Raw genomic sequence first — 119498 nt, forward strand, 5'->3', positions numbered from 1 at the left:
TCATGTGCCATGAGGGAAATGCAAATTGAAATAATGAGATAGCACTACACATTTGTTAGAATGCACAAAAAGCAGAATAGTGACAAATACTAAATGCTGGCTAGTTGTGGAACAAGAACTCTCATTTATTGCTAATGAGAATACAAAATGGTACAGACACTTTGGAAGGCATATTGATGGTTTCTAAAAACTAAGCATACTCTTACCATACTATCATAGTCCTTGGTCTTTACCCAAATGAGCTGAAAACTTATGTCGACACAAAAATGAGCCCACGGATATTTAGAGCAGCTTTATTCATGTTTGCCCAAACTTGGAAGCAACCAAGATGTCTGTTGGGAGGTGAATGGACAAACTGGTAGATCTAGACAATGAAACATTATTCAGTGCTAAAAATAAATGAGCTCTCACACCATAAAAAGACTTTGAGAAACCTTAAATGCATATTACTAAGGGAAAGAATGCCATCTGAAAAGGCTACAGACTGTATAAATCCAACTGTATGACATTGTGAAAAAGGGAAAACTGTGAAGACAACAAAATAGCAGCGTTTTCCAGGAGTACGGAGGGAAGAGAGATGAATGGGCAAAACAGAGAGGACTTCTAGGGCAGTGAAAATACTCTGTATGATACCAGAACGATGCCTAGATATCATGCTACATTTGTCCGAACTCACAGAATTTAACTATAATGTTAACTATAATGTAAACTATGGACTTCAGATGATATAATGTGCCAATATAAGTTCATTAATTCTAACAAACGTACCACTATGTTTGGGGATTTTAATAATGGAGAGTCTATGCATGTGTGAAGGCAAGGGTATATGAAAAATCTCACCTTTCCCTCAATTTTACTGTGATCATAAAACTGCTCTGAAAAAGTAAAGTGTTAATTTTTTAACAGTGACCCATAACTTATACATGTTAGTTTCCTCACATGTCTTCAAAAAGAATCTAATAACCTTAGCCTTGAAGAGTTTCTCTAGATACCAACCTAGCTAACACGACTTTCCTCTGAGAGACTGGTAACTGTCCTCCACTGAAATGCCCTCCTATCTATCTTGCCTACTGTAAGGCATTTTGCTATCAATGCAGGCTAACTCTAAGAGCTCTTTGAAATTAAGTCACCTCGGTAGACTCATCATGTAGGTTTATAACAATATACTAAAACATTAACAGTATTTACATGGTAACTCAAATTTAATAGTTCATTTATATAATTCTCCACAGTGTTCGTAATATGGTTTGTGTGAATTATATAATTACAGGAAAAGGATTGGTGGTAAATTTTAATTCTGTATTTTTGATTTATAATTCCCAATATAACATTTAAAATGTCTTATGAAATTATTTGCCAACATTTGCATACTTTTGTTCAATTCTATTTTCTTTACTTTTCATTGACTTCGTATTTGTAACTACATCACTGCTTCAAATATAGAATTTTAGTAAATTCTGTAAGTTAGGTATTTCTCGAAATGTGTTCTATGAGCTATACACTATAATTTCACCTAAGGAGTTGGAATCAAGACAGGACATGACACGCATGGAACAAGACCTCTAAAGTACATAAATATTTGACATGGAAGCTGTGAAGTGGTGTTTTTATCCAATCTCTGGCAATTTCAAGGTGAGCATCCTTGAGAAATTCTTCTTCATTATCAGATTAAGGCGTTTGACTATACAACCTCAAACGTAAATTCAAACACTACAAAGCAATGACTCTAAAAAGAGGCTGTTGAGTCTGTGTTGTATATGACCACCAATTTTTATTGTAATCGCTAAGAAAGGAGAATTCTCATATGAGCTTTTATTTATTTACATGCAAAACATGTTTTCTTTTTTTTTAAATAATATGTTTTGTTATATTAGTCACCATACAGTACATCCCCAGTTCTTGATGCAATGTTCCATGTTTTCTGTGTCTAACTATGTTTGACTTGGTCACTTGCAAATACTCATTCTTCCCCTCTACAAATCTTCCAAAATTAATACTTAGACTCTTCCTTTCAAAAAAACATCATTTAAAGGTAACACTAAAATAACTGTGATATTAGTGGTATGTACATGTATATTCCACACTGCAAAGGGGGTTGTATTGGGTATGAATCATTCAGGGCATCTCAATTAAGAAACTAGTGGCAAATCAATTGTGGTGGAAAGTGATGGGATTTGATTCAGAAAGATAAAGTAAATAAATGCTGGTGAGATTCCTTAACATTATGAGTGAACCGGAGACTGTAACAAGCTGGAAGGTAGACATACATTCCTAATTAGAAGTTAGAAAACCATTGAGAAGGAATTTGGTGTTGATACAATGGGGCTAATCTATCATCTGCCATTTAATTGGAGAGAAACAATGAGTACTAAATTCATCAGTAAATGGAGTTGTGGCAACAATTTTTATTAAAAATTTTTTTTGTGAAACTACAGTTACAAATTACTTTCTCTACCCAAATATCTTCTCATCCTCCCTCTTTCTCACCTCTCATCTTTCTCTTTCTTACTTCCATTTTCTTCCCTCCCTCCCTCTCTCTCTCCCTCCTTGGCCTCTATTCTTCCCTCTCTCTCTTCTTTCCTTCCTCCCTTCCTCCCTCTCTCCTTTCTTCCTTCCTAATCTGTCTCTTTCCCTCCTTATCATTTTAATTTCCCCTTCCTTTTAACATCTAGATGTGATAAAGAATCTAGGAGACATAGATTTATTTTTTCCTTAATAGCTTGTTGGTAAATTAGTGTAAATTGTATCCCAACAAACATATATACTAATAAGCTTCACACAACTTTTTTCATTTTCTCCAGGAAGACCCACTACATTGTGTGAGATTATGGGAAAAGCAGAAATTTGGCTAATCCGGACGTATTGGGATTTTGAATTTCCTCGTCCATACTTACCTAATTTTGAGTTTGTAGGAGGCTTGCATTGTAAACCTGCCAAACCATTACCTAAGGTAGGTCTATTACAGTGGAGGGTTTCTTTTGTACCTTATGATACAATGCTGATTTTTCTTTACAGTGTACTGCCTCAATAAAAAAGATATGTTGTTTGCTACTCCAAATCTATTTTACAAATCATAGGGGTCTCTTATGACTGATATTACCTTTTCTGGACTTCACTGTGATATTTTGGCTAAGGAAAGAAGTGATTCAAATGGCATGTTAAAATATCAGTGTGTCTACAGTTTGGGTACTGATTGAAGCCACAGGAAGCTAGGGCCTAGGAAATTACTCAGGAGATTACTATAGTCTTCCTAACAAACCTGGTGGAGCTATGAATTGGGACAGTTACTATGATTGCTTGAGTGATAAAGATGCTTTCATGAGAACTCTCAGCTAGATTCCAGAGTTTTGTCAGTAAGAAGAAGTAGGTGTTGACAGAAGACATGGAATCAGGTAGCACTTCTTGGAAAATAGTGATCTTTACTGAGAAAAAAAATAATTCATGGAAGAACTTTTTTGAGATGACAATGATGAATTCAGTTTTGGACCTATTCACTTTAAGGAGCCAAAGAAATTTTCAGGTGAATGTTTCTAGTAATCCTATGGGTAATACAAGGTCTAGGTTTTAACAAAGAGCATTAGAAACAGATTAGGAGTCATCAAAATAAATAAGTCATAGAACTAAGAGACCCAAACCCTGAATTCTTTCTTTAAGATCATAGTGTCTGGGTTTTCTAAAATTTCTGAAAAGGATACCACATTCCAAAGTCACCAACAAATAAATGTGGACAGCCAAAAATGTTGAAAGAAGACAACATTGAGAAATAAAAGAGAATAATAGATAAAAAGGATAAAAAAATATTGTATTTAACCTTCTTTATCAATAACTACCATTATCAAGGGATTGAGGAGACACACACCCATTGCTTGGGTTGAGGTAAGTGAGCATAATCTCCGTAGAAGATTGCAGGTTAAATAGTGTTCTCAGGAGAGTTCTTGATTTCTATTTAGGGTAAGATACACATTTAAGTTTCAATTTTATTTTAGGATTCTGAATATGCTTTTCTTACCAGTCAAGTTATAACTACAGGTAAGCTCTATTGAGTGTTATTATAGCAAATAATGAACCAATCTCTAAACGAAGGTACAGAAAGAGACAGGACATATTCCTTGGCTCAGTAGATAATACCGTGTGCCACACTATTATATTCATCCTCCCGTCCTCCCTTTTCACATACACAATTTCGCAAAACAACTCGGACTTTTTTACAAGAGGGGGGAAATTATTCCATTCCAAACCCAATTATTAATACACACATTTGGGCCATATGAACACCTATCACAGCTTATATCTCTGATGAAAAAATGATGCCAGTCACTGTATACACAGAAAAAAAGCAATGAAAGACAGCCAAATCAAGAATCCAAATCCAACTGCTAGATCAGTAAGTGTTCATATACGTGTGTGTGTTTGTGTGTGTGTGTGTGTGTGTTTATTCCATCACTGTCTCTAGGGAGATGAATCAAAATGGCAAAATACCAATTTCTGGGACTTCAGAGATATTCTCTTAACATTATCTTAGCCAGAAGAGTAGTCCACTTCATCTACGGCATGATCATTTCCCTAGTAATTTTCCTAGCCTGAAATTGAGAAATATATTGATAAATAAATAAATAAATAAATACAATTGAGAAATGTAATAAATACAGTGAGAGATATTGCAGGGAAGCCACAAATAATTGCACAGGGAATGTATGACACATCTCTAGAAGCTGACATTCACATAGATTAGAATGCAAAAGACCCCAGTCCCAGACTTAGCAGTGCCCGACTTGCACAACTGTAAGTGGTGACCCACAGCATTTTATTCGTAGAGAAGTTTATATTTATCACTGTCCTAAGGTTCAAATCAAGGCATGCCAGCTACTTGTGGGAAGGTAGGGAAGCAATGTCTCATAAATGTTATTGTGATTAAAAAAAATAGCAGTAGTTTAGTTTTAAAATGTATTACTATAGATCTCAATTCTAAAAAGAAATTCATTTTTAGCCCCATTAATCAGGAAAAGTATTAACATGAGAAAAATATCCTGAATGCCTAACAGAGAGTTAGACTGCTTTATTAATAATTAATTGGATGAAAACTGACATGTTTTGGGCTTCCTTACAAGGAATATTTTTGAGTTTGCAAACATCTCTGTTGGTTCATAAAATGAAGCCTTGAGGGTAAGTGTTCCATGAACCATGGGAAGAGCTGTCTCTGGTTGCCTATTCACTTTCTATAATGGTCTGGCTCTATGCCTTTATTTGTAATCACTCATTATATATTTGAGCCATAGTTTTCAGGAACATATTTCCTCTTAAAGAACTAGATGGTTCTCTGTGGCAGAAGATAGAACCAGTCTAACGTCTCTGACACTTCTCCTGACGCGGCCTATTTAGAAGAACAGGTAAACTTTTTACCCCCTGCTATCCCGCGTGTTTGTAATAGAATTTTATTGCTGTAGGAAATGGAAGAATTTGTCCAAAGTTCAGGTGAAGATGGTGTTGTGGTGTTTTCTCTGGGATCAATGGTCAAAAACCTCACAGATGAAAAAGCCAATCTCATTGCCTCAGCCCTAGCCCAGATTCCACAGAAGGTCAGTACAACCTTGCGTCCTGGTGAATAGCTACTTGGTCAATTGGAGAGAAAGTGTGACTAACAGCACTTTTCCCAGATCAAAGCCAAAACACTGAGCGTAATTAGTACCACCTTCAAGTAAAAACTTCTTAAAACATTAAAATGCTATATTGAGGCACATTTAATCATTTGCTTAGTAAGCCTTTGCATTATTATGGAAGTACATCTTTTTATACAATCATTTATCTTCAGTGAAATAGAGATGGAAATGTTAAGATCCCAATACCTTTTTACTCTTTGAAATCTTATGACCTGCATTGACTACTCCCCAAATTCTCAAGTGTGTTAGCTCCAAGGTCCAGGAAAAGAGAGATGCTATACTAGAGTAGATAGGAATTATGTTCAGGGATATACTTTATATTTCTAGGTCTTACTGACACTGTATCAAGATCTAGTTGGTTTAGAAGTAGAAGCCTATCTTTCTATACTGAAATTTCTTCAGTAAAAAGAGTTAAAAATCCTATTATTATCAAACAATATATATTTTCTGATTTATGATATTCAGTTAACTTAAATTTTGTTGTCATTATAGTTCTAGATTTCTAGTCTTTCTATAGTCCTATTTATGAAATACCCTAGAACTCTTCATATTGGCATATTAGTTAAAAATATACAACTCCATAAAGGTGAGCATACTTATTAGGCCTGTCAAATCTCTGAATTTTTATTTCTAAACTTTTTTGTTAAAAAGCTTGCCACCCGAGGATGTGGAGAAAAGGGAACTCTCTTGCACTGTTGGGAACCCAAACTCATGCAGCCACTGTGGAAAACAGTATAGAGGTTCCTCAAAAAGTTAAAAATAGAACTTCCCTATGATCCAGTAATCATACTACTGGGTATTTACCCAAGAATGCAAAACCACTAATGCAAAGGGATACATGCACCCTGATGTTTATAGCAGCTTTACAATAGCCAAAGTATGGAAGCAACTCAAGTGTCCATGGACAGATGAATGGATAAAGAAGATAAGGTATTATGTAAGTGATGAATCACTAAATTCTACCCTGAAACCAATGTTGCACTATATGCTAATTAACTAAAATGTAAATAAAAATTTGAAAAAAAAAAGATGTGGTATACATACACAATAGAATATTTTTTCAGCCATAAAAAAGAATGTAATCTAGCCATTTGGAAAGACATGAGTGGAGCTAGAGAGTATAATGCTAAGCAAAATAAGTCAAAGAAACACAAATATCGTATAATTTCATTCATATGTGGAATTTAAGAAACAAAACAAATGAATATGGGGAAAAAGAGAGAGAGAGAGAAACCAAGAAATAGACTCGTAATTATAGAGAACAAACTGTTGGTTATCAGAGGGGAGGTGGGTGGAGGCATGGGTTAAACAGGTGATGGGGATTAAGGAGTGCACTTGTCATGATGATCAGTGGGTGAGATATGGAATTGTTGAATAAATAAACACTTTAAAAAATAAGGTTGCCACCTACTAATATTTAATCTGAACTTACAGAGCTCCTCCCACCTGCATAAAGTATGTAACAAAAGGTTAGCATCCAAACAAGATACTTCATTAAAAAATGAAGTAAAGCAGACCTCCAGCTCTTCCTCCCTCAAAAACTACAGAAAAAGAGAGAAAGAAAGAAGAAAGAAAGAAAGAAAGCAGAGGAAGGAAGGAAGGAAGGAAGGAAGGAAGGAAGGGAGGGAGGAAGGAAGGGAGAAAAGAGAGAGGGGTGGAGGGAAGGAGAGAGGGAGGAAGGAAAGACAATCATTCAACAACCAGACAACAAAAATTTAAACCTAGTTATATTTTTGGAAAAATTGCATTTGAAACATGAGAGTTAGGATGGCCTTAAGACAGTAAATTTACACAGTATTTGTGTTTATTTTAATGCTTTTTAAACCCACATGCTCTGGTTGCTTCAACTAGTCTTTTATATATATCTTTACTTATAATCTCATACCTCAAAACTTTTAAGTGATAAATATAAACACGATAAAACTATATTGAATAGACTATTAGTTCAAGCCCTTTTTGACAGTGTTGATGTAAACAGTCTTACTATATCTCCGTGTTTGCAAACTACCCCTTATGTCTACTTCTCTCACTATCACATAAAGTAGTGGTGGGCCACATGATTTATAAGTAATTCCACAGCATTAAGATGCCTTCACTGTGTGTTTTTACTTGCAAAATTAAAGCACTGTCTTCGACAGGTTTTATGGAGATACAAAGGAAAGAAACCAGCTACATTAGGAGCCAATACTCAGCTCTATGATTGGATACCCCAGAATGATCTTCTTGGTAAGACTGAGGGAAAGAAAAACTGTACAGCTGAATAATGGACAAGTAAAGTAACTGTTTAGCAGTAAATAATTCAATAAATATGTAATAGTTAAAAATGTCACATTTTAGGCTAAAATCAAAAACACAAAAACCAACAAATGTTGGAGAGGACGTGGAGAAAAAGGAACTCTCTTGCATTGTTGGTAGGAGTGAAAACTGGTGCAGCCACTCTGAAAACAGTATGGAGGTTCCTCAAAAAGTAAAAACTAAAACTACCCCACAATCCAGTAATCACACCACTGGGTATTTACCCAAAGAATACAAAAACACTAATTCAAAGGTATCCATGCACCCCTATACTTATAGCAGTATTATTTATAATAGCCAAGATATGGAAGCAGCTCAAGTGTCCATTGATTGATGAATGGATAAAGAAGAAGTGGTATATATAAAAAGTGGAATATTATTCAACCATCAAAGGGATTAAAATCATGCCATATGCAAGAACATGAAAAGAGCTGGAAAGTATAATACTAAGAGAAAAAATCAGAGAAAGAAAAATACCCTATGTTTCAGTAATATGAGGAATTTACAGAACAACAACAAAAGAAGAAAAGAGCCAAGGAAAAATAAAAGAGAGAGGGAGACAAATTAAGAAACAGACTCTTAACTGATGGTCACCAGAGGGGAGATGCATGGGGGGATGGATAAAATAGGCAATGGGGATTAGGGAGTGCCCTTGTGAGGAGCACTAGGTGATGTCTGGAAGTGCTGAATCACTGTAGTGCACACCTGAAACTAATATAACACCGTATGGTAACTATACTGGAATTTAAAATAAAATTTAAAAAATAAAGCAAAAAAAACCCTCACATTTTACTTGCAGTTTTAAGCAGAAATAGAGTATTTGTAGTTAATTTTATAAAGTCAATGCTTTCTTTGATTCACAAAAGAGCATTTAATCACTCTTTAAGTTTCAGTCTCAGTTCTGGTCTTTCCTTCTCAGTAAAGTCCTTCCAGACGATGCAGAGGGATTGCATTCCTCCTCCTTTCCTGGGATCATAGTTTTCTGAGATAGCAATAGCCCATGTGCTCTCAGCTTTTGTACAAAATGCTTTCTTCATTGAGTTACTCTGTAATTTTTTCCCTCTCTCTCTCTAAAATTCTGTTACCTTATTATAATGAAATCCTCACCCAATTCCCAAACTAGGTCATCCCAAAACAAAAGCTTTTATCACTCATGGTGGAACCAATGGAATCTATGAAGCTATTTATCATGGGGTTCCTATGGTGGGAGTTCCTATGTTTGCTGACCAACCTGATAACATCGCTCACATGAAGGCCAAAGGGGCGGCTGTGGAGGTGAACATAAACACAATGACCAGTGAAGATCTGCTCACTGCCTTGAGAACAGTCATTAATGAACCTTCGTAAGTACTACTGTTTTTAAAGGTTTACGGTTGATTATGTTACCCAGCATACTTGGAAATGTTCAATGTCTCATGACTTTGTTAACGGATTGGTTTTCAAATAACAACTATAACGACCAATAGGAAAACCACTTTATTATTTCATTTCCCAGTCATTGAACTCATTTGCTGAAATGGGGAAATAAATACTATTACTTCAAATATTTTATCAATCCTTTTTTTCAAAATCAATCATTTTAACGATTGCATAAGTTCTCAGACATTTTTTGAACAATCTGCTTGTTCGTATAGACCCACTTATATATGCCTATTTAAATATTATAGCCATTCAGTAAGTACAAAATTGGAAGTAATAATTCACTGCATCATTCAAAAATAGCCATCATTAACACAGACTATATACCACAGTATATGCATATACACAGAGAGGAGAGATACTCAGGAGGTACTAATTTTATAAATACTGGCTATTACTATGTGTGAATTTTTAAACAAAATTTTGAATTTCATCTGACTTAGCTAAAGATTAATTGCAACGAATCTATAGACTATATTTAACTTTAGGTATATATCATTATATCTTTCTTTTTCTCTGAAAAATCTCATCAAGTTTAAGAATTAATATATGGATACAGCTTTAAGCGTCCATTTTTATGTATTTTTGATTTTAGCAACAGCTGAACTCTCAAAAAAATAGAAATAATCTCCTCTCTAATAGGCATTACTTAAGATTTTAATTTGTCAATAGTTATGCCTCTTATTTTCCTCAAATTAAGCCTTTTCCTGTATCTTAAACCAATCCATATTTGCCATTAATTCTGAGAGTCTTTATTCCAAAAGATTTTAGATTCATTCTTACCAGAATATATTAGGTGAAATTTTCTTTCAATAAGACTCATGGATATTAAATTCCTGAGATCATGTTTAGCAATATTTGCTGATTGCCTTGATAGAAGAATGATATCTCACCTCTCTGAATATAAGCTTTTTAGCTCTCTCTTTTCTTCAGAATTGTGGAAATATGACTCATGGTCTTCTGGCTTTAAATCCTTCTACAAGAATTTGAGGCCTGTCTGATCATTTTTGTTTGCTTCTTTTTCAGTCTGGAAAAAATCATTTAAAAAAAAATTCAGAAACCTAATTATCTTGATAAATTATTTTCTACATTTTCCCCTGGGCTATAGTATGTCCTTTCAATACTGTTAATCTAGAATAAAATTTGTTTTGCTTCTCAGAAATTATTTTTTTGTTATTTATTACAATGTTTGTTAGTTCCTTTTTTATCTCTATTTCAGGGACATCAAATTTCAGCATTCTCTATGTTAAAATATTTTGGTTTTCCTTCTCTACCATTTTCTTAATGTCTTAATCATTTTCTACTTTTCTTAATTCGCTGGGATTTCCTCAATCCATAAATTAGTAAATTTACTTATTTGTCTTTAGAAAATTACAGTTTCTAATTTCATTATTAATCCTTTAAGAGGTATTTTGTTGCCAATTTATTTCAACAGATTTCCTACATACCCTTTATCACCACTTTTTGTTTGATAACCTATTTTTTATCTTTTATTCATAACCCTTGCATTCTTATTTTACTTCAACTCTCCTCTTTTTTGAACTATGTATTATGCCCAATTACATTCCAAGTCCATCATTTTTATGGTTCCCCCTCTATATTGTAAAAGTTGGTATCAAGGCATAGTTTTCATCTAGCTTTCTCAGTATTTACTCTGAATTTGTATACGTGTCTTATATTTAAATTTGCTTTCCGGTTATCTCAGACTCAATAATTTTGATTCAGAGGCAAAACTCAAAGGATAGCTAAAACATTCCTTTTGTATTACTGAAATCTGAAATTCAGGAGGTAGGTGAGAAGGTGAACTCAAAGGCAATTTTGTGCAGTTTTTTTTTGGTGGAACTAGTCTATATAAAACCATCTATTCTAAGCCTTAGTTGCAGGGTTTTTTAGACAAAGGGGGTCAATGTATTGCTCTCCAAAAGGGAATGTTTGCCTTGAATTGAACCTAAGAAGTCAGTGCTACTGGTCCATTTCCCCCCTCACACACATTCCAATCAAATGACTATTATTAAGATGCATGTTTATGTCATAATTTTCAAAATATTATAGATATCATCAATTCAGGAGCTGGAGCTGGTGTTAAGAGCTTCAGCTAGGCTGACGATGATCTTCTGTTTCTCATAAATGATGATCTTGATGTCTGATGCATCGGACTATTACTGGGCTGTTACTGCTGATGATTTGGTTCATTTTCCTAAGCAAGAGTAAATTCCGTAATTTTTTAGAACTCTACCTTATTTCATGGAATGCCATTAAATTTTACTGTTGATTTGAAAACTATTGATGCAAAGGACAGAAACATAAGTACTCAGGAATTTCCAAGAAAATACCTAAAATTATTTATTTTAAAATATCTTAACATTAACTGTAAACTTAATTCTAACTCAGAAATCATCTGGGAACAATAGAGTTTACTATAGAGTGTATATATAGATATATTTCTGTGCCATTTATTACTTCTTAAGGGAATTAAGGAACACAAAAGATTACACTTAAATACATAAACCATAGTAATTTTAATTACTTATAATATTTTAAGAGAACACTCATATAACATTAGACTACAATAAAATGTTAAATAATCATTTTAAATATGAGCATAGGGCTTTCTTGTCTCAGTTATAGGAAAACATACTTTATTTTTATTTGGATTCACTACTACATGATTATCTGTCCAGTATATATGTATTTCAGATTTTAAATCTCTATCTATGAATGGAGAAAATGTTGAACAAAAATATGATTTGGAAAGACAGGCTTTTATTGCCCCTACAGTTTACCTGAAATGTTTTAGGAGGAACCACGTGAAATTACTGCTTTAACCCTACCTATTTGTCAATCCTATTGAAAGAGTACGACTATGCTTTCTCACTGCACACAAGAAAGAACACAAGTAAATTATCCCGTCCTACAGGAGCTAGCATACCATGTTCACTGGTGAATGATGATCACGTTGCTTCTTCTCCAATTCCAGCAATGTCTAACTCACACCAGGAAATCTCTTCACAAATCACTTACCTTCCAGCATCTTCATGTCTCCAAGTTGGAACTCATTTATAACACAAAACCAAAAGGAAATATCCTAATTCTGGCTCCTCTACTAAGAAATGTCAACTGAAGATAAAACCTGCCTTTCAAATACATACCTATACCCATTACTGTCTGAGAGATTAGAGTTAACTCCATATATGCCTCGTGGATTGGGGGCTCTAATTCTAGCAAGATATTTCTATTTATCTTAAAAATGCAAACTCCATATCCTTGCCATTTCCAAAATTACCCTAGTGTCTTTGCCAATCTTGATATTGCCAATATAGGCACTGTCCTTTGCATCACAAAGACACAGTGTGTGCAACGGAGGAATTATCACAGTGCCAAGATCTTAGACACTGCAGAAATGGTTTACTAATGTCAATTATCAGCTTCTTGTCTGTGAGCATAAAGTAGCCGGAGATTAAAGACCATGCTTATGGACCTTCTTATGAATATTTCTGCATAATATTAGGTTATTCACAGTCTTGATTTTGGAACAATCCTGGAAACTATGCACGATATCAAAATTCCTCCTTGTTAAAATGAGACCATAGAGTTGCAGCAAACTTATTCCATTTTTTATGTCTGCATTTCACCACATTCTATTAAGAATATATTTCTTCTACATCCTCCCTTCACAATTCTTAAGATGCTGTGCAACCAGCAAAGTTCATGTCTCAGCAAGAATGAACTTTTTCTCAATGTATCTATAGCCTTTGGCTTACATAACATATAACATGTATCACATATTACCTGTAACGAAAACAAAAACTCTCTAATTTCTCTATTTTTGTCTACCAGTTATAAAGAGAATGCTACAAGGTTATCGAGGATTCACCATGACCAGCCTGTAAAGCCCCTGGATCGGGCAGTCTTCTGGATTGAGTTTGTCATGCGCCACAAAGGAGCCAAGCATCTGCGGCCAGCTGCTCACAACCTCACCTGGTTCCAGTACCACTCTCTGGATGTGATTGGGTTCCTGCTGGCCTGTGTGGCAACTGCTATATTCTTGGTCACAAAATGTTGTTTGTTTTCTTGTCGAAAATTTGGTAAAACAGGAAAGAAGAAAAAGAGGGAATAGATCTTTCCAAGTTTGGCAAAGGCCTTAATGGGCAATCCTGTTCATTCTAGCCCCGGTGACCTTAATGAAAACAGATTATCGCCATCCTGTTTTCAAAATTCCCATTCCTCTACCTTAGCCTAGAGATAAAGCCTAGTATTGAATATGATCATTTACTAGTGAACATGTCCCAGTCTTCTTTTGTGTTTTCCCAGGTGCCTTTACCCTCTTCTTCTCATTTTCCTGACACAGGGACACTAATAATTTCATGTATCTTCTATTCAAAATATCATTATTTTTCATTATGCTTAACCTTAAGAATATGCTGACTAACAACATGCTGAATCCTGAGGAGCACACAAAATGTGAGTTGAATGTGATGGATGTAGGGAATATAGAAGAATAAAATTCACAAGTTCCCCTAGAATATACAAATCAAGGAACCACCATAAATTAGTATGCTGTAAGAAGAGTAATGATTTCTTTTTTCATAAAACATAAGCCCTTCTGCTTGTTCAAAGTCACTGGGGTCAGAGCCTAAATTGATAATAGCTATTACAGTGCACCCTACTAGGAAGGTCTACAAATTCCCATTCAATACGTAGATAAGTATAGTTTGTGTTCCTGTCTGCAAACAACTAGCACTCTTGTGTGCGTTTTAATGCAAGGGTCTGGGGACTGCACTCAAACAAAAGAAATTGAGTTGTTTTTTCTTTTTTTTCTCAAGGACAGATAATGTCAGCAGTATGTCAAAGGTGACCAGATCATTTATAGATGAAATAATTAAGAAAATATAAAAATTTTATGAAATTTTTAATTAACAGTACATTGACAACATTAAAGTTGAATGTCATGATATTGAAAAATCACTAATGCCTATAATCTATAGTGAGAGTTTATAATGAAAGGTGTAGTTTTTTAGCAAAAACAAATATTTACTTGGAATGTAACATCATTCCATTATTTTTCAGTCTGTATCTTTTACGAATTTAAACTTATCAGTTAAGTATTATGCCAAGGATTTAAGATTTTAGCAGATCTGCTTGACTAAGGGTAAGTTTTAGTAAATATTTATCATGGAAAGCACCAATTAAAATTCATATTAGAGTCAGCTCTGCATTAATTTAACAAAGACTGCATTTTCTTTACCCCAATAAACTTAATAATATATTTTAATTCAAGTTTTAATTTCAGTATTTCATGGATAATTAAGATTATAAATGACATGTTGGCTTACTGAAAATTTTGAAATCCATATTCATTTTAACGTGGCGTATTGAAAATTATTTCCAATTTAGAAATAACTGCATGATATATGATATGGGAATATGTATTTCTTTTTGAATATGTACCTTACCAAAAATGCAAATAAATTCTTAAATATTTTGTGAAGACTAAAAATGTAAATGTTAGCATTTTTAAAAGGTGATTCATGTTGATGTGTTTTGACTATTACAATTTGTTTATGTCCTGAGAAGAGCTGTTTGTGTTTGCTCCATGCCTCGTTTATTTTCTGCTATTGGAATACAGCAAATGGCTTAAGATCCAGTGAGAGGGGGGCTAGGCATTCATGGTGCTGAGCACCACCCAAGCTCAGGCACCCATTTGGTTTCTGAGACTGGCTACCCACAACACAGAGATTTGTTTCTGCACAGAGATAGTCCCTGCTCACCTCCTTTTCTCCCCTCCTGCTGATTATCTGCAGGTTTCTTCCTTTGCCTGAATAACACCAGAAGGCAGCTGGCAAAAATTCCTGGGTGATGCCAACTGCATTAGTCACTCTAACTGCAGCATATATTTGGATAATAAACAAACAAATAATAAACAAATAAAAATAATACACACATACATATATACACAGTGAGAATGGACTTTCCTTAGGAGTCATTTGCAAAACGGCTCAGATGAAGAAACCCTCATCCTTAATACGCTGACCAAGTCCCATGAGCCAGAGCACTGTTACAGAGCCCCTATCTCCTCAGACCTAGGAGCTATTCCGGAGGCTGCACTTAATACTTTTACTGATTTTGTTCATAAACGTTTCATGTTCACCTTATCTTCTGGCAGCATCTCCTCTGGTTAGGATTATTTACCTGATAGAAAGATCTAAAACTTCATGCACTCCAAATAAATGTCAGCAGCCCAATTTATCTTTGGTGTCTGAACCCATGACCACAGCTGAGAGAGTAATACCTTCTCTGACTGAATTCTGAAGCAGAGGAGCTCATAATTATCAAGCTTAAAATAATTCAGTTACTCTCTAAGTAAGGCATGGCTATATCCCTGGGTGGAATCATTCCTCCCCTGAGAAACTCAACCTCCAAACCACATGACTCCAAGCTGTAATAATGAAAAACAAACTTGTCTAAGGGAAATAGTAGGCATGCTTGTTCGGGGACTCATTCCCACTTTCAACCCCTTGAGATCTGAACCCAAGGATTCAAACTAAAATACAAAAGGCATATACATGAGGTTATGGTCTGAAGCATACACTGCATCCTTTAAGACAGCACCTAAAATAGATAGGTTATTGTCTCCCAGCTAAAACCCTGAAAAGCTCTCATTAGCTAAGGGAGAATTTGCTAAAAATCAGCAAATTCCATCAATATTAGACTGTTGCATTTCCTTCATTGTAAATATGTTTCCTTGTCTTGCACAATCTTGATATCAACACCAACATTTTTACTAAGCTTGCATGTGCACAGTTTGTGATCTGGCAGAAATACTACAGAGAAGGTGAGGGGAAAATCTGTTATTAGGAAATTATAAGTACTTCTATGAAGAAAAAATGGTACATCCTCTAGGATGGAAGGTGACCAATGCAATTTTTCTACTTTTTGGCTAGCTAGAACCCTTGGGAGTTCCCCATATTGGGAAGAGGAGGGGGGGAGATCCCTGCTAGTAACAAATTGAGAATGCAACAGCGCAGTAGCCAAATGAGCCTTGGTGACGTGAAGTCCATGCTCTGCTGCGGGGAATGGCCAGCGCTCCCTGTACCGATGCATGAAAGATGACTCCAAGCTTTGCTGTGAAAGACAGGAGAAAGCAAGGGGGTCAACGCTCAGAGACAAAGATCCTTTGCTCTTCTTTGCTCCCGCTTTTATTGGTCCTTCAGGATAATCACAAATCCTTATTACTCTTTCTCAAGCTCATGATGTGTGACGAGAGGTCTTCCTAAAACTAGGAGGACCTGTTTACAGGAAAGATACGATATGCTAATCTGCATGTTCTAGGAGCTCTGTTAAACATAGTCTCGGGGAAAATGCAGACATCTCTTAGATCACAGGGCAGCTGCTTGGGCTAAGAAAGCTTCAGGGAAGGCAACTCTGGGAGGCATTCCAATGGCAGAGAGGTCACGCAGGCCTCCGCATTCTCCAAAACCTTCCATTGCCCCCAGCAGCCTCCGTGTTACATGCTAGCAAGCCAGGTATTATGGCTGATTTCATGCTCTACATTAACCCCAACTCTGTGCATTGATATATAGTTTCCACCCCAGTCTCCCCTGCTCCTTTGTGCATGAGCTTTAAGATCCAGTTCTGGAGGGTATGGAAAAAGACACCAACCTTCACAGGACTGCTCAATCAAACCACCTTATTATCTTTTTTAAAGACTGTATTTATTTTTTGGAGAGAGAGAGCACATGCACAAGCAGTGGGAGCAATAGAGGGAGAGGGAGAAGCAGACTCTCCGCTGAGCAGGGAGCCCGACACGCGGCTCCATCCCAGGACCCCGACACCATGACCTGAGCCTAAAGCAGATGCCTAACTGACTGAGCCACCCAAGCTCCCCCAAACCACCTTATCATTGAGACGGTTGTCAGTAGCACATGGATTCCGGAGGGAATTTCCACAGAATATGAGCAGCTTCACCCTCCATGCAAGCTCCAAGAGCTTTATTCACATACTTCTACCTCAACCCTTCTTACCTTTAAACGCCCCTCTAACTGTTCCCAAATCTTTAACAAACCAGTCAATCCATTAGTCTTTGCCTGTGAATCTATAGACCCGTAAAGCAGACCACTTCTTTTCTTCATAAAAACAGAGTCACCTAGATGTATTGCTTGGTATTTTACCCATTGAAGGATTTTGCTCCACCACTACCATTCAGACACACCCTTGAGTGGAGCTGTAACAATGGCTACTTCCTGCTGCTGTGAGAATATCATGTGTACTCATACATAAATTGGGATGTATGAGAATGTTTTCCCTCTTTCCATTTGGAAATCCCCTTTGAGTCTGAAGGTGGGGATTTATTTAAAAACATTGGTAGGTTCCATGGGAGTCTAAACCACCTGCAGAGAGAATTTATCTGTATTTCTGCAATTGCTCTGATCTGTTCTCACATACACTATATCCATTTAATTGCAGAATGTTGCTGCTAATGTTCTGTCATGTTTTTGTTGTTACCACAGCATAGACCCCCACAAGTATCATAGTCACTTGGTGCCTATCATTAAGTATTCAGTCTCAGCCAGAGCTCAGTAATGGAGGAGAGATACCAAGAAACTAGGTCATCCTTTGGCTTCAAAATCCTAGGATTCTCTTTTTGGAATTTGTCAAAAGTTTAGCTACCATTGCTATCTGCTACAGGCATGGCAAATACCCTTCGATTTTCTTTTCTTTTTTGGGGCCGGAGGAGGTAAACAAAAATAACACATGAGATCTACCCTCTTAACAAAATTTTAAGTACACAGTACAGTGTTATTAACTACAAGCCCAGTATTGTACAACAGATCTCTTCAACTTGTTCATCTTGCATAACTGAAATGTTATACTTCTTGAAAAGCAACTCCCACTGACCTATCCCTCCAGCCTCTGGCATCCACCACTCTGCCTTCTACTTCAATGAGTTTGATTCCTTTAGACATCTCATTATATGTGGAATCATGCAGTATTTTCCCTTCTATGTCTGACTTATTTCACTTAGCATTGTGTCCTTAAGTTTCTTCCATGTTGTAGCATATGACAGGCTTTCTGTCTTTTTTAATGCTGAATAATATTCCACTTTCTGCATTTATGACATTTCTTTATCCATCCATCTGTGGATAGACATTTAAGGTGCTTCCACATCTGGGCTATTGTGAATAATCCTACAATGAACATGGGAATACAGATATCTCTTTGAGAGAGTGATTTCAATTCTTTTGGATAAACATCCAGAAAAGGAATCGCTGTATTATATTAAAAATCAATCTTTAATTTTTTGAGGAATCTCCATACTATTTTCAATAGTATCCTTTTCCTTTTCCTATGTATTACATTACTTACATTTATATTACAACAGTGCGCGAGGATTCCAATGTCTCCACTAAGTCGCCAATTCTGCTGCTGCTGCTTCTTGTTCTTCTTGTTCTTCTTTTATAGTGGCCACTCTAACAAGTGTGAGGTAACGTCTCACTGTGGTTTTGATTTGCATTTCCCTGATGATTAGTTATGCTGAGAATCTCTTCATATACATGTTGGCCATCTGTATGGCTTCTTTGGAGAAATGCTTATTCAGATCTTCTGCCCATTTTTTAATCAGATTCAATCACTCCTTTTCCATACAGATAACAAAAGTCACCTAAGGTGTTTCAAACACCTTAATTTTTTTTTACTTTTTAAATTTAAATATAATTAATTAACATACAATGCATTACTTGTTTCAGGGGTACGTATCTGTGATTCATCAGTCTTATGTAATACCCAGTGCTCATTACAACACATACCTTCCCCAATGTCCATCATCTAGTTACCCCATCCCTCTACCCCTCACCCCTCGCAACCCTCAGTTTGTTTCCTATGATAGACTCTCTTATGGTTTGTCTCCCACTCTGACTTCATTTATTTCATTTTTTCCTCTCTTCCTCTATGATCCTCTGCCTTGTTTCTTAAACTCCACATATCAGTGAGATCATATGATAATTGTCTTTCTCTGATTGACTTATTTTGCTTAGCATAATACCCTCTAGTTCCATCCACATCAGTGTAAATGGCAAGATTTCATTTTTGATGGCTGCATAACATTCCATTACATATATCTTTTTTATCCATTCATCTGTCAATGGACATCTGGGTTCTTTTTTTTTTTTTTTAAAGATTTTATTTATTTATTTGACAGAGAGAGACAGCCAGCGAGAGAGGGAACACAAGCAGGGGGAGGGGGAGAGGAAGAAGCAGGCTCCCAGCGGAAGAGCCTGACATGGGGCTCGATCCCAGAACGCCGGGATCACGCCCTGAGCCGAAGGCAGACGCTTAACGCCTGTGCCACCCAGGTGCCCCGACATCTGGGTTCTTTCCATAGTTTGGCTATTGTACAGATAGCTGCTATAAACATTGGGGCACAGGAGCCCCTTCAGATCAGTACATTTGTATCTTTGGGGTAAATACCTAGTATAAAATTGCTAGGTCATAGGGTACCTCTGTTTTCAACTTTCTGAGGAACCTTCATACTGTTTTCCAGAGTGGTGCACCAGATTGCTTTCTCACCAACAGTATAGGAGGGTTCCCCTTTCTCCACATCCTCACCAACATCTGTTGTTTCCTGATTTCTTAATTTCAGCCGTTCTGACTGGTGTGAGGTGGTATCTCATTGCAAACAAGGACATTTTAATGAAAAGAATACTTAGCAAATATCTGAAAGGCATGAAGGGAACTGAAAGGAATGGTGAAAGCCCGATAATAACAACAGTATAGGCCATTACGAACCCATTAGGCTAAGATATAAAGGAAAGCGTAATGTTCTCAGAGGCTGGGGAAAACAGGAACTGTGGAGGAAGAAACCAATGGCAAGAGATGTAGTAACGGAAGGACAGAACAGTTACCTAAGACAAGGTCCCAAGCCAGGAAGGGAAATGCAAGAAAATATAATTGCTCTCTTCCACCACCAACTGAATCCAACCAGAAGCCACATGACAGAGGAATTCACAGGATATAATTCACAGAGCTGAGTCTCCTGAGACCCAAAACTAGGAACCTTCTTGTGAATCTCTTGATCATTTTTATGTATTCTTTGGAAAAATATCTCTTTGGGTCCTCTTCCCATTTTTAATTGGATTTTTTTGGGTCTTCTGTTGGGAGTCTCTTACATATTTTGATTATTACCCCTTTATCAGATATGTGGTTTGCAAATGTTTTCTCTCAATCTGTAGGATTACTTTTCACTTTGTTTCTTTTGCTGTGCAGAAGCTTTTGTGTTTGATGTGGTACCATGTTTATTTTTGCCCTTGTGTTTTGTGGTTGGGGTGTCATAGCCATAAAATCATTGCCAAGACCAATATCAAGCTGCTTTGATCTTTGTTTTCTTCTAGGAGTTTTATGGTTTCAGGTCTTATATTTGTCTTTACCATTTTGAGTTCATTTTTGTGAGTGGAGTAGGATAGGGATCCAATTTCATTCTTTGGCATAAGAATATCCAGTTTTCCTAGTTCATTTATTGAAGAGTCTATCTTTTCTCTATTGAGTATTCTTGGTTTCCTGGCAAATGTTAGTACACCATATATGCATAAGTTTATTTCTGAGCTCTCAATTCTGATCTATTGATCTACCTGTCTGTTTTTATGTCAGTATCATATTATTTTAATTACTGTACCTTGTAAAGACTGTTTAAAATCAGAAAGTGTGAGGCCTCCAGCTTTGATCTTTTTTCTTGGGCTTGCTTTGGCTATTTATGAGCTTTTGTGGTTCCCTACAAATTTTAGGATCGTTTTTTCTATTTCTGTAAAAAATGCCATTGGAATCTTAATAGGGATTACACTGAATCTATAGATTGCTTTGGGTAGTGTGGATATTTTAACAATATTAATTTGCATGATCCCGAACACAAGATCTCTTTCCCTTTATTTGTGTCTACTTCAATTCCGTTCATCAATGTTTTAAAGTTTTCCATGTATGATTGAAGGTCCAAATGTGAGACCTGAAACCATAAAAATCCTACAGGAGAGCACAGGTAGTAATTTCTCTGACATTAGTAATAGCAACATTTTTCTATATATGTTTCCTAAGGCAAGGGAAACAAAAGCAAAAATAAACTATTGGGACAACATCAAAATAAAAAGCTTCTGCACAGCGAAGGAAGCAATTAACAAAACTAAAGACAACCTACTCAATGAGAGAAGGTATTTGCAAAAGATATATCCAATAAAGGGTTAGTATCCAAATATCCGTCCATATATATAGATATCCAGTACGCACATATATGGAAATATATCCATATATCCAATCCATAGGATAAATATATATAGTAGTTACATATCCAAAATATAGGAAGAACTTATAAAACTAAACACTCCAAAAACAAATAATTCAATTGAAAAATGGGCAGAAGGCATGAATAGACATTTCTCCACAGAAGACATACAGATGGTCAACAGACATCTGAAAAGATGCTCAACATCATTCATCATCAAAGAAATGAAAATCGAAACCAGGTGAGGTGAGGTATGCTTTCACACCTGTCAGAATGGCCAAAATCAAAACCACAAGGAAAAAGTGTTGACAGGGATGTGGACAAAAAGGAACTCTCACGCACTCTTAATGATAATGCAAACTGGCATAACCACTGTGGAAAACAGTATGGAAGTCTCTCAAAAAATTAAAAGTAGAATTACCATATGATCCTGTAGTTCCACTACTGGGTATTTACTCAAAGAATGTGAAAACACTAATTCAAAAAAATATATGCACCCGTATGTTTATTGAAGCATTACGTACAATAGCAAATGATGGAAGAAACCCAAGCGTCCATTAATAAATGAATGGATAAAGAAGATGTGGTATATATATGCACACACACACACACACACACACACACACACATATATATATATATATATGGTATATATACACATACAATGGCATGCTATGCAGCCATGAAAAAGAATGAAATCTTGCCATTTGCAACACTCTGGATGGATCTAGAAGGTGTTATGCTAAGTGAAATAAGTTAGTCAGAGGACAAATACCATATGATTTCACTTACATGTAGAATTGAAAAAACAAAACAATGAAAGGAAGAAAAAAGTGACAAAAGAAAAAAGAGAATTTTAACTATAGAGAGCTAACTGGTGGTTACTGGAGGGGAGGTGCTGGGGGGAGGGGGATGCATGTAACAAGTAAAGGGAATTAAAAGTACACTTAACATCCTGAGCACTGAGTAAGGTATAGAATTGTTCAATCACTATATTGTACACCTGAAACTCATATAACACTATATGTTAACTATACAGGAAGAAAAATTAAAAAATAATAAAGTTTTCCATGTACAGATCTTTCACTTTAATGCTTAAATTTATTCCTAAGTATTTTATTATTTTTGGTGCAGTTTGTAAATAGGATAAAAATAATTTTTAAATTAATATTACCACTATAAAGACAACTCATTTCTGCATGTTGATTTTGTATCCTGCATCTTTACTAAATTCATTTTTTGGTTCTAACAGATTTTTGGTGGAGGCTTTAAAATTTTCTACATATAAAATGATGTCATCTTCAAGCAGAGAAAATTTTACTACTTCTTCTCTAATTCAGATGTCTTTTATTTCCTTTTCCTGACTGCTTTTACTAAGACTTGCAATACTATATTGAATAGGAATGCTGAGAGCGTTGGCATCCTTGTGGTTTCTGATCTTAGAGTAAAAGCTTTCAATGTTTAACCATTATGGATGATGTTAGCTATGGGCTTGTTATAATTTTCTGTAAAATATCTTGAGCTGGGGAATTTATGACAGGAGAGTGTTTGGCAATATATATACTTCCTGAAATTTAGAAGCTCCCTTTTTTGACTTCTGTCAATTTTGGTTAATGTTACATAGATGATAGATGATAGATAGATAGATAGATAGATAGATAGATAGATAGATAGATATAGATAGATAGATGATAGATAGATGATAGACGATAGATAGATAGATAGATAGATAGATATAGATAGATAGATAGATAGATGATAGATAGATAGAGATAGATAGATAGATAGATAGATGATAGATAGATGATAGATAGATAGATGATAGATAGATGATAGATATAGATAGATGATAGATAGATGATAGATGATAGATAGATAGATAGATAGATATAGATAGATGATAGATAGATGATAGATAATAGATAGATAGATGATAGATAGATAGATAGATAGATAATATAACTTTATCCATCTTTAAGTTGTCAAAGGTATTTTCTTAGAGTTCTAGTAACTTGCTTTTAAGTGCCTTTTTTTTTAATTTATTTATTCGAGAGAGATAGAGAGAGACCACCTGTGAGCCGGGGAGGGGCAGAAGGAGAGGAGGCGGGAGAGGGAAAGAATCTCAAGTAGGCTCCCTCCTTGAGACCTATGCAGGGCTCCATTTCAAGACCCTGAGACCATGCGCTGAGCTGAAAACAGGAGTCGGTTGCTCAACTGGCTGAGCCACCTAGGTGCCCCTTAAGTGTCTTCTTTATATCTACTCTCTTTACATTTTTAAAGTTCCTTTTTATTATGATTTTTCTTCTTTCCCTGTAATGCATTCCCATATGTCGTCATCTCTCATGCTGACTCTGGTCTTGGCTATTTACCTTGATTTGGTCAATGTGACATTAGTGAATGTCATTCGAGTGGCCTTGTGCAAGCAGCTTACTCTCACTAATCTGTGACACTTAAATATATATATGTGTATATATATATATGTATATGGAAATATTCACTTAGATTAAAAAACCTTTACAAAATATTGATTTTGTAAAACCTGACAAATACCATAAGCATCAAAAAATCCAGAAAAATCACATTTTTAAATTTACTTCCTGGCATTTCTTTATAACCTTTATTCATAACTTCTTTGGCTGAATATTCTTTGATTTCCTGATTCACATGACATTTTATGATTCTATTTTCTATAGAGAATAAGGATAATTCAAACTTCTCTCTAGCATGGTTGATCAAAATTTATTTTTTACTGTTGATAATTAAAGAAAAAAAAATTTCTGCTTCACAGCTTGCTTTTGGGTCATAGCAGGTAAACTTTCAGGATTATTGCCAAATTTGAGAAAACCTCTGAAAAGTCTCCTTTAAAAGAGTTTTAAGGTTTGAAAGAACATTCCATAGACCAAATTCTGGCTCTGTATAATTTTTTAAATTTTTAAAAATGTTTATGTTTATTTGTTTATTTGAGGTATAATTAACATAGAACATTTTGTTAGTTTCAGGTGTACAACATAATGATTTAATATTTGTATATATTGCAAACTCATTACTGCAATAAGTCTACTCAACATCTATCACAATACATAGTTACAGAATGTTTTTGTGTGATGAAAACTTTTAAAATTTACTTTCCTAGCAAGTTTCAAATACGCAATACAGTATTATTAACTACAGTCACCGTGCTGTACATTAGGGCATGCATGGGGCATACAGCCCCTTGACTAATTAGAACCGGAAGTTTGCAGCTTTTGACTCCCTTTACCCATTTCACCCACCCCATGCCTCCAGCAACCAGCAGTTGTTCTCTGTATCCATAAGCTTGCCTTTTTCTTTGTTGTTGTTATTAGATACTACATATAGGTGAGGTCATATGGTATTTGTCCTTCTCTAACATGTTCACTGAGCATGATGTCCTCAAGGTCCATGCATGCTGCTGTGAACTTTTTCTTTTGTGATTTAACCTTCCAGCATGCTGAATGGCAAGGGACACACAACTCAGGATATTTACCCACAAAGATATGAGCCAAACAACTGCGAAACATCCATGTGACGACCTCTAGGGTCAGCTAGCCCTTGATGACTCAGATTCACATGAGCATAAAAAAGGTCAGCCCAGAATAGCTCTGCTTACACTAGATCAGAATTGTGAGCACAGTCAGAGGTAAATAGCAAGTTGTTGTTTTAAGACTATAAGGCTTTGGATAGTTTGTCATTCGATAATAGAAAACTAACAAAAAGACTTCCAGTTTTGAGGCACTCCATTTGTTAAATCCGGGACCTCTACTTTGCTTCTACCTTACATATGTACTCTCTTTTATGCACCTCGGTTTCCAGGAGGTGCTATAAATGTTTAACAATTGGCTTTCTGTGGTGTGAAAAGAAAAAAAGAAACCCTTTTGTACAGCATTTATTAATATCTGTGGTGTAACTCCTCCCACCTTGACTAATTTCAAGCTACTGGTGATAAAACAACCAGCTTGGAAAACACATACAAATTAACAATTAACTTTCATGAGCCTCTAATAGTTGGGTCCAGATAACCTCGGGCAGATCCCTTTTGACACCAGCGTTGATTCATTAATATGCCCAAAGTTCATGGACACAACTTCCATAATGCTGAAAAACATTTTTCTCCAACGTTGTATTCTCCAATACGTGTGGCAGACTAGTATCTGGGCCTATAAATATTATACCCAGATACAAATATAAGTATATACAAATTCTATGATTAAAACCACAGAAGCTTCTCTCTCTTGGGGAAATCTATTCCTCAAGAGAAATCTTGGGCAACAAATAAATGCCCTCCTCTGTAGTTCATTTCAGTAGCTACAACACTTCCATCTCCACTTATGTATATTATCCATATATGCATTTCCAACATACATCATTTTTTACTCTTCAGGAAAGTTGTTACTTTTTAAATATTTCTGAAAAGTCAAATGGATAGAATAGTTCTCCTTTCCTAACATCTTCCAAGATACTACAAAAAAGTTTACCTTCTAGAAAAGATTATTTTCTAGGAAAATAATATGCCATCTAACAATCTTAAACACTGCAACAGGATGCTTGAAATTTCAATAAAATGTCTCCTATGCACTGGATACCTATCTAAAAGAGAAGGAAAAAAAATAAAATGAGAAGTATCAATTGAGTATCTCATATAGTATTCATAAGTTTCTTTTATATAAAAATTAGAAATTGCTTTTAGAATTTAGTATTTTTAGATCATGGCCAACTGTTCTGCATGTCTCAGGCCTTTTACTGCTTCTATATTTCATTGATAATGCAAATGTGCACTAATTCTGAAATTTCAGACCATTTGGACACTATTAAAAATGGAAAACACAAAGGCCATCATTACTTTGTTTTTGTTTTTTTTAAGGGAGAGAGAGTGGGGGAGAGGTAGAGGGAGAGGGACAAAATCTTTCATTTTTTCAATTTTTTATTATGTTATGTTAGTCACCATACAGTACATCATTAGTTTTTAGTGTAGTGTTCCATGATTCATTGTGTATAACACCCAATGCAACAGGCAATACGTGCCCTCCTTAATACCCATATCACCGGCCTATCCCAATCCCCCACGCCCGTCCCTTCTGAAACCCTCTGTTTGTTTCTGAGAGTCCATAGTCTCTCGTGGTTCATTTCCCCTTCTGTTTACCACCCCCCCTTCATGCTTCCCTTCCTTCTCCTACCAATCTCCCTGCTATTCCTTATGTTCCACAAATGAGTGAAACCATATGATAATTGTCTTTCTCTGCTTGACTTATTTCACTTAGCATAATCTCCTCCAGTCCCGTCCATGTTGCTGCAAATGATGGGTAATCATTCTTTCTGATGGCTGAGTAATATTCCATTGTACATATGGACCACATCTTCTTTATCCAGTCATCTGTTGAAGGGCATCTTGGCTCCTTCCACAATTTAGCTATTGTGGACAAGGCTGCTATGAACATTGGGGTGCATATGGCCCTTCTCTTCACTACATCTGTATCTTTGGGGTAAATACCCAGTAGTGCAATTGCTGGGTCATAGGGTAGCTCTATTTTTAACTTTTTGAGGGACTTCCACACTGTTTTCCAAGGTGGCTGTACCAACTTGCATTCCCATCAACAGTGTAAGAGGGTTGAGAGGGAGAGAATCTTAAGCAGGCTGTATGCCTAGCACAGAGCCCAATCTCACAACCCTGAGATCATGATCTAAACTGAAAAGAGTCAGATGCTTAACCTACTGAGCCACCCAGGTGCCTTTTCAGCATGCTTTTTATTGACTTTTGATAATGGGTCATCAAAGGAAATTCTGGATGCCTGATGTTCTATCCCAATCCCCCACGCCCGTCCCCTCTGAAACCCTCTGTTTGTTTCTGAGAGTCCATAGTCTCTAGTGGTTCATTTCCCCTTCTGTTTACCCCCCCTTCATTCTTCCCTTCCTTCTCCTACCAATCTCTCTGCTTATGTTCCACAATGAGTGAAACCATATGATAATTGTCTGAAATAGAAATAGAAAACACAGTTTTCTGGCCCTTAGTAAAGATAATAGAAATTAGATACCTGAGTATGCTGTATATTTCATGAAGGTAATATTTCAAACAGAAATTTGAAAAAAAATATTTTGATCCACAGGTCAATTTAATGGTTCAATATTAGAATGATGCTACTTATAGATTAGGAAGGAATTCCCTCTAGTTGGGGAAAAGAAAAAATCATAGCACTTTAAATACAGGTGTCTCATTAACCTGAGGAACTTAGTTCTTTTTAATAATTTTTTTTAAATTTAAAAATTTAATAATTTTTAAACTGGACTTCACTAAAATTAAAAACTTCTGCTCTGTGAAAGACAATGTCAAGAGAATAAGAAAACAATCTGTAGACTGGGAGAAAATATTTGCAAAGGACATGTTTGATAAAGAAATGTTACAAGTGTAAAAAGAACTCTTAAAACTCCACAGTAAGAAAACATATAACCAAATTAAAATATGTGTCAAAGACATTAACAGACACCTTACCAAAGAGGATAGACAGATGTCAAATAAGCATATAAAATAATGCTCCATATCATTTGTCATTAGAAAACTGTAAAGTAAAACAATAATGATATACCACTACACACTTATGAGAATGGCCAAATCTGGAACACTGACTCCAGCAAATGCTGGTGAGAATGTGAAGTTACAGGAACTCTCGTTCACTGTTAGTGGGAGTGCAATATGGTACAGCCACTTTGGAAGCCATTTGGCATTTTCTTACAAAACTAAACCTATTCTTACTATATGATCCAGGAATTATGCTCCTTGGTATTTCCCTAGAGGAGTTTAAAACTTATGTTCACAGGAAACCCTGTACATCGGTGTGTTAACAGATTTATGCGTAATTGCCCAAATTGGAAGCACCCAACATGCCCTTCAGTAGGTGGATTGATATGCTGTGCTACATCCAGACAATGCAATATTATTCAGTACTAAAAAGAAATGAGCTATCAAGCTGTGAAAAGATATGGAGAAGCTGTAAATGTATATTAGTAAGTGAAAGAAGCCAACCTGGAAAGGCTACATACGGTATGATTCCAACTATATGATATTCAGGAGAGGGCAAAGAATGGAGAGAGTAAAAAGTTTAGTGTCTGTCAATGGTTGAGGGAAGGAGGATGAATAGAGCACAAGGGGATTTTTAAAGCAGTGAAACTATTCTGTAGGATACAATGGGAGATCAAAACAGAATGGTACTGGCACCAAAACAGACACATAGATCGATGGAACAAAACAGAAAACCCATAAATGAACCCACAACTATATGGTCAATTAATTTTTGACAAAGCAGGAAAGAATATCCAATGGCGGGGGGGAATCCACTCTTCAACAAGTAGTGCTGGGAAAACTGGACAGGAACATGCAAAAGAATGAAACTGGACACTTTCTTACACCAAACACAAAAGTAAGTTCAGAGTGGATTAAAGACCTAAATGTGAGACAGGAAACCATAAAAATCCCAGAGGAGAACACAGGCAGTAACCTCTTTCACATTGGCCATAGTGACTTCTTACTAGATAGGTCTCTTGAGGCAAGGGAAACAAAAGCAAAAATAAACCATTAGCATTCATCAAAATAAAAAGCTTCTGCACAGTGAAGGAAATGACAAATAAAACTCAAAGACAACCTATTGGAATGAGAGAAGATATTTGCAAATGATGTATCTGACAAAAGGTTAGTATCCAAAGTACATGAAGAACTTTAAAACTCAACACCCAAAAAATAAATAATCCCATTTAAAAATGGGCACAAGACATGAATAGACATTTTCCCAAAGACATCCAGATGGCCAACAGGCGCATGAAAAGATGCTCAACATCCGGGATCATCCGGGAAATACAAATCAAAACTACAATGAGGTACCACTTCACACCTGCCAGAAAGCTTACATCAACAACGCAAGAAACAACAGGAGTTGGCAAGGATATGGACAAGGGAACGCTCTGGCACTGTTGGTGGGAATGCACACTGGTCCAGCTACTCTGGAAAATAGTATGGATGTTTGTTCCTCAAAAAGTTAAAAATAGAACTACCCTACAATCCAGCAATTACACTACTCGGTGTTTACCCAAAGTATTAAAAAAAAATCCTAATTCAAAGGGATACATGCACCCTGATGTTTATAGCAACATTATCTATAATAAGCCAAATTATGGAATGTGCCCAAGTGTCCATCAACTGATGAACAGATAGGGAAGTCATGGTATATCTATTCATGTGACCCAGCCATAAAAAGGAATGAAATCTTGCAGTGTGCAAAGACATGGATAGAGCTAGAGAGTGTAATGCTAAGCGAAATAAGTTAGCCAGAGAAAGACAAATGTCGTATGATTTCACTCGTGTGTGAAATTTAAGAAACAAAACAAATGAGCAAAGAGGAAAAAAAAGAGATAGAGAGGCAAGCCAAGAAACAGACTCTTGGCTATAGAGACCAAACTGAGGGTTACTGGAGGGGAGGTTGGCAGGGGAATGGGTGAAATAGGTGATGGGGATTAAGGAGGGTAACTTGTTGCATTTAACAGCGTGTGTGGAAGTGTTGAATCACTATATTGCACACGTGAAACTAATATTACACTGTATGTTATCTAACTAGAATTGATAAAAACTTCAAAATTTTAAAAATTTAATATCATCTTCTATTTACTGTACCTTTTAAACTCTAAATTATGTATTCTTCTAGATCTATTTTCTCCACATCTTCCCAAGGTCAGCCAGCTAAATAAAAATCAACATGTACCTTTCATTATTAATTTCTATTTTGCATACTAAGCATATTTTTCTTTTCAATTTTTGTTGGTATTGTGATTATGTTAATAATATTATTGTTCAAAATAATATTACGAATTCTATTATACTTTGGGATGTGCAAATGTCACTAACCTATTTCTAAATATCAATGTCTAAGTGGTTAATCTGTGGATGGCTTACTTTTTTGTGGCACAATCTTCAGTTTAGTATTAAATCTATGATGATTTAACCCTCCACTGAAGCACCTTTCTAAACATTTGTTATTATTATGATTTCCACAGTACAGTAACAAAATATTATCATTAACTCCATTTTTATGGACAATGAAATAAAAGCTGAAAAAAATTAAGTAAGTCTCTCCCTCATAAACATCATTTTTCATGATACATAAACATAGGTCTATTTACTCCCAAAGTCCACCCAACTAATATCACTAAATATCTTATAGAAATCCTTGTGGTTCTAGGGTTAACACAAGCCGTAGTTCCCTGGGTTTAGAAAAAGAAAAAGAAGTCAATGGGAAGTCCAAAAAAAGAAGAATAAAGTCATATTCAATCAGGTAACACTGATTTTCTTTTCCAGAGTAGGAAAATGACAATAAATTCCTTCAAAAGCAAACAGTAGAGAAAGTTATATTAATGTGTTTCTATAACTACAGAGTGAGGGATCCCATACAGAAAGCACATGCCAGTTATTAATAGTGTTTAGGTAATATTCTGTCACTTAGTCATGGATTCTTTGGTAAACACCACAATGTAGTATTTTGCACATAGACATATGTATAATGTGTGCATGTCTGTGTGTGCACCGCAGTACCGGTTCTTGAGTGATTTCTCCAAGCTATAGGATTGCATTCTTGGTTTTTTGTTTTTGTTTTTTTTTAAAGATTTTATTTTTTTATTTATTTCACAGAGAGACAGCCAGCGAGAGAGGGAACACAAGCGGGGGGAGCGGGAGAGGAAGAAGCAGGCTCCCAGTGGAGGAGCCTGATGTGGGGCTCGATCCCGTAACGCCGGGATCACGCCCTGAGCCGAAGGCAGACGCTTAACGACTGCGCCACCCAGGCGCCCCTGTATTCATGGTTTTGTCCTAAGTAATACCATGCTACTAGCCACATACAATATTTGAGGTGTAGAATTTTAATATGTCCCTGACAACTCAGCTGTAACCAGTGGCTTTAATTTTTTAATCAGTTTAACTATTGAAAATATGTATCATTTTATTTGCATTTCTTTTGGAGTTTTTTTGATGCTTATTTCATAATTGCCTCTTTATAACCTTTTTCTACTTAGGGTGAAGGAGATCAATATTTGAATTGATTTGTAGGAATTCCAAATGGAAAATGCAAATATCATAAAATCTGCAGAAGTCTATTGAAGATTGTAAAAAGTAGGAGATGACATAGTAGTGGTGCAAGAAAATGATGGCTTATGGTCCCGGGGAAATGATAAAGATAGCTTTGGCATTGTCAGCATGACTGTAATGGGAAGGAGGTGGGAGTGGAAAATCATGGGGAGTAAAGATGACCCAAAGCACATCTGGGGAAAAGGAAACTTTCCCGTCCTGGATGCGTGTGGTTAGATTCCAGCTGCCTCAGACATACGAGAAAAAATGCTGGAGGAATGTCCACGTGTAGATAGAGCTGTTATTATTGATAAATCCTCTTTAAAGCAAAAGGGAAGGTAAGCCTCTACTAGAATAAAGTCTCATAAAGTTCCAACTCATTAGGAAGGATTTGAGCTCATTTCTTTTTCTATAATGCTCAATATCTTCTCAAAATCACGTTTGAATCTGAGAATTTAAAATACTTCTATGCTATATTTGGAATATTTGCTACACTTGCATATTTAAGATTACGGGGTATGGAGAACACATTTTACAAAGAAAGTGACACTGCAATCATGAATTGCGTTGTTTTACTAAATTATTCATAATGCTTTACTTGTTATTCTTATGACTTTCTGATTCCAAAATCATCAATATTATATATGTGTGTGTTTCTATGTTCATAGAGATGTTGTTGATAGTTTCTTTATTTGTATTGTATTGTATTTTTTTTAGAGAGAGGGAAGGGCAGAGGGAGAGGGGGAGAGAGAATCCTAAGAAAGCTCTGCACTCAGCACGGATCCTGACATGGGGCTCCATCTCATGACCCTGAGATCATGACCTCAGCAGAAATCAAGAGTAGAACGTTTAAGGGGCATCTGGGTGGCTCAGTCAATTAAGCCGATAAGCGTCTGCCTTTGGCTCAGGTTATGATTCCAAGGTCCTGGGATTGAGTCCCATGTCAGACCTCTCTGCTCAGTGGGGATCATGCTTCTCCCTCTGCTGCTGCTCCCCGTGCTTGTCTCTCTCTCTCTCTCTCTCTCTCTCTCTCTCTCTCTCTCTCACTGTGTCAAATGAATAGATAAAATCTTAAAAAAAAAAAGTGTAGGATGTTTCACTGAGCCAATGAGGTGCCCTAATAGTGTTTTTTAAAGTGGAACATATCTATATGAAGTGATATTATATACTATGTAATATATCTAGTGAAATACACATGTTCAACTTAAAAAACAGTACATATGTATAACGTCTTATAATAAATGTAACATTATATATCTTGAACATGGTATAAATTTATGGCATTGCATCTTTAACATATCTATCTATATATTATATATAATATTTATAATCCATAATAATTTATATAGATAAATTGAAAGCTCTTCTCTCTCTGTGCAGGGTTGTAAACTGGCAGTGACTGTAGGTTTCTTTGAATTACAATTTAGACAATTAGAACATTTGAAAGTTATGGCAGTTATATTCTTTTTAGTTCTTAGGTATTTAATATAAAATTCTTGTGATGACTGAGAATTTCCACTTAATATTAAGTAGAAGTGGGCATTCTGGGCAATCTCATACTTGATTTTAAAGGGAATGCTTTTAATTTTTTCCTTTCATTTAAAACAAAGTTAAATATATAATGATTCATATTAGTTCAAAGAAGTTTGCTTCTCTAATTCATAAAAAATGTTTTTCATTGAAAATTTAAGGTTTTACCAAATGCTTTTTTATCCGTTAGGGCAGTATTAGTAAGGTTTTCTCTTTTTCTTTTAATCTGCAAATATTGTATATAACATTGAAGCGTTTTCTTCTCTCATTGAACTAATCTCAAAGCAATACTGATATTTTACATTTCTTGTTCATCATTGAATCCATTTTGCTCATGTTTTGATAGAAATAGAAATACCTTGTTTTCATGAGTGATTATAGATCCTTGTCAGGTTTGGCAGGCAAACCCTGAAACAGTGAATGAAAAGATGACTCTAGGAGGCCAGACGCTATAGTGGCAGAAGTTCCCCAGCCAGACTCTGCCTCCCCCTTTATTGTGAATGTTATCAATACCAACTAGGGAGTAAGAAAAACAAGAAGGAGTGTGAAGCTGTGATAAACAGGACAGGGGCATAGGGAGGATCCTGTGAATAGAACAAGCCCTGCTCCTGAGGGGCGTGCAGACAGGGAGCGCATGGAGTGCGTAACCCCCAAAGATCAATGTTTCTCCTCAGTCAAGCATTTACTCTCTGGATGAGTGCATTGAGCCCCAGTGAGGATCTGGCTGTTTCCAGCCCAGAAACCTTAAAGGGGCCCACTTTTCTGGACACTCCTCCTTTGCTTTTCAACCAGTCTCATCCAAAGAGGCATGTGTTTATTAAATCTTCTCTAGCCAGGCACTGTGAATTCCTGCAGATCCTGAATACTTTTCTCCTTCATTCCTTTTCTGATATGAATGTATTGCCTTTTTGAATGAATGAAGTGAATATTTCTAACGCCCCCGCCCCCAGCCTATGGAATAAGATTTATTACTTGTAATTTCACTGGAGTATACCAGTAAAATCATATGGGTGTACTATTTACTTTGTGCAAAGGAATTTGACTGCTGTCTCAATTCTATTAAGAGAGAAATTTAGGGGCACCTGGGTGGCTCATTCAGCTAAGCAGCCTACTCTTGATTTTGGCTCAGGTCATGATCTTGGGGTCATGGGATCAAGCCCTGCATCAGGCTCCACTCTCAATGTGGAGTCTGCTTGTCCATCTCCCTCTGCTCCTCTCCACATTCTCTCTCCCTCTCTCAAATAAAGAAATAAACAAAATCGAAAAAAAAAAGAAATTCATAAGGCAAATATTGTCTGGTTGCAAATTTTTTACAGGTCTATGGGCTATCAATTCTGAAACTATTTTATGTGTTTACTAAAACTGACCAAATAAGTAAGCACACAGCTGTGCTGGGAGACAGCTTTCTCACTGCTGAAAGGACTGGGACTAAACAGAGGAGGCTCGATCTAGAAGTAACTGTAGATCGGCATTTACGACAGTATTAGGATGTGCAACTATACTTACTGGTTTCACCTGCTGAACAACACGAACACGTCAGTAGCAATGAACACACTTAGCATATTCATCTTGGTTTTTTAAAAACTTTTCTCACTTTCATTTATTTTTCTTTTTAACATTTTATTTGAATTCAGTTAGTTAACATATGTGATAAAATTGGTTTGGGGTGTAGAATTTAGTGAGTCATCACTTACCTGTAAAACCCAGTGTTCGTCACAAGTGCCCTCCTTAAACCCATCACCCATTTAGACCATCCCCCACCCATTTAGACCATCCCCCACCCATTTCTGGCCATTAACCCTCAGTTTGTTCTCTATAGTTCAGAGTCTCTTTGATGCCTGGGTGGCGAAGTCAGTTAAGAATCCAGCTCTTGAGATCGGTGATGGGTAGTAAGGAGGGCACGTATTGCATGGTGCACTGGGTGTTATACACAACTAATGAATCATCGAGCCTTACATCGGAAACCGGGGATGTACTGTATGGTGACTAACATAATATAATAAAAAATCATTTAAAAAAAAAAAAAAAAAAAAAAAAGAATCCAGCTCTTGGTTTTGGCTCAGGCTGTGATCTCAGGTGGTGAGATGGAGGCCTGAGTTGGTCTCCTCGCTCAGCAGGGAGTCTGCATGAGGATTTTGTCCCTCTCTCTCTGCCCCTCCCCCTGCTAACATGTGCTTTCTAAATAAATAAATAAATAAATAAATAAATAAATAAATAAATCTTAAAAACAAAAACAAGGAGCAGGGGTTTGCTTCCCTTTCTCTTTTATTTTCCTTCCCCTACGTTCGTCTGTTTTGTTCTTAAATTCCACATACAATTGAAATCATAAATGCCACTCTCTAATAAAATGAAATAGTGCCCTTCGGAGACATGGTCATTTTTAAGGCTGAGGCAGTGAAAATAGTGGAACCTGAAGGAGTTGAGGCAACAGAAAGTAAAAAAGTGCTTTAAAACGATGAAGTCATGGGGCGCCTAAGTGGCTCAGTCAGTTAAGGATCTGACTTCTGCTTAAGTCATGATCTCAGGGTCCTGGGATAGAGGCCCAAGTCAGGCTCCCCTCTCAGCAGGAAGTATGCTTGTCCCTCTGCCCCTCCCCTACTCCTGTTTGCTCTCTCTCTCTTTCTCAAATAAATAAAATCTTTAAAAAAATAAAAATAAAAGAATGGGGTCATATCAAAAGGACTTAGGAATCAACATATAAAAAAGTTGGCAAATTCTGGGACACTTTGAACAATAAAATAAATAATGATAATTACTGAATAAATATATAAAATACAATAATGTTATATGAGTTACATTGATATAAGTAAATAATTGTAATAAACAGGCAGTCTCTTAAATTCCAATTAATAAAAATAGAAAGAACAAAAGATTTTAAATTGACTAGGTTTTTAATATTAACCTTGTACAGTACCATAATAAAACGATCAAAACGAGGAATTCCTATGGAACAGTGTCAATTATCTTGCTAATGTTCTTTTTTCCTTCTGATATATAATCCAGACTCCCCTCTTGAATTTACTTGTCCAGTGTCCTTACTTTTTCCAATTTCTGACAGTTGCCACAGTATTTCTTTGCCCCTTGTTTATGAAGAGTACTTGCTAGTTATTTTTCTTAGAATATCCTTAAACTTGGGTTTTTCTGATATTTTCTCATGGTTAGAGTGAGGTTATGCATTTTTGGTAAGAATGTCACAGAAGCAATCTTGTGGCCTTTGCAGTGTGACATATCAGGAGGACATAGTATAGACAGATGAGTCCTAGTGACAATAATTCTGATCACATAGTTAAGATGGTGTCTGTCAGGATCCTCCCTATGTAATTCATAAATATCTTGTAGGGAGTTACCGTGAGACTATTCAAATCATACTAAACATATATGTGCACACATTTCTGCAATCGTTTACGGGAAAATTCCAAATAACAACTACAGAGGGAATAATGAAAACAGTAAATCACCATCAGGCAAACACCACAGTAATACCACTGCGGGGTACATGGAAGTCTCTGTACTTCATTTGTAACTTTCTTATGCTTAAAATGATTATAAAAAAATTAAAAGAAAATGGGAGATTTGGTTGAAAGAACTTAAATATAGGCTTAGTTTGCAGGCTGATTGCATGAAAAGGGCCAGCTTTACTACTCTGTAGAGGAGAAAGGGAGTTGAGGGAGGAGACACCAAGTAGGTCAAACCAACAACTAGATTGGGACATCTTAGTCTATTCTCCATGACTCTTAACTGTTCTATCATATTTCCTATTCCATGCTTTTTATTCAGAACTTAATTCTAACTAATAACTTGAGAGTTCTCTTCTGGGTCACTGTTTATTTCTACGGCTGTGTCTAATTTACTCTTTAAATTTCATTTGTTGAATCTGTAAGTTCTAGAAATTTTCTTTGGCTCTTTAGCAAATTTTCACGATTATTCTTTTTAATCTTGTTCCTTGCTTATGTTTTCAGGTTTTGCTTTCATACTCAAACATATTGAACAAAATAATTTTCTATTTCATTTCAAATAATAATAATAGTTCAAATCACTGTGTTAATATTTGTGGTTTCTGTTGTTTTTACTGGTTCACAGTCATGAAGCCTTGTTTCCTTACAAACAAGTTCTAATTGTGCGGGTTTGACTGGAGATTTGACCCTAGATTTGTCTTTGCATCTTCTAAACAATTTTACTTTGGATCTTCTCTTTAGCACAACAGAAAAACTCTCAAGGGATTTAAAATTTCAATATGTCCCTGTGAAATATTTTGATATAATTTTGTAATTGAATATAACATTGATATAACTGGGTTGTACTTCTTAGAACACAGATTCATTAGCATTCTCTTTTACTGCCAGGTGATACTTGCTAAATACCACTCTTAAAGACTGAGCTAAAGCATTATTTCATCATGTCCTTCCTCCACGAAGCAACCTCCTTCATGGGCTTGCCCTCCTTGATTCGTCCTGACCATCTAAGATCCATCTCCCTCATGTTTGTAGAATGAGTATTGGTTTAACTGATGTTTTCTGCAGTAATCTGTGAAGTCATTTTGAACTGGAAGTGATCTTTCTTGTTTATGCCCTGTGCATGGTACAGAATCTGGCATACACTGTGTGCTAAAAATTGCTTTTTTGGTTTGTTTTTCTTTTTTGGTTTTTTAATTAACATATAGTGTATTATTTGTCTCAGGGGTACAGGGCTGTGGTTCGTCAGTCTTACACGACACACAGTGCTCTCCACGATATATACCCTTCCTAATGTCCATCACCCAGCCACTCCATCTCCACAGCGTCCTGCCCTCCAGCAACCCTCAGTTTGTTTCCTAAGATTAAGAGTCTCTTACAGTTTGTCTCCCTCTCTGGTTTTGTCTCGTTTCATTTTTTCCTCTCTTCCCCTATGACCCTCTGCCTTGTTTCTTAAATTCCATATATCAGTGAGATCATTTCATAAAAATTGCTTTTTGACAGTATGAAATAGTAAAGGATTTGTAGAGGAATTGAAATTCGGTTAAAATATAGGCAGATGATTGGACACAAAATCTGTATTTCTAAATTTTACCTCTTCCTTGAGAGACAAATCAATATTTCCACAGACATGTCCAATTATTAACTTACACACTGCAGGTCAAAAAATCATTCCACAGCTACTACTCTTGTAGTATATCGTGGTTTTGCTTAGTCAGTATCATACTCCAGGTGCGTAAGCTATAAACTGAGCACTTCCTTGTTTTTTAATTACCAGTCATCTCTCACTTCTCATACTCATAAGGCCATCATCCTATGCTTTCCATGCACAAACCCATATTATATTCTCCCTGATACTCTCATCAAATCTTGCTTTCCCAATATGTACTTTTAGCTCCACCACTCAAATCCTATTTAGAGGCTAGAATAGTTTCATTATAGGACACATATGATCATCTTCTGAACCTGATTTGAAAAGCTCAGTAGGCCTCTTTGTGCAGATTAAAATTGAACCCAGAGTATAGCATTCAAGACTCTCCAAAGTGTCCTGTTTTAATTAGTATATTCCTCGTCTGAACTGTTCGGTGTTAGCCTTCACTCTAAACATACCGAACTGATAACTGTAATTATAAATGGCCATGATTTCCATATCAGCATTTTCTCCTTTTCTTCCATTCTCTTTCAGAATCTTCCTTCTGTCACCATTGCTTTCTGGGCTCTGGTGAAACACACTCTATATCCTGAAGTTTTCTGTGATTTTTCTTTCACATGGGAGTGACAGCATCTTCTGGGGCCATGAAATGCTGTGCCTTGATATAATATTTAGCATATTGCCCTTGTTATGATGTGATGTATGCATCTTACCCATATACTAGCATGTAACCAACTTTATGTCAAGACCTACATTTTTGTTTTCCCAAATTATCAATCATCATGTTCCATAAAATATACCATGTTTTCTGCTAGACTTAATTAAATGGCTTCTTCTATTATATTTAAAAATTGTCAATTAAAATATAGTATTTTTATTTTAATATATTCAAAGCTAACTCCTAAACTGTGGCAGCCATTTCCTCCAAAATATTTAAATGTTTCGTATCTCCTCCTGAACAAATATTCTATAGTACTGTGCCCTTTTAACAACATTGACAAAGGTCTCTACACAGTCATTTCCTAACTCTAGAAATTAATTTTTAACTTGATCTGTATCTAAATTGCCTCTTCACATCTCTGCCCAGAAGACATTCAACCTCTGTCGAGCAGTGTGTGAGGGAATGCTGTCATGGTGGCTAAGGAATGGATTTCAGCAATTGTGCTGCTGCAGCTCTGCTACACTGGCTGTGGACTCTGTGGGAAGGTCCTGGTCTGGCCTTGTGACATGAGCCACTGGCTCAATTTAAAGATTATTCTAGAGGAACTCACGGAAAGGGGCCATGAGGTGACTGTGCTGGTTTCTCCAGAGAGTTTCATCATTGACTACAGCAAGGCTTCCACACTGAAATTTGAGGTGGTCCCTATGTCACCTAACAGAGAGAAGGCTGAAAAAACACTCAATGATTTTTTAGACGTGGCTACTAATGTTATGCCAACATTGTCAGCATGGCAGTCAGCCATGAAACTGCAAGAATTCCTTCTTCGAGAAACTGGAAATTTGAAACTCCTGTGTGAGAGTGTAGTCTACAACCGGTCATTCATGAAGAAACTCCAGGAAACCCACTACGATGTAATGGTCATAGACCCTGTGTTACCCTGTGGAGAGCTGATTGCTGAGTTACTGACAGTCCCTTTTGTGTACACGCTAAGGGTTTCTATAGGTGAAACTCTGGAGAAATACTGTGGGAAACTTCCAGCTCCACTTTCCTATGTGCCTGTTGCCATGGTGGGACTAACAGACAGAATGACCTTTCTGCAAAGGGTAAAAAATGTAATGTTTTTCATTTTCTCTAACTTCTGGATCCAACAACTGGACACTCAGGTTTGGAACCAGTTTTACAGTGAAGCATTAGGTAAGAGATTGTTTTCCATTCTAAAGTAGTTATGTAAAGAAACTTCGGGATTTAAGAGAATTCTAAGAAAATGACGTTCTAAAAGCTTCACTTTCACATAAAACTAGAGGTGATAGCGATAAACTGTTATCAATAACTAATTGGAAGGGAGAGGCAAGAAATGTATTATCATGGTTACCCTTTTTTTACAGTGATCTACCCACATTGTAAAATAACTAGATACTTAGTAGGTTTTTATCAAAACAAAACAAAATATAAAACACACTAATAAATGTCAGTCTAATGGAAGATTTTTTTTTATCAGATATAAGATATCACAGATAAGTCTTGTATACTGAATTTTCATATTGGAGGAGATTTGACTTTTTATTGATCAAAAAAGTGTAATGTTGGTTGTAAGAGTAAGATAATCTCCTTGCCTGATTCCAGTAACAAACTAAACCTGAACTATATTAACGATGGGATTAACTTTGGCATATGATTTAGTTTGTCTGAATTTTGACCCAGAAATTTTGAGACTCATAGATTATTATATTCAAAATGTATATTATTTTCCTGTTGGACCAGAGTCCCTGCCATTCTCATCTCTTTCCTAAGTGTGGGATGAAACTTCACTAAGTCTTAGGTGAACTGTTTCCTCAGAACTAGTCATACTGAAAAGTTTTCTGGTTGATTTATACTTCTTCAGGGAGTACTACAAAGAAACCTGAAAAATTAAATAGAAAACTAAAAACGATTATAGCTAAAGTTGTTGAAAGATAGCATTTTTTTCTTCACTAATTTATACATTCTCTTTTTTAATTGATTGCGTTTTCTAATAAGGAATGGTTTTGCTTTACAAGTTTATATATCTAGTTCTCATTGATTTCATCAACTGAAGCTGGCTTCTACTCCAACTGTTTTTGAGAATCATGAAGAAACATGAACTGACAAGCCAAAGATCATTCTGGGTATTAGAAATATTGAGTAATTTAACTCCCTGATTATATTAGTTTGCTAGGTCTGCCACAACTAAATACCACAGACTAAGTAGGTGAACAACAGAAATTTGTTTTCCCGCAGTTCTGGATGCTAGAAGTCCAAGGTCAAGGAAGGTGTTGCCAGAGCTGGTTTCTCTGAAGGCCCATCCTCCTGGCTTGTATGTGACTTTTTTTTTTTTTTTTTTTTTTTTTTTTTTTTTTTGGCTATATCCTCTCATGGTCTTCCCTCTGTGCATGCATAAACCCAGTGTATCTTCCTCTTCCTATAAGGAGACCAGTGATATTGGATTAGGGCCCACACTTAGGACCTCATTGAATTTAAGAATTTATTCTCACCTTTAAAGACCTATCTCAAAATTTAATCAGATTTCAACATATGAATATTAGAGGAACACCAGTCAGTCCCTAACACTGAAACTTTGTTTCACAAACTAATATTCAAAGGAATCCACTTGAAAAATCCTTTGCTTTATACACGATTTAAATTTATACTATGTGGATTTCACCATAAATGATGTAAGACCCCGGATGCACTACCTGAGTGCAGGCAGTGTGTAGGGCTCTATGGACCTGAAGTAAAGAAGAAGGGATTTGGGCCTCAATTCTATTCTCAGAAATCAATGCAAGACATAGAAAAATAAATATAGTATGATGATCAGAGATGCTTTTCCAGTTCTACTCAATAAGTATTTAGGCCATTGGCATGGTATGCATAGATAGGGGAAAGTTATAGGATTCTGTGTGTATAAATACTATGGAATAAATGTAGTCCTTAGGATCTCTGGCAAATTTTTAACTCTATCATCTTTAACAGGTTTCTTTGTTTGTTTGCTATTTGTACTTTTGTTGATTTTTCATTCCTACATTCTCTCATGTTCTTTATCAGGAAATTTTGAATGCACCGTGGGTATGACTTCATTCTGAATCTCATAATAAAAATAACTAATACAAATGGCTAAAAATTTTAAACAGAACAAAAATATATATAATGAATGATAATTGGCTTCATATTTCTATTTCTAGTACTATTAACTATTATTGTCTTTACATCAAGACACTACCCATGTATCACTAAACGTAAGGATTTATATGCATCTTTTTTTTCTTTGTCATTAGGATGAATTACTAAATATTCATTTTTGCCTTTCTTTTCACCAAATCTAGATTTGACATCTTTCTACAGAATATTTTTAAATGTACATTATTCTTTACATTCACATAACAGTATTCATGTTAATGGATGCAACAAATCATTGAACTAGTCTGGTCGTGAGAGCTACGTGGGTTGTTCCAACTCTGGTATTACAAAACATGTTGTCTGAAATTTATTGCACTTATATCCTTGCCATAATGTTCTCTAAAATTGCTGAATCATTTAGCCTTTATCCTCAGACCATTTCTGAGGTGGATAGCAATTCCATTTTCTTCGGGTCTGCTTATCTTACTGACCTATAACTAACATTTTAGGGAATTTAAGCCTTTTTGCTATAATATGTATTACAAATATATTTTAAGCCCATCAATTGACTTGGGAATTTTCAACTACTTTACACAGACATAAAAACATTTTATATCTATTTAAAAATATTATGCATCTACCTTCAGATTTTAGAAAATATCATTCCAACAAAAAAGTATATAAGATATAAGTGTACAGTTGAAAGAAATAATAAAATAGACTTCTGTATACTCTATAACCAAGTTCAGAAATAGGTTGTTGCCACTCCCGTAGAAACACCCCTGTTCCAATGGAAATTATAAGCCTGACTTTGTTGAATATTTTGAAAATTTTACATCTGCAATTTATATGCAATTCTCTCAAAACTACCGTTCAGTTTTTGAATAGTATACAATTACAAACATTCACTACTTATGCTCAATACTCTTTTGGTGATGGAATCATGTGTTTTCTTTTTTTTTTTTAAGCTCTGTAGATAAAGCTTTATTGATAGATAGTGTTTTATTGTGTAACTTGGCCATACCATTCTGTAGATGGACATCTGGCTGCATGGTTTTTCATGTAATGCTGCCGTTATGAACACTTGCATATGTCTCCTGTTTTATAAAAGCAATAGTATAAATAAGGTATAATATAAACTATATCTTTTCCCCTACCAGGTAATCTCAGACTTTGCTCAAAAATTTATACTTCAGCAAAGAAAATAAAAATTTTCACTTCACCTGTTACCAGGGCATTGTAGTCCCCATTGCTCCATGTCCTTAGTCAGCGTATCATTGAATGACATTTATTAACAGTTATATTGAGATATAATTGACATTCCATAAATGTGACACATTTTAAATGTACAATGATATGTATCACATTTACAAAGTTTTGCAACTGTCACCATGTTCTGACTTTTCATCTCAAAGAGAAATATATTATTTTTTCAGGTTGGTTGATCCAATTCATGTGAAATTATATCATACTTTTTTTGGATTTCCTTGATTATACAAAGATTGAGTAACTTTTCCTATTTTATGGGCTATTTCCACTTCTTCTTCTATTCAGTGAATATCCTCCTTATATCTTTTGCCCATTTTTTTCTAATGGATTTGCTAGTGTTTTCATTACTGATTGAATAAATTCTTTATATAACCTAGATAAGCCTTTGTCAGTTTTATGTATTGTAGATACCTTCTTGCATTTAAGATGTCTTTCTCATTCTCTTAAATCTCCTGTGATGACTTTCAGGTTTTATTAATGTAGTCAAATAATTATCTATTTCCTTTATTTTATTTTAATTCACTTAAGGAGATTTTTTCTTACTATGAAAGCATAAATTCCTTTTATACTATCTTCAAACAAGCTATGTTTTTTTTCCTTTGAAGGCTTTAATACTTAGCATTTTATTTTTCTGTGTTTTATAAATTGGAGTCAATGTCTTTTCTTTTTGCTTTTCTTCCTTTACTCTTCTTCCTTCTCTGATCTTCCCAGCTTCCTTCCCCCATCTCTCTCCTCTCCCTTCTTTATCCCTACCCTTGCATAGGGATAAAGACTTTTATCATCACTATTTATTCAAGGCTCTTTCTTTTCCCTAATTATCTGTAATGCTTATTTTGTCATTCAGAAATTTCATTATTTAATTGGTTTTGCTTCTATTTGTTATCTTACTTCCTTTCTTCCATATTAGTTCTTTTTTGCAGCTTTATTGAACAAAAAATATTCTGTAAGTGTAAAATGTACATGATGATTTGGTACCCATATATACTACAAAATGAGTACCACAGTATTGCTAGTTAACACACTCCCATTTGTGTGCGTGTGTTTGTGTGTGTGTATGTGTGTGTGTGTGTGTGGTGAGAACATTTAATATTTTCTTTCTCTCATAGCAGTTTTTGAGTATATAACACAATGTTGTTAACTATAGTGACCATGGTGAATATTAGATCCCCAGATCTTATTCATCTTTTAACTGAAATTTTGTACACTTTGGTGAATGCCTCCCTATTAGCCCCAGCCCCCATCATTGGCAACCACCATTCGACTCCCTGTTCCTGAGTTTGGCTTATGCTAAGTGAAATAAGTCACAGAGAAAGACAAATGCAGTATGACTTCATGCATATGTGAAAAAAGCAATCAAACAAACAAGCTCATAAATACAGAGAACAGATTGGTGGTTGTCAGAGGCAGGGCTGGGGCTGGGTGAAATGGGTGAGGGGAGTCAAAAGGTACAAACTTAGAGCTACAAAATACATAAGTCATAAAAATGTAATATACATTCTGTAGTTATGGAGACTGTAGTTAATACTTTATTGCATACTTGAAAGTGGTTGACAAAGTACATCTTAAAAGTTCTCATCAAAAAAAATTCTGCTACTATGTATGGTGGTGGGTGTAAACTAGATTTATCGTGGTGACCACTTAGCAATATATGCAAATATCAATTCATTATGTTGTACATCTGAAATTAATATAATGTTGTATGTCAATTATACCTTGATTTAAAAAAAGAAAATAAAAATCTGAAACACATAATCTAATTTTCCACCTGAGAAAACTAGCAAAAGAAGAGTAAATTAAATCCAGAGTAAGCAGAAGAAGAGAAGTAATAAGAATTTAAGTGGATATCAATGAAACAGAAAATAGGAAATCAATAGAGAAAATCGATGAAACCCAAAAGTGATTTTTGAAAAGATCAATAAAATTGATCAGACTCCAGCCAACCGAAACAAAATAAAGAATAAAAAATAATTTAAAAATCTGAAGATACAAATAACTATCAGAAATAAAAGAAGATGCATCACTGCAGATGCTATGGACATTAAAAAGGATAACAAACAAATGCCACAAATTCCTTGAACAATGCAATTCCTTGAAAGACATAATCTGCCGAATCTCATACAAGAAGTAGACAATCTAGATAGGTCTAGATCTATTAAACTGAATTAATAATTACCCTCAAAACAGAAAGCACTGGTCCCACATATGTTTGTTGGCAAATTCTACCAAATATTTAATAATGAAATTATACTGATTTTCTACAATCACATTTAGAAGACAGAAGCAGAGGAAATACTTCTTAACTCATTCTATGGGGCCAGCATTACCCAAATATCAAAACCAGACAGGGACATTACAATAAAAGAAAATTATAGACCTACATTTCTCATAAACATAAATCCAAAAATCCTTAACAAAATGTTAGCAAATTGAATCCAACAATGTATTTAAAAATAATTATATACCACCATCAAGTAGGATTTATCCTAGATATGCAAGACTGCTTCAACATTCAAAAATGTTGATTTTTAATTGATCTTACTACTTAGATTTCCCTCAGATGGGTTATTTTTATGGAAATATCTTGCTGATGGTGGAAGGAGGCCAATGGCCCATTAATCAACCTAAAACTGCAAGAAGACCTCTGTTTGCCACTGCCAGCAGTAATTCTAAACACAGAACTGAGAGCTCATGGTTGTTTTGAGTTTTAACTACTGTTTCAGAATGTTGCTGATGCATAAATTTGTCATTATGTCAGCCAGGCAGCTCCGAGCACATGTCACTTATTTGAGAAAAAAAAAAATATATATATATATATATGTACACTTATATACACATATATATGAAATGTATAAATATTTTGACTTAAATATTTGGATGGCACTGGGTGCAAACAAACCATTCATCCTTTGGATGGAATGTTTGGGAAAAAGAACCTTTTTACAAAGAGATGATTGATGTCCAGTCTCGTGAGGGGTTAAGTCCTACTATAACTTACAACTCTTAAACAATAAATAAATGAAATCACTGTTCTATAAAATAAAATCAATTAATGTCATCCATTAAAACAAGAGGCTAAAAAAAATAGTCACAGGAGCATACTAATAGATGCAAAGTATTTGACAAAACCCAAAACCCATTCATGTTTAAAATTCTCAGTAAATTAGGAATAGAAAGGACGTTCTTTAACTTGATAAATATCCACAGCTAGAAAAACAAAACAAAACAAAGCAAAATAAAGCTAGAAAAACAGAACAAAACAAAATAAAAAACCTACAGCTAAAATCATCTTTAATAATGGGGCACTGAAAGTTTTTTTCCAAGATTAGATACAAGGCAAGATGTCATCTCTCTCCAGACCTTCTCAACATAATACTGAAATTTCTAGCTAAGGAAATGAGACAAGAAAAGGAAATAAATGATACAGAGGCCAGAAATAGACCCAAACTAGGTAGTCAACTGGTCTTTGACAAGGAAACAAAAGTAGAACAATGGATATATTTTCAAGAAACTGGACGTCCCTATGCAAAAAAAGAATCTAGGCACAGACTTTACACCCTTGACAAAATTTAACTAAAAATGAATCATAGATCTAAAGGTAAAAGGCAAAACTATAAAAATCCTAGAATATAACCTAGGAAAAATCTGGATGATCTTGGGTATAGCAATGACTTTTTATATATAGCACCAAAGGTACAAAATAGAAATTATGAATATGCTGGACTTCACTAAAATTAAAACTTCTGCTTAGTAAAAGACAATGTTAAGAGAATTAAAAGATAAGACACTGTTTGACAGGACATATTTGCAATAGGTGCATCTGATAAAAGGCTGTTACCTAAAATATTTTTAGGGGTTCCTGAGTGGCTCAGTTGGTTAAGCATCCAACTCTTGATTTCAGCTCAAATCATGATATCAGAGTTGTGAGAATGAGCCCCGTGTCGGGCTCCATAATGGGCATGGAATCTGCCGAAGATACTCTCTCTCTCTCTCTCTCTCTGCCCCCGTATATATGATCTTAAAACTCAAAAAGAAAACACATAGCACAATTAAAAGCGGGGCAAAGACAGACACCTCATCAGCTGAAGATAGACAGCTGTCAAACAAGTGTGTAAAACGGCACTCCATCTCATGTGCCATGAGGGAAATGCAAATTGAAATAATGAGATAGCACTACACATCTGTTAGAATGGCCAAAATGCAGAATAGTGACAAATACTAAATGCTGGCAAGTTGTGGAACAAGAACTCTCATTTATTGCTAATGAGAATGCAAAATGGTACAGCCACTTTGGAAGACATATTGATGGTTTCTTACAAAACTAAGCATACTCCTACCATACTATTGTAGTCCTTGGTCTTTACCCAAATGAGCTGAAAACTTATGTTGACACGAAAATGAGCCCACGGATATTTAGAGTAGCTTTATTCATATTTGCCCAAACTTGGAAGCAACCAAGATGTCTGTTGGGAGGTGAATGGACAAACTGGTAGATCTACACAATGAAACATTATTCAATGCTAAAAATAAATGAGCTCTCACACCATAAAAAGACTTTGAGAAACCTTAAATCCATATTACTAAGGGAAAGAATGCCATCTGAAGAGGCTACAGACTGTATAAATCCAACTATATGACATTCTGAAAAAGGGAAAACAGGGAAGACAACAAAATAGCAGCGTTTTCCAGGAGTAGGGAGGGAAGAGAGATGAATGGGCAAAACAGAGAGGACTTCTAGGGCAGTGAAAATACTCTGTATGATACCAGAACGATGCCTAGATATCATGCTACATTTGTCCAAACTCATAGAATTAACAATACCAGGAGTTAACTATAATGTAAACTATGGACTTCAGATGATATAATGTGCCAATATAAGTTCATTAATTCTAACAAACGTACCACTATGTTTGGGGATTTTAATAATGGAGAGTCTATGCATGTGTGAAGGCAAGGGTATATGAAAAATCTCCACCTTTCCCTCAATTTTACTGTGATCATAAAACTGCTCTGAAAAAGTAAAGTGTTAATTTTTTAACAGTGACCCATAACTTATACATGTTAGTTTCCTCACATGTCTTCAAAAAGAATCTAATAACCTTAGCCTTGAAGAGTTTCTCTAGATACCAACCTAGCTAACACGACTTTCCTCTGAGAGACTGGTAACTGTCCTCCACTGAAATGCCCTCCTATCTATCTTGCCTACTGTAAGGCATTTTGCTATCAATGCAGGCTAACTCTAAGAGCTCTTTGAAATTAAAAGTCACCTCGGTAGACTCATCTACCGAGGTTTATAACAATATACTGAAACAATAACAGTCTTTACATGGTAACTCAAATTTAATAGTTCATTTATATAATTCTCCAGTGTTCATAATATGGTTTGTGTGAATTATATAATTACAGGAAAAGGATTGGTGGTAAATTTTAATTCTGTATTTTTGTTTTATAATTCCCAATATAACATTTAAAATGTCTTATGAAATTATTTGCCAACATTTGCATACTTTTGTTCAATTCTATTTTCTTTACTTTTCATTGACTTCATATTTGTAACTACATCACTGCTTCAAATATAGAATTTTAGTAAATACTGTAAGTTAGGTATTTCTCGAAATGTGTTCTATGAGCTATACACTATAATTTCACCTAAGGAGTTGGAATCAAGACAGGACATGACACGCATGGAACAAGACCTCTAAAGTACATAAATATTTGACATGGAAGCTGTGAAGTGGTGTTTTTATCCAATCTCTGGCAATTTCAAGGTGAGCATCCTTGAGAAATTCTTCTTCATTATCAAATTAAGGCGTTTGACTATACAACCTCAGACGTAAATTCAAACACTACAAAGCAATGACTCTAAAAAGAGGCTGTTGAGTCTGTGTTGTATATGACCACCAATTTTGATTGTAATCGCTAAGAAAGGAGAATTGTCATATGAGCTTTTATTTATTTACATGCAAAACATGTTTTCTTTTTTTTTAAATAATATGTTTTGTTATATTAGTCACCATACAGTACATCCCCAGTTCTTGATGCAATGTTCCATGTTTTCTGTGTCTAACTATGTTTGACTTGGTCACTTGCAAATACTCATTCTTCCCCTCTACAAATCTTCCAAAATTAATACTTAGACTCTCCCTTTCAAAAAAAATTCATTTAAAGGTAACACTAAAATAACTGTGATATTAGTGGTATGTACATGTATATTCCACATTGCAAAGGGGGTTGTATTGGGTATGAATTACTCAGGGCATCTCAATTAAGAAACTAGTGGCAAATCAATTGTGGTGGAAAGTGATGGGATTTGATTCAGAAAGATAAAGTAAACAAATGCTGGTGAGATTCCTTAACATTATGAGTGAACCGGAGACTGTAACAAGCTGGAAGGTAGAGATACATTCCTAATTAGAAGTTAGAAAACCATTGAGAAGGAATTTGGTGTTGATACAATGGGGCTAATCTATCATCTGCCATTTAATTGGAGAGAAACAATGAGTACTAAATTCATCAGTAAATGGAGTTGTGGCAACAATTTTTATTAAATTTTTTTTGTGAAACTACATTTACAAATTACTTTCTCTACCCAAATATCTTCTCATCCTCCCTCTTTCTCACCTCTCATCCTTCTTCTCTTTCTTACTTCCATTTTCTTCCCTCCCTCCCTCCCTCTCTCCTTTCTTCCTTCCTAATCTGTCTCTTCCCTCCTTATCATTTTAATTTCCCCTTCCTTTTAACATCTAGATGTGATAAAGAATCTAGGAGACATAGATTTATTTTTTCCTTAATGGCTTGTCAGTAAATTAGTGTAAATTGTATCCCAACAAACATATATACTAATAAGCTTCACACAAATTTTTTCATTTTCTCCAGGAAGACCCACTACATTGTGTGAGATTATGGGAAAAGCAGAAATTTGGCTAATCCGGACGTATTGGGATTTTGAATTTCCTCGTCCATACTTACCTAATTTTGAGTTTGTAGGAGGCTTGCATTGTAAACCTGCCAAACCATTACCTAAGGTAGGTCTATTACAGTGGAGGGTTTCTTTTGTACCTTATGATACAGTGCTGATTTTTCTTTAAAGTGTACTGCCTCAATAACAAAGATATGCTGTTTGCTACTCCAAATCTATTTTACAAATCATACGGATGTCTTATGACTGATATTACCTTTTTTGGACTTCACTGTGATATTTTGGCTAAGGAAAGAAGTGATTCAAATGGCATGTTAAAATATCAGTGTGTCTACAGTTTAGGTACTGACTGAAGCCACAGGAAGCTAGAGCCTAGGAAATTACTTAAGAGATTACTATAGTCTTCCTAACAAGCCTCATGGAGCTATGAATTGGGACAGTTACTATGATTGCTTGAGTGATAAAGATGCTTTCATGAGAACTCTCAGCTAGATTCCAGAGTTTCTCAGTAAGAAGAAGTTGGTGTTGACAGAAGACATGGAATCAGGTAGCACTTCTTGGAAAATAGTGATCTTTACCGAGAAAAAAAATAATTCATGGAAGAACTTTTTTGAGATGACAATGATGAATTCAGTTTTGGACCTATTCACTTTAAGGAGCCAAAAAAATTTTCAGGTGAATGTTGCTAGTAATCATATGGGTAATACAAGGTCTAGGTTTTAACAAAGAGCATTAGAAACATATTAGGAGTCATCAAAATAAAGAAATCATAGAACTAAGAGACCCAAACCCTGAATTCTTTCTTTAAGATCATAGTGTCTGGTTTTTCTGAAATTTCTGGAAAGGATACCACATCCCAAAGTCACCAAAAATAAATGTGGACACCAAAAACGCTGGAAGAAGACAACATTGAGAAATAAAAGAGAATAATAGATAAACATGATAAAAAATATTGTATTTAACTCTCTTTATCAATAGCTACCATTATCAAGGGATTGAGGAGGCACACACCCATTTCTTGGGTTGTAATTAAGCGAGTGTAATCTCTGTAGAAGATTGCAGGTTAAATAGTGTTCTCAGGAGAGTTCTTGATTTCTGTTTAGGGTAAGATACACATTTAAGTTTCAATTTTATTTTAGGATTCTGAATATGCTTTTCTTACCAGTCAAGTTATAGCTACAGGTAAGCTCTATTGAGTGTTATTATAGCAAATAATAAACCAATCTCTAAACGAAGGTACAGAAAGAGACAGGACATATTCCTTGGCTCAGTAGATAATACCCCGTGCCACACTATTATATTCATCCTCCTGTCCTCACTTTTCACATACACAATTTCACAAAACAACTCAGACATTTTTTACAAGAAGGGGAAAATTATTCCATTCCAAACCCAATTACTAATACAAACATTTGGGCCATATGAATACCAATCACAGCTTATATCTCTGATGAAAAAATTATGCCAGTCACAGTATACACAGAAAAATAGCAATGAAAGACAGCCAAATCAAGAATCCAAATCCAACTGCTAGATCTGTAAGTGTTCTTATACGTGTGTGTGTGTGTGTGTGTGTGTGTGTGTGTGTGTTTATTCCATCACTGTCTCTAGGGAGATGAATCAAAATGGCAAAATGCCAATTTCTGGGACTTCAGAAATATTCTCTTAACGTTATCTTAGCCAGAAGAGTAGTCCACTTTCATCTACGGCATCATCGTTTCCCTAGTAATTTTCCTAGCCTGAAATTGAGAAATATATTGATAAATAAATAAATAAATAAATACAATTGAGAAATGTCATAAATATAGAGAGAGATATTGCAGGGAAGCCACAAATAATTGCACAGGGAATGTATGACACATCTCTAGAGGTTGACATTCACATAGATTAGAATGCAAAAGACCCCGGTCCCAGACTTTGCAGTGCCCGACTTGCACAACTGTAAGTGGTGACCCACAGCATTTTATTCGTAGAGAAGTTTATATTTATCACTGTCCTAAGGTTCAATTACGGCATGTCAGCTACTTGTGGGAAGGTAGAGAAACACTGTCTCATAAATGTTATTGTGATTAAAAAAAATAGCAGTTTACTTTCAAAATATTACTATACATCTCAATTCTAAAAAGAAATTCATTTTTAGCCCCATTAATCAGGAAAAGTATTAACATGAGAAAAATATCCTGAATGCCTAACAGAGAGTTAGACTGATTTATTAATAATTAATTGGATGAAAACTGACATGTTTTGGGCTTCCTTACAAGGAATATTTTTGAGCTTGCAAACATCTCTGCTGGTTCATAAAATGAAGCCTTGAGGGTAAGTGTTCCATGAACCATGGGAAGAGCTGTCTCTGGCCTATTCACTTTCTATAATGGTCTGGCTCTATGCCTTTATTTGTAATCACTCATTATATTTGAACCATAGTTTTAAGAAACATATTTCCTCTTAAAGTTACTAGATGGTTCTCTGTGGCAGAAGATAGAACCAGTCTAACGTCTCTGACACTTCTCCTGACTCGGCCTATTTAGAAGAACAGGTAAACTTTTTACCCCCTGCTATCCCACGTGTTTGTAATAGAATTTTATTGCTGTAGGAAATGGAAGAATTTGTCCAAAGTTCGGGTGAAGATGGTGTTGTGGTGTTTTCTCTGGGATCAATGGTCAAAAACCTCACAGATGAAAAAGCCAATCTCATTGCCTCAGCCCTTGCCCAGATTCCACAGAAGGTCAGTACAACCTTGGGTCCTGGTGAATAGCTACTTGGTCAATTGGAGAGAAAGTGTGACTAACAGCACTTTTCCCAGATCAAAGCCAAAACACTGAGCGTAATTAGTACCACCTTCAAGTAAAAACTTCTTAAAACATTAAAATGCTATATTGAGGCACATTTAATAATTTGCTTAGTAAGCCTTTGCATTATTATGGAACTACATCTTTTTATACAATCATTTATCTTCAGTGAAATAGAGATGGAAATGTTAAGATCCCAATACCTTTTTACTCTTTGAAATCTTATGACCTGCATTGACTACTCCCCAAATTCTCAAGTGTGTTAGCTCCAAGGTCCAGGAAAAGAGAGATGCTATACTAGAGTAGATAGGAATTATGTTCAGGGATATACTTTATATTTCTAGGTCTTATTGACACTGTATCAAGATCTAGTTGGTTTAGAAGTAGAAGCCTATCCTTCTATACTGAAATTTCTTCAGTAAAAAGAGTTAAAAATCCTATTATTATCAAGCAATATATATTTTCTGATTTATGATATTCAATTAACTTAAATTTTGTTGTCATTATAGTTCTAGATTTCTAGTCTTTCTATAGTCCTGTTTATGAAATACCCTAGAACTCTTCATATTGGTATATTAGTTAAAAATATACAACTCCATAAAGGTGAGCATACTTATTAGGCCTGTCAAGTCTTTGAATTTTTATTTCTAAACTTTTTTGTTAAAAAGCTTGCCACCCGAGGATGTGGAGAAAAAGGAACTCTTTTGCACTGTTGGGAATGCAAACTCATGCAGCCACTGTGGAAAACAGTATAGAGGTTCCTCAAAAAGTTAAAAATAGAACTACCCTATGATCCAGTAGTCATGCTACTGGGTATTTACCCAAAGAATGCAAAAACATTAACGCAAAGGGATACATGCGCCCCAATGTTTATAGCAGCTTTACAATAGCCAAAGTATGGAAGCAACCCAAGTGTTCATGGACAGATGAATGGATAAAGAAGATAGGGTATTATGTACGTGATGAATCACTAAATTCTATTCTGAAACTAAAATTACACTATATGTTAACTAACTAAAATGTAAATACAATACAAAGAAATACAAAGATGTGGTATTCATACACAATAGAATATTTTTTAAGCCATAAAGAAGAATGAAATCTTGCCATTTGCAAAGACATGAGTGGAGCTAGAGAGTATAATGCTAAGCAAAATAAGTCAAAGAAACACAAATATCATATGATTTCACTCGTATGTGGAATTTAAGAAACAAAACAAATGAGTATGGGGAAAAAGTGAGAGAGAAAAAAAAAAAAAACCCAAGAAGCAGACTCTTATAGAGAACAAACTGATGGTTATCAGAGGGGAGGTGGGTGGGAGCATGGGTTAAACAGGCGATGGGGATTAAGGAGTGCACTTGTCATGATGATCAGTGGGTGAGGTGTGGAATTGTTGAATAAATAAACACTTTAAAAAATAAGGTTGCCACCTATGAATATTTAATCTGAATTTACAGAGCTTCTCTGACCTGCATAAAGTATGTAACAAAAGGTTAATATCCAGGGGCGCCTGGGTGGCACAGCGGTTAAGCGTCTGCCTTCGGCTCAGGGCGTGATCCCGGCATTATGGGATCGAGCCCCACATCAGGCTCTTCCGCTATGAGCCTGCTTCTTCCTCTCCCACTCCCCCTGCTTGTGTTCCCTCTCTAGCTGGCTGTCTCTATCTCTGTCAAATGAATAAATAAAATCTTTAAAAAAAAAAAAAAAGGTTAATATCCAAACAAGATACTTCATTTAAAAATGAAGTAAAGCAAACCTCCAGCTCTTCCGCCCTAAAAAACTACAGAAAAGGAGAGAAAGAAAGAGAGAGAGAAAGAAAGAAAGAAAAAGGAAGGAAGGAAGGAAGGGAGGGAGGGAGGAAGAAAAGAGAGAGGGGTGGAGGCAAGGAGAGAGGGAAGAAGGAAAGAAAGAAAGACAATCATTCAACAACCAGACAACAAAAATTTAAAGCTAATTACCTTTTTGGAAAACATTACATTAGAAACATGAGAGTTAGGATGGCCTTAAGACATTAATAAATTTACACAGTATTTGTGTTTATTTTAATGCCTTTTAAACCCATATGCTCTGATTGCTTCAACCAGTCTTTTATACATATCTTTACTTATAATTTCATACCCCAAAACTTTTGAGCAATAAATATAAACATGATAAAACTATATTGAATAGACTATTAGTTCAAGCCCTTTTTGACAGGGTTGATGTAAACAGTCTTACTATATCTCCGTGTTTGCAAACTAGCCCTTATGTCTACTTCTCTCGCTATCACATAAAGTAGTGGTGGGCCACATGATTTATAAGTAATTCCGCAGATTTAAGATGCCTTCACTGTGTGTTTTTACTTGCAAAATTAAAGCACTGTCTTCGACAGGTTTTATGGAGATACAAAGGAAAGAAACCAGCCACATTAGGAGCCAATACTCGGCTCTATGATTGGATACCACAGAATGATCTTGGTAAGACTGAGGGAAAGAAAAACTGTACAGTTGAATAATGGACAAGTAAAGTAACTGTTTTGCAACAAATAATTCAATAAATGTGTAATAGTTAAAAATGTCACATTTTAGGCTAAAATCAAAAACACAAAAAACAACAAATATTGGAGAGGACATGGAGAAAAAGGAACTCTCTTGCATTGTTGGTAGGAGTGAAAACTGGTGCAGCCATTGTGGAAAACAGTATGGAGGTTCCTCAAAAAGTAAAAACTAGAACTACCCCATGATCCGGTAATCACACCACTGGGTATTTACCCAAAGAATACAAAAACACTAATTCAAAGGTATCCATGCACCCCTATACTTATAGCAGTATTATTTATAATAGCCACGAAATGGAAGCAGCTCAAGTGTCCATTGATTGATGAATGGATAAAGAAGAAGTGGTATATATAAAAAATGGAATATTAGTCAACCATCAAAAAGAATAAAATTGTGCCATATGCAGGGACATGAAGGGAGCTAGAGAATATAATACTAAGAGAAAAAAGTCAGAAAGAAAAATACCCTATGTTTCAGTAATATGAGGAATTTACAGAACAACAACAACAACAAAAGAAAAGAGCCAAGGAAAAATAAAAGAGAGAGGGAGACAAATTAAGAAACAGACTCTTAACTGATGGTCACCAGAGGGGAGATGCATGGGGGGATGGATAAAATAGGCAATGGGGATTAGGGAGTGCCCTTGTGAGGAGCACTAGGTGATGTCTGGAAGTGTTGAATCACTGTAGTGCACACCTGAAACTAATATAACACCGTATGGTAACTATACTGGAATTTAAAATAAAATTTAAAAAATAAATAAATAAAGCAAAAAAAAGACTCATTTTACTTGCAGTTTAAAGCAGAAATAATTAGAGAATTGGCAGTTAATTTTATAAGGTCAGTGCTTTCTTTGTTTCACAAAAGAGCATTTCAGTTAAGACTCTCATCACTCTTCAAGTTTCAGTCTCAGTTCTGGTCTTTCCTCCTCAGTAAAGTCCTTCCAGAGGATGCAGAGGGATTGCATTCCTCCTCCTTTCCTGGGATCATAGTTTTCTGAGATAGCAATAGCCCATGTGCTCTCAGCTTTTGTACAAAATGCTTTCTTCATTGAGTTACTCTGTAATTTTTTCCCTCTCTCTCTCTAAAATTCTGTTACATTATAATGAAATCCTCACCCAATTCCCAAACTAGGTCATCCCAAAACAAAAGCTTTTATCACTCATGGTGGAACCAATGGAATCTATGAAGCTATTTATCATGGGGTTCCTATGGTGGGAGTTCCTATGTTTGCTGACCAACCTGATAACATCGCTCACATGAAGGCCAAAGGAGCGGCTGTGGAGGTGAACATAAACACAATGACCAGTGAAGATCTGCTCACTGCCTTGAGAACAGTCATTAATGAACCTTCGTAAGTACTACTGTTTTTAAAGGTTTACGGTTGATTATGTTACCCAGCATACTTGGAAATGTTCAATGTCTCATGACTTTGCTAACGGATTGATTTTCAAATCACAACTATAACATGATCAATATGAAAACCACTTTATTATTTCATTTCCCGAACATTGAAGTGATCTGCTGAAATGGGGAAATAAATACTATTACTTCAGATATTTTACAATCCTTTTTTTCAAAATCAATTATTTTTTTTAAGATTTTATTTATTTATTTATTTGACAGAAGAGAGACAGCCAGCAAGAGAGGGAACACAAGCAGGGGGAGTGGGAGAGGAAGAAGCAGGCTCCTAGCAGAGGAGCCTGATGTGGGGCTCGAACCCAGAACGCTGGGATCACGCCCTGAGCTGAAGGCAGACGCTTAACGACTGCGCCACCCAGGCGCCCCTCAAAATCAATCATTTTAATGATCACATAGCTCAGACATTTTTCAAACAATCTGCTTGTTCGTATAGAACCACTTATATATGACTATAAATATTATAGCCATTCAGTAAGTACAAAATTGGAAGTGATAATTCAACTATCATTCAAAAATAGTCATCATTAACAAAAGTATAGTTTCTAATTTCATTAGTAATCCTTTAAGTGGTATTTTTTGCCAATTTATTTCAACAGATTTCCTACATACCCTTTATTACCACTTTTTGTTTTATAACCTATTTTTTTATCTTTTATTCATAACCCTTGCATTCTTATTTTACTTCAACTCTCCTCTTTTTTGAACTATGTGTTATGCCCAATTACATTCCAAGTCCATCATTTTTATGGCTCCCCCCTCTATATTGTTTTAAGTTGGTATCAAGGCATATTTTTCATCTAGCTTTCTCAGTATTTTACTCTGAATTTGTGTAAGTGTCTTATATTTAAATTTGTTTCCAGGTTATCTCAGAATCAATTATTTTGATTCAGAAGCAAAACTCAAAGGATAGTTAAAACATTCCATTTGTATTACTGAAATCTGAAATTCAGGAGGTAGACAAGAAGGAGAACTCAAATTCCATTTTGTGCAGCTTTTTTTGGTGGAAGTAGTCTATGTAAAACCATCTATTCTAAACCCTAGTTAAAGGGTTTTTTTAGACAAAGGGGTCAATATATTTCTCTCAAAAAGGGAATGTTTGCCTTGAATCGAACCTAAAAAGTCAGTGCTAGTGGTCCATTTCCCCCCCTCACACACATTCCAATCAGATGACTTTTATTAAGATGCATGTTTAAGACATAATTTTCAAAATATCATAGATATTTTCAATTCAGAACCTGGAGCTGGTGTTAAGAGCTTCTGCAAGGCTGACGATGATCTTCTGTTTCTCATAAATGATGATCTTGATGTCTAATGCATTAGACTATTACAGGGCTGTTACTGCTGATGTTTTGGTTCATTCTATTAAGCAAGAGTAAGTTCTGTAATTTTTTAGAACTCTACCTTATTTCATGGAATGCCATTAAATTTTATTGTTGATTTGAAAACTACTGATGCAAGAGACAGAAACATAAATACTCGGGAATTTCCAAGAAAATACCTAAAATTATTTATTTTAAAATATTTTAACATTAACTGTAAACCTAGTTCTAACTCAGAAATCATCTGGGAACAATAGAGTTTAGTATAAAGTGTATATATGGATATATTTGCATTCCATTTATAACTTCTTAAAGGAATTAAGAACACAAAAGATTACACTTAAATACATAAACCATAGTAGTTTTAATTAATTATAATATTTTCAGATAACACTCATATAACATTAGTGTACAATAAAATGTTAAATAATCATTTTAAATCTGAGCATAGGGCTTTCTTGTCTCATTTATAAGAAAGCATACTTTATTTTTATTTAGATTCACAACTACAAGTTTATCCTGTATATATGTATTTCAGATTTTAAATCTATCTATAAATGGAGAAAAAAATTTTTTTAAAGATTTTATTTATTTATTTGACAGAGATAGAGACAGCCAGTGAGAGAGGGAACACAAGCAGGGGGAGTGGGAGAGGAAGAAGCAGGCTCATAGCGGAGGAGCCTGATGTGGGGCTCGATCCCAGAACGCTGGGAACACCCTGAGCCGAAGGCAGACCCTTAACCGCTGTGCCACCCAGGCGCCCCTATAAATGGAGAAAACTTTTAACAAAAATATGATTTGGAAAGATAGGCTTTTATTGCCACTGTAGTTTACCTGAAATGTTTTAGGAGGAACCATGTGATATTTGATTTAACCCTACATATCTGTCAATCCTATTGAAAGAGTATGACTATTCTTTCTCACTGCACACAAGAAAGAACACAGGTAAATTATCCCCTCCTACTAGAGCTAGCATACCAAGTTCACAGGTGAAAGATAATCACATTTCTTCTTCTCCAATCCCAGCAATGTCTAACTCACACCAGGACATCTCTTCACAAATCACTTACCTTCCAGCATCTTCATGTCTCCAAGTTGGAACTCTTATTTATAACACAAAACCAAAAGGAAATATCCTAATTCTGGCTCCTCTACTAAGAAATGTCAGCTGAAGATAAAACCTGCCTTTCAAATACATACCTATACCCATTACTGTCTGAGAGATTAGAGTTAACTCCATATATGCCTCGTGGACTTGGGGCTCTAATTCTAGCAAGATATTTCTATTTATCTTAAAAATGCAAACTCCATATCCTTGCCATTTCCAAAATTACCCTAGTGTCTTTACCAATCTTGATATTGCCAATATAGACACTCTCCTTTGCAGCACAAAGACACACTGTGTGCAATGGAACAGTTATCATAATGCCAGGATCTTAGGCAGTGCAGAAATGGTTTACTAATGTCAATTTTCAGCTACTTATCTGCCATCATGAAGTGGCCGAGAGTAAAGACCATGCTTATGGACCTTCTTATGAATATTTCTGCATATTAGGTTATTCAGAGTCTTGATTTTGGAACAATCCTGGAAACTATACACAATATCAATATTCCTCCTTGTTAAAATGAGACCATAGAGTTGCAGCAAACTTATTCCATTTTTTATGTCTGCATTTCACCACATTCTATTAAGAATATATTTCTTCTACATCCTCCCTTCACAATTCTTAAGATGCTGTGCACCAGCAAAGTTCATGTCTCAGCAAGAATGAACTTTTTCTCAATGTATCTATAGCCTTTGGCTTACATAACATATAACATGTATCACATATTACCTGTAACGAAAACAAAAACTCTCTAATTTCTCTATTTTTGTCTACCAGTTATAAAGAGAATGCTACAAGGTTATCGAGGATTCACCATGACCAGCCTGTAAAGCCCCTGGATCGGGCAGTCTTCTGGATTGAGTTTGTCATGCGCCACAAAGGAGCCAAGCATCTGCGGCCAGCTGCTCACAACCTCACCTGGTTCCAGTACCACTCTCTGGATGTGATTGGGTTCCTGCTGGCCTGTGTGGCAACTGCTATATTCTTGGTCACAAAATGTTGTTTGTTTTCTTGTCGAAAATTTGGTAAAACAGGAAAGAAGAAAAAGAGGGAATAGATCTTTCCAAGTTTGGCAACGGCCTTAATGGGCAATCCTGTTCATTCTAGCCCCGGTGACCTTAATGAAAACAGATTATCTCCATCCTGCTTTTAAAATTCCCATTCCTCTACCTTAGCCTAGAGATAAAGCCTAGTATTGAATATGATCATTTACTAGTGAACATGTCCCAGTCTTCTTTTGTGTTTTCCCAGGTGCCTTTACCCTCTTCTTCTCATTTTCCTGACACAGGGACACTAATAATTTCATGTATCTTCTATTCAAAATATCATTATTTTTCATTATGCTTAACCTTAAGAATATGCTGACTAACAACGTGCTGAATCCTGAGGAGCACACAAAATGTGAGTTGAATGTGATGGATGTAGGGAATATAGAAGAATAAAATTCACAAGTTCCCCTAGAATATAAAAATCAAGGAACTACCATAAATTAGTATGCTGTAAGAAGAGTAATGATTTCTTTTTTCATAAATCATAAGCCCTTCTGCTCGTCCAAAGTCACTGGGGTCAGAGCCTAAATTGATAATAGCTATTACAGTGCACCCTACTAGGAAGGTCTACAAATTCCCATTCAATACGTAGATAAGTATAGTTTGTGTTCCTGTCTGCAAACAACTAGCACTCTTGTGTGCGTTTTAATGCAAGGGTCTGGGGACTGCACTCAAACAAAAGAAATTGAGTCATTATTTTTTCTCAGGAACAGAGAATGCCAGCAATATGTTAAAGGTGACCAGATCATTCATAGAGGAAATAATTAAGAAAATATAAAAATTTTATGAAATTTTTAATTAACAGTACATTGATAACATTAAAGTTGAATGTCAATTTATTATATTGAAAATCACTACTGCCCATAATCTGTAATGACTGTATAATCAAAGATTGAGTTTTTGAGTAAAAACAAATATTTACTTGGAATGTAAGATCATTGTATTATTTTTCAGTCTGTATCTTTTACAAATTTAAATTTATCAATTAAGTATTATGCCAAGGATGTGAGGTATTAGCAGATCTGCTTCACTAAGGGTACGTTTTAGTAAATATTTATCATGGAAATCACCAATTAAAATTCATATTTGAGTCAGCCCTGCATTAATTTAACAAATGAAGACTGCATTTTCTTTACCCCTAATAAACTTAATAATATATTCTAATTCAAGTTTTAATTTCAGTATTTCATGAATAATTGACGTGATAAATGACATCTGTTGGCTTACTGAAAATTTTGAAATTCATATTCATTTTAACATGGCATATTGAAAATTACTTCCAATTTAAAAATAACTGCATGATATATGATATGGGAATATGTATTTCTTTTTGAATATGTAATTACTGAAAATGCAAATAAATTCTTAAATATTTTGTGAAGGCTAAAAATGTATTTATTAAATGAATTCGGAAGCAGAGGAACTCAAAGCAATCAAGCTCAAAATTAGTCACAGTTAGTCATCTAAGTAAAGCATGCTTATATCCCTGGGAAGAATCATTCCTCCTCTAAGAAATGCAACCTCCAAACCACATGACTCGAACTTGTAATAATGAAAAACAAAGTTGTCTAAGGGAAATAGTAGGCATACTTGTTCGGGGACTCACTCCCACTTTCAACCCCTTGAGATCTGAACCCAAGTATTCAAGCTAAAATACAAAAGGCTTCTATGTGAGGTTATGATTTGAAACATACACTGCATCCTTTAAGACAGCACCTAAAATATATAGGATATTGTCTCCCAGCTAAAACCCTGAAAAGCTCTCACTAGCTAAGGGAGAATTTCGTAAAAATCAGCAAATGCCATAGTATTAGACTCTTATGTTTCCTTCATTATAAATATGGCTCCTGGTCATGCACAATGTTGATATCAACACCAACATTTTTACTAAGCTTGCATGTGCACAGTTTGTGATCTGGCAGAAATACTACAGAGAAGGTGAGGGGAGAATCTGTTACTAGGAAATTATAAGTACTTCTATGAAGAAAAAATGGTACATCCTCTAGGATGGAAGGTGACCAATGCAATTTTTCTACTTTTTGGCTAGCTAGAACCCTTGGGAGTTCCCCATATTGGAAAGGAAGTGGGGGAGATCCCTGCTAGTAACAAATTGAGAATGCAACAGCTGCAGTAGCCAAATGAGCCTTGGTGACGTGAAGTCCATGCTGTGCTGCTGGGAATGGCCAGCACTCCCTGTACCGATGCATGAAAGATGACTCCAAGCTTTGCGGTGAAAGACAGAAGAAAGCAAGGGAGTCAACGCTCAAAGACAAAGACCTTGCTCTTCTCTGCTCCCGCTTTTATTGGTCCTTCAGGATAATCACAAATCCTTATCTCACTGTTTCTCAAGCTCATGATGTGTGACAAGGGGTCTTACTGAAACTAGAAGGATCTGTTTACAGGAAGGATACATATGATATGCTAATTTGCATGTTCTAGGAGTTCTGCTAAACATAGCCTATGGGAAAATGTATACATCTCTTAGATCACAGGGCAGCTGTTTGAGCTAAGAAAGCTTCAGGGAAGGGAACTCCCCACAGCATACGAATGGCAGAGAGGTCACGCAGGCCTCGGCATTCTCCAAAACATTCCATTGCCCCTAGAAGCCTCCATGTTACATTCTAGCAAGCCAGGTATTATGGCTGATTTCATGCTCTACATTAACCCCAAAATTGCACATTAATATATAGTTTCCACCCCCGTCTCCACTACCCCTTTGTGCATGAGCTTTAAGATCCAATTCTGGAGGGTATGGAAAAAGACACCAACATTCACAGGACTGCTCATCCAAACCACCTTATTATCTTTTTTAAAGATTGTATTTATTTATTGGAGAGAGAGAGCACATGCACAAGCAGTGGGAGCAATAGAGGGAGAGGGAGAAGCAGACTCTCCGCTGAGCAGGGAGCCCGACACGCGGCTCCATCCCAGGACACCAACACCATGACCTGAGCCGATGGCAGGTGCTTAACTGACTGACCCACCTATGCTCCCCCAAACCACCTTATTACTGAGACAGTTGTCAGTAGCACATGGATTCTGGAGGGAATTTCCACAGAATATGAGCAGCTTCACCCTCCATGCAAGCTGCAAGAGCTTTATTCACGTACTTCTACCTCAACCCTTCTTACCTTTAAACGCCCCTCTAAGTATTCCCAAATCTTTGACAAACCAGTCAATCCATTAGTCTTTGCCTGTGAATCTATAGACCCGTAAAGCAGACCACTTCTTTTCTTCATAAAAACAGAGTCACCTAGATGTATTGCTTGGTATTTTACCCATTGAAGGATTTTGCTCCACCACTACCATTCAGACACACCCTTGAGTGGAGCTGTAACAATGGCTACTTCCTGCTGCTGTGAGAATATCATGTGTACTCATACATAAATTGGGATGTATGAGAATGTTTTCCCTCTTTTCATTTGGAAATCCCCTTTGAGTCTGAAGGTGGGGATTTATTTAAAAACATTGGTAGGTTCCATGGGAGTCTAAACCACCTGCAGAGAGAATTTATCTGTATTTCTGGAATTGCTCTGATCTGTTCTCACAATAACATATCTATTTAACTGCAGAATGTTGCTGCTAATGTTCCGTCATGTTTTTGTTGTTACCACAGTTTTGTTGTTAGCACACCAAGTAGCATAGTCACTTGGTGCCTATGGTTATGTATTCAGTCTCAGCCAGAGCTCAGTAACAAGCCAGGGGCTGTTTTCTCTATGGAGGAGAGATACCAAGAAAGTAGGTCATAGTTTTGCTTCAAAATCCTAGGATTCTCTTTTTGGAATTTGTCAAAGTTTAATAAACATTGCTATCTGCCACAGGCATTGCAGATGCCCTTGGATTTTCTTTTCTTTGGGGGGTGGAGTGGGAGTAAACAAAAACAGCACATGAGATCTACCCTCTTAACAGAATTTTAAGTACACAGTACAGTGTTATTAACTACAAGCCCATTATTGTACAACAGATCTCTTCAACTTGTTCATCTTGCATAAGTGAAATGTTATACTTCTTGAACAGCAACTCCCACTGACCTATCCCTCCAGCCTCTGGCATCCACCACTCTGCCTTCTACTTCAATGAGTTTGACTCCTTTAGACATCTCATTATAAGTGGAGTCATGCAGTATTTTTCCTTCTATGTCTATTTTTCCTTCTATGAAATCACTATCTCCTTGAGATAGTGATTTCAATACTTTTGGATAAACATCCAGAAAAGGAATTGCTGTATTATATTTAAAATCAATTTTTAATTTTTTGAGTCATCTCCATACTATTTTCAATACTGGATGCACCATTATCCTTTTCCTATGTATTACATTACTTACATTTATATTACAACAGTGCGCGAGGATTCCAGTCTCCACTAAGTTGCCAATTCTGCTGCTGCTGCTTCTTGTTCTTCTTGTTCTTCTTTTATAGTGGCCACTCTAACAAGTGTGAGGTAACATCTCACTGTGGTTTTGATTTGCATTTCCCTGATGATTAGTTATGCTGAGAATCTCTTCATATACCTGTTGGCCATCTGTATGGCTTCTTTGGAGAAATGCTTATTCAGATCTTCTGCCCATTTTTTAATCACATTCAATCACTCCGTTTCCATACAGATAACAAAAATCACCTAGGGTGTTTCAAACAGGGGCATTTTTTTTAATTTTTAAATTTAAATTCAATTAATTAACATACAATGCATTACTTGTTTCAGGGGTACATATCTGAGATTCATCAGTCTTATGTAATACCCAGTGCTCATTACAACACATACCCTCCCCAATGTCCATCATCCAGTTACCCCATCCCCCCACCCCTCTTCCCTAGCAACCCTCAGTTTCTTTCCTATAATTAAGAGTCTCTTATTGTTTGTCTCCCACTCTCACCTGGTTTTATATCATTTTTTCCTCTCTTCCTCTATGATCCTCTGCTTTGTTTCTTAAACTCCACATATCAGTGAGATCATATGATAATCGTCTTTCTCTGATTGACTTATTTTGCTTAGCATAATACCCTCTAGTTCCATCCACATCATTGTAAATGGCAAGGTTTCATTTTTGATGGCTGCATAACATTCCATTACATATATCTTCTTTATCCATTCATCTGTCGATGGACATCTGGGTTCTTTCCATAGTTTGGCTATTGTACAGATAGCTGCTATAAACATTGGGGTGCAGGAGCCCCTTCAGATCACTGCATTTGTTTCTTTAGGGTAAATACCTAGTAGCACAATTGCTAGGTCAAAGGTAGCTCTGTTTTCAACTTCATATTGCTTTCCCAGAGTTGATGCACCAGCTTGCATTCCTGCCAAGAGAGTAGGAGGGTTTCCCTTTCTCCACATCCTCGCAAACATCTGTTGTTTCCTGATTTCTTAATTTCAGCCATTCTGACTGATGTGGGATGGTATCTCATTGTAAACAAGGACATTTTAATGAAAAGAATACTTAGGAAATATCTGGACAGTATGAAGGGAACTGAAAGAAATGGTGAAAGCCCGAGACTAACAACAGTGTAGGCCATTATGAACCCATTAGGCTAAGATATAAAGGAAAGTGTAATGTTCTCAGAGACTGGTGAAAATAGGAACTGTGGAGGAAGAAACCAATGGCAAGAGATGTAGTAACGGAAGGACAGAACAGTTGCCTAAGACAAGGTCCCAAGCCAGGAAGGGAAACGCAAGAAAATATAATTGCTCTCTTCCACCACTACCTGAATCCAACCGGAAGCCACATGCCAGAGGAATTCACAAGATATAATTCACAGAGCTGAGCCTCCTGAGACCCAAAACTAGAAAAGGAAGTTGAGGATAATAGATCTGGGAAGATAAATGAAGACCAATCAGAGCATTCCAGGGCCACCATTGAGAACAGAGACAGAGAAATAGAAGATAAAAAGTGAGAATAATAGAGACTAGGTATTAGGAGTAAAACTGGGGGTTTTATTGTTAGGAAAACCAGGAGAAGATGGTGTTTCAAGAAGGAGAAAAAGAATAATTGTGAAATTATTTAAATATTCTCATGGATCCGTGATGTAAAACCAAGGAACTTTCTACAACATACTAACTTTTAAAACGCACATGAGTTACCACTGAGGAGATTGTATCTGTACATATACAATTGAACTTATTTAATTGAATAACTATAAGAATGACTAGCAGCTAAATAAAAGGACCAGATACTGACAATTCTATGAGTGCTTGAACTTACTGAATATAAATTTTTGCCAGGTATGTAGTTCGGTGATTTATACATTTCTCTAGTACTTAAAACAATTCCATGATGCAGACATGATCATCTTAGTAGAATGAATTAGAAAGCCATACTCACTGAAGGTTATTTTGTGTGACATATAATATCATAAATGAAAAACAAATGTTTATGTATAATTGTAAAATTACATTTATATAAGTGTGATAACATTTGTATAAATTATATGTGCTAATGAACAATGACTAGAAATGAAACTTAATTCAATGTTTATTTCATTCACTCATTCAACAAATATTTTTAGAGAAAACATGGAAGGATTTTGGAGAATCATTGTGTTATTACAATGGATATGATAGTTAATAAGTTAAATACTATACTTTTCTCTATGGAAACTGAGTAATTATACAGACAAAGGAATTACAAGCATGGATATGAAAATAATGTTGAGAAGTTTATGACCATTATGTCTTTCTGTATTTGTTTACCATAAACATGGCTATTCTAATTCATTTATCACCAACAGAAATTAGGATATGTGCCTTTTAAGGGCTCCTACTAGATTTGAAGTCTTTTTTTTTATAATAATATTTTTTATTATATTATGTTAGTCACCATACAGTACATCTCAGGTTTTTGATGTAAAGTTTGATGATTCATTAGTTGCGTATAACACCCAGGGCACCATGCAATACGTGCCCTCCTTACTACCCATCACCAGACTATCCCATTCCCCCACTCCCGTCCCCTCTGAAGCCTTCAGTTTGTTTCTCAGAGTCCATAGTCTCTCATGCTTCACTCCCCCTTCTGATTACCCCCTCTTTCTTTATCCCTTTCTTCTCCTACCGATCTTCCTAATTCTTATGTTCCATAGATGAGAGAAACCACATGATAATTGTCTTTCTCTGCTTGACTTATTTCACTTAGCATTATCAAGATTTCTGTTTGTAATGATTTCGAAACTACGTTGCCCCATAATATAATGGAATTAGCAATGACTGAAAATCACAGATATGTTATCTATTAGCATTTAATGAATATGTGCAAATATTAAAATAAAAGTACACCTCAGTTATTCAGTGTAATTTAAGGAACAAGACAATCTATCTGAATTTTCTGGTTATTGGAGGTTTGATCCATTTCTGCTAGATGTATGAACCAGTATACTTACCTTGCCTCATTGAATCACTTTGTATTTTTTAAAATATTAACATTAATGAACCACCAGACTCGAATTTAGAAATTAAAATATTGATTACATGGTCAATAGTCTTTGGAAAGTATTATAAAAACAGAAATTTAAAGTTTCCACCAAATCCCATAGGTTAAAAAGAGTAATTTTTTCCCATAACATGACTAATTATTTCAAATATAAATTTTAATTCAAAATTTGACGCCAAAAAAAGTTTTGAAAAACAACTGGATAATTTACAATTTCTATAATCTTATTTTGAGAGATGATGATAAAAATGCAAATATGAAATTGCCTTTGGCTCTCCTAGCCAACAGAATAAATCCTAGTTGAATCATTTATCACTCTTTATACATATTTATATTTTTGCTGTAGCCTAAAAACTCAGAGGTAAAAAGTAAAGGCCTTTAGAGGTATCTAGGATGCAATTGGTAAACAGATTAAAAGTCATGATATTTGGCAATGTGCCTTCTTCTGGCCCCTTTTCTCACTGCCTGTGCTTATCTCCATATGTGCCTCTGTCTCAAGGTGGGCACTACCTTGTTTTCTCCCAAATGAACAAGAATCAAATTAAATTTCATTTAAAAAATTTTTTTAAAGATTTTATTTATTTCTTTGTCAGAGAGAGAGAGCACAAGTGGGGAGAGCAGCAGTCAAATATTAGTTACCCAAAGAGCCGAGGGTCCATTTCTGGGTTCTCTATTCTGTTCCATTGGTCTATGTGTCTGTTTTTTTGCCAGTACCCTGCTGTCTTTGTGATCACAGCTTTGTAGTACAGCTCCAAATACAGCATTGTGATGCCCCCAGCTTTGTTTTTCCTTTCAACACTTCCTTGGCGATTCGTGGCCTTTTCTGGTTCCACACAAATTTAAAGGCTGTTTGTTCCAGTTCTTTGCAAAATGTCATTGGTATTTTGATCAGGATAGCATTGAAAGTGTAGATTGCTCTGGGTAGCATGGACATTTTAACTATGTTAATTCTTCTGATCCATGAGCATGGACTATTTTTCCATCTTTTTTAAGGATGTCCACTCTCGCCATTATTATACAACATAGTACTAGAAGTCCTTGCAACAGCAATCAGACAACAAAAAGGGATAAAAGGTAGCCAAATCGGCAAAGAAGAAGTCAAACTGTCTCTCTTCACAGATGACATGATACTCTATATGGAAAACCCAATAGATTTTAAGTCTTTATAGAGAAAAGTTCAGTGAAAGGAATGTGTCCAGGGAAGAGAAGGATTTAATGTGGATTCCAGGATTTCTACCTTGTGAGTGTATTTGAACAGAGTTGGCTTTTACAGAAACAGAAAACAACTGGGAGGACCAACTTCTTTGAGATTAATATTCTGTGTTCTCTTTTGAATTTATTCACTTTAAAGAGCCAAAGCGATATTTAGGTGGAGTTTTTTAGATGTCATTTGGATGACACAAGGTCTCAATCTCAGAAAATAGCAAAAGAAATAGGTTGAGGGTCAACAGCATAAAGGAGACTTTATACAAATGAGAGACCTAAACATTGGTTGGTTTTTTATCAGTGTGATGGTAGACTTTTTTTAAATAAAAAGGAAATTGTACAACACATTCCAAGTCTTCAAAAGAGATATGTGGAGTGTTATAGATTTTGGAAGGAAACAGTATTGAGAAAGAAAAGACAGGAATGATAGATGGGGTACCAATACTGTATTTAGCTAGTAATAGGGACCATGGAGAGAGGCCATCTTTTGCTTGGGTTGTAGAATATGAGTAAAATCTCTTTGAGAATGCTGCAAGGTAAATAGTGTTCCTCGGAGGGCTTTTGATTTTTGTTCATGGCAAAATGTGTACTGATGTTTGAAATTTTATTTTAAGATTGTGAATAGCTTCTTTTTCTGCCCTAGTCAAGTTATAATTGCAATTCAACCTTTACTGAGAATTCCTATTGTAGGAATAATGAATCAATATTTATTACACATAAAAAATTAGATATGATATTTTTCATGGCTCTCTAAATAATCTCTCATTCTATATTATATTCTTCCTTTTACTTCCCTCTTTCACACATAAATACACACACATGTTCACATGCACATGCCACACAATGATTCACAATTCTTCATGAACTCATCTCAATGATGCAGATGGGAAAAATTATACTCTTCCCCTCTTCCCAAATGCATCTATTAATATAAAAGCTTGTGCAGTTTGAGTACCCATCATAATTCTGGAAAAACTTTCATTTAGTAAGGGTAGAAATTGTCTATTGAATGTGTTAATGAAAAAGGATTTACATTGATGTACCTTAATTATTAACATAGAGGGATAGATGGATGAGTAGATAAAAGATTACCCACTTCATATCTTGGAACATTATCATCTACCTAAATCTGAATACCTAAGGGACATGTGAACATTTCCATAGAGTTGTCCTATTAAATCGATCACCATAGGAAAAAATTCTCAAATAGATCACATTGATTCCTAGACCTGCTGTGAGTTCTGTGTATTGTATTTTACCTAATGATATTATCAGCCTTTTGGTTATTGAGGCAGAAATCACATTTCTTCACATCTTTGTACAAAACCATACATCCTTGTTCTAACACACTTTTTTTTCTAGCCACGGATCTAACCAGTAAATATAAATTTCAACTGTGTTTCTAACATTTACTATTAGCAGTCCATGTTTCAGTCTATTATGATGCCACGTTTAAGTTATTAACCCACATTTTTAATCATTTCTCTTCTTTTAAACTCTTACCTTTCTATGACAGTTTAGCTGCCAAAACTGTTTGCTAAAGGAAATATTTGATCTTCTGACTGACTTTTTTAAAACCTCAGTAATAATTTTTGCCTATAAATTAAAATCTAAAGTCATTGTGTATCATTCAAGACTAACTGAATGTCTCCTATTTCAATCCAACTTTCTTCTATAACCTACTGCCCATGGCTTTGTCTGAGCTCCATAATCACTGGAATACTTTCCAATATCCGTGAACTGCTCCCATCCTTCTATTTATTGTGAAATCTACCTTTTTGCCACACTCTGTCTACATCTTACCAGAGCTTTCATCTCACCCCATGTGTTAACTGCCTTACTAAAGTTGTTCTTAGTTGGTCCAAATAGGAATAATTGTGTTCTTCCTCTGAAATTCTGAACACCCTAAACTATCTGTAGGACCCTTATCCAAATGTTCCCCTAGGTATCCAAACATCTGTAAGCAAACTAGTTGTTATTCCACATTGGGAAAAAGATGTGGAATAAATTTGCCTAAACCCCCTGGCACCTTTGAACACAGGGTAGAATGTGTGTTAGTGTGTGTGTGTTTCTAGGTGTGAAATATTAATTTTAGGGTGTCCTTATTTGTTGTTTCTCTCATTGCCAATCCAGAGAATAAATGTATCTCTATTTCATGTATTTTAAGTTCTAGAAGTTTGGAATAATTTTTCCCAGATATTTTTGCCCGTTTTATTCTCTCAATAAACATAAAACTTGCACACAATGAATAAACTTTCTCCTTTAAAATTAATTTTTTTAACTTGTTCTGTGTCTAAACTGCTATTTTATCTCTGCATTCAGCAGCAACACACTGTGAGCACTGCAGAGCTGTGTGCGAGGGTGCTGCTGTCGTGATGTCTGAGAAGTGGGCCATGACTATTCCGCTGTGGCAGTTCTTCTGCTCTGGCTATGAAATTTGTGGGAAGATTCTGGTGGTGGTCTTGTGACATGAGACACTTAATGTAAAGATCATTCTGGACAAACTCACAGAGAGAGGCCATGAGGTAACAGTGTTGACTCTTTCATATGCTCACCTCATCGACTACAAGAAGCCTTCCCTCCTGAACCTCAACATAACCCATTCACTGGATATCAAAACATTATTTGAGAATTCAAATAATAAATTTGTAGACCTAGCTCTTAAAGTCTTGCCAAAGTAAACATCCTGGCAGTCAACAACAAAACTGAGAGATGTCTTTGTTGAAATGATTGAGACAATAAAAGGCCTATGTGAGAGTATAAAGGAGAAATATTCAGCGAAATTTCACTCTACCTTCCCATGTGCCTGTTCACATGATGGGACTAACAGACAGAATGACCTTTCTGGAAAGAGTGAAAAATACAATGGTTTCTGTTTTCTTTGACTTCTGAATCCGGGATTGTGACATTCATTTTTGGGAACAGTTTAAAGTGAGGCATTAGCTAAAAGAATCTGCTTTTTATTTTAAACTTGTTATCAGAAGATATTTAGAAAGATTTAAGTGAATCTAGGTCAATGAAGGGAATACATTTTAAAACATCTGTCTTCCATTTTAACTCTACAAGTGATAGCAATGAACTGGTTATCAAAAACTATGTGGGAATGGAGACGTCAAGAAATCTCTTGCCATGGTTACTTTTTACAGTCTTCAAATCATTTCCCATAAGATACCTTCATACTTGTAAAATTCACAGCCAAAGCAAAACAGAACACACAAAGTTTATTAATCCTCTGAAAGATGGTTTGTTTTTCATATTTGGATATGACAAATAAATCCAGTTCCAGGAGTTTTCATATTGGAGGAATAGTCTAATATTTATTTTAAGAGTAAAATAACCTAATTATTGATAACAGGAATAAACTAAAATATGTCAACACTCACAACAAGATTAACAAAGAGATTAAATTTGCCCGAATCTGCTCCAAAAATTGTTGGTGATTGGGGATGATTATACCCAATCTTGTATTGGAACAGAATACTCACTGTTTTTGTCTCTCTCGTAAATTTTAGGTGAAATTTCAGAAAGTCCTATTTGGAAAGTTTTATTATGGCTGGTCATTGAAAAGTTTCCTAGAATGCTTTATACTTCTTGGAGGGAGTGCCATCTGTAATTTTCATAAACTCAAATGTCATCTAAATCATTCAATTCAGACAGGCTTCCACTTCAACTATCTTTGAGTAGTATGCACAAATATGAACTAACAAACAAAGGTCCATATTAGACAGAAAACATTATCTAATTCACTGAATATCTAATTGTTTCACAGAACTAATGTCCAAAGGAGTTCACTTCGAAAATCCTTAGATTTAGATATGATTTGAATTTAAATGCATTGATTTGTTATAATTAATTAATTTAATAATTAGTACACATTGCAGATGCATACTACATGCTCAGCTTTATATAGATTTAGGTAAAAAATTAAGAATCTTGGCCTCAAGTCTACCTTCAAAGGTAAATTAAAGAGCTAGAACTATGCACAGGTCACTGCCGCACTTTGATAAATAGGATTATGAGTAAAGACCTCTGGAAGAATTCAAGTTGATAACAAGAGGACAGAAGCATTATCAAAGAAGGAGGGAGCATCATCTATTAAGCAAAAGTGTATATTGGCCATGCTTCAGGCAATCCCCAAGTATTCTTTAAAATTAAAAACTATCTTGGAGCACCTGCGTAGCGCAGTCGTTAAGCCTCTGCCTTCGGCTCAGGGCATGATCCCGGCATTCCGGGATCGAGTCCCACATCGGGCTCCTCTGCTGGGAGTCTGCTTCTTCCTCTCCCACTCCCCTGCTGTGTTCCCTCTCTCGCTGGCTGTCTCTCTGTCACATAAATAAATAAAATCTTAAAAAAAAAAAAATATCTTTCTTGGATCACTGGGTAGCTTAAAATAATAGATTCATTAGATAATAATATATAATTGGTAGCTAAAATTAATAAAAACTTAATTATAGATGTTTTATAGAATTATCCATCATGATTATAACCCAACTGTATGTGAATAATATAACTAAAAGAAAAGAGATATTGGTCAATTTTATTTTACTGTTTCATGTTTGTATTTCCTTATGTTTAACATTGTGAAGGAGACTTACAAAATCATTTACAGGCTTTTTTATACTTAAATTGACTTTCATTTTTCCTTTTCATCTTCACTCTACTAGTTATTGGGAAGCATTGCTTTAAATATAGAATTTTCTTACTGTAAGTACTACCTTTCTAAAATGAAGCCTAAGGTCATGTAAACCAGCTCACCTGGTGGTGTTGTGGGGGAGTGGATCAAGTGAAACAAGAGAATGATTAAAAGAAAAGCAGGGGGAGGTGGGAGAGGAAGAAGCAGGCTCCCAGTGGAGGAGCCGATATGGGGGCTCAATCCCAGGACTCTGGGATCACGCCCTGAGCCAAAGGCAGACGCTTAATGACTGAGCTACCCAGGCACCCCCAAGTGCTATATTGTTGGTCACAAAATGTTTTTTTTCTTTTCAATAATTTGGTAAAACAGGAAAGAAGAAAAGGAGGGAATAGGTCCTTCCAAGTTTGGCAAAGGCCTGAGTGGACGATCCTGTTCATTCCAGACACAAACAGCTTAATGAGAACACAGCATTCCCTTCTTGTTTTCAAAGAACCCGTTCCTATACTTTAGCCTAAAGAAAAGCTGAGAATTCAACATGACCATTAACTAGTGAGCATGTCCCATTCTTCCTGTGTCTTTTCCCAAGTGTCTCTTTTTTAAAGATTTTATTTATTTATTTGAGAGAGAGAGAGTTTGTGTGCACTATGGGGGGGGAGGGCATAGAGAGAGGGACAAACAGGCTCCCCACTGTCAGGATGGCTAAAATTAACAATACAAGAAACAACAGGTGTTGGTAAGGATGCAGAGAAAGGGGAACCCTTTTGCATTGTTGGTGAGAATGTAAACTGGTGCAGCCACTCTGGGAAACAGTATGGAGTTTCCTCAAAACTTAAAAATAGAACTACCCTACAGTTCAGTTAATTCCACTGCTAGGTATCTACACAAAGGATACAAAAATACAGATTTGAAGGGGAACATGCAGCACCCTGATGTTTATAGCAGCATTAATAACAAGAGCCAAAGTACGGAAAGAGCCCAAATGTCCATCTGATGCATGGATAAAGAAGAAGTGGATGTGAATGGAATATTACTTGGCCATCCAAAAGAATAAAATCTTGCCATTTACAACGGCATGGCCGGAGCTAGAATGTATTATGCTAAGTGAAATAAATCAGTCAGAGAAAGACAAACACCATGTGATTTCACTTGTATGTGGAATTAAGAAAACAGATGAACATATAGGAGGGAAAAAATGGAGAAAGGGAAATAAACCACAAGAGACTCTTAACTATGGAAAACAAACTAAGAGCTGATGGAGAGAGGCAGGTTGGGGATGAGCTAGATGGGTGAAGGGCACTATTAAGGAAGGCACTTGTTAGGATGAGCACTGGGTGTTGTATGTAAGTGATGAATCACTGAATTCCACTCCTGAAATCAATACCACCCAGTATGTTAACTAACTAGAAATTAAGTGAAGATTTGAAGGAAAAAAAAAAGCTCAAAGAAAGTTGATATGAATGGAGGAAGAAAGTAGAGTAACAAGATTAGAATACTAGTCAGAATATTTTGGGGGCCATTTCAGAGAATATAGATTTTAACATATATAAAATAGAAAGTTATTAAAGTATTTTACTAAATACTGACATTCTCTGAAATAGACTTTCTGAAAATCAGGAGTGTCTCTGTGTAGAAAGTGGGTTACAGCAGTGTGAAAATGAAAGTAGGGATATTAGAAGGCTATTGCAGTAAATCCAACTTGTATATGAAAATGGCTAGGATTAAAGTCCTAATAAAGACTGACAGAGAAGAACAGATCAATATACAACTTGGGAGTAGAATTTATAAATATGGTGATCAATTGAATAATTGCTCAATCATTTTTTTAGTCAAATTCTTATGATATTGAAAATGATAATGTTATTATGATATATTTCCTGTAGATTAATTACTTGGAAAAAATCAACTTTTTAAGCAAAAGGATTATAGACAAAGTCATTGTCCTAAATATCATTGGATCCATTTCTACATGGGGTAGTGACTTCCAGGTGTGGGGATCTAAGCAAAAAAAAAAAAAGGAATTTTACATTATAAAAAGTCTCTTATACAAGAAAGCAAAGAAATTAGAATTCGATGTGCTGGAAGGAAGAATAAGATTATCAAGTTAACTTTTATCTTTTTATCTTTTTTATCTTTTCTATTCTATCTCTTTTCAGTGTAACATGAATCTGATCTAGGATCAGAACTTGAATTCATATGTGCAGTAAAAGCAAAAGAAAAAAGTATTCTTTTTCTCTTAAAGATAAACATGACTTAGCAGAAAGGGCACTGAATTTAGCATTAGAATACTTGGATTTAAATCTTCTCCCTGCCCTAATGCCTCTTGCACATATTCATTTTCTGGCAGGAGGTGGTAACCTTTTTCCTCTCAGAAATTCCTAACAGAGTTGTCAGTGAGTGAAATACTAGAGAGACTGTACTGTTCAAATGAACATCGAATAAAACCAAAGAAAAAATTATCCAAAAAATCCAGTCTTAATTGAATATGCATCAGATGGTGATGGATTTTCTTAACATCATTTAGAAATTGTTCTCAATTTGTGTTTAAGCCTTTTTATTTTCATATCCTCTAAAAGAAGTTTTAAAACTCCCATTCTGAATATTTTCTTCCTAACTCATTAGTTGAGTTATTGATTTTTTTTTTTATCAGAGCAGCTGCGTTTGATTTTAACCAATAAATAAACTATGTACTTCAAAGTTCAGCTCAGCCTACTCTATAAATTGAGAGTGTCAAGGAAGAGATCTGTGGGATTGTGAACTTAGTTTAAGCCCAGGTCAGGTTAGAGCAAGAGTTGATCATGAGGACTATGAAAGGTTTCTATGTTCTTTTCACGCTGCATCTGTGTTTCTTAGACTCTGGGAAGACTGGGAAAATACTTGTGTGGCCCTCGGATTCTAGTCACTGGATTAATCTAAAAGTTATTCTGGATCAACTCCAGCGTCATGGGCATGAGATAACTATCCTGGTACCTTCACCGAATCATCTATTTGATCTTACCAAGATTCCCTTTAATGTGGAGAACCTTCAACTTCCAGTAACTAAAGAAACTCTCAAGGAAGAGCTGGATACCATTCTCTACATAGCTTCTTTTGAAATGCCAAAACTTTCATGGTGGGACAGACGAGCAAAACTGAGAGAAATGGGCAAGAGATTTTTCAGGGTAGCCAAAAGAATATGTGACAGTGCTATCACAAATAAGGAGTTACTCAGCAGGCTACAGGCAGCTAAGTTTGATATCTGTCTTGCTGATCCCTTAAGCTTTTGTGGGGAGTTGTTGGCTGAGCTCCTCAATATTCCATTTATATATTCTTTTCGGTTTTCTCATGGGAGTGTCATTGAGAGACTGTGTGCTCAACTTCCCACCCCTTCTTCATATGTTCCTGGCAGCACATCCGGACTGACAGACAGCATGACTTTTGTACAGAGGCTGGAGAATTGGTTACTCTACATAATGAGTGATATTATGTTTTTATATTTTCTATTTCCAGAATGGGATGAATATTACAGCAAAATTTTAGGTAAGAGAAATTTGCATGTAATAGGATTCTTACTTCATATGTAAAATGTAAGTATTTATCTGACTATATAAAAACTTTAAAAAGGTATTTTTAAGTGAGGACCTAAGCTTCTGTGGTTAAACAGTTTTAAGTGAAAAAAAAATTCCTTTTTTGTTTTGTGTTTGATGATTGAGTACTTACAAATTATAGGAAAAAAAGAATATTCTCTATATTTACACATATATCCTGATTGCTGCTACTAATTTTTTTGGAGTATCTCTAAAACCATGTGTGCTTAATCTGAACAGTGTGCTTAATATCCATAATCCTGGGCTATTTCTCTCTTGTTTAGTTCTGCTTTAATACACCCTGTTTCTTTCTGACTAACTCGCTTTTTCTCAGGCTTTCTGTTTGCATCCAATGTAGGCTGTATTGTTAGTTGTAGGGCTTAGCATGTGATGAGCACAAAACTAGAAAATAAATATATCTTAGTTTCATCTGCTTTTATCTCCCAAATGGTAAAATATGAAAGATTTTTCCCTAAAGGACCATGTTTCCAGATTTTTAAATCTCATTGCTTTGTTTTTGTTGTTCTATTCAAAATTGTGTTAGAGATCACTGTTTCTTTCTTATTTCAGCAATTTCTTTTACCCCTTCTTTTCTCTACATTCCCATACTATAGATAAGTTCAATGGGAATTTCCTTTATAATTCTTTTTCCCAAAGATTGGAATTTTTATTGTTATTGCTTGTTTTGTTTTACATTGCAAAAAGCTATAAAAATAGAAAGTATCCTCATTATTATTTTATGCTTGCCTCATCTGTCGACTTAGAAGTCGGTATATCTTGGATTTCTTACATTCTTGTCTTTCTCTTTAAAGCATTTTAAACCTTTTAAAAATGCTTTTAAAAAACAAAATCATTCTTCTCAACAACTTTGTCCCTGGGTATTACTACTGGCATCTTAACAACAACAAGAAAATCACTACCCTCCCTATGAAGTTTTTTTTTTTTTTTTATGACCCTGAAGATTTAGAATATTAGTACCTTACACTAAAATTTTAAAATGATCCAGTACTGCCCTTGAATTACATTTTCTTGTGAGGGGAGACATTTTCACATTATACATAAACAGTTCCACTTTGCTTTTAGATGGTAGTTGTAGGTTTCACTGACAAAGAGAAATGGGGTCTCAATAATAAGAGAAATTCACATTCAGTGTTGATCTACAAGTTAAAATTATTTGGTAATTATAAAAAGTAAATGTTTCCTTAAAACGATACCATGTCATCATTGAGAAAAAAATGAATCCCATCTCATTTCTGTAAAAATAACTGTCTTTCAACTCATATCAGGTTAAAGTGTATTTTTAATCAAGAAAGATAGTATTGAATTCAAGTAATGATTTTAATAAAATTAGCTATGTCTTAAATAATCTTTTTAAACACACATTTTATGAACGCCTACCACATTCTAAGCAGTGTCCCAGGCACTGGCCATATAAATATGAATAATAAACTGATCTGAAGGAAATTTCCTTTCTCTCTTTCTTCATATATACATACCCTCACATATATGAATATGCTTATGTGTTTAGGCAAATATATTTATGTTACAGGTGTGTATTTATAAATATACATATACATGTTCCCATAGCCACAGTCTGGAACATTAAGTAACCATATATTCAAACAAAACTTTCTTTCTTTTTTTTTTTTTTAAAGATTTTATTTTTATTTATTTGACAGAGATAGAGACAGCCAGCGAGAGAGGGAACACAAGCAGGGGGAGTGGGAGAGGAAGAAGCAGGCTCATAACGGAGGAGCCTGATGTGGGACTCGATCCCAGAACGCCGGGATCACGCCCTGAGCCGAAGGCAGGCGCTTAACCGCTGTGCCACCCAGGCGCCCCCAAACAAAACTTTCTGATCTTAAATCTAGAACAAAAAGTTGAAGAATCTATAGAAGAGCCAGTGGGAAAAATGTTCTCCCACTTATTGTAAACTGACCCCAAACACTTTTGTGGTTCACACTGTGATGTTTTACTGAGTATCTATGGCCGCCAGTGAATAGAGGTAGAGGAAGGCCGTAGTTCCTTTCCCCCATTACCTCATGATCAGTTAATATGTTACAACAAAAGCATCACAGACAGAATTCTGCTATATTTTCATAAATTTATAGCAAGTAGGTGAGTAGTAAAATCAATAAAATCTTAGCTTTTTGTCTGCCTAATCACTCTAACACATATTGTGGAGTATTCCTTGATCAATTCACTTGATCACTAAATGCCACTAGAGACAGCCTTCAGCTAGCTTTCTAGAGGTAATTAGGCACCAGACTCTTCTGTTAATTCCTTAGACACAAAACAGAATCAGAGTTCTGCCTGAGAGTCCCACCCCAAAGTGTATTTTGACTCTGGATTCCCTAGATACTATTTATTTATCTGTTTATGCAAGAGCAGAAATGCTGAATGATGTTTTCAGCTAACCCACAAATATCAATTTTTAATCTCACCAATGAAAATATTTCTAATCTTCCTTTGCAAAGTAACTAATACTCCAGTGTAGCTTTTTTTTTTAAAGATTTGTTTTAGAGAGAGAGAGAGAGTGAGTGCAAGTTGGGGGAGGGAATAGAGGGAGAGGGAGAGAATCTCAAGCAGACTCCATCTGAGTGTGGATCTCGGTCCCAGGACCCTGAGATCATAACCTGAGCCGAAGTCAATTGTCTAACACTTAACCACCTGAGTCACCCAGGCACCCCTCTAATATAGCTTTATATATATATATATTAAGCTGAAGTGCCTTCATTAGCTCTTCCGGAGTATATAATCATAATTTAATTGGATCAAATGTTAATTTCCTCAGGCATGTGAGTAAAGCTAGTGTACAATCGTACACATGTACATCATTGTCTATGCTGAAAAATTATAAAGCAAATTATGGATACCATTCCTTTTCACAACTTACTTCCATCCTTAGATAAAGATATCAAACTCTGTATTCCAGACATACTCTTCCTTACCTCCATTGTGGAGTAGTAATCCAATTTCCTTTTGATAGTCAGGATCAATACCCAGCCAGCACAGTTCTCTTTCTTTTTGCCTGCTGATTTACAGGCATGAGGACTCCAACTTCCTCCTTCCTATGGCTGAGCAGTACTCTCAACTTCTAGTTCATCTAAACTAAAACATAGCATGAATATGTCTATTTATGTACCCAAATTGGGAACTTGAAAAGTCCTAGACTTTTCCTTCTCCTTCATGTTCCAAATTTAATCAGCTCTAGCCCTCCTGATTCTCTCTCCAGAATCTTATCTTATATATCTCTCTGCTCCTTTTTTATCCCACTGCCATTATTTTAACTGAAGCAATACTTCCTAACTGTACTCACTCTATTTAGGCTTCTTTCTATTACTTCATTCTTCTCAATGCCAGAATAAAACAACACATCAGAGTATAAATTTCTGCCTTGTTTGTTATTTTATAAAGTGTTCATAGATAATCTTCTGCATTTTTCCTCTCAAATGAATTTATAGAGAGTTTATGAAGCATTCTATATGAATACTGAGTTAGGCTTACATTGAGTTTAGAGATCAATCAATGGAAAACTGACCTCTTGAACATCTACAGTTTTCAAATCAGAGGAATTTTTGTTCAGATCTCTTTTTATATCAATTAGTAATATCATTCTTTGCTAAAACTCTTAACATATTTATTTCTAGGATTATTTTTTTTACTGTGTAATTACCATTAATATTTCTTTTTTATAGTTGTTACAAGGATAAAGGAAATCTATTGGTGTTTTTTTTATCTTGCTCCTGAATTTAACAACCTAACTAAAATGTCTTAGTAATTCTACTAGTATTTAAGTTAAGAGATTTAGGTTAGACTGACAATTCACAAAAAAATCACGATGTCAGCATTGTGATAGTCATTTTTTTTATCTCATTTTTTTGGTGAGGTCCAGCTCAGCCAGTTAAGTGTCTGTCTGCCTTCCTCTCAGGGCACAATCCCAGGGTCTTGGGTTCGAGCCCTATGGGCTCCCAGCTCAGTAGGGGGCCTGCTTCTCCCTCCCCCTCTGCCTGCCGTTTCCCCCTGCTTGTGCTCTCTCGCTTTGTCGAATAAATAAATAAAATCTTTTAAAAAATTAAAAAATTAAAAATAAAATAATCCGACAAAGAATGTGAAGCTTGATAAATGGAAAACATTTCTTTGACTCTTATAAATTTAAAAATTTTATTAGCTATGGACTGTCATTTGGTTAGAATTTAGGATCTTCATCATATAATGTATTTCAAATATTTTTTGGATTTAAAAAATATAACTCATAACTCTTATACAATCATTAAATGAATATATATAAATGAATAAATAGAGAGAGAACCCACATTAAATGAATATATATATATATATATATATATTCAAATCAGGGAGGAAGAAATCAGTTAAGATAGCAAGTCTGGTTCAGAAATATTTTGAGGAACTATTTATAAACAATTGGGGAAAAAAGATATGTTGGGATACTACTACTAAGTTCAGACACAAAAATAGTTAATGTCCTATAGGGCAATAAAATCATAATTTGGGGGATGATATTTTCTATCAGACAGAAATATGCAAGCTAATTTAACCTAACTGTGTCTGAACACAAAAGTAAATGGTAAATCAATAATAAATAACAAAGTATAACATAAGCACGTTCTCCTAAAGATTTAAATAATTCTTTAATCATTCATTGTTTAACCATGTCCCAGTATGACATCAAAAGGGCACGCTGTGGTCTCTTCTGATTTCCAAATTTGAGACAATGTTTTCTAAAAATCTCTTTACTCAAATCAATTATATTTTTTACTTCCCTTGTACTGTATTGTCTTCATTTCAGTAAGTTGCATTAAGCACCCTAAATTACTATCTAAGGAATGGAGATTCAACAGCAAAAAGGTATTATCTTTTATGAAAAAGAGTGAATCAACCAGTGTGACCCAGCAATTCTACTCTTAGCTATGTATACAAGACAAATGAAAACATATGCCTACACAAACATATACATGAATGCTCATAGCAGCATTATGCATAGCAGCCAAAAACGAAAACAACCCAAATGATCATCAACTGATGAATGGATAAAGAAAATGAAGTACATTCTATAAGGAAATCTCATTTAGTAATAAAAGGTAAAGAGGAACTGATATATACTACAACATGGATGAACCTTGAAAACATTATTCTAAGTCAAAGAAGGAAGCACAAAACACCAGAGTGTATGATTTATTTATATGAAATGGAGTAAGATTATTCTGGAACAGGCAAATAGAGACAGAAAGTAGATTAATGGTTGTCAGAGGCTGCGAAGAGGGGGAAGTAGAGAATGACTGCCAATGGATATGGCATTTTTTAGAGGGGGTTACGAAAATGTTCTAAAATTTGGGACACCTGGGTGGCTCAGTCGGTTAAGTGTCTGCCTTTGGTTCAGGTCATGATCCCAGGGGCCTGGGATTGAACCCCACATCTGGCTCCCTGGTCAGTGGGGAGTCTGCTTCTCCCTCTCCCTCTTCCCGCTGCTCCCCCTGCTTGTGTTTGCACACGCTCTCTCTGTCAAATAAATAAATAAAATCAAGAAAAAAAAATGTTCTAAAATTAAATAGTGGTAATGGTTGCATAACTTTATGGATAGGTTAAGAACTGAATTGTGTATTTTAAAAGGAAGAATTGTATGGCATATAAATTACATCTTAATAAAACCGTTATAAAAAGAATGGGGGAGTGAAGCAACACACAAAGAGAACAAGATTACACCAACGGCTGACACCAATAAGTCACTAAAATGAGATATGTACCGAGTATGAAACTGAATTTTTAACACCATTATCATTATCAGAATAAAAACCATAAATTACTGAGATTTGTTTTGATCTCTTACACAGAGAGATTGTCCTGGTTGGTTAAAAATCCCTCATATTTTCTGATCAAAACTTTAGTATACTTAAAATATCAAGAACATTCAAAAAGCCATATGGTGGGAAACTATACAGCTACAATTTCCTCATATCAGCAATACCGAATGTATATTTTAAAAGGATACCAAACCCCTGGTTAAGTTTCCTTGTTGCACAGTAATTGGAATTCAGAAACAAAGCTCTAGTTACTAAAGAAGGAAAATTATTTAATTCAGAGTCACTAATCTGAGTTTTTATTCTGTTAATGTTCAATTGGTTACCACATTAGTCAAAAGGTACTCCTTGTGTACTGTGTGTCAACTAAATATGTCAGAATAGCTAGTATTTTGCCACCAAAGAGGACAAAGTCTTGGGAAACAGGAACTTTGGTTTTGTATAGCAAAGGAGATAGTCACTTTCAAAAATTTATTGAAGGATTTCCATTCCTGGTTGGATGTGATTTGCTGTGGCAGCACACTCAAAAACACTAGAAAAAGATGGATAGGTTAAAAAGGTCATTTTTTAAAGCTATCAAAAGGCTTTTGGAGCAACAAGAATAAGATAAATTGTAATTCCAGAAGAGGAAGAGACACTAGTATAAGGAGGTAAGAGTCACTGCTTGTTTCTTGTTCTTTGCTGAGAGTATTTACTCATTCTGAGCCTGAAGTAGAACTCAGGCTTAGCTCAAACAGATGGACTCTGCTGGCAGAGAGGAAAGCAGCAGGCTTTTGGCCTTGCTGTAGACCTAAATCCTTGTTTGCTTGGTTATTTATAATCTCACTATTACGTACTCTGGCTGGAAGAAGGTGGATCGATTTTGTATAGTATACATAGGTACAATATTTGTTCCTTAAAGATTTTTCTTAGAAAAGCAGATAGTCAAGCATTTCCCATTTAACATACCAGTTTATTTTTCCTCTATCATCCTTCATTTTTATTCAGGAAAACCTACCACACTATGTGAGATTATGGGGAAAGCTGAAATGTGGTTGATTCGAACTTACTGGGATTTTGAATTTCCTTACCCTTATCTGCCTAATTTTGAATTTGTTGGAGGACTGCACTGCAAACCTGCAAAGCCCCTACCTAAGGTAATTAAGTATGCTTATTTTTTTCTTGTTTAAGTTTTTATCTCCTGGAATTATTTATAATATTTGATCCCTTAACTGAAAACATGGACACAACAATTAATGGACAATATTTTCTTAGACTACTAATTACACTACCATAGGTATCTTATAACATTATCACGGCAACTATTACTGACATTGCCACACATATAAGAATGAGATTCCTAGGCCCTGAGTTCAGTGGAACCACGGAGCACTCTCTGCCCAAGGAGTCTGAGCTAAAGCGGCATGTATCCTTTCCAGGCCCAATATTTAATTGTCAGATCCATTTACTCCAGAGTTCTCTTTTTCCTTGTCATGTCAATGGGCTGTGTTCCAGCTAGTAGCTAATATATCAACCTGAATTCTAGATTGTTAGCTCAATGGATGAAGATACAGCATGAGAAAGAAATAAACTGTTGTTTTAAGCCACTGAGGTTTTGGAGTTGCATGTTATTTAGCATAACCTAGTCTTAGAAATGGATAATAGGAGGGAAATTATAATACTTTGAGAATATATCAGATAGAGAAATGATGGCCCATCCAAAAAACCTGGCAGAAGTTCAGCAATGATGAACTGTTTGGTTTGAACAGAGAAGAGAAATTAGACTGAAAAGATAATTGGGAGATAATTTATTAAAAAAACAAATGGGCAATACTAAGTATTTTTTATTTCAAATTTAAGACCAATGAAGGATTGATGTATAGTTTTTAAACAGTAATGTGATATGGCTTACCTTTTCATAAATTTTGGCTATTGAAGGTTTGGTATGGAGCAAGATTTAACACAGGGAAATGAGCTGAGATACAGTTGCAATAGTTCTTGCAAGAGATTACAGAGATCCAAAGTACAATATGATAGTAATTTTTGTATAGAAGTGGAGAGATTTGAAAAGTACATACAAAGAAAGTCAATAAGATTTGGTGGTTACCTGGAGGTGGAGATTAAGGGAGAGAGCTCAAGAATGAACCCTTGGCTTTTTATTTCTTTGTATATGTCTTTATTTGCTTCTTACTGGCAATTTAGTAGAGAATATTGGCATTTACCAAGGTGAAGAACTAAAGGGGAGCAGTTGTGAGACAAAATAATATTTTGGCATGCTAAATTTGAGGTATGAATGCATTGTTAGGTAAGCAACTATTAAATACAGTGTCTTAATCTCAGCAGACCAGCCTATGCTGTGTTTGTGTTTTTTTAATTAATAGATTATTTTTAGAGCCAATTTACATTCACAGAAAAATTGAGCAGAGGGGCGCCTGGGTGGCACAGCGGTTAATCATCTGCCTTCAGCTCAGGGCGTGATCCCGGCGTTACGGGATCGAGTCCCACATCAGGCTCTTCCGCTATGAGCCTGCTTCTTCCTCTCCCACTCCCCCTGCTTGTGTTCCCTCTCTCGCTGGCTGTCTCTCTCTGTCGAATAAATAAATAAAATCTTTAAAAAAAAAAAAAAAATTGAGCAGAAATCAGAGTTCCCACCCTTCACCTGCCCCTCTCTCACACACAGCTTTCCCCACCACAAATACCCCACACCAGTGTGGCACATTTGTTACAATCAATGAACCAACATTTACACATGAATATCAACCAATTTCCATAGCTTAAAGTTAACTCTTTCTGTTATATATTCTATAGGTTTTGATAAATGTATAATGTCATGTATCCACTCTTATGGTATCACACAAAATAGTTTCACTGTCCTAAAAATCTCCTGCCCCTCCACTGACTCATCCCTCCCTGTCCCTAAATCTCTGGAGATTGATTTTTTTTACTGCCTCCATAGTTCTACCTTTTCCATAAGCAGTGGTTTTTAATTGAGGATGCCATGTAATAAAAAGACATGATTGTGTATTGGCTGCTTATCAGGAACATTAAGCTACCCAGAGTAAAAGCAGAACTTGGGTGGAGAATAAGACTATGAGCCAGATGCCTCTGTGAACAGGAGTTGTTCCTAAAAGCTGGACAGTTGGCATTAGGGAGCAAGGGTCATTGATAGTACAGATTAAAAACACAAAGATGAGGATACTTTTTTAAAGCATAGAAAAGGAAATGGTTGGAAATGTAGCCAGAAGAGAGAAGAAAATAGATCAAGCCTATACCTGGATCCTGACTGATACAGGTATGGCAGAATGAGTAGAATATACTTAAAGGATTATAGGGCAAAACCCAAATTTCAGGTAAGACCAGAAAGTGTATGCAATACTCACTGAAGAGACTGAGAATTATTTGGGAATTTTTAAATCACGTAACAGGAAGTTTTACTTTATCCCATTATATGACTACATTAATATTGTGACAACTTTAAATAATACTGGAAATCTATTCTATATTATTCTAAGCTATTGCTTCTGCTCAGAAAGTAAGCACTCAAATAATGCGAGCCTTCTTATTTTATTTCATACTTTTTGAATGAAGATCTGCACGCTGTAAAGATTCAGTTCTAAAGGCAAAGAAATCAACTGTTGTGATAGTGTGACACTTATAGGTGTATTTACTATATCTTAATAATTCAATCACATTCAGAACCCTCCTATTGCCTTATTTTTGATCCAATAACTCCTGCACATATGTGTACACATAATTTATGCTTGTGTGTATTTATATACTTATTTATTTTACCGACAATGTGTATCTTTCCAATGAAATTTTATTTCCTCTATCTCCCCCACCAGAGCACAGTAGGACCCCGGGGACACTACAAAAGTGTACAAACGCTAACTCAAAAACAGCACATAAATGTGCTTATTATTTGTGGAAAGATTCGAATTACAAACTGAGGGCTTCAGAGGGAAGGGGGGTGGGGGATTGGGATAGGCCGGTGATGGGTAGTAAGGAGGGCACATATTGCATGGTGCACTGGGTGTTATATGCAAGTAATGAAACATGAAACATTGCATCAAGAACTGGGGATGTGCTGTATGGTGACTAACATAACAAAATAAATATTATTAAAAAAACAAAAACCAGGTTTTCCGATTATGTTCCTTTCTATTGGAGTCTCAAACCTCATGACTACTTTCTTTTTCACCCTCATTATGGGTTACTTTGTACATTACATTGGCTCTTCTATTTGTATGTAACATGTGGATTTTGTGTCCTTAATCTGCTTTTGATACTTAGAGATATTACCAAAATATTCAATACCAAAATTAAACACATGAATTATTCAATTCATTCAAATTCATCCAAACAATGAAATGTTATGAAAATGCTTACCATATTAAATAATTAATTAATTTAATAACATTTAAATAGGTGGATTTGAGTAAAACAAATTGTCCTCTACTATGTGGGTGAGCCTTGTCCAATTAGTTGAAGGCTTGAATAGATTCTATTATAATACCACTATGTTATATTAATATATGGTATGATATAAAGATTCACTTCCCCTTTTTGTCTCAATAGTGAATATATCATTATACCACTTCTAATAAACAATCCACTCAGTGTGATTTTTTTTTCTCATTGATTGTCTCACTAACTTCTGATATCACCTTTATCACAAAGCAGGCTTTTGTATGTTCATGGTTCTCTTCCTGGCTTTACTGCTTTGTTCCGTTGTTCACTTTATCTATTAGGAGGTCAGTAGCAATCATTTTGTATTACATACTATTATCTGATTGAAAGTCCCAAGTATTTCCCTTTCTTTCTCAGAGTTCATTAATTATTTATGAAAGGTATTCCTCTATATACATTTTTAAATATTTGCCAATATTTTGAGTAAAGAAAATTGCCCTCTGTTATGTTGGTGAGCCTCATCCAATTACTTGAAGGCTTGAACAGAACAAAAGACTGACCATTCCTAAGCAAAAGAGAATTCTGCCAGCAGACAGCCTTCAAACGTGTACTGTACACAGTACTGGTTCTTTTCTGGGTCTCCAGACTGATTGTCTACTCTGCAGATTTTGGACTTGCCAGCCACCACAATGATGTAAGCCAATTCTTTAAAATAAATCTCTGCCCTGTCTTCCCCCTTTCAATCATCACACATTTTTTTCCTTGTTTTACTTGATTGCCTTAGTTTGTTTAGTACTTAAATATCAGATAAAAAAATTTCTTTTGACTTCAATATGATTAAATATGCTATTTTTATTTTGAATGCAAAGCCATATATTTCCATAATATTAACATCAACCCTAGAGTATGTATTACAGGTATTTCTGCATTACTTATCTGGTCAGTAAGTTATAGGGCTACCTTATTCCTAAATGAGATTTTGGAAGTTTATAAAGTACAAATGTAACCAAAAGAAAATTTAAATTTAGAGAACAGGGGAAAAAATAAATATACCTTAGTATGTCATTATTCTGACTGTGATTCAGCATAAAAGTTTATAATCATAATAATAATCTTCTTAGTGTCCAACATGAAATATAAAGGGAAGCACCAGAACAATTTAACTTAAAGCAGTAATCAAATGGTCTTCATGTGGGTCATTGTGGAAGGGGTGTTAAAGGCAGTAGAGAGTACTCAGTATGGTAATTGGCTTTACAATCAATAGACTTAACTTAGAAATTTGGCTTTGCCAGCCACTGCTGTGTGGCCTTGGACAAATTACTTAACCTTTCTGATACAGTCTCCTCATGTGCAAATGTATACATATTTCTTAAGATCGTCATATATCTAAGTGCAATGATGCATGTAAAGAACTCAACACATGGCAGGAGATAACATGTAGTCAATAATTTGTAAGCACAGACACACACACATATAGAGCTCAAAGTGTTTAAAGCATGTTGCAAGGGAACCACCAAATTAAATTATTTTTATTTGCTTAATAACCAGTGATTTCAGGTCATAGTTCATACTCTAAAAAGGTTAATATAAGAATAGAACTGTTCTAATAATTCAAACGGAGAAATGTATGTGGCTATCTAATTCTTATAACTCTAAATTTTCATATTATAAAGACTATTTTCTTTACAGGAGTTAGAAGAGTTTGTCCAAAGCTCTGGAAAAGATGGAATTGTGGTATTTACTCTTGGGTCAATGATCAAAAACCTCACAGAAGAAAAGTCTAATATAATTGCATCAGCCCTTGCCCAGATTCCACAGAAGGTCAGATAATCTTATCTCTTTTTGAGGGGCAGCCAGTTTAAAATTCATGAAGTTCTCCTTAAAAATGTACTTAACAGGGGTGCCTGGGTGACCCGGTCATTGAGCGTCTGCCTTCGGCTTGGGGCATGGTCCCAGGGGCCTGGGATTGGCCCCAAATTGGGCTCCCTGCTCTGCTGGGAGTCTGCTTCTTCCTCTCCCATTCCCCCTGCTTGTTTCCCTCTCTCACTGGCTGTCTCTCTCTCTCGATCTCAAATAAATAAATAAAATCTTTTAAAAAATGTACTTAACAAATGTAAGAAAGGCTAACAGTATTGTTAGTATCAATTTAACTGAACTTTGAGAAAAAAAGTATTAAATGTTAGAAAGAGTGGCTAAAAACATTTGATTATTATTTTGCTTTAAGCCTGGCATTACTATCAGGAACACAAATTGCCATATTATTTTTTTAAATAATGAGCTAAAATAGGGGTGCCTGAGTTGCTCAGTTAAACATCCAACTCTTGATTTGGGCTCAGGTCATGACCTCAGGGTTGTGAGATCAAGCTCTATGTCAGGCTCACACTGGGCATGGAGCCTGCTTAAGATTCCATGCCTCCCTCTCCCTCCCTCTAAAAAAAAAATAATAATAATGGGTTAAAATAAATCATTCACTGATCTTAAGCGATCTGTTAGCTCTGTGCCTAAGAGTTAAGGTTTCTATGTAATCTAACCTTGTTTTGATGTTCTTGTTTAAGCCTAAGGTGCACATACAAGTTCTAACTAACATGATAAAGATATTAAAAAAATATGGACTTATTTCATGATTGGGACCATACAGCCTTTTAATTAATGGTTTTGGACCAGGCTCTGGTTTAACCTAGAACTGACAGCTTAGATTCCTGGAATACTCCGAAATAATGATTCTTCTATTTAAACAGTTAAAAATTTTAGTAATATGGTAACAAAAATTTATGCAGTTCACTCTATGATGTTCCCAACAAAATATGATTTTTAAATGAATACAATTCTAGGTTATAACTTAGTAATGTGCTTAAAATATCAGGGATTTTTTTTTACTTTCTTGCTTTAGTTAAAATAGACAATTATATGTACTTTTAAGTTTCAAATGATTATGACAATGCTTGTATTCATAACTAAATTTCTTTGAAAAATTATTTATTTAATCTAAAAAAATCTTCAAAAAGAATACTGAATTTTACTTTTTTAAGATTTTATTTATTTATTTGAGAGAGAGAGGCAGAGAGAGCACAAGCAGGGGAAGAGGTGGGGGGGAGGAGCAGACTCCCCACTGAGCAGGGAGCCCCAACTAGGGCTCAATCACAGAACCCTGAGATCATTACCTGAGCTCCAAAGGATTTTACATTCTTATTAAGTACTGTCTTTGACTGACTAAGGTATAGGAACAAAAGTTGGTCATCATTTTTTCAATTCCCATTAGCTAAAGCAGCACTGTTTTTTTTGTTGTTGTTGTTTGTTTTTTTGTTTCTCCCCTCTATTCTCTATTTGGGAGCCAGACATTAAAGAATGAGCCCATTCAAAAACAACCTCACATACAATAGAATTTAAAGAGCAATATGCATGTCCAGAGAAAGACACTGGGTCAAAAAAAAGACCTGAGAAGTACTAAAGCATTCACCTCAGCCTGATTCCTGGCAAAGAGACACACTTCAACAATGAAAACAAACAAACAAACCTCAAATCCTAAAAAAGAGAGAGAATCTGATTTCCAGCGTTACTTTATCAATTACAAAAATCAAATGTCCAGCTCTCAATGAAAAAAATCACAAAGCATACAAAAATATATAAAAGTATCTCCCATTCAAAGGACCAAAATATACTGAAAGAAATCATTATTGAAGAAGACTTGATCTTGGAATTACTAGATAAGACTTTAAAACAATTGTCCTAAAGATGCTCAAATAATTAAAGGAAGACACTGATTAAGAGAAAAAAATGATGTAGGAACAAAATGAGAATATCAATAAAGAGAGAAATTTTAAGAATGAACCAAAAAGAAATTCTGCAGGTAAAAATTGAACTGAAATAAAAATTTTACATCAGGGTTTCAAAATCAGGTATGAGAAAGTAGGAGAATCAACAAACTTGAAGAATAATTGAAATTATCAAGTCAGAGGAACAGAAAGAAAAACAAAGAAGAAAAGTGGACAAAGCCTAAAGGACTTGTGGGGTAGATACCAAATGGATGAACATATACATTGAGGAGTCCCTGAAAGGGAGAAATGGGCAAAAAGAATATTTGAAGAAATAATGGCTTACAATGTCCCAAATTTAATAAAAGACACATATCTACAAATCCAAGAAGCTTAATGAACTTAAAGTAGAATAAACTCAAAAAGAGCCACAACAAGACACATACTCGAGCTGCTGAAAACCAAAAACAACGAGAGAATCTTGAATGCACCAAGAGAGAAGCAACTCATCACATGAAAGGTGACCAGCCAATTTCTCATCAGAAACTTTGGAGGCCAAAAGGCAGTGGGTTGATATATTCAAAGTGCTGAAAGAAAAAATGGCCAACTGAGTATTTCATATGAGGCAACATTTCCTTCAAATATGAGGTTAGAAATTAAGACATTCCCGGGTAAACAAAAGCAAAGGAGATCATTACCACTAGACCTCCCCTACAAGAAATGAAAAATCTTTCTGGCAGAAATAAAAGGCTGCTAGACAGTAACACAAAAATATGAAAAAATAAAGATGTGCAGCAAAGGTAAAAACAAAGGCAATTATAAAAGCTAGTATTATTACAATTTTGATTGTAATTCCACTTTTTAAAATTTTCTCAAAGATTTAAAAAATGCAGAAATAGCAATTATTAATCTTATCTAGTATTAGAAACACAGTGTATAAATATGTAATTTATGACATCAGTAACAGAAAGTGGGAGACTGAGCTATAAAGGAAGAGTTTTTTATGCTACTGTAATTTACACCCAATGGGTCAAAAAACAAATCTTAAGAGTACTTAGAAAATACTCAAAAATGAACAAAGACACAACACACGAAAACTTAGGAGGTGCAATGAAAGCAGTGCTCAGAAGGAAGTTTATAGCCTACATTATAGTTTAAATGCCTACACTGAAAAAGAAGAAAGATTTAAAGTCAAAACCTAATTTTACATCTTAAAGAACTAAAAAAGGAAGGCAAACTAAATCCAAATTACCAGAAGGAATGAAATAATGAAGATTAGAACAAAAATAAAACAGAATAGAAAAATAATAAAGAAAACCAAGGGAACCAAAAGTTGGTTTTTTGAAAAGATCAACAAATTTCTCAAACTTTTAACCAGACTGGGAAAGAGGGAAAAAAAAAAAAAAACAAGATGCAAATAATTAAAATCAGAAATGAACATGGGGGAATTACTAATGACTTTACAGAGATAAAAAGGATTAAAGGGGATATTGGAAACAATTGTATGCCAACAAATTAAACAACATAGGAGAAATGGATAAATTCCTTGAAAAACAGAATTTACTTTAACTAAAATAGAAACTGAATAGTTCAACAAAGCTATACCAAATTAAGAGATTGATTAGTAATCAAACAGCTCTCAATGACAGATAGCTTCACTGGTAAATACTATCAAACAGTTAAGGAAGAATTAAACAAACTAATGTTTTTCAAATTCTTTCCCAAAAAAGAGAAGAGGAGGGAACACTTCCTAAATGACTGTGAGGCCAGATTTACACTGATACAAAAGCCAGATAAAGACATTACAAGAAAATAAAATTACAGACAAGATCCCTTACAAATATAGATGTAAAAATACTCAACTAAATATTTGCAAATCAAATCCACTATAATATTGAAAGGTGTTTTCACCATGATAAAATGGGATTTATCCCAGGAATGCCAGGGTAGTTCAACATAAGTAAATCAATCAATGCAATACATCATATTAATACTTATGAAGGAAAAAAACCACACACGATCAGCTTATACAACTTCCACAAAAATGGAGTTTGACAAAAATCCAACATTCTTTCATGATAAAAAGTCTCAGAAAACTAGGAATAGAGGGGAATTCCTCAATATGGTAAAGAGAAAATCTGGAAAACCCAAAGCTTACGTCATACTCCATGGTGGAAACTGAAAGTCTCCCCCCTCAGATCAGGAACAACACAAGGATGCCCACTTTCACTGCTGCTATTTAGCATTATACTAAAAGTGATAGCCTGGGGTATTACACAAGAAAAAGAAACTAAAAAGCATCCAAATTGGAGCAAAAGAAGTAAAACAATGCCTTTTTCCAGATGACATTATCCTATATATACAATCTCCAAGAATCCACAAAAAGCTACTAGAGATAATAACCAAACTGAACAAATTTGCAGACTCAATACACAAAAAATCAGTTGTGTTTATGTACACATCATTGAACAATCTGAACATAAAATTAAGAAAACAATTCCAAGAGCAACTAAATCAATCAAATACCTAGGAATAACTCTAACCAAAGAGTGGAAATATTTGTATGCTGAAAACAGCAAAATATCATTTCTTCATGAAACTAGAGAATTCCTCAATAAATGTAAAGCCACACCATGTGCATGGATAAAAGACTAACCATGGTTAAGTTGTCAACACGATCCAAAGCAACCTACAGATTCGATGAAATGCCTATCAAAATTCTAACAACGCTTTTTGTACAAATGAAAATCCAATCCTCAACTTCATGTGGAACTTCAAGAACCATAAATAGACAAAACAATAATAAAAAAGAATAAAGGTAGAGGGCTCACATTTTTCAGTTTTGATATTTGAAATTTACTGTAAAGCTACAGTAAATTAAACAGTGTGGTACTGGCAGAACAGACATATAAACCAAAGAAATAGAAGACAGAATAGAAGTTAACCCTCACATATATGGTCAATTGATTTCCAACAAAGTTTTAAGACCAATGGGGAAGGGACGGTGTTTTTGACAAATTAGTGCTGGTAAAATCTTGATATCCATATGCAAAAGAATGAAGTTAAACCCTTACCTTACACCATATACAAAAATTAACTCAAAATGGATCAGAAACCTAAACTTTAGATGTAAAACTATAAAACCTGTAGAAGAAAATATTGGAGGAAAACTTCTTCACATTGGATTTTTTTTATTATGTTCAATTAGCCAGCATCATTAGTTTTTGATGTAATGTTCAATGATTCATTAGTTGCATATATCACACAGGGCTCATCACCACATGTGCCCTCCTTAATACTTGTTACATCATCCCTACCCCCCTCCCTTCTGTAACCCTCAGTTTGGTTCCTGGAGTTCAAAGTCTTTCATGGTTTGTCTCCCTCTCTGATTTCTTCCCATTCAGTTTTCCCTCCTTCCCCTGTGGTCTTCCGCACTATTCCTTATGTTCCACATATGAGTGAAACCATACAATAATTGTCTTTCTCTGCTTGACTTATTTCACTTAGCATAATCCCCTCCAGTTCCATCCATGTTGATGTAAATGGTGGGTATTCATCCTTTCTGATGGTTGAGTAATATTCCATTATACATATGAACCACATCTTCTTTATCCATTCATCTGTTGAAGGGCATCTCGGCTCCTTCCACAATTTAGCTATTGTGGATATTGCTGCTATGAACATTGGGGTGCCTGTGCCCCTTCTTTTCACTACATCTGTATCTTTGGGGTAAATACCTAATAGTGTAATTGCTGGATTGTAGGGTAGCTCTATTTTTAATGTCTTTAGGAACTTCCATACTGTTTTTCAGAGTGGCTGCACCAGCTTGCATTCCCACCAACAGTGTAAGAAGGTTCCCTTTTTTCCACATCCTTGCCAACATTCATTTCCTGTCTTGTTAATTTTTGCCATTCCAACTGGTGTAAGATGGTATCTCTTTGTGGTTTTGATTTGTATTTCCCTGATGGCTAGTGATTTTGAACATTTTTTCACGTGTCTGTTAGCCATTTGTACATCTTCTTTGGAGAAGTGTCTGTTCATGTCTTCTGCCCATTTATTGACCGGATTATTTGTTTTCTGGGTGTTGCATTTGAGAAGTTCTTTATAGACCTTGGATACCAGCCCTTTATCTGTAATGTCATCTGCAAATATCTTCTCCCATTCCCTGGGTTGCCTCTTAGTTTTGTCGACTGTTTCCTTTGCTGTGCAGAAGTTTTTTATCCTGATGAAGTCCCAAAAGTTCATTTTTGCTTTTGTTTCCCTTGCTTTTAGAGACATGTCTTGAAAGAAGTCATTGTGGCCAATGTCAAAGAGGTTACTGCATATGTTCTCCTCTAGGATTTTGATGAATTCCTGTCTCATATTTAGGTCTTTCATCCATTTTGAGTTTATCTTTGTGTATGGTGTAAGAGAATGGTCCAGTTTCATCCTTCTGCATGTGGCTGTCTAATTTTCCCAGCACCATTTATTGAAGAAACTCCCTTTTTTCCATTGGATATTCTTTCCTGCTTTGTCAAAGCTTAGCTGATCATAGAGTTGAGGGTCCATTTCTGGGTTCTCTATTCTGTTGCATTGATCTGTGTGTCTGTTTTTGTGCCAATACCAAGCTGTCTTGATGATCACAGCTTTTTAATATAGGTCAAAGTCAGGCATTGTGATGCCCCCAGCTTTGGTTTCTTTTTCAACAATCCACTGGTGATTCAGGATCTTTTCTGGATCCATACCAATTTTAGGATTATTTGTTCCAGTTCTGTGAAAAATATTGTTGGTATTTTGATAGGGATTGCATTGAAAGTGTAGATTGCTCTGGGCAGCATAGGCATTTTAATAATGATTATTCTTCCAATCCATAAGCATGGAATATTTTTCCATCTCTTTGTGTCTTCTTCATTTTCTTTCATAAGTGTTCTGTAGTTTCTAGAGTATAGATCCCTTACAAGCTCTTTGGTTAGGTTTATTCCTAGGTATCTTATGGTTTTTGGTGCAACTGTAAATGGCATTGACTCCTTAATTTCTCTTTCTTCAGTCACATTGTTAGTGTATAGAAATGCAACTCATTTCTGTGCATTGATTTTGTATCCTGCCACATTTCTGAATCACTGTATGAGTTCTAGTAATTTTGGGGTGGAGCGTTTTGAGTTTTCCACATAAAGTATCATGTCATCTGTGAAGAAAGAGAGTTTGACTTCTTCTTGACTTCTTCTTTGACTTCTTCTTCAATTTGAATGCCTTTTATTTCTTTTTATTATTTGATTGCTGAGGCTAGGAGTTCTAGTACTATATTGAACAAAAGTGGTGAGAGTGAGCATCCCTGTTGTGTTCCTGACCTTAAGGTTCCTGACCAGAGGCATAGGCAACAACAACAAAAAAAAATAAAGTGGGCTTCCTCAAATTAAGAACTTTTGTGCATTAAAAGATAGTGCCAAGAAAATAAAACACAACATGGAGATTGGGAGAAAGTCTTGTAAATCATGTACCTGATAAGGGATTAACATCCACAATACATAAAGAGCTCCAACAACTCAAAAACAAAAACCCAATTCAAAAATTGAAAAGGACTTGAATAGACATTTTCTGAAGAAGATATACAAGTCATTAATCATTAAGGAAATACAAATCAAAAGCACAATAAAATATCACTTCAAATCCATTAGCATAGCTTTTATTGAAAAAATGGGAAATAAGTGTTGATGAGAATGTGTAGAAATTGGAACTCTTGTGTATTGCTGGCAGGAGTGCAAAATAACATAGCGGCTATGAAACATAGTTTGTGGTTTCCCAAAAAGTTAAACATCAAACTCTCATATGACCCAGGCTATATATCCAAAAGAATTGAAATCAGGGACTCAAAGAGATATTAGCACACCAATGGTCATAGCAATATTATTCACAATAACCAAGTAAATGGATAAACAAAGTGTGGTATATACACATAATGGAATATTATTCAGCCTTAAAAAGGAAGGAAATTCTGATATGTTACAACATGAGTGAACCTTGAGGATATAATGCTAAGTGAAATAAGACATCAGGAAAAGACAAATACTGTATGATTCCACTTATATGTGGAACCTAGAGCTGTCAAATTCATAAAGACAGAAAGTAGAATAGAGGTTACCAGGGCCAAGTGGAAGGAATAGGGAGTTATTGTTTAATGATACAGAGTTTATGTTGGGGATGATGGACAGACACATTTGAGTTACACATAGTAATAATGGTTATACAATATTGTGAATGTATTTAATGTCACTGAATCCTATACTCACAATACATTCAAATGCTAAGTATCATTATATATATTCTATCACAATAAAGAAGACAATGCTTACTTCTATATTACTGCCAAGTTTATAACAAACGTTCAAAACACTTACAAATTCCTAAAGTGACTTTAACATCCTTCCCCTTTGCCTCTGAAAACCTTATTTTAAAAAATTCCCTTAACTAGAATTCTCTAGTAACACCAATATGTAATTGTTCTAGATACAGATTGTCTTTTTTTGTTTCTTCATCTAATAAGTGAGAATTTCCCTGACCATGACAGTCTACCTATTAGGATTATTGCAAGTATTTGAAAACACAGTTGTAGTTCCAATGGTTTAAATACTCATTACATAATCACTTAAGGCCTTAGTTTGCTCATCTGTTACACGGAGGCATTGAACTAGATTAATTCTAAGTGTCTCATTCTGAAAGGATGGGATTCTGAAAATCTTCTAACAGAGTAAAGGCATTTATCTTAACAGGTTCTGTGGAAATACACAGGAAAGAAACCAGACACATTAGGACCCAATACCCGGCTATATGAATGGATTCCCCAAAATGATCTTCTTGGTAAGACCAAAGAGAAGCAAAACTAAACAGAACTGAATGAGGGATACTCTGAATGATCATTCAATAACAAATGAATCCAACAAATTTCTATTAAAAACAAGAAAAACATAATTCTTAATATCTTCTTCGTATTTCTTCTGGAGCTTGTTAAAAAATTCTTCATGATACTTGGTAAGGACTGTGAGGCACACTTTATTCGAGACCATTATGATAAATATAGATACTAGTACGTGGGCTTTTGCAGTGAAGCAGAGATATTGGACTCAACTCTGAATACGAGAAGAAAAAGTGGGGATTTTATCACCAAGGAGCAAAATGGGGGTCACTGTACAGAAAAATCCTAAGAGGAAACATTAGGGCAAGGGGGGAATTCTGGCTAAACCAATCTAACCACATTCTTGCTATAGACAGACCAGGGTAATCAGATACCACGTGGGGGATGGTGAAGGATGAGGAAACCAATCAGATATAAAGGGTGTTCAGATACCAAGCTTGGGAGAGTCTAGCTAAACTGACTTAGTAGGATTTGTGCTAAAATTGGGCAATGCGGAGACAAATGCAGAAGCCCTCAAATCAGGGGCTAGTCAAGAATAGATTTCAAAGGAATTTGACTAGAGTTTTGTCATGGAGCCAATCTTTTCCAAGCTCTGGATTACAATCTAAACATGGAGTTTACAATTCTCCCATTTATGATACAATCCCTGCCTCCTTAGACTCAGAGTCAACATACCTTAAGATCAGGCTTTTACTAACTCTCACATAAAATACTGTAGCAGTCTACTGGTTCTCTGTATCAATTTTCTCCCACCTCCCTTCTCTCTTCCGCTGTTTAAAAAGAAAAATAGATAATCCTATTCACCATCTCTAATATCATAAATGGCTTTATATTATTATAAAACCAAATACAAAATCTCATTTTATTAAACAGAGTGCTTCATGCACTTACCCTAATCTATCTTTCTGGCCTGCTATATCAACATTCTCCCACTGAAACCCTGTACATCCCATCACCCCTTCCCTTATGCACACAAGAGCATCATTTCTTAAATCCCTCCATTCTTTTTTATTAATTAATTCCTCACCCCAACAACTGGTCCACCTGGCAACTACTCTCCATCATTTAAAGTCCACAAGGACCTTCTCAGAGGTTTGTGAAATGACTTAATTGCTAGAATAAGAAATTGCTACTTAGCCTGGAATAACTAATTGCTGCCTTCTTTAGAGCTTAAAGGAATTTATATATAGCTTCATGGGACAGAATTGTATAGAAGATGCTGCCAAATTAAACCAGTGGTTTATAGGTGTCAAGATTTTCTGTTTCTGAAATTCTCACAACTTTAAATAATGATATATTTTTTTCCTCTTAGGTCATCCCAAGACCAGAGCTTTTATCACTCACTGTGGAACCAATGGGATCTATGAAGCTATTTACCATGGAATCCCAATGGTGGGAATTCCCATGTTCGGTGATCAGTCTGATAATATTGCTCGTATAAAGGCCAAAGGGGCAGCAGTTGAAGTAGACTTGCATACAATGACAAGTTCCAATCTGCTTAATGCTTTGAACGAAGTTATTAACAACCCTTTGTGAGTGTAGAATACATTCTTTCCTGAAAAGCATATAGTATTTTAAAAGGAGTAAATTCTTTCATTCAATTTTAAAACTGACACTTTAAGTCATCACCAGCACATAACCAATATCAAATACAATTGCTTTATACTTCTCAAATTCTGTGTAGGCATTTTGATTCATCTACTAATAAAAGGCAATTGATTACCATCTCAAAGAAATACTAAATTTATTTAAAGAAAATAAGTTCTTGTTGAAGAGACACAAATCTTTATTTTTTGTTAATGATAATTATTGTTTATTCCTTAAAAATTGCAGATATTACCATTATAAAGAATTAAGGAAATATAACAAAAAAAATAGAGAAATAAAAATAAAGGATAACTCTCCTTATGCAGCTATAACCAATTAGCAGTAGAGAAATATTACTCCAGCTATTTGCTTTCGCTAATTTATAGAGAAGAAAAAGAAATAATTTTATAAAATTTTGATCATGTTACTTTTAATAAAAAAAATCCTATATAGGCATTATTTAACTTAAAACACGAGAAAGAAAATAGATTAAATTAAGAAATCCAGACAGCAATATAGAAGACCCCAGACTCCTGGGGTCCCCAGCAAAGATCAACAATTTAGACAGTTATCCGTGAATGAAAACAGCTCCAGAACAGCTTTAGAGTCCACTTAAAAAAAAAAAAAATTTTTAGCAACACAGTGGAACAAAAAAACTGAGAATAACTGCCCAAGAAGAAAAGGGAGACAGCTTCATTTTGCTTGTATAATCCCACTAAGACTTCAGACAAACCAGGGTAGGTGGAGATGGGGTCCCTTATCATAGGCCTGCCCCTCAATACTGCTTCCTGTCACTACTCTGTTACTAATACCATGCTTATTAGCAAATGAGACCAAAAGTCTGTATTCTCAACCTACATATTCTACATTCCTATTTCTGATGAGGGAACAGAAGGCAAGCTGAAGACAAAGCAGAAGCTGACACCCTGCAACCCCCCCATCCCTCAATTTCTAAACTTTTTGTATGCTATTTCCAATTAGCATCCCTTTTCTCCCTTACCTCCAATTATTACTTAAACTACAAACATGTAAAAAATTCCAGCTGATAGGGCCAGCATATCTAGAAAAACCTCAAGAGGAAACAAACTGTCATAGGCATTCTATATACACTTGATGATGTCATTTATGACAATTTATTATATAATTATGTAATATGCTCTTAATAATATGTAACATAATTTTAGGTATATCATGTTCTTAATGAATTTTTCAAATTGCTATCTTTGTATTCAATATTTAGCTATAAGGAGAATGCCATGACATTATCAAGAATCCACCACGATCAGCCTATGAAGCCCTTGGATCGGGCAGTCTTCTGGATCGAGTTTGTCATGCGCCACAAAGGAGCCAAACACCTCAGGCCAGCCTCCCATGACCTCACCTGGTTCCAGTACCACTCTTTGGATGTGATTGGGTTCCTGCTGGCCTGTGTGGCAACTACTATACTCCTGGTCTCAAAATGTTGCCTGTTTTGTTGCTGGAAATTTGGTAAGACAGGAAAGAAGAACAAGAGAGAATAGCTTTCTTTAATAGTTTGGCTGAAAATCTTGACAGGGCCCATCTGAATTAACCTAGCCAGTGATCCGAACAGATTCCTCTCCTATCTTCCAGGTTCTTGTCCATTCCTCAGCTTATGAAGTCAAAGATCAAAGAATCACCCAAGGAGTTTGCCACATGATTTAGAATTAAGGTTTAAAACACTTTATGCTTTTAAAAGAGAAGATAAACACGTGGAAGTTTCTACTACTAAAATCCTAGTGCTTTACTTTGTTCATTTGTTTCAGCAAAACAAATTAGGATGATGTTTGAGGTTTAGGAACATAATTAATTCTATTTTCAGTACCAATCATATTGAGCATTTTCAAAATAGTTAACATCATTTTCGGTCTAGTATGTTGTAATTATTGCATATTCTTTAAAGGTACTTTACAAAGTAGAAAAGAGCATGCTATAGACAGAGCTTCCCTTCTAATTAGGAAAATCAGGAGATTCAAATATTTCTACTCTGCCGGGAATCATGTTTTAAACCATTCATTTCATTTCATATGACACCTCTGACTTTGTCTGCCCTGGAATACAAAACATTATTTTTTGTCTTTGATTTGAAGATTGCCCTTCGTTTAAAAATTAATAATAATAGTACTAGATTTGTATTGTAATACTGGATGACTTTAGAGAAATAGTTGATTTTGATAACTTAGAATTATTGATGGCATGGTGGAATAAAAGTAAACAATTATAATTTAATACCTGCCCTTTTGAAGTAGCTGTAAAATTTTTAAAAATTCTTTTCTGGGACACCTGGGTGGCTCAGTCAGTTGAGCGTCTGCCTTCAGCTCAGGTCATGATCCCAGGGTTCTGGGATTGAGTCCTGCACTGGGCTCCCTCCTCAGCAGGGAGTCTGCTTCTCCCTCTGATCCTCTCCCCGCCATGCGCTCGCTCTCTCTCTCTTTCTTTCTCCGAAATAAATAAATAAAATCTTTTTAAAAAATTCTTTCCTACAATTTTACTTACAATATCCATATTTGAAAGAAGAGACAAAACTACAACCCATTAATACCCATCACTGGCCTATCCCAATCCCCCACCTGCCTCCCCTCTGAAGCCCTCAGTTTGTTATACGCAAGTAATGAATCATGGAACATTACATCAAAAACTAGGGATGTACTGTGTGGTGACTAACATAACATAATAAAAAATTATTAAAACAAAACAAAACAGAAAAAACTACAACTCCTCAACTGAACCGCAGATAATTTGGGGGTAACATGCATTTCTCAGAATGTTATTTGCAGTGGGGATGATTTCTCCATCTAACAGAAATGCAGTACATCTCCCCATTTCCTCTTTTCCCTTACCCTATCACTTGTCCTTCTCTTCTTGCGAACTGTATCGTGACCGCTATACCGGGCACAAGTACTTAGGCTTCTTGTCAACTACCAGTAGCCAGAAATCTCCAGTAAATGTGAAGATATACATGGAATTTTAATGGAAGTAAGGATTATCTTTCCCTTTCTTTTCTAAAAAGACCAATTCTTTACCTGTGAGGTCAAAGAACTATTTACTCTAACTGCCATTATGTATTAAGCAAGTTCAATAAATGACTTATCACAGTTTGATATTTATAATCCAACTTTAATAGGCCTGAAATTATAGCTCCATGTTAGAACATTATAAATCATTTGGAGGATTGTTTTTTAAAAGAATAGGGTGCAAATAAGAGCAAGGCAAACTATTCTTAGGTGGGAAATTAACTATAAAGAAATATAGAACAAAAAAGATATTTTCTCAATTTTATGAGGTCTTGAAATAATTATAATGCTTTAACATATAAAGTTAAAAAATATAAACACTAATGCTCCTTGACTTAAGATCTAATTAATGTAACCAAAGTAATTTAATAGTACTGAATTATTTTATCTGGCAGTAAGATAATGTTCTTTGCTATAAGACTCTTTAAAATCATAGTTTAAAGATATCCCTTCACTTTTTTTATTATTATAAAATGATGGAATATAAAGGAGTTAAAGTAAACTAAAGATTTGCACACCTTGTTAGCAACTCCTGAGTTTATACAAAACGACTACCCTGACAATTAAAAAGAATATATTCTATACTGTACAGATGAAAGCTTTTCTTAAAAACAAATACTTACCTATTTAAAAAATCCATACAGTGTTATATTAAATATATTAACATTCTGATAATATTTGCAGGTATGCAAAGGCTAACTAAAACTTTTGAAACATATTTTTTCCAGTTTAAGTTTCAAAAACACATTTTTCAGGGGTTTAATGACCTCTGGCTTTTCTAGTCAGTTAAAAGAACATATTTTAAAATACTTTATTTTAAAATTATTTATAATTCATAAGTGACTATATTATGAAAAACTGCTCAAGTTTGGTAGATCATAACTTAATTGAAAATGTTAATATGTCGATAGAATTATTTTGTACATGTGCACATGTACATATACGTCCATCACATATATATCGACACTTGGGGTGGATGTATCCCTTTGAATTAGTATTTTTGTATTCTCTGGGTGAATACCTAGTAGTGAAATTGCTGGATTATTGTGGTTTCCAACACAAGAACCAAAATATCCAAAGGATACAAAAATGCTGATTTGAAGGGGCACATGAACCTCAATGTTTATAGTGGCACTATCAACAATAGCCAAATTATGAAAAGTGCCCACATGTCCATCAACTGATGAAAGGATAAGAACAAATGATATATAAATATATAAATAAAGAGTACACACACACACACACACACACACACACACACACAATGGAATATTACTTGGCAATCAAAAAGAATGAAACTTGCTATTTGCAACAACATTGTATTAGAGTGTATTACGCTAAGTGAAATAGGTCATTCAGAGAAAGACAAATATCATGATTTCACTCATATATGGAATTTAAGAAACAAAATAGATGAACATAGGGGAAGGGAAGGAAAAATAAAATAAGGTAAAAACAGAGACAGAGAGGAATGCCTGGGTGGCTCAGCTGGTTAAGGGTCTGCCTTTGGCTCAGATCATGATCCCAGGGTCCTGAGATTAAGTTCCACATCTAGCTCCTTGCTCAGTGGGTAGCCTGCTTCTCCCTCCACCTTCCATTCTCCCTGCTTGTGCTCTCTCTCTCTCTCTGACAAATAAATAAATAATTTTTTTAAGTTCAAAATACATAAATAAATAAAAAAGAGAAAAAATCATAAAAGACTCTTAAACATAGAGAACAAACTGAGGCCACATCTTGAACTTTTCATAAAAAGCAAATCAAATCCATTCTTAGTAAATGATATACAATAAACTTCAAATTCCAGAGCAGATGGTGTACTGGGGTCCACAAGGATGGAAACTGTAGATGTCAGCACAGTCCCCTCATGACCCCTTTGAACAAGTTCATAGAGGATTGCCTTTAAATTGATCTAATGATGGCTCCATTGGCCACACCAGCACCTTGCCACAAGACCCATTCCTGAAATAACAGTAGAGCACAAGAAGATAAGCCCATTTCTTCGTCATCCTGGTAAAATGAATCTTTTATAAACCTCTCATAACTTCTGAAGTGGCTCTCAATTATATCTAAGAAAGAATTAACTAGTTAAAATATAACTGGTTCATATCAAGAGCTAATCATTAAAGAACTAATAGTGGAAGTTTTGGGTAAGCAAATAACGAAAAGGGTAAAACATCTTGTGCTTGTATGTGCATATTGTAAATCCCAGTATCATTGTAAATACTATTACTTTTAGGTTAGGAAGAAACTACCTTGCATGTAAGGAATCTCCAGATAAGAAAGCAGCATTGTATCAAGGCAAATCTATTCTGATTTATTTGAGCATTTCCAAGGAAGCTTTCTGAATTCCTCTTCCATATTTTCACACCCATTATATTAGCTCTTTTTCATTCCTTTGCCTTTGTTTTTTTGACTGTGTTACTCCTTTCTTTTTTCTCCTTTTTAACCAAATTTAAGTACCCTTTGAGTACCACTTAAATTACTTTCCTTCTTTTGAAAATTCTAACTTCAAATTATATTTTCCTTTTCTGAATATTTGCAACATTCTTATGTTACTTTTACTTCCTCAAGACTTCTAAAAAGTATTTGTCTTGTAAATATCTTCTGAACTTTGTTTTGCAAATTGCCTTTGTAATCCATGTAAACTGTATTTAAAAAAAAAAAAAAAAATTACCAGGAAGTGCCTTCAAATTAGAAGTAGAAAGGGGAAGACCTGTGTCATGGGATAGATTTGTTTTCATGCTATCAATAATCTATTGACTTGAAATGAGAGGAGACTATTTCTTAAAAAAGATATGGACAGAAGATTCTAAGCAAAGCATTGTCTACAGAGCTGCAATATCCTTTAATCTTGGTAACGCCCTCTGGTGGATGTTTTGATGTATTACCCCGATTCTCCTTTTGGGAATATAGAAATTACTCCCCAGCTGATGAGAAGATTAGCAGCTGACACCTCTCATCTACTAGCTTTCTTTGAGAGCTGCTTCTGCTGAAGAGAACCATGTAGTCTAAAGTCATGGTTTTTTTCCCTAGAACACCCCATATCCAATACATGGCCTTCTCATTTCAATTTGGGGTAACTCTTTAAGATGATCTTCGCTTCACAGCTCCTAGATGGTTGGTTGAGACCTATGCTGAAACTCTATCACTACAGTCTTCCCCCCTGATCTGGGGGGATATGTTCTAAGACCCCCAGGGGATGCTTGAAATCTCAGATAGTACCAAACCTCATATAAGCCATTTTCCCCTATATATACATACCTGGGCAAAAGTTTAATTTATAAGCTAGGTAATAATAACTGATAAAAAATAGAATATTTATAATAATATACTGTAATAAAAGTTATGTGAATGTGGCCTCCTTCTCTCTCAGAATAACTTACTGTACTGTGCTACCCTTCTGGCGGTGACATAAGACGATAAAACGCCTATGTGATGAGATGAAGTTAGGGAGTGATGCAGGCATTGTGATGTAGCACTAGGCTAGCATATGCCAGGGCAGTTCTAAAATAATACTGTTATCAGAGTAGTTTAGGTTTCTTGGAAGGAGTTCAGATCAGGCATGAGCCTGGATGTAGCTCAAAAGCAATGAGAACACTGATCTTATAATTTTAGAAAAACAAAAGATTTCAGAGAAAGGGGACTTATTTTTTTTTTCTAGGTTAGACATGATTCTGCCCTTTTTTTTTAAGAAGGGTATGCTTGTACACGCCTACTCCAGCTGAGAAAGTTCAAGTTGTTTACCTGATTATTCAGAACCAATTAGATTGATTGCATCACATTCTGAATGGGCAACTGAGGAGACATTAAACTCAGGAACCTAGGTCCCAACATTTCAGCTGTCATTTCCCACTTGAAACTAGAAAAAGGACTAGCCGTTTTGGACTGCTTTTTTGTTTTTCTCTTCTACTCCACAGAGTGTATGTGGATTCATGGTGCTCCATGAATCTCTCTCAGGAGATACAGTAAGTATCCTAATCCCAAATTTTACACTGTTTTTGGTTTGCGAAAAGAGAGAATATGAGCGAAGGCAGGATTTGGAGGTCATTTTATATCTGGAGTTAGAGCCTGTCCACTCAACCTTTTACCAATTCTACACTTGGTAACAGGTAGTTGGAATGATAGAAAAGCTTCCCTCTGAAGCTATGTGCAGACTTCACACTTTATTTAGAAAACCCATTGGAATGAAGCCTGTTGATGGATGAATTTAGAAATTCTCTCACTGCTAGTCATACCACCCAAGTTTCATCCTTAGTTTATAACATAAATAAAAATTTCTGAATGCAATCCTAAGCAAGATTTGCAGAATTTAAGCAAATGTGTACAAATAATGAAAAACGGGCATAAGAAGATCTGCTTACACATGCATTTTGAAATATTACCTCCTTTTGTAAAAAGCAATGTATAGACATGGAAAAGAGCTTAAAGTTTACCCAACTTTCCACAGCATCAGGATAAAGGCCACTGAGCATGTTTCTGTTTTCACCTGTGAGATTTTTGATCATTGATCTCAATGAAAACATCACAATACCATCTTCCCCAGAGGTCTGGGCAAATTCTTCCATTTCCTGTAAAGAAAGAATTTGCTTTTCTATGAGGGAAAGTCATCGTAGGGATTTTTAAAAAGAAATGGGTGCATACACTTGTGAATGGAAATGAAGTATTAATACAGTGCTGCCTTCTAATATGCCAAACCATTAAATCTCTTCAGTTGAGATGGTTGATATAAAATCTATATCCCTTAAACTATAGATAAACAAGGCTAGTAGACAAGTTATGGAAATGGACCATATTCAGCAGGATTCATAAGGATTTATTTAATGTATTACTAAAGCATATAATTTACTTTTTATTAAGTAAATATCACTACAGACAATGCTATGTAAGTTTCAAGTGTACAACATTATTCAACAACTCTGTACATTACTCAGTGCTATCACAATAAGTGTAGTCTCCATCCGTCACCAAACAACTTTACTGCAATACTATTGACTATATTCCCTTGTGTTGTACTTTTTATTTCTGTGACTTATTCATAACTGGGAGTTTGTACTTTTTAATCTCCTTTACTTATTTCACCCACCCCCCCACCTCACCTACGGACACATTTTTTTCTCTGTATCTAAGACTCTGGTTTTTGTTTCTTTTTTAGATTCCACATATAAAAGAAATCATACGGTATTTGTCTTTCTCTCTCTGACTTATTTCACTTAGCATAATACTACCTAGGTCCATCCATGCTGTTGCAAATGGCAAGATGTCTTTTTTTATGGCCAAGTAATATTAGTGTGTGTGTGTGTGTGTGTGTGTGTGAGACATCTTTTTTTTTGTAGTTTCAATTTTTTTATTTAAATTCCAGTTAATTAACACAGAGTGTAATATTAGTTTCAGAAGAGGAATATAGTGGTTGATCACTTACATACAACACCAGTTCTCATTACAACAAGTACACTTTTTAATACCCATTCCCAATTTAACCCCTTCATCCAGCGCCCTCCCCTTTGGCAACCATTAGTTTGTTCTCTATCCTTAAGTCGGTTTTATGGTTAGGCCCTCTCTTTTTTCCCCTATGGTCATCTCTTTTTCTTCTTAAATTCCACATAGGAGTGTAATGATATGGTACTTGTCTTTCTCTGACTTATTTAGCTTAGCATAATATTCTCTAACTCCAAAAACATCATTGCAAATGGCAAGATTTCATTCCTTTTTATGGCTAAGATTTCATTTGTGTGTGTGTGTGTTTGTGTGTGTGTCTGTGTGTGTGTCTGTATCTACCACTTCTCTTTATCCATTCTTCAGTAGATGCACACTGGGGCTGTTTCCATGATTGGGCTATTGTACATAATGCTGCTGTAGGTATCGGGGTGGATGTATCCCTTTGAATTAGTATTTTTGTATTCTCTGGGTAAATACCCAGTAGGGTAAATGCTGGATTGTAGGATAGTTCTATTTTTAACTTCTTGAGGAACCTCCATACTGTTTTCCAGAGTGGCTACACTAGCTTGCATTCCCACCAGCAGTGTAAGGGGATTCCCCTTTCTCCGCATCCTCACCAACTTTTGTTGTTTCTGGTGTCGTTGATGTTACCCATTCTGACAGGTGTGAGGTGATATCTCATTGTAGTTTTGAGCCCTATTTCCTTAATGATGAGTGATGTTGAGCATCTCGTCATGTGTCTGTTGGCCATTCGTATGTCTTCTTTGGAAAAGTATCTATTCATGTCTTCTGCCCAGTTTGAATTGGAATATTCACTTTTGGGGTGTTGAGTTTTATAAGTTCTTTATATATTTTGGTTACTAACCCTTTATCAGATATGTCATTTGCAAATATCTTCTACCATTTCGTAGGTTGCCTTTTAGTTTTGTTGATTGTTTCCTTCATTGTACAGAAGCTTTTTATTCTGATGAAGTCCCAGTAGTTTATTTTTGCTTTTGTTTCCCTTGCCTCAGGAGACATATTTAGAAAGCTGTTGTTATGGTTGATGTCAAAGAGGTTACTGCCTGTGTTCTCCTCTAAGATTTTTATGGTTTCAGATTTCACATTTAGGTCTTTTATCCACTTTGAATTTATTTCTGTGTATGGTGTAAGAAAGTGGGCCAGTTTCCATTGATCTATGTGTCTGTTTTTGTGCCAATAACATACTGTCTTGATGACTACAGCTTTGACATATAAGTTGAAATCCAGAACTGTGGTTCTGGATACTAGAAAACAGTATGGAGGTTCCTCAAAGAGTTAAAAATAGAACTATAACCCAGCAATTGCACAACTAGGTATTTAACCAAAGAATACGAAACAGTGATTCAAAGGGGCACATGCACCTCAATGTTTATAGCAGCAGTGTCCACAATAGCCAAAATATAGAAAGAGCCCAGAGTCCATCAATAGATGGATGGATACAGAAGAACTGGTGTATATCCCCCAATGGAATATTACTCAGCCATCAAAAAGAATGAAATCTTTCCATTTGCAACAATGTGGATGGGACTGGAGGGTATTATGCTAAATGAAATAAGTCAGTCAGAGAAAGGCAAATACCACATGACTTCACTCATATGCAGAGTTTAAGAAACAAAACAGATGAATATAGGGGAAGGGAAGGAAAAATAAAATAAGATGAAAATTGAGAGGAAGACAAACCATAAGAGACATTGAACTCTAGGACATAAACAGGATTCCTGGAGGGGAACGGAGTGGGGGGAAGCGATAATCGGGTGATAGGCATTAAGGTGGGCACTTGATGTAATGAGCACTGGGTATTATATGCAACTGATGGACCACTAAATTCTACCTCTGAAACTAATTTAAAAAAAAAGAATACATAGCCATTTTTTTTTAAAGATTTTATTTATTTATTCGACAGAGATAGAGACAGCCAGTGAGAGAGGGAACACAAGCAGGGGGAGTGGAAGAGGAAGAAGCAGGCTCATAGCGGAGGAGCCTGATGTGGGGCTCGATCCCATAACACCGGGATCACGCCCTGAACCGAAGGCAGACGCTTTTTTTTTTTTTTTTTAAAGATTTTATTTATTTGACAGAGATAGAGACAGCCAGCGAGAGAGGGAACACAAGCAGGGGGAGTGGGAGAGGAAGAGGCAGGCTCATAGCAGAAGAGCCTGATGTGGGGCTCGAACCCAGATCGCCGGGATCACGCCCTGAGCTGAAGGCAGACGCTTAACCGCTGTGCCACCCAGGCGCCCCTACATAGCCATTTTTAATACACTACAGCAAGAAACTTTATTAAATATATTTATGAACTCAAGTGAAGGTCTGTCACAAGGAAATATATTTTCCAAACCTGTTTCTGTAAGCAAGTATGACTACTTTGTATGAACTTTAATTTTACTTGCCTTTGCTATTAGACAATTCTATGAGCTTATAGCTAAGGTTCTTTCAGCTTTCAGAATCAGCGTCTCTGATATCTCTCTTCTATATTCAAATTTTCAGTTATTATATCTCTATTATGTCTTTGATTTAATCATCTGATATCTCCATTAGGAAGGAAAATTGCCTAGTTGTGGACGAGTTTCTCTGGGCATGTTTAGTATTACTCCTTCCTTCTCAATGGATTAAACATCATCTGCTAGGTAAACCTAAAACATTGGGGATTACATTAGAATTATCAATATCTGTTTTCTGATGCTAGATTCATTACTTCCCCTTGGCTTGAAAAATGAAGCAAAATGTGAGTGTCCAGTATATTTTTCATACCCAAATGATTTCTAACCATGATTCTGTGAGCACATTCCTTCAATAACAAAAATGTATGGAGCTTCCTCTATGTTTCCTGTGTAAAGGGCAAATCAACAAACATTTCTTGAGAATTTAATGTATTAAGTCCTTTATATTTTTAACTCATGAAAGACACAGGAATTCTTGGACAGCACTATCATCCTTCCATTTTGTAGATGTGGAAACTAAAATACAGAATGTTCAGGTAATTTACCCTAAATCTCATGGAGAGAAAATGGTGGAGATGGGATTAAAACACAGCAGTCTGGCATCTGGACCTAACAAATTTGCATATTGCAATAACAAAGAAAAGAGTGATACATGGAAACTGAACATATTAGTAGGAGAGACACTATTATATAGCAGACCAAGAAAGTTAATTTTTCTTGATCTGAGTGGTCTTTTTAACAGATGCTTTCCATTGTCAGCATATATTACCAACTACCCAAATTTAGCTTTACCAGGAGAAGTGTTCTTTTATGACCATTTACTCATTTATAGAGAGAACATCTTTTTGTTGAGCAGTATTATAAAAATTTTGGAAACCTAAGAAAAATATCCTTTTCAAATGGAACTTAACTATCCTTAGCATAAATGGCATACTTATTCTCAAAGGCTAAAAGGTATGTAAGATTAATTTAAGATTGCATAGAAAATAAGATCTGAGTTATAAAAACATTAACCTATGACTATATATTTTGTATGAGGTTATGGGAGGCAGCAGTATAGAGAATACAAGCAAGACTAAAATCTCTAAAATAAATCTGCTAAAAATTAAATAAGAATCACAGAAGGTCACAGAAAAGAAGCTCTTAGATGAGATTCCATAGCAAATTCATGCAAAGTAATGTGAAGGAAAACAAGGCATCAAAAGACAAACAACCAAAACAGAAACCTGGATGGTGAGTGAGATGAGAAGGTGAGCAGATCCATGATCAAAACCCAAACCAAACTAAACAAACAAAAACACTAAACAGATCCTACAAAGACAAAATTACTAAGATAAATCTGTTAAAAATTAACCAAGAATCATAAGTCATAGAGAATAATCTCTTAGATAATGTTCTATAAGGGCTTGCACAATAATGTGAAAAACAGGGCATCAAAAGGAAAACAATCAAAGTAGAAAGATGGACAGTGAGTGGATGGGTGGGTAGGTTGGTGTGTCAATGGGAATAAAAGAGGAAATAAATAATTCAAAGTCACAAAGAAGCATACGAAATGGATAAAGAAGAAATGGTATATTTATACAATGAAGTATTACTTAGCCCTCAATAAAGAAAGAAACCTTGCCATTTGCACTTAAATGATGGAGCTAGAGTGTATTATGTTTAGTGTAATAAGTCAATCAGAGAAAGACAAATACCATATGATTTCACTCATGTTGAATTTAAGAAACAAAACAGATGAACATAGGGGAAGGAAAAAAAAAAGACAGAAAGGAGCAAACCACAGGAGACTCTTAACGACAGAGAACAAACTGAGAGTTGAGGGAGGGAAGTGGGTAGGGGATGGGTAAATAAGTGATGGGTATTAAGAAGGACACCTGTTATGATGAGCACTGGGTGTTATATGTAAGTGATGATTCACTAAATTCTACTCATGAAACAAATATTATACTATATGTCAAAAAAGAGATAAAAAAAAGAAGAAGCATAGGAAACATTTTAGGTAAATAAGAAGACAGAGATGCAAGAGATCAACACATACCGACTTTTACAACAAAGTCAATTTTCCAGCCCGGCTCTCCAGAAGTAGTTTACCTTTCTTTGAACAGGCACCCATTACAGCATTGCTGATTTATTCTACGGATAGAAACTGACAAAAGAGATCTCTTGGTCAAATTACAAATATATAAAAAGCATTTTGTGAGTGAATCTCCAATACCACCCATTCCCACGTACTTAGTAACATTTATCTATGGGTTTTCCATTTTATTATTTTTCCAGAGACCAGAGACACAAATTTAGATCCAGGAAGACACCTGATGGATCGAATCATGGGATAATTCTCGGGCTCCCATTCCTTCCAGCCAGTTATCAAGCAGCCTCCCCTTTACATTAAATCATAATAATTAATACATGTCAGAATGTTTCAAGTTTTTTTGCACAGAAAAAATAAATGACATGGATATGGAGATGGAAGACCTCATTTCAGGGGTGCCTGGGTGGCTCAGTCAGTTAAGCAGCTGCCTTCGGCTCAGGACATGATCCCAGAGTCCTGGAATTGAGCCCCACATCGGGCTCCCTGCTCAGCAGGGAGTCTGCTTCTCCCCCTCCTTCTGCCTGCTGCTCTGCCTGCTTTGCTCTCTATTTGTCAAATAAATAAAATAAATCTTTAAAAACAAAACAAAGACATAATTTCAGTTAGTACATCTTGTTCATCATGAACTATTCATTTCAAAAAGTCCAGGAATTTCGTCCTGCAATAACCTTTCTTCTGTAAAATATACAAGCAAGGTGTCTGCAAGCTATGGAAGGGAAGGCTTGTTGATTCGTGGTGAGGTCTGCATCATTAGGAAGGACCTTTGAGCCACTGGGGTTTTTCTGCTTGCCTTTCCCTACACCCCTAAAGGACATTCAGCTTCTAGCAAGTAACCTGCCTATGCTGTGGTAGCTGGCTGAGTACAACTGGAGACCAGAATGAGACAAGTGTGATCAATGCAAATTCTCCATGCTGCAGATCCATATTTAATGTGAAAGATCAGTATGAGCTTTAGAAAACAATTTCTTGTTCAACCACTGACATCAACCTTGGGGCATTTCATTTTCGGCGAGCAGCAAAGTGAGTTTCGGAGCTGGGCCCGTGTCCCATGTGAAACTCTGTCACATGAGTCTTCCCCAAAGGCTGAGGATCATCACAAAACAAAACATGCTTAAAATCCCATAGGAGTAAGTAAAAATATCACAAATATCATAAAACAGATAAAACCAAATGCTGTGGAATGGAAAACAAGTTGGCCATTTAGAATGTAATGTTAATCGTCTAAATGATCACAGAGAAATACTGACTCAGAAATATAATGTACCAGTTATCTTGAATTTGTAATACATGAGAAGTGACTTTATTGACTATTTGAACCTACACAGGTGCACAGTTGAGAGTATTTTACTAGATATGTGACTCTCTCACATACACGGTTTTCTTTTTCTTTTTTTGTTGCTTAATAGTTTGTTTAAACTTCAAAACACTGGTATACTTTGAACATCTTATCCTACAGAGACTTGAAATTTTATTACTATATCTGCTAAGAAAAAATAAACAAAAAATCACAAACTTATATATTTTCATTTCTCTACTTCCTTTCTCAGAAAGACCCATTAAATTATGTGAATTGATGGGGAAAGCTGGTATGTGGCTGATACAAAATATTGGGATTTTGAATTTCCTCACAGCCCCCCCCCCATTACCTAATTTCGAATTTGTTGGAGGATTCCACTGTAGACCTGTCAAAACCTTGTGTCTTAGAAAAAGTTTTCCATCTGCAATTCAGACGTGTTTTGGGGGGAAAAAAAATCATGGGGCAATGCATAAAATTTCTTCACACCATTCTCTCACACAGTAGTGTTTCATATCTCATTATCACTGAAGATTCTGGGCTACATGACAGATGTGAAAATTATGAAAGCCTGATAATACAATTCATGGAAATAAGCCCCTCTGAGGAATTATTCATTCAGGTGCATTAGAACTCCTTCAGTAGAGCATAAATTAGATAATTTTATTCCAATCATTTAAATTGCTGGTATCACTAGCTAGGCTTGAGAACAAACACAATAAGTAAGATATCAGGGAGGAAACAAGCCACAAATGAGAAATATAAATGAACGTTTTCAATAACTTTATGCCATGGACTCCAATTGGTTTATATATAGACTGGTTAGATGTCTTATCCATTAAATCACAGTCTCAAGGAGTAAAATCCACCAAAATAAAATAGTTTATAAGCAAAATTTGTCACATTCATTATAAATCATGGCTTTAGTTCCCTTAAAATATCTGGGCCAAGATCAGAAACAGAACCAAATTTATATTCAAGATTTAATCATTTTGTATAAAAATATGTTAACACAGATCATTGTAATTTCGTTAGAACTCATAGTAAAAATAGGAAGAAACAAAGTTCAGAAAGTTGTGAAAAGTTATTTCCTTCATATGAAATGAGATTAATATACCATGCCAGATATTGGCAGAGTATGAAGCAGAAAGGAAAAGGACATAAAACCTTAAGAAAAGGAAAATTATTTTCATAAATCTGTCTCATCCAGTCAATTAATACAGTAACATCAGAAAAAAAGATTAATAGATAAATCATAGCTGAACCTTATATGTAGGGAGCCTGTTAGTATTGACAATTTGAAACACCAGAAAATGTTGTGGTTAAGAATTTGAGGTTCTTACTTATGTGCATATAGATGATTTAACAAAAGCACTTTCCTTCTTATATGTAATCTCATAATTACATTTTATTATGATATGTACCCTTCACAATCAGGAAAGCCTACATAAAAGAGCATTCATGAAAAATTGTCAAGAAGAAATAAGGCTCAATTCAATAACAACTATATTGGACACAGAGTGACATACAAATTCAAGAAGCTTAGTTACAGATTCCTTCACTTGATTCAAGGATTTCTGTTGGGAGTTCAGATCTTTTTGAATATATAAGTAAACAGCCGACTCCTCAAAAGAATACCAAAAAAATTAAAACTTGATCAAGCAAAGCTAGGTTTATTTGATATAACAAGAAGAGAGAACAACTCTTTGACAGGATTTTACTATGATTTGAGAAGGAGGTCAAGGGAAGATCATTCTAAGGTGTTGGCTCCTGGGTTGATGATCTCAAGGAAAGCTTTGAAAAGCATGAAAACTGTTGGGAATGGGCAAAGTTTATGACATAACTTTGGATTCCTGGACATAGAGAGGTGAGATCTTGAAATTTAGTCTTAGTGAGAAAGCTGTGTTTTAGTAAGTAAACTATGTTAGTTGGTCACAGTTTTTGTTTAACCAAACCTTGAGGACATGCTTGGGGCATAATATCTTTCATCTGCTTTAGAGATATAACTATGATTCTAAAATCTCCTCTATCAACATATACTCCCCAGCCACTAGAGCTATAAAAGCAGGTCTTATAGGAAGTGGGGTTGCACAGATCTATTTGCAGCCACCCAAGACATGCTTCTGCCCATAAGTCTCCTTAATAAACCATTTATTGTCAAGCTGGGTTTGTCAGCCTTTTTACTCTGTCTTATGACTCCTCTGGCCTTTGGAGGTCACTTTGCAAATACCTCCCTTTCCTGGAACACGTGATATATTCAAAGTACTGAAAGGAAAAAAACCTACAATCAAGAATATTCTACCTGGCAAGGATATCATTCAGAATGGAAAAAGAAAAAAGTTTCCCAGAATAAAAAAAAAAACTAGGAATAAATTTAACCAAGGAGCTGAACGACCTATCAAAAGTGTGAAACATTGATGAAAGAAATTAAAAATGATATAATCAAATGGAAAAATATTCTATGCTCACAGACTGGAAAATGTAATATTGTTAAAATCTCCATACTACTCAAAGCAATCTACAGATTCAGTGCAATCTCTATCAAAACACCAATACCATTTTTCATAGAACCAAAGGAAATAATACTAAAATTTGTATGGAACCACAAAAGACCCCAAATGGCCAAAGCAATCTTGAGAAAGAACAATTTGGACATGTCACAATCCCACATTTCAAGATATACTACAAGCTATAGTAATCCAAACAGCACAGTACTGGCACAAAAAGAGACACACAGATAAGTGGAACAGAATAGAGAGCTCAGATATAAACGCACACTTATATGGTCAATTAATCTAACAGTAGGTAAGAATATACAATGGGGAAAAGACAGTCCCTTCAATTGATGGTGCTGAAAAAACTGTACAGCTACATGTAAAAGAATAAAACTGAACCACTTTCTTACACCACACACAAAAACAAACTCAAAATGGATTAAAGACCTAAATGTGAGATGTGAAATCATAAAGCTCCTAGAAGAAAACATAAGCAGCAATTTCTCTGACATTGTTTGCAGCAACATTCTTCTAGCTATGTCTCCTCAAGAAAGGGAAACAAAAGCAAAAATAAACTATTGGGACTGCACCAAAATAAGTTTTTGTGCAGGGTAGAAAACCAACAACAAAACAAAAAAGCAACTAACAGAATGGGAAAAGATAACCACAAATGACATATCCAATAAGGGGTTAATATCCAAAATATATAAAGAACTCATACAATCAACATCAAAAAATGAAATAATCCAATTAAAAAAATGGGCAGAGGACCTGAATAGACATTTCCCAAAGAAGAGAAATAGATGAAGGGATGCCTGACTGGCTTAGTCAGTAAATCATGTGACTCTTGACCTCAGGGTCATGAGTTCAAGCCCCACACTCAGCATGGAACCCTCTTTAGATGAAGAAGAAGGAGAAGGAGAAGATAGAAGATAGAAGAAGAAGAAGAAGAAGAAGAAGAAGAAGAAGAAAAAGAAGGAGGGGGGGAGGAGGAGTACAAGAAGGAGGAAGAGGTGGAAGAGAACGAGGAGGTGGGGAAGGGGAAGACGAAGAGGAGGAAAGGAGAAGGAGAAAAAGATGACGACAACAAATATATGGCCTACAGACACACGAAAAGATACTCAACATCACTAATCATCAGGGAAATGCAAGTCAAAACCACTTGAGATATCACCTTACACCTGTCAGAATGGCTAGAATCAAAAGGACAAGAAAGAACAGTGTTGGCAAAGATGTGGAGAAAAATTAACTGTGTGCCCTGTTGGTGGTACAGCCACTATAGAAAACAGTATGGAGGTTCCTCAAATAAGTAAAAATAGAAGCAAACTGAGGGTTGCTGGAGCAAAGGGGGGTGGGGGTTAGATGGGTGATGGTTGTTGGGTGATGGACACTGGGGAGGGCATGTGTGGTGATGAGTGCTGTGTATTGTGTAAAACTGATGAATCACAGACCTGTACCCATGAAACAAATAATACATTATATGTTAATAAAGGAGGGCACATGAAAAGAACACATATTTTGTGTATGTATTATATACTGTATTATTAGAATAAAAGTAGAGAAGAAAGAAAAGAAATTCCAGTAATTCCTCTATAGGGCATTTCCCCAAAGAAAACAAAAAACTGATTCAATAAGGTATATGCACTCTATGTTTACTGCAACATTATTTGCAATAGCCAGCATGTGGAAGCAACCCAATGTCCATCAATAAATGAATGGATAAAGAAGATGTAGTATATGTAGACAACGCAGACAACGGAATATTATTCCACCATATAAATAAATGTTAACCTGCCATTGGTGATAACATGGGCAGACTGAGAGCATATTATGCTAAATGAAGTAAGTCAGAGGGAGAAAGACAAACACCATATGATTTCACTTATATGTGGAATCTAAAAAACAAAATGAATAAACAAAAGAAGAAAGACTCATAAATACAGAGAAGTGATGGTTGCTAAAAAAGAAAAAAAAGGAGGAAGAGAAGGAAAGCAAAATGGGTGAAGGGGAGTGGGAGACAGGCTTTGAGTTATGAAATGATCATCAGGAGGATAAAAGGTACAACATAGGGAATATAGTCAAAGTTATTGTAATGGCGCTGTGTTGTGTAGTGACAAACGGAACCTACGTTTGTGGTGAGCATAACATAGCAGATAGACTTGCTGAGTCACTATGTTGTAACCTGAAACTAATGTAACGTCTGTGTCAACTATGCTTTAATAAAAAAGTAATAAAAAAAAGATTTTAAAAAGTCCTCACTACAATATATATATATATGGTGATGGATGTGTTAACTAATCTTGTGGTGTAAACATTTCACAGCATAGACGTGAATCAGGTCATCATGTTGTACACCTTAAACCTGTTATATCAGTGATATCTCAATAAAGTCTGAAAACACAGTTTTAACATAAAACATTATGCTAATCAAAGGAGCCAGTCAGAAAAGACAACATGATGTATAATTTCATTTATATGAAATGCTCAGAACGGAAAATATATATGAAAAAGTAGATAAAATGGTGACTAGGGCTGACAGATGCAGAAAATGCAGTTTCATTAGAGGGCAAAGGTTTCCATCTGGGGTGATAAAAGTGCTCTAAAATTGATCATCAATGTGGTTGCACAATTCTGGGAATATACTAGGAACCACTGAATTATACACTTTAAATCTGACAATTGTATAGCATGTGAATTACATGTCAACCACATTTTTATGAACAAAACAAAACAAAATCTCTTAAATCATCATATCCTAGAAATATAATTCACCTGTATAATAACTTTAATTCTTGTGTCAAGCACACTACAGACAGTGACCTCTCGCCACTGTCCCTGACACCCTTCCA

General features: G+C 35.4%; 2 protein-coding genes across 7 annotated transcripts in view; both read left to right on the top strand.

Moving 5' to 3' along the window:
- The window catches only part of LOC103656322 (UDP-glucuronosyltransferase 2A1), a 54659-nt gene extending 40866 nt beyond the window's left edge, over positions 1–13793 (top strand). For 3 of the 5 annotated variants that reach the window (XM_040624862.1, XM_008683691.2, XM_008683689.2), the window contains 5 exons: positions 2802–2950; positions 5445–5576; positions 7796–7883; positions 9076–9295; positions 13209–13793. In XM_040624862.1, the coding sequence (XP_040480796.1) occupies positions 2802–2950; positions 5445–5576; positions 7796–7883; positions 9076–9295; positions 13209–13488 (869 nt within the window). In that variant the 3' untranslated portion in view covers positions 13489–13793. The remainder of the gene's footprint in view (positions 1–2801; positions 2951–5444; positions 5577–7795; positions 7884–9075; positions 9296–13208) is intronic. The other 2 variants (XM_040624863.1, XM_040624864.1) reach the window with 1 other exon arrangement.
- An 18208-nt stretch (positions 13794–32001) lies between these two features.
- On the top strand, positions 32002–102168 carry LOC103656324 (UDP-glucuronosyltransferase 2A1-like). Of its 2 annotated transcripts, XM_040625430.1 has the most exons (9): positions 32002–32085; positions 39468–40235; positions 54451–54457; positions 76733–77352; positions 84206–84354; positions 89297–89428; positions 98106–98193; positions 99561–99780; positions 101076–102168. In XM_040625430.1, exons 2-9 carry the CDS (start codon positions 39512–39514, stop codon positions 101353–101355), a joined length of 2220 nt encoding a protein of 739 aa, XP_040481364.1. In that variant the 5' UTR covers positions 32002–32085; positions 39468–39511; the 3' UTR covers positions 101356–102168. The 2 variants fall into 2 exon arrangements, with proteins under 2 accessions (XP_040481364.1, XP_008681916.1); XM_008683694.2 differs by lacking the exons at positions 39468–40235; positions 54451–54457; positions 76733–77352; ... (3 more) ...; positions 99561–99780; positions 101076–102168 and adding exons at positions 50316–50464; positions 52952–53083; positions 55519–55603; positions 56819–57038; positions 60309–61927.
- The last annotated feature ends 17330 nt before the right edge of the window (positions 102169–119498 follow it).

Source organism: Ursus maritimus, unplaced genomic scaffold (genome assembly GCF_017311325.1).
Source record: "Ursus maritimus isolate PB19 unplaced genomic scaffold, ASM1731132v1 scaffold_8, whole genome shotgun sequence".
Classification (NCBI taxonomy): Eukaryota; Metazoa; Chordata; class Mammalia; order Carnivora; family Ursidae; genus Ursus; species Ursus maritimus.

Bases quoted from the DNA above. Each gene is read 5' to 3' on its own strand.
- LOC103656324 (XM_040625430.1), top strand. From the start codon at position 39,512: ATGGTGGCTAAGGAATGGATTTCAGCAATTGTGCTGCTGCAGCTCTGC. The intron at 77,353-84,205 runs GTAAGAGAAATT...ATTTTTATTCAG, and splicing joins ATATTACAGCAAAATTTTAG to GAAAACCTACCACACTATGT. The intron at 98,194-99,560 runs GTAAGACCAAAG...TTTTCCTCTTAG, and splicing joins TCCCCAAAATGATCTTCTTG to GTCATCCCAAGACCAGAGCT.